The sequence below is a fragment of the Colossoma macropomum genome, unplaced genomic scaffold (assembly GCF_904425465.1).
Source record: "Colossoma macropomum unplaced genomic scaffold, Colossoma_macropomum, whole genome shotgun sequence".
NCBI lineage: Eukaryota > Metazoa > Chordata > Actinopteri > Characiformes > Serrasalmidae > Colossoma > Colossoma macropomum.
In genome coordinates, this window is record NW_023494785.1 from 40,950,016 (window position 1) to 41,094,194 (window position 144,179).

The following is a 144,179-nucleotide window of genomic DNA, read 5'->3' on the forward strand; positions in this document are numbered from 1 at the left end:
GCACTGACTGTGACACTTAGTGACTCAAAGGGAAATTCCACAGATGTAAACAAAGTCATTCAGAGTGGTTTGGTGTGAAACGCTCTGTTCTAGAGAAACTTACAGAGTCAGAACTGTTCACAGTGGTGGTGATAGGAACCAGACGTCCACCTCTAAAAGCTCCCTCACAGGAAGTTACTACATGAAATGGTTATGAACTCACTGAGACTCTGTTTTACGATAGTCCTGAAATAAGATTTTGGCCTAAAACTCCACTCATGGTGGAGGGACACGTGCAGGGCGTTGTAGGGCAAAAATAGTCCCCAAAAAAGACTTATTTTTTCAGATTGATCACTATTTCACCATCATCAACATCACATATAAAACTCAGAAGACTCATGTAGGTTCACTGGTGGTTCTGGATAGTAAATAAAATGTCTATATTTGTGTTGTAGTCATGGCGACCCCTGGTTCCTATCACCACCACTGTAAAGACATCTCAACCATTTCACACCAAACCACTGTGAACCTCTCTGCTTACATCTCAGCCACTGAATTATGCAGACAGTCAGTGTGACACTGTAGTTTAATGTGATATATATTTCTGAATGTTAATGTGTCCAAAAACAACTTTAGAAAACTAATTTTAATCCCTTAAATGGTCAGAAGCCGACCGGCTTGCGTCCCTCACACATATGACTTAAGAATAATTCACTTTGCCTTGTTTTCCATTTTGTGATTGGATAATAAGCCTTAATGTGCCATAAGGCAGTTTAAGAGATTGATTTTAGTATTTTTATACAGTCTGTCAATGTTATTTATTTTGTAGTATTCATTTCATTCTGACCACCTCCTTGTTTCTGCGCTCATTGTCCATTTTATCAGCTCCACTTACTATATAGGTGCACTTTGTAGTTCTACAGTTACAGACTGTAGTCCATCTGTTTCTCTGCATACTTAATATAGCAATATAGCAATAATATAGCAAATATTTCAATTTTATTGAAGTTTAAAAACTCACTGTATTAGGATCTAAACTGTGTCCTGAATATTGAGTGTAGCTGCTTACAGAACTGAGATGAGCCGAAATATTAACTGAGCATAAATACAACACTGATAATACTATTCTACTTTAGTGTTAAGCTAACAAGTAAGTTCTATATAGAACCATTTCATGCTTAAGTGGTTCTTTGCATGGTGAAATTGTTCATCAGATTGATGGAGAATGTGTTGTATATGGTTCTATAGAGATCCTTTTTGAAAATGGTTCTATATAGCACCAAAAGGGGTTCTTTTCAGCGTGTAATAATACAAGAACCCTTTGTGTCTATAGAACCTTATACAACACATTCTATATCAATCTGAAGAGCCTTTTCACCATGCCAAGAACCACTTAAGCATGAAATGGTTCTTTGAGTGGTTCTATTTAGAACCATTGTCTTCACTAAAGAACCCTTGATGACCTATCTTTTTAAGAGTGTGGTTCTTTGCCCAGTGAAAAGGTTCTTCAGACTGATATAGAATGTGTTGTATATGCTTCATTATAGAACCAAAAAGGGTTCTTCTGTTGTTACAAGCTTGATGTCAGAGCAATAGAAGAACCCTTTTTGGTGCTATATAGAACCATATACAACACATTCTCCATCAGTCTGGATAACCATTTCACCATGCAAAGAACCACTTAAGTGTGCAAATGGTTCTTTGAGAGTTCATGGTTCTATATAGAACCATTGTCTTCACTAAAGAACCCTTAAAGGAACACTTTAAGAGTATGGTTCTTTACATGGTGAAACAGTTCTTCACATAGATGGAGAATATGTTGTATATTATCCTGTGTAGAACCAAAAATGGTTCTGCTATTGTTATAAGCTCGACATCATAACAATAGCAGAACCCTTTTTGGTTCTTGAGTTTTTAAACACTGTGTCCACTCACTGTCCACTCTATTAGACACTCCTACCTTGTCAGTCCACCTCGTAGATGTGAAGTCAGAGACGATGGCTCATCTGCTGCTGCACAGTGTGTGTTGGTCATCCTCTAGTCCTTCATCAGTGGTCACAGGACGCTGCCCACAGGACGCTGTTGGCTGGATATTTTTGGTTGGTGGACTATTCTCAGTCCAGCAGTGACACTGAGGTGTTTAAAAACTCCAGCAGCACTGCTGTGTCTGATCCACTCGCACCAGCACAACACACACTAACACACCACCACCACATCAGTGTCACTGCAGTGCTGAGAATGATCCACCACCCAAATAGTACCTGCTCTGTGAGGGTCCATGGGGGTCCTGACCACTGAAGAACAGGGTAAAAGGGGGCTAACAAAGTGTGCAGAGAAACAGATGGACTACAGTCTGTAACTGTAGAACTACAAAGTGCACCTATATAGTAAGTGGAGCTGATAAAATGGACAATGAGCGTAGAAACAAGGAGGTGGTCAGAATGTTATGCCTGATTGGTGTATGTGATCCATTCTGATGGTTCTATATTTTCTCAGAGAGGTAAAACTCTGTTTCCTTTAGTCGTTTATTCCTGAGTAAGGCAGTTATAATGTTAGAAACGGGCTGCTTACTGCGGTAATTAATGATGGGCTCGATCATGGAGCTGCACTGCGATATTCAGCCGGCAGATGGCGCTGCTTACGTTCAAGCCCGGCGGTGCGTGACTGTCCACAACAGATTATGTAACGGTTAGTGTGTAACTTTGAGCAAGTGTAATCTTTACACGGTGTGTGTGTGTGTGTGTGTGTGTGTGTGTGTGTGTGTGTGTGTCCTTCGACGTGCAATAGCATCTCTTCTCTCAATCCAGAATACAACGCCTAGTTAGTGCAAAGTCTCGGATACTCCCTCTAATATGGCTGTGTTTCACCAAGACAGGCTGTGTCTACTGTTTTAATCGCTCACTGGTCAGAGCAGCTACTATTACTACTATACTACTATTCCTCCCACTTTAATATTCTTAAAGGGGAATCCCACCGATTTTTTAAAATTTCTGCGTAATTCAGTGGTTGAGATGTAAACAAGGCCATTCAGTGTGGTGTGGTGTGAATTAACTCATTGTACAGGCTGACTTCTTTACAGGACCCAGAGGTCGTGATGTCTACAACACAAATATAGCCATTTTATTCACTATTCAAAAGCACCAGTGAACCTACACGTGTCTTCTAAGTTTGTATATGTAATGCTGATGATGGTGAAATAGTCCTAAATCTGAAAAAAAAGAAGTTTCCTTTGGGGACTATTTTGCCTCACAACGCTCTGCATGTACAGCTCCTCTATGAATAGATTGAAATAAATGGATTCTAGGCCAAAACTTTATCATGAAACTACCATAAAACAGTGTCTCAGTCATCAGGCAGTGAATTCATAACCATTTCATGTAATAACTTTCTGTGAGGGAGCTTTTAGAGGTGGCCGTCTGGTTCCTATCACCACCCATGTGAACAGTTGACTCGGCAAGTTTCTCTAGAACGGAGTACTTCGCACCAAACCACTCTGAATGACTTTGTTTACATCTTAGCCATTTAATTATGCAGCAATTTTGAAAATTCGCTGGAGTTCCCCTTTAAAAACAGACTTTTAATACAGCTAATTCTGGTACTACACTTGTTTTTTTAAAGCCAGCATCTAAAGGCTAAGTCAAATACTACATTTGCTGATCTTAGCCTGGGAGAAATCACTTCACGTTCTTGTTTTAGCGCGTAAAATCATTTAAAATGATGTTATTTTAATACAGATATAGACGCGCGCAGTGTGATCGCTCACTACTCCTCACCACAGCCAGCTCGGGGTGAAGCGAGTCCAAGCCCCGCCCCCTCCGGCCAGCTGGTGGCAACATGCGTGATGACTTCACCGCTCTGCGAGCTGATTGGCTGGCGGACGCGTCCCGCCTCGCCAATCGCAGGCCGGCGAGGTGACGTCAACAACGAACTCCCGGCTAAGACCGTCCGTAAGGGGGCGGGGCGAAGAGGCGCCTACGTCGGCGGACGAGTGAATCGGGCGGCCGTGATTGGCTGCGATCGGATCCGAGGCGAGGGTCTGTTGCTGAGAGAAAAGAGAGCGAGAGTAGAAAGAAAAAAACAGCGAAGGAGGGGAACGGGTGCACCGACTCTCGGCGGCTCTGCTGCTTCGCTCAAAGCCGAGCGTAGTAGTTTTAGACGTGAGGGCCGTCCCTCCGCGCTGATTTATATCTTTTCCCTCTATCTGCCCCTCTCCTTTTCTTTCTCTCTCTCTCTCTCTTTCTCTCTGTCTTTCCACGCATATCTTTCTTTTTTTTTTACCGCTTTTACAAACCTCGTTAGTTCACTTTCACACTCCGGCTGCGCTGCTCTGACCGTTGGCCGTTACGAGGCAGAGAACTCTCGTCATCTGATTGGCCGACGCAGCCTCGACTCCGCCCCCGGTGCCCGCCCACACTCTGTTCCTAAGGTTCCCGGCGCCCTCATTGGATACTGTAAACTTCTCCGGCTGCGATTTCCATTGGCTCGCGCCGCACGTCAGTCACGCCTAGTTTGACAAGCGGGCCCGCCCCCTGGCTCGTCCACCGGCGCCTATTGGCTACTGTATCCTCCGTCGGGCTCTGATTGGCCGGGCTGCGCCAGCTGTTAGTGGTTCATTCACCATTTTGTGACTGTAGTGGGGAAAAAAAGGGACGCGGATAGTTTTTTTCACTCCGTGTCTGGAGTTCTTGACAGTGTGCGGGGAGAAAGGGATGTTCGAGCGGATGAACTACAAACTTAAGCCCCTTACAGCTCCTCGGACGGCCGCTGGACGCTGCTGACACTCGGGCCGGCCAGCTCAGCTGCAGTTTGCGCCGTAAACCCTTGGCTCGCCTCCTGTTTGTGTCTTTTGGGTGAGTTGTGGTTACCGACGAGCGCTGGCGACGGTCGCTTTGGTTGCTGACTCAAGTTAAAGGACAAGTTAGAGGAGGGAGGAAAAAAGCCCAAACAAGCTCGGCTGAGTGGTCTAGGAAGGAACCAGAGCGAGGAGAAGGCGGAGGGGGGCTGTGGGGGGCTTTAAACTTTGTCTCATGTTCAAACCCGGTGCTGCACGCGAGCGTACGTTAAGTTTTTTTTTTTTTATAGCCAGTTGTTTTTGTTGTTTCTTGGTTTTTTTGGAAATAAGAGGGCTCGTGCAACTTGGTGACCGCGTGCCTAAACAAGCCTACACACTGGCTACTCAAGCTCAGCATTTTTATTATTGTTTTTATTTATTTTTATATTTATATTGTTTTAAATGCATATATTTATATTTATATTTGTGTTATTGTTATTATTTTTTTTAGCTTGTGTTCACTATAATTGTGCGCAAATGGAAGAGCTGCAAAAAAATGAACTATGCCTTATCAGATTATGCCTTGCACACTTGCTCGAGCTCGACATGCAGCCATCAGCAGCAGTTTCCATGACCTGCATAGCATCATTTTTGCAACTTTACTACGTGCACGCGGTGCCGAGGGCTCGTAAGTGTGCATGCAAAAATGAGACGGACTAGTTTTACATATTTAAAGGGATTTTTTTTCCACTCTTTTAACACAAGGTCTGGAGATGGAGCCTTAAAACGTGCTGGCTTTCCCCCTCAGCCCCACTCATACGGCTTGGCCATACTATACCCGTGACATTGTGAAGGATCAGCTGTCGTTGCCTTATTTTGTTTATTTTTTATCTATTTATGCATCAGTGCATGTATGCATTGTAATGCATTCACTTGCATCTGCTCATTGCATTCACTTGCATTCAATGCAATGGAAACAAAACCTTTATTACCTTTATTAATTTTTTTGCATGCTATCCATCCTCTAAAATCCCCCCCTTGTGAGATGCATTGTAAAACATGCTGTATGCATGCTGCAGTTATCATGATGATGGCTTGTGCACTGAGCATTCCCAGTTTTCCAGTTTTGCCACTTCTTCCAGCTCCACTTTGTGCCCTTTCAGGACCTTTCTGCCCCTCTCATGATCACAGTCAGATGGACTCGGCGAAGAAGTGATACGTGTCCACGTTCTGATGGGGGCTGTTGAGTCATGGTGGTGGGAGATGTTGTGGAAAAGTGCATGCACTATTGCTGCTACGTCACGCCGTCCATACTGCCTAGGTGTCTGTACCGAAAAATGGAAACCGCAGCACGTTGAAGGTTCTAGAGTGTGGGAGAACGTTCAGAAGCAGGTTTTCGGAAGTGCCAGATTTTTGGCTCGCATGTTGTTTTTTTGCTGCTTCATGCATGTGCAGGTTTCAGCCGCTGGTGACCCAGTTTAGTCCATAATGGCTGCACGATACGGACAAAATACCAGCATTGCGATTTTTCTGCTGCATATTGCGATTTTGCGATACACCTTGCGATATATTACCAAAACAAAAAACATAGTTCTGGATTATTTTTGACATTTTTCATCAGATTACATGAATGCCCTAATTCATTAGGAACACTAATCTGGGGCTGTGATTGGTCAGCATGTTCTGCATATGTAGGTTGCGCAATATCATCATCTGTTAATAGGTCGCAATGTTGACCTTTGCAATACTGACATCGCATAAGGCTGCAACATGCAAATATTAGTACCCAGATGTTGTGTGGGTGTTCAGATAAATCAAAGGATTCATGTGATGCAAGAACCGTAAACAATTTTGGTCAAACATACTGCAGGCCAGTCTTTCACTAATGCGATTCCAATATATTTGAAGGCATTGTGCAATTGCATTACAATTGCAATATGCAATATTTTGCACATATAGTGCCTCTCCACCCAGAATGCCTTAATTCCTCAACTAAACATACTCGTGCTGTTGCTGGGGTGACAGTCAGCTCCATTTTAATCCTGGTAAATTTTTTAAATAGGCAATATTTGTTGGCGATAGATGCAAAAATGCAATATCACAGTACTTTTTTATGGTGCATCTATAACGATATTTAGTTTTTCTCAGGTTTGAACAGCTGGAACTGAGAAAAAAGGGCCACATTTTAAAAAAGTACTATAAAAAACTAAATTTTATTAAAAATTTCACATATACACTGTGATAAATCTAGTCAAACAGGTCTACAGTGTCACTCAGAAAGCCTTTGTCACTTATTCCTTTTTTGCACAATTTAAAAACTCCACTCCTTTTGCACTGTGATCCAATATTATAATAGGCACGATCTAAAATTACTTAAAAACAACGTCTTTTATATTAGCGCCCATTAGAACCGTTTTGGAGACTTGAGGTTTTGTGCTGACAGTGACGTTCTGCTCCCTCTGCAGTGACACGTGGTTCTTTAAGCACTGACGATGTTCACCGTACACTCAGAAAATCATACAGTGACGTCATTTTTACAATAATGATAATATTGTAATATTGCAAATATCTCAACACCTAAAATGATGCAGTGTGACTTTTTCCCAGTGTTCTTCAGCCCTACACTCTTAAAAAGATGGTTCTTCAAGGGTTCTTCAGTAAAGAAAATGGATTGAACCTTATACAATACATTCTCCATCAGTCTGAAGAACCATTTCATGATGTAAGGAACCACACTCTTAAAAAAGATGGTTCTTCATGGGTTCTTCAGCAAAGAAAATGGTTCATTTGAATACTCAAAGAACCCTTTGCATGATTAAAGGGTTCTTTGCATCATGAAAGTGTTCTTCAGATTGGTGGTGTGTTGTCTGCGGTTCTATATAGAATCTTTTTCAAAATGGCTCTATACAGCACCAAAAACTGTTCTTGTAATGTTATGATGTCAAGCTTGTCACAATAGCAGAACCCTTTTGGGTGCTATATAGAACCCTTTTCAAAAAGGTTCTAGATAGAAGCGTATACAACACATTTTCCATCAATTTGAAGAACTTTTTTGAAAAGAGTTCTGTATAGCAACTAAATAGGGTTCTTGTACTGTTACGATGTCAAGCTTGTCACAATAGCAGAACCCTTTTGGGTGCTATATAGAACCGTATACAACATATTCTTCATCAATCTTAAGAACTTCTTTGATAAAGGTTCTATATGGCATCCAAAAGGGTTCTTGTATGGTTTTGATGTCAAGCTTGTCACAATAGCAGAACCCTTTTGGGTGCTATATAGAACCCGTTTAAAAAAGGCTCATATAGAACTGTGAATGTTCATGGTTCTATATAGAACCATTTTCTTTATTGAAGAACCCTTGAAGAACCATCTTTTTGTGTACAGCTCTCAGTACAAAACCCTGCCTACTGTGATGTCAGTATTGCAAAGGCCAGTATTGCGATAACGGTTAACAAACGATATATCGTGCAGTAAACTTGGCCCAATCAGTGATTATTGAACATCATGTTAATGATATGATAATAATATGCAAATTATAGTTTTTTCAATGCCTTTTTTTATTGCTTCATCCTCATTTGACCATCGTAATCTGATTAGATCAGAAACGTGTGCAGTAAAAAAGCCCACTTAATTGTACACTCTCACAAAGCTTGGTTCTTCAAGGGTTCTTTAGTAAAGTAAATGGTTCTATATAGAACCATGAACACTCAGAACCCTTTGCATGATTAAAGGGTTCTTTTCATTGTGAAAGCATTTTTCGATGGCGAATGAGCTGTATATGGTTTTATATAGAACCCTTTTGAAAAGGGTTCTGTATAGCACCAAAAAAGGTTCCTCTATTGTTATGATGTCAAACTTTTAACAATAGAAGAACCCTTTTTGGTGCCGTATAGAACCATATACAGCACATTCTCCATCAATCTGAAGCATTTCACGATGCAAAGAACACTTTTATCATGGAAAGTGTTCTTTGAGTGTTTATTTTTCTATATAGAACCATTTTCTTTACTAAAGAACCCTTGAAAATGATAATTTTCAAGTGTCTAGAACCATTAACACTCAAAAACCCATTTGCATGTTTACATGGTTCTTTTCATGGTGAAATGGTTCTTCAGATTGATGGAGAAGGCATTGTATATGGTTCTACATAGCACCAAAACGGGTTCTTCTATTGTTCCAAGCTTGAAGTGGTTCTTTGAGTGTTCATGGTTCTATATAGATCCATTTTCTTAACTAAAGAACCCTTGAAGAATCATAATTTTCAAGTGTATAGGACTGGTAACACTCAAAGAAGCATTTGCATGTTTAAATGGTTCTTTTCATAGTGAAATCGTTCTTCATACCGAGGGAGAATGTGTTGTATATGGTTCTGTTTAGCACCGAAAGGGGTTCTTCTATTGTTACAAGCTTGAAATGGTTCTTTGAGTGTTCATAGCATTTATCTAAGAACGCCTGAAGTACTAAAGAGCTTCTGGCTTGACGTTTGAATCCTGAACGTAGTCTGAACTGAACTCAGTTGTTGTCGCAATTTTCGCAATTTGAAAGAGTGCAATTTTCAAAACCGCAGGAGCTGCGATTTTAATTATATTAATCATATCTACGTTTTTCAGCATTACAAATGTAACCAAATAGTGCACTACAGGCACAACTGACACACTACATCCAGCATTCAAGCCTGAGTAAAGGAGGGAAAAAAGGCCTGAAGCTTTCTTTCTACCTTGGTAGAAAAAAAATCGCAATATCATTCAGAAAAATCGCATTTTTCCCAAATCTTTCAGCCCTAGTTGTGGTTGTGATACACAGCACATGGGTGTTTGGTTGCTTCTGATTATTCAGGCTTATCTACAGGCAGTTCATCTACATTGTTTATAATTTAGGCCGCAATAAAAACTGCAGCTCTTGCGATTTGGAAACTCTTCTAAATAGCGATTTCGCTCATCTCTCAGCTCCAGTCGGAGGTTGATATCTAGTGAGGAAAGGGATTTTTTGTGGAGCGCCCATGCGTGCCCCAATGAAGCACACACCACTGCACTACTGCAGCCCACTGCGCCCTACCCAGTGCCCAAAAATGCATTTTTTGGAGAACGTGCTGAACTGCAGTGCGACTTTGTCCTCACGCGGTAAACGCGTTTACATTCAGGTGCAGGTCAGTTTTGATGTGTAGAGGAGCTCAGTGTGGAGGGATCGTGCTTTCAGTCAAGGTTCCTCTGCTTCCTTAGGTTAAAGTGTGTGTGTGTGTGTGTGTGTGTGTGTGGACGATGCAGTCAGGCAGTGCGCTGTCACACACTCGTTCTTCGGTTCAGCGTGCTGGCACTGTAGCAGGTTGGCAGAGTGGTATCGCAGTCTGAAGCATTTAAAGTGGTCGTAGAACGTTTATTCCGAGCAGCTGCTAAACGTAAGCTGGGAGGCTGGGAGGTGGGGGGTGCCGAGGGGGCTGCAGCACCCCCAGATTTCAGGACTGACAACCTGAAAATCGGATTGACAGGAATTTTAAAGTAAATTTTAAAATAATTAAAAAGTGCAGTAAATATCCAGGTAACACTTTCCATGTATTTTAAGGGAAATTCCAACATTTGTCAGAATGTCTGCATAATTAAACGGCTAAGATATCGGCTCCTGACCACTTAAGGGGTTAAAATTAGGGTTCTGAGTTTGTTTTCGAACACGTTCACATTGAATAAAATAAATCACATTAAACTACAGTGGCATAATGATTACATGTGGGTAATTTGTCCACATAATTCAGTAGTTGAGGTGTAAACTGAGTCGTTCAGAGTGGTTTGGTGTGAAATGTTCTCTTATAGAGAAACTTACCGAGTCAACTGTTCACAGTGGTGGTGATAGGAACCAGACGTCCACCTCTAAAAGCTCCCTCACAGAAAGTTATTATGTGAAATGGTGCCGATACGTTGCCTGATGCCTCTGACATTGTTGTTGTTAGTAGCTTTGACATAATAAATTTAATCTGTTTCTGGCGGAGGGATACATGCAGGCAAAATAGTCCCCAAAAGAAACTTATTTTTTCAGATTGATCACTATTTTACCATCATCAACATTGCATCACTCAGAAGACTCATGTAGGTTCACTGGTGGTTTTGGACAGTAAATAAAATGTCTATATTTGTGTTGTAGACATGGTGACCCCTGGTTCCTATCACCACCACTGTAAAGAGATCTGAGTCTCTACAACCAACCATTTCACACCAAACCACCCTGAATGACTCTGTTTATGTCTCAAACACTGAATTATGCGAACAAATGATCCAAATACAATCATTATGATACTGTAATTCAATGCGACGTTTTTATTGAATGTGGATGTGTCCAAAAACAACCCCTCAAATGGTCAGCAGCCGACAGCCTTCCACTCCTCACACACATAACTCAGTTTGCATTGTTTTCCATGTGGTTATTGAATAATAAGCCTTAGGATGCAATAAGAGAATTTAAGAGATTAATATTTGTATTTTTATAGTCTTTGGACAATATTTTTTCATATTGTCACTGTCAAAACAAGATCTTGCATCTCTATTTTTCATTTTTTGACATTACGTTGTGTCATAATTTCATGATGAATGCACCAACAAAAATGATCCCAAATGACTTGGAATAAAATCATTTACAACGACTTCCATTAAAAGTCCTTCTCCTGATTAAGTTACCATTTTGGTTATAAATGTTACAATGAAAACTTATGTTTTTTAGATTTGTGACTATTTTACCATCATCAACATCACATAAAAGGTCAGACTTTTACGTGTAGGTTCACTGGTGGTTTTGGAAAGTAAATAAAATGTCTATATTTGTGTTGTAGTCATGGCGACCCCTGGTTCCTATCATCACCAATGTCTCTACAATCAACCATTTCACACCAAACCACCCTGAATGACTAGGAATATGTAGACATTTTGAATACTGAATAATCAGTAACTGTTTGTTTACTAATTAATAATTTTTTTAATTAATGAATAAATTAATCTTTATGTGTCATATTAATCAAGTAGCACGAATGAACAAGTTGTAATTATCTGAATTGACAGTGACCAGACGTGCTAGAAAACGCTAGGAAAGTGGTCAAGTTTCAGTAGCAAGCGTGCTCACAGGTTATGTTATGAATATGTTAATCAAAACTCATAAACAGCTGAAAACTAATTACTGATGCTGACAACTAAACAACTAATGACCTCACAGTGATTATCCGGCCGCTGTGTTTGTAAGTGTAGTAATAATGTGCTGAGGCCTGTAACACGGGCACAGGGTGTTTAAAAGCAAGTTAAGCGAACGCGCTTAAATGAGTTCTTATTAACAAAGCATACAAACATATTCATAACGCGTGTGCGAAAGTTTGGGCACCCTGTCAAATGACATTTTGTTTATTTTTTAAGTGTAAATAAGTGAACACAGGGAACACACTCCTGCACATTGTAATACACAATCACTGTTTATTAGCTGAATTTAGCGTTACACAACTTTACCAGCATTCGTTGCCCCCGTCCCAACAACATGTTGTTTGCATCGTTGCATTTTGTTTTTATTTACAATTTACACAGCATTCCAACTTTTTTGGAAATGGGGTTGTAAAACATGCAACATATGTTCTGCACTAGCCATGCTCTCGCTACTGGCCGCTTTGTGGGCACATTGCAGTCGTCCAGAGGGAAAGTCTGTGCAGAGTTGCAGCCCAGACAGCCTTTTTTTTGAACACATAAACTTATTCCTATATAATAACGTCCTGTGTTTGGCAAAAATATTTTTTCAGCCGTCGTATCTCCTGCTCAGGGCTTTGAACTTAGTGTGTACATATTAACGTCACATTTGCAGGCTCAAAAAGAAGGTCCAGCTCGATGTTTAGGTCTCAAATCGTCTCAAAATCAACACTTATAGTGATGAGGATGTGATGACAGTAGTAGATAATTCACTCACATCCTCAGAAGATGCTCCTTCACCAAGTTTTGACTGAATTTTCTTTCAGCGTGCTCACAATCATCAGATTCATCCGCTATATCATCTATATTTGTGCTGTAGTCATTGTGACCCCTGGTTCCTATCACCACCACTGTAAAGACATCTGAGTCAGGTTAAATTGTTCTAAAATTTTAAAGAATCTGCAGAATTATCTTTTAAAACATTTTTAAAATGTGAAATTTAAGCCTTTTTGCACCTATTTGCAGTGTAGGAATCGTTAGGGGTCAGCAGATTGTAGGCCAGCGCTGATATACGGTCATTTTGATGTATATGTCTGCCAATACTGATGCATAAACATTTACAAAATGTGGAAACGGGGACTGAGTTGACTTGAATTAGACAGAAATGTAACATTTGATTCTATAATTGTAAGTGATAAATATAACATTTATTCCTTTTCTGTAGAAGTGTCTACATTTCTACAGTAAAATTAATAAGATTAATAAAATGTAGGCATTTTAGCACAGAAGCTCAGCAACATCCTGTATCAGTTCTCATCTTTTTTTAAATGATCTGCTTAAAAATTAGTTTTTTTTATAATTATTACTATTGTTATGTTACATATTGTGTATATTGTGATATTGTTTTGGTCTGTACAGTGGAAAATATTGTGATTTAAATATTATTATCACCTACCGCAGACTGCTGTGAGTTGTAAATTTGGGAGCTGTATTATTTGTCATAATAAAAAGCTTCTTATATCAAATATGTTACCGTTTGACATGAGAACAGTTGTTTATTACCTTTAATTATATTATTATTAAAATGTAGGCAATTTATTTATTTACTTATTTGTCACATAGAGGTCTGTGATCGTTGGTCTTCATTGCGGGGGGCATGGCTGCAGACAGGTAGCATAGATTCGTCATAATAAAATGTATTATTTGTTATGATAGAGTACACAATTGTATATTGAAGTAACAGCATATATTTAAAGGAGTGCTTTCTCACAGCCCCACCTTGATACATTTAATTTAACAGGGCAGTAAAATAGCTTTAATTATTTAAAAAAAATGGGAAAAGTGACAAATATAGGTGAAGCCCGGCCTGAAGGTCATCACAGCTGTATTTATACGTAGGCTCTTTATTTATTTAAATAATTTAACACCGATAGCTGATCGTCTTGTCTGCGAGGATCGCCATGCATTTCTCACACACTCGTGCCTAAAGTCAGGGTTTTTTTTGGTTGTTTCAGTGACCAATTTATACTATGTGGCCAAAAGTCTGTGGACACCCCCCCTAGTTATTAAGTTCAGACGTTTCAGCCACACACTTTGCTAACAGGTGTATAAAAACATCTCCATAGACAAACAATGGCAGCAGAATGGGTCGTACTGAAGGGCTCAGTTGACTTTAAGTGTGGCGCTGTCATAGGATGGCACCTTTGCTGCAAGCCAGATCATGAAATTTCTGCCCTGCTAGATCTGCCCCAGACATCTGTAAGTGCTATTATTGTGAGCGTGTAGGAGCAACAACAGCTCAGCCACAAAGCGGTAGACCACACAAACTCACAGAGCGAGGCTGCTGAGAGCTGGGCGTGTAGTGTAAAAATGCCTGTCCTCTGCTGCATCACCCTCTACAGAGTTCTAAACTGCCTCTGGAAGCAACACCAGCACAAGAACTGTGCATTGGGAGCTTTACGAAATGGGTCCCCATGGCTGAGCAGCTGCACACAAGCCTAAGATCACTATGTGCAATGCCAAGGGTCGGCTGGAGGGGTGTAAAGCATGGAGTCACTGGACTCTGCAGCAGTGGAAATATATTCCCTGGAGTGATGAATCACGCTTCACTGTCTGGCAGTTTGATATAAGAGTCTGGGTTTGGTGGATGTCAGGAGAACATTACCTGCTGGAATGCATAGGGGAGTTTGGGGGAGGGGGGATAATGGGCTGGGGCTGTTTTTCAGGCCCCTTAGTTCCAGTGAAAGGGTGATGTTAATGCTACAGCTTTCAAATATAATTCAGTTATATTCAGTTATATGCTTCAGTCTTTGTAGTAGCAGTTTGGGGGAGACCCTTTCCCGTTCCAGCATGACTGAGTGGAACGTGGTTTGTAAGTCAGGCCCTCTCGTCCAACGTCCAATGGGCACAAATTCCCACAGACACACTCCAAAATCTTGTGGAAAGCTTCCCAGAAGAGTGGAGGCTGTTACAGCTGCAAAAAGGGGCAACTCCATATTAATGCCCATGGTTTTGGAATGGGACGTCCAACAAGGTCATTTAGGTGTGACGGTCAGGTGTCCACATACTTTTGGCCATGTAATGTATATGAGAATCTGAGTTGAGATATTGACAGTGTGTGTGAACCCAGTACTGTGCAAAAGTCAGAGGTCATCCTTTATTTATTTCATTTCCAGTCAAAACTGCCATTCGATTATTCATTTTTCAGCATCAGGACCTGAAGCAGAAACATATATTTAGCAGATATAAAGGATAAATGTTTAATTAACCTCCAACCCTAAATATACACCAATCAGGCATAACATTCTGACCACCTCCTCGTTTCTACGCTCATTGTCCATTTTATCAGCTCCACTTACTACATAGGTGCACTTTGTAGTTCTACAGTTACAGACTGTAGTCCAGCTGTTTCTCTGCATACTTCGTTAGCCCCCTTTTACCCTGTTCTTCAGTGGTCAGGACCCCCATGGACCCTCACAGAGCAGGTACTATTTGGGTGGTGGATCATTCTCAGCACTGCAGTAACACTGACGTGGTGGTGGTGTGTTAGTGTGTGTTGCGCTGGTGCGAGTGGATCAGACACAGCAGTGCTGCTGGAGTTTTTAAACACTGTGTCCACTCACTGTCCACTCTATTAGACACTCCTACCTTGTCAGTCCACCTTGTAGATGTAAAGTCAGAGACGATAACTCATCTGCAGCACTGCTGTGTCTGATCCACTCGGACCAGCGCAGCACACACTTTTATATATGTGATATATGATATTTTATATATGTTTTTTACTTTAATTGCCAGTCAAAATGGCTATAAAGTACCAGTGTCAGGAAAAAGCAGGAAACATATGTAACATAAAATTATCCTCAACAGCTAAATATAATTTTTCAATATTTAGTGTCAACAAGTTGCTTGTATTGCAGCTTCCTTTCCTTTAGTTACCATTTCAAAGAAATCTTCAAAGATTTCTCCAAAGTTCAGTCCTAGGAACTGGTTGCATTTTCTGCTTCTCTATGTCCAAGCAATCCCAAACACATGTCCACTGCATACCTTCAGGCCAGACTGGTCACCGGTCATGGCGGACTGGTCATTATTCAGTAGCTAATATTATATTCCAGTAACTACTATGAAACGAGTGTGTAAGATCTGTAATTATGAAGGTGAGGAACTGAAGTATGGATCCACTTACAGACCCTTAGAGTTTAATGGGGAACTATTTTTAAAAAACGTATAATTAAATGGTTAAACGGTTAACAAACAGAGTCATTCAGAGTGATTTGGTGTAAAACGCTCAGTTCTAGAGAACCTTACAGTCAGAATTGTTCACAGTGGTGGTGATAGGAACCAGACGGCCGCCTCCAAAAGCTCCCTCACAGAAGCTATTACATTAAGTGGTTATGAATTCACTGCCTGATGACTGAGACATTTTTTTATTATAGTTTTTTGATGAAATCTTAGCTTAAAATGAAAAGCAAAATAGTTCCCAAAGAAAACTTTTTTTTTTATTTTACCATCATCAGCATCACATATAAACTCAGTAGACTCGTGTGGGTTCACTGGTGGTTTTGGGTGGTAAATAAAATGGCTATATTTGTGTAGCGGTCAGTGAACGTACACGTGTCTTCTGATTATTTATATGTAACGTTGATGATGGCAAAATAAGTGTCCTTTTAGGAATATTTCACCTGCATGTTCCTCTCTGCCATGACCAGAATTCAAAATTGCATTTAAGGCCAAAATTATATTGTAAAACTTATTGTAAAACAATCTCTCAGAATGTAAAAACGTTCTGTGAGGGAGCTTTTAGAGGTGGACGTCTGGTTCCTATCACCGCCACTGTGAACAAGTTTGTCTAGAGCAGAGCATCTCACACCAAACCACTCTGAATGACTTTGTTTACACCTCAACTAATGAATAATGTGGACAATTTATCCACATGCAGTCATTATGATACTGTAGTTTAATGTGATATATTGAAAAACAAATTTAGAACACTAATTTTAATCTCTTAAATGGTCAGGAGATGATATTTTTGCCGTTTCAGTTCCACCTTTTATTAGACAGTGAAGCTCAATGCACACGTATCTTTTTAATTAAGCATCAAATTAAATTCTTACTCTCTTCTGGTGTTTATCTCTTTAGTCTGATCTGCCCACCTTATATGATTTTAATTAAATACTAAATAATGATTTCTTGTGCTGTAAAACTTTATTACCTGTCTGTAAAGCACTTTGAGCCACCGGTATGTGGAAAGTGCTCTATAAATAAAGATTATTATTATCATTATTATTATTACTATTATTATTATTATTAGTAGTAGTAGTAGTAGTAGTAGTAGTATTACAAGCTCTATAACAGGTGTCGCAGTTTGTTACAAACAAAAAAAACGTTGTTGTCAGAACAAAACCTCATATCTCCAAAATGGTAACTTTACAGGAGAAGGAAAAAACCTGCTTTACTTTTAATGTAAGTCAATGGAACCAGATGGTTTTCCAAGTCATTTTGGGTCATTTTTTTGGGTCCATTCATCATGAAATTTGCATAAAATGTAAAGGACAACAGGTGTTTTCAAATTATGTAAAAAAACTGTAAAACGTCAAAAATGGAGATACAAGGTTTTCTTCCAACAACAGCGATATGATAGATAAATATGTAAAAAATTAAGGTGTTTGGACTTTCCAGTAGAACATTTCATGACCATTTCAGCAGTGCTGTGTTGTTATGGATGTGCTGGTTGTGTGTTGGGGGAGAGGTGTCAGTCGCTCTCTGCAGCAGTTATCAATGACAGCGTTCAGAATACCAGGCATGATACACATCACCGTAGCGTTAGCCACACTGCCAGCAGTAACATGTCACTAAATTCGCTTAGCGGTTCTCATGCTGGAGATGCAGCTGGCAGCACAGCTGTGTTATATTAGTTTTATCTTTTATTTTAACGCTGCTTAACACTCTCGCTTTTCTCTTAAAGAGTACTGCTCTGCTTTTAGCTTTCTCTGTGGTGGGCAGAGTTGCCAGGTCCAGTAAAAATCCCCAGCACAAAGTTTGCTTAAAAGCCGTCCACCAGAAGCTGAAACGTTATCATTTTTAGAAAGGGGGGTGGTCATTTTACAAAGGGGATGATTTACCAAAATGTGCGGTCTGTTTTTTTGTGATATGTGCTTTAATCCACAGCTTGAACGAATTTTTACCAGCTGAGTTCAATAGACATGAATGTTTTACACCCAGAGGTAGCTTATTACGCTATATTTGCTATAATTTGTGCTAGGCGTGCTATGATCATGAAATTTTAGCTAACCCTACCTGGCTTATTGTCTGGTTATCAATACATAGTACCTATTATAGCTGTTATAGTCAAAAGATAGAACTGCTGTTGGTCTCATAAAAACCCATTATGTGTCTCAGTCCTAATGGCAAGAGGATAGTGGGCCTGCTGATGTAAAAGCTGGCGGACCACCAGTGTTTTGCTCAGCATTTTCCGGACGGCCCACCGGTAGTTAAGTAGAGAGAGTATTAGACAAATTTCCACTTATTGTTCATTTTCCACTCACAGTCAAATGTATTTATTTTTCCTTCCTTCTTTTCTTTAGTTATATTTTGTAAATTAGTAAATAATTTTAGTCTAGCTCAGCGTCAGCAACAACAATTTCTATAAAATCATTTTATATCAGGCATGGTCATTATTTCTCTCAGGTGTTTGTAATATTTGTCTAAGTTTATTTTCTAAAATAAAAGTCTGTGCATTTAAAATCTGTTTGAGGAGATTAAAAATTATAGCTAGAGCTATAATTTGGGTGGTCCTAGTGTGGACCAACAGTGGCGTACAGTTAGCAGGGTGCCGACCTTATCAAGCCAGCAGACCAAAGTACACCGATCAGGCATAACATTGTGACCACCTCCTTGTTTCTACGCTCATTGTCCATTTTATCAGCTCCACTTACTATATAGGTGCACTTTGTAGTTCTACAGTTACAGACTGTAGTCCATCTGTTTCTCTGCATACTTTGTTAGCCCCCTTTACCCTGTTCTTCAGTGGTCAGGACCCCCACAGGACCACCACAGAGCAGGTACTATTTGGGTGGTGGATCATTCTCAGCACTGCAGTCGTGGTCTGTAGCACCACTGTAGACGTTCTCTACAACTACCGCTCCAGTGAACGAACCCCACAGAGCACTCGGTCTCTCAGACACTGACAGCTTTTGAGGGAGAAAATGAAAACTGTTCCTCTGAAAGCGGCTGCAGCAGCAACTTTAAAGCACAAACTACACACTAAAGCTCGTTAACGTGCTGACAAACTGAGCTAAGGCTGTTTTGGCTTCAAACTCGAACACTTGAGTAAGCTGTACAGCCTCTACTTGTCATCGTTGTTGCCAGTGGTGGACAGTACTTAAGTTACTGTACTTAAGTAGTTTTTTCATGTATCTGTACTGAAGTATTTCCATTTTGGGCAACTTTTTACTTTCACTCCACTACATTTCAAAGTCAAATATCTCACTTTTTACTCCACTACATTATCCGAAATCTGTCGTTCCTTTTGGTTTATGTGTTGATAAAAACATAACATGTCAAAACTAAAGAAGCGCGAATCAACAACACCAATCAGGGAACAGCACACTTTGTTTTGAGCTTGTTTTGACCTGTTGGTCATACCGACCCAGTGCAGTGCACGGTTCAACATCAGTGCAGCAGCGTAAAATTTTGGGAGAGTCTATTCAACATAAATGATGGAACTAATCTAACTTTGTGTAAACAGACCCTCGGTTCTACCTGATGGAAACTGTTTGCCTTCAGTGTTTTGTGATTATGATAATTTTAATAGACATCAGCATCACTAATTAATGACATTCTATTAAAAGACTGGTTTACCAAGAGTGACACTGGAGTATTTTCACCTAAAATGAGTTAATGGAGCAGAGTATTCTTACAAAAATGATAATAGGACATTAAAGTCATAATTAATATTTTAGTACCTTTACTTTTGATACTTAAGTACATTTGAAGGCAAATACTTTTGTACTTTTACTCGAGTGGAGGTCTAAAGGGGGGAACTTCTACTTGTACTGGAGTGATATTTTACCTTGGGTTTCTCTACTTTACCTCAAGTACATGATTTGTGTACTTTGTCCATCACTGGTTGTTGCTTTAGTGGAAGCAACGTTACCCTGCAAAGACGATTTCCAGCAGAAAAAATGCAGAAGTGTGAAAAGGGCTTATTCACGTTCTGTTTGCTGCAGCATAATATGACTGTGAAATCTAAGGACGGTGGAAAATGACTGCAGTCAGATTAAATAATTGCGATTATCTGAAATAATTGCGATTAGGCGATTATGTAATGATTGTGGCAGTCTCAATAAATGCCCTTTCTGCTGTCTCTTGTTTACATGCATTCGCCTTAACACAACAGATGAAAACGCACCAGCATTCACATTCTGTTTGTTGTGATGTGGGCTTTAATTGTAAGAAATAACAGCAGTGTTTGGCTCAAATAATTGCAAATATGCAATTATGTAATAATTGTGACAGGCCTAATCTAAAAAACTGTACCTCTCTGTTATGAATGATATGAAAAAATATGTTTTAGGCCAAAACCGCATGTCAAAGGTAACAATGTCCCAGCCATCAGGCAGTGTATTAAAAACCAGTGTAGCAGAGGTGGACGTCTGGTTCCTATCACTACCACTGTGAGCAATTCTGACTCTGTAAGTTTCTCTAGAACATTTCACACCAAACCACTCTGAATGACTTTGCAGACATCAATTTAATGAGGCAGAAACTTTGAAAAATTGGTAAAATTCCTCTGTATGATATATGACCGTTTAGTATATGACAGATTACACTGTGTTTTGTGTAGAAGCTAAATTAGCTCTGTGACTGATGTGGCAGTTTGTTACAAATGAAGAACTTATGATAGATAAACATGGCAAAAATGTAATGTGTTTGGACCGTCCAGTAGAACATTTAATGACCATTTCATCACAAAAGGTTATCATAAAATTCACATGCTGTTTGTTGCAAAGCGTGCAGTCATTGAGTGCGCATACATGCACTCAATAATCCGATCATAATCGGATTTCTGCAGTTATCCAATTATTCAAACGGTCATGTAAACACCATACTCAGATCTAGAAATCCAATTAAAAAATCTGATAAAGAGGCTGGATTTTAGCTCAGTAATCAGATGCATGTAAACTCTTACTCTGATTTCTTCACATGCGTGAGATCAGACTGTGGATGTCACGAGATGCAGCAAAACACTGTTGGATCGACGCTGAAACCAAACACGAAATAAAGGATTTGAATATTCTTCATCTTTTAGATGATGTTTGTTCATATTTTCAGGAAAAGTGGCACGATATTTAAAAAAAAAAGCCACAGCATGAAGTTTGAGTTTTACATTACGTTTACGTCGCGTCTTCTTCTGTGAGTTTATTGGCTGGTTGCAAAGCAGAAATCCGATTACTGCCTGACTCATGTAGACCTGGAGTTTCCCCGTTATCTGATTACTCAAGAGCATGTAAACGTGTTGATCGGATTACTGACAAAATTTGATTTTCTGCAGTTATTGGATTATTGAGTGCATGTAAACACACTCATTGTGAAAGCTAATAACAGTGTTCAGCTCAAATAATTGCGATCGTGTGATTATGTAATAATTGTGACAGGCCTGATCTCCGGTTGCTTCTAATCAAACATCAAAATTTTAGTTTTTAAACTACGGTTCTAGGAGAGAGGAGACGAGATACATTATGTTTATTCCACCCAACAGCGTCTGAAAGGCGTTAATGGCCTCGAACCATACACTGACAAAAGTATGCATCACCCATAATGTCCATATCTGAATCATGTTCATTTGGACCATATGTTCTCCGAGCTTGCCTGAGCACGAATGAAGAAATGTTTTAAATAGATCAACCATGTGGCTAAAACTGGAGTTTTTTATCACTTAAATTCTACTGATGGTGAATTAAAAAGTAGGAAAATTAATGTAATTCAAATGGCACTGTGAGACGTAACAGTGCAGGGTAGAACTGTGTAAAATGTCACCACTCTGGACCAATCAGGATGTTTTCTCATTTTCCCTTAGTCATACTTTAGTCGTTGGCAGGGGCATAGATAGCCAAGGGGTCGCCAGAGATGGCCAGTGCCACCCTAGCGTGATGTATGGCCACCCTTCTGGCCACCCCAGTTATGCAAAGTGAGACAGTCAGGCATTATTGATAAAGCAGCCACCAGAGAAATGTTAATCTGCCTATTCTGTGTGAATGTTTATACTTTTTCAAGTTATAAGAGTGATATTTTTAAGCAATAGAACACGAGAGGGAGTGTGTAATCGCGAGTGTGTTATTGGTTGCAGGCACGACCCGAAGGCGATAACACACAACCTCGAGTGCTCTATTGCTTTTATGCAACAGTTAAATAAATAAAGTAAGAAATTAGTAAACTGGGTCGTGAACGCGGTGTTTAATATGTTTTAATGTTCGCAGTGCCCTTAACCAAATTATAGTTCCTTAACAAGCAGCTTGTTGCTACGTCAGAGTAATGAACTCCGCTCACTCGCTGCTCAGTCTGCTGTAAGCCTCGCCTTTTGAAGTACAGACTGAGCCATAAAACTGCCGCAATATCAGGTTCAGCTCAGTTTTGTCAGTTTTTCCAGATCAGTATTAATGTTGTTTTGTTCCAGCCAGTCTGTAAAGCATCTTACAGCCCATTTAGTTTGGCGAATGGTGTTGGGTTCATTTCTGGCTGATTCCAGGTTGTTTAGCTGTTCTTCTGTCACAGCTGCCGACTGAAAAGCTGCTCAGTGGTGATGACAGTTTGGGAATTTAGTGTCGTCTCATCTTCAGAGTCTGACCAAATCGGCTGTCGGTCAAATGTGATCTTAAAAGTGTCCATTTTCTGTTTGTGGCAAAGTAAGAAGTAAAAACGTTCAAATGGCTTGAGCGTCTCCTACAGCTGTCAAAGTCGTTGCTTAGAAACAGCGTCTCAGCGGAGTGATACAGTGTTTGTGAAAAAAAACCCTGATGTTATGGTGAAATAACAGCACAGTTTGAACACCTCTCAACCAATCAGCTCGCGTGGCCGGAACTAACTGTTGTATAATCCTCAATAATCAACTGGTCGTTGTTCAGATTGGCTACTTTGCTGAGAAAACAGATGAGTGAACGCTGGTCAGAACCTTCATGTTAGCCTTGTTCATTTTGCCTAAAGAAGCAGCTGACATTGCCACTGGGGTGGAACCCTCAAGGGGTCATCTCAGAACCTTTAGTCAGGGAACATAACTGTACAAATATGCGCCTCTCTATTGGGAGAAACCTATTTAAGGTGCACAGCCGGACCTTAAAATCACACCCTTAAAAATGATGCTTCTTTAAGGGTTCTTCAGTAAAGAAAATGGTTCTATATAGAACAACGAACGCTTAAAGAACCCTTTGTGTAATTAAAGGGCTCTTTGCATCATTAAATGATTAAATGGAATGTGCTATAGATGGTTCTACATAGAACCCTTTTGAAAAGTGTTCTATATAGCACCAAAAAGGTTCTCATGTTGTTACAATGTCAAGCCTGTAACAATAGAAGAACGCTTTTTGGTGTTCGGTGTTAAATAGAACCCTTTTCAAAAAGGTTCTATATAGAACCATATAAAACACACTCTCTGTCAATCTGAAGAACACTTTCACGATGCAAAGAGCTCTTTAATCATGCAAAGGGTTCTTTGAGTGTCCATGGTTCTATATAGAACCATTTTCTTTACTTAAGAACCCTTGAAGAACCATCTTTGCACTGCTGTACCTCTGAGGGAACATTTACATTGTTTGTACCTTGATGAACGAAAAATGCACCTGAACAGAATCAGAGCTTCGCAGATCTTGCCGTACAGGGACAGCAGGGGGCGGAGCATGTCCCCTGGGCAACCGAGCGGGGACCAACTGGTGGCGGCGGGGAGGAAGGAGGGGAACGACGAAACGTCAGCATCTGAAAGCAGCAAAGCAGGTGTGTAAGTCGAGTCATTTTAAAGACAGGTGGAAGCTTGTGATTGGTCAGAGTAATGAGTGACATAGCATTGGAGTCTCCCTGGCAGAACTTGCGCCAAAGCTTTCATTTCTGATGTATTTTTGTATTGTTATACACTGTTAGAAATTAAGGTTTTTTGCAGGTACATTTCTGTTCATCAAGGTACAAACAGTGTAAATGTTCCCTCAGAGGTCCAACAGTGGTTTTAAGGTCTGATTGGGCTCCCTAAATAAGTTTTTCCAGGTGAAAAGTTCGTATTTGTACCTTTTCATAACCGAATGTTTTAAAACAGAACAGTAAAATAAAGTCCTGGAGACGAGACGGGGTGTGTGGAGTCAGTACAGCTTAGAACATATCATTTCAGTGGATTATGGTACAGTTATGTTCCCTGACTAAAGGTACTGAGATGACCCCTTGAGGGAACCACCCCAGTGGCAATGTCAGCTGCTTCTTTAGGCAAAATGAACAAGGCTAACATGAAGGTTCTGACCAGCGTTCACTCATCTGTTTTCTCAGCAAAGTCGCCAATCAGAACAACGACCAGCCGATTATTGAGGATTATACAACAGTTAGTTCCGGCCACGCGAGCTGATTGGTTGAGCAGCGTTCTAATCGTGCTGTTATTTCACCATAACATCACAGGTTTTTCACAAACACTGTATCACTCCGCTGAGACGCTGTTGCTAAGCAACGACTTTGACAGCTGTAGGAGACGCTCAAACCATTTGAACGTTTTTACTTCTTACTTTGCCACAAACAGAAAATGGACACTTTTAAGATCACATTTGACCGACGGCCGATTTGGTCAGACTCTGAAGATGAGACGACACTAAATTCCCAAACTGTCATCTATCATTTCAGTGCATTATGGTTCAGTTATGTTCCCTGACTGAAGGTACTGAGATGTACCGTTGAGGGTTCCACCCCAGTGACTTTTTTCCTGAGCGTGTACGTCGTGCTGTGGATCGCATGATTTTGATCAGTGACACAGTATTCAGCAGTAAAAATGATGAAGGAACAAAACTAACATTTTGCACTGAACCTTATTAAAAGCAGGAACAGAGCAAATAAAGGCACTTTAGTGACGTAGGCCCAGTATAAGCACAGAGGAATGTTATTAACTGCTGTGTCATTATGCTTTTTGCCACCCCACTGTAAAGCGTTCTAGCTACGCCCCTGTTTGTTGGACATGAATGGACTCAAATGTGTACATTATTTCCACGTTAATCAAAACTATTTCATAAACGGAGTTGTTGCTGATGAGTACGTAAACTGGAACACAGAATTGTGTTGAAATGTATTTTATTCTCATGGAAATTATGGACTTTTGGAAGCCGTCATGAATGAATAACTGTATCTGGTTAGCTAGCCTAGCTAACTAAAACAACCTTCTTATGGAGGACCAGATTTGCCAAATTGAAAAATAAATAGAATTTAAAAATAAATGGCTCAGTAAATTAATCAATAAATAAAATAAACAAATAAAGTATATATTATGCTTATTGTGATTGTAATTATACACATATTTCCTTTTTCTGTAGTTATATATTTCTCAGTTCATGTATTTCTGTATTATTTATTGTTTTATTAATGCCATTTTATATATTTTTTCCATATCTATATTTTTAACAATTGTTCACTTTATTCATTGATTCATGTATTCATTTATTTATTTTTTTCATTAATTAATTGATTTATTTATTTGTTCATTAATTCATCTATTTATTTCTATATTTCTTCGTTCCTTTGATAATGAGGGGGGCGTGTTTTTCACGTTCAGGCTTAGCAATCAAGAGCAGGAGGAGAAGAGCTGATTAAACTGTTATTTCACTCCATAAAGAGCTGCAGAGTCACAGACAGACAAACCTGCTGATGAATAACTCTCGATGGCTCCACAGGCAGTGTGTGAGAAGGGCGTCCGAATATCTGAGTGATTTGAAATTTACAGAAAAAGACGATGAACCACCTCCTCCAAAGTTCTGAACACTACGGGTCGACCTCTGTATCAGCAGAGGCAGCTAAATGGACCAAACTGTCCCCACAGCCTTCATACGGAAGAGTGAATAATCCGGACCTGCATTTTCAGCCGAGACTCTCAGATCTCTGACTGTCTGCTGCTGTAAGAAGCCACTACTGTACTGTCTGGTCCTCAGTTACCGCTGAGAGAGCAAGACATGAACAATCGATCTACACAGTCTGACATCGATCAACCAATAGGAATATTAAGACACTGTGACATCATTGACTGACAGCCCCTTTATTAGCATAAGGACAAGGAAATACAGAAATAAACAGAGAAATAAATAAATATAGAAATTAATAGTTATGGAAATAAATTAATAAAATAAATTAATAGAAAAACAGAAAAAAATGTAATAAAGAAACATAAATAATAAAAAAAATAAATACAAAAATTAGTGAGAAGGGGAAATTACTAAACAGACATAAATAAATGCAGACATATTAATTTATGTAAGATTTTATTTAGTAATATAATAATCGTTATGTATATTTATTTATTTTTTGATTTATCATTATTCTTTGCAATTCAGCTTCATATATTAATTTACTAAGTCATTTTTTTATATTTTATTTATTTTCAATTTGGCAGATCTGGTCCTTCATACCTTCTGAGGTAAGTCAGGGAAAATGAAGGCGCCTGTATGAAACATAAGTTGGAGCTGAGGTTAGCTAACTGCTAACTAACTTCCTTAAAGGTTTGACCGCCGTTGTGCTGTGTGAAACCTGCATTCAGCTATTAGCTAACATGGTTAATAGTTTGCTAGTCATCCTTGCTAGAGAAACCAGCATGACTGGTCACCAGCAAAATGTTGTATGCTGGTCAACCAGCATGACCATGCTGGATGACCAGCTAAACCAGCATTAGACCAGCATAAACCGGCTTGGACCAGCTAGCATGCTAGTCAGTGTTGTTCTTTTCAGCAGGGATGTCTTTGCAGAGGTTTGAAATCTGGCACTTGGCCTTTCCACCTTGCTAGGCAATTATTCTAAAAATCGGTTTTAAGAACACACGATCTTTTTGTAGCAGTTGACCGTTGACCGCGCAACAGTTTTGGTGATCCAGAGGAGGAATACAGATTATGATAGAGAAAGACAAGGAGGACATGTGAGATTCTCATATAAAAATATAGAGAAACCAGCATGGCTGGTCACCAGCAAAACCAGCATATGTTGTGTTTTGGATGTTGTATGCTGGTCAACCGGTATGACCATACTGGATGACCAGCTAAACCAGCATTAGACCAGCATAGACCAGCTTAAACCAGCTCAGACCAGCTTGGAATTCATGCTAGTCTGTGTTGTTTTCTTCAGCAGGGATGTCTTTGCAGAGGTGGTGAACTGAGCTTGTTAGCTGGCTACACATTTGGAATAACCTCATTAAATCGGGCTAGTTTAGGATGATTAGTGGGAACTTGGCCTTTCAAACCTGATAGGCAATTATTTTAAAAATGGATTTTAAGAAAACATAATCTTTTTGTGGCAGTCGACCGTTAGCTCAACAGTTTTGGTGATCTGGAGGAGGAATATTGATTATGATAGACAAAGACAAGGAGTACACGTGAGATAAAAATCATATAAAAATAGAGATATTTAGCATATTCCTACAGTGAGTGTATAGACAAACTTCGAAGAAGAATAATTGCGTAGGTGGGTCATTCTACAGAAACGTCCACTTTTCTATCTGTCCATAGGAGTCACTGGTGTTACTGATCGTCATTTGTGTTACACATAATAAAGGAACACCAGAGACATTTTTAATGAACAATGCATTTTACTAAATGGCTGCTACAGAACATCAAACCACACGTTGTCAGTCATGGAATATCCACCAAAATATGTAATTTGATCCATTTGTGTTCTATTTTTTCACAATTACCTCAGAATAAAGTCGGTCACACCAGTGACGTCAGCTAAAAGCTTCATATGAAATCATGAGCTGAATGAGAAAATCTCTGATAACTGAAAGACACAGTGGACTCACCATGTGCTTTTCTTCATAGATCCTCAGAAAACAGGTAAAAGGAAGTCAAGTGATGTCATCAGTGTGATTTTTATTTCAAAATAAGAGAGTGACACGACTCCTGGGGACAACAACTTTCATTATATATTTTATGATATTTATTTGTTTTCTTTGTCATTTAAATCATATATTTCATAGGCATGTATAGATTATTGCAGTTAAAATTGCAGAATTTTACCTCAAAATATGGCCTCTCCCTTCACACATAACTGTGAGGACAAGCACTTCTGTGGTGCTTGGAATTCTATATGATTGATTTAACCTTTTAAACTCTTTGAGACCACCGGTGGTTCCAAAACGCACTTCGTCATATTCTTCATAACTTTCATATTTCATAAGCTACATTCAGAAGGTGGGGGTCATATGAGAGCTGTAACTGTCTTCTTTCCAGTCAAATAGATGGGTGATGTAATTTTAAACCCTTATAATAAAAGAAGCTGAACTCAGTTTTTTTTCTACTGAAAGTCGACCCTTTTTTCCACAAATCTGGGCTATAAACTATAAACAGACGGCGTCTCTTCAGTGATCTGCTCTGTAAAAATTATTTTTATAAAAAATACAAAGAGCGTCTAAGATTTTTGGCTATCAGCAGTAAATCATAAGCATATAGCAATATGTGTGATCATAAAACACATGTTGTGTTAATTTGAGGACAGCTTTTACGAAAAATAAATAAATGAATAAAATAAAAATTTATATTTATTTCATGCAGTTACTGAATAATTTGCCTTACGATTTGGTCATGTAAATTCAGATGGACAAACCAAAATATATCCTGGAGAATAAGAGGTTAAAAACAATATTACTAAAATGAGGCTCAAGAAGGTGTAATTGTTGAAATAAATTATTTTATTTTAAAATATAAATAAATTGTATTCCTAACATGTTTTTCAAGTGTAATATATCTGTAAACACTAGAGACACAAAATGGACATTTCCATAGAATGACTCAGGCCACCACTACACCACTGATCATTAGGCTATAGATGGATGCGAATAGCAAATGTATATACATAATATACATTACTAATAACACCAGGGTTCAAATAGCATCTGCCTTGCCTTACGAATTATTTAGCATCTACTGTAAATGATCTAGTAACCACTATGACTTCACTATGACTTATTCAGTATCTGCTATGAGTTATTCAGTATTTACCATAACCTATTCAGTAACTACCATAAGTGATTCAGCAGCTGGAGTGAATTATTCAGTATCTTATATGAATCCAATGTATGCATTCTGTAGATATGAGAGACTGTGGACCCACATACAGACCCTCAGGGTGTGAGGGGTCTGAGGGGCCTGTGATGCTTTTATGTTGTGATTTTTTTATAGCATGTTAATTCTCAGCAGGTGTTTGAAAGCTGTGCTAAAACAGAAATTGAAATTGTTTTGCAGTCATCTTTCCCGAACGACACACCTCTGATTGTAGTGTACACAGGATATGATGTAATAGTCTAATTTACATGCTTGAGTGAAGAAATAATAAACAGAGATTGTGAGCGTGGGGGCGGTGTCCGTCCGCAAATGACTAAATACACATTCGCATGTTCTCCTTTCACACACATCTTGGGCAGCATACCGTGTGTGTGTGTGTGTGTGTGTGTGTGTTTGACAGAACGGCAGATAAAGAACAGGAGTGTTCCCCATTTGTCCATTATATAAATATGCATATATTTGTTTCTGGTCATCTGTAATTTCTGTCACATAATTGGCTACATTTGTAATTTCTTATATAAATGTTTAAATGCAGGCTGTGTTTGTGTTGGAACACAGACAGACAGCTCGTGTTAAGATTTGTTAATAACCACCAGCTTGTCTTTTTAAGAACAGTATCAAACATTTGGCAGTTACCAGTTATTGTGTGTGTATATATATACACACCGATCAGACATAACACTATGACCACCTCCATTTTATCAGCTCCACTTACTATATAGGAGCACTTTGTAGTTCTACAGTTACAGACTGTAGTCCATCTGTTTCTCTGATACTTTGTTAGCCCCCTTTTACCCTGTTCTTCAGTGGTCAGGACCCCCATGGACCCTCACAGTGCAGGTACTATTTGGGTGGTGGATCATTCTCAGCACTGCAGTGACACTGATGTGGTGGTGGTGTGTTGTGCTGGTACGAGTGGATCAGACACAGCAGTGCTGCTGGAGTTTTTGAACACTGTGTCCACTCACTGTCCACTCTATTAGACACTCCTACCTTGTCAGTCCACCTTGTAGATGTAAAGTCAGAAACGATAGCTCATCTGCTGCTGCACAGTTTGTGATGGTCATCCTCTAGTCCTTCATCAGTGGTCACAGGACGCTGTTGGCTGGATGTTTTTGGTTGGTGGACTATTCTCAGTCCAGCAGTGACACTGCTGTGTCTGATCCACTCAGACCAGCACAACGCACACTAACACACCACCACCACGTCAGTGTTACTGCAGTGCTGAGAATGATCCACCACCCAAATAGTACCTGCTCTGTGAGGGTCCATGGGGGTCCTGACCACTGAAGAACAGGGTAAAAGGGGGCTAACAAAGTATGCAGAGAAACAGATGGACTACAGTCTGTAACTGTAGAACTACAAAGTGCACCTATATAGTAAGTGGAGCTGATAAAATGGACAATGAGCGTAGAAACAAGGAGGTGGTCATAATGTTATGCTTGATCAGTGTGTATATATATATATATAGAGAGAGAGAGAGAGAGAGAGAGGTCATTGACGTGACATGCATTTTTCATGTCCAAGTCCATTACTTTCCCAAAAATAATGTAATAAATACATGATATATATGAATTTTTTCAACAATACCACTTTTATTGAAAGTTTTTCGTTGCACCCATATCAAATTCATTTTTTCATCTTTCTTTTTGCCTCCAAAAGTTTAAAGATGTCAGTTGGTGCAACCACCAACCATGTTGTTTAAGTAAACTATAAATAAAGATAATATAGTTAAAATTTTAAATGAAATAGTTTGGCATGATTTTATGTTCTTTAGTAAGTTTTCTTTTTAAGTTCAATCTTTTAAAAGTACCGAAAAACCCTTGTCCACAACACACCACCACTGCAGTGCTGAGTGCAGCGTTACTGCAGTGCTGAGAATGATCCACCACCCAAATAATACCTGCTCTGTGGGGGACAATGGGGGTCCTGACCACTGAAGAACAGGGTAGGAAAGTATGCAGAGAAACAGATGGACTACAGTCTGTAACTGTAGAACTACAAAGTGCACCTATATGGTCAGTGGCACTGATACAATGGACAATAAATGTAGAAACAAGGAGGTGGACTTAACAAAGTGGCCGCTGATTGTTTGTTGATTGTTGACTTGTGCAAGTTCAGTAAGCAGCTAACAAATCGTGTAAAATTACATCTTCTCAAAATATCTGCGAACAGCATTGTGGTCCATCCCTATTAGATGTGCTGAGGAGTAAGTAAATCATGTTGATCCAAAGCTTTATTGTTATGAAGGTGCCATAGTGAGTCTGAGGCTGAATGAAAGTGGGATTTATTACAGAGTATTAAATCTGCTATAACAAATTCTGAACTTGCAGAGAGATTCATCTTCATCAGCCACAAGCAGGCTAATACAGTTTTATGCAACACCAGCACTTGGTTCTTTTATGTCGATCAAACAAGAAACCTTTGCACAAACACCTGATTCAGGCACCGTAAACATCCATAAAATCCGGACTGTCTGTCGGACGGGATCGGTAGCGTAATTATGTGTCCGAATCTGCCGTATCAGTAACTTTTTGCATAAAGATTACGGCGGCCTTGTTTGGCTAAGAAACAAGCCGTGGAAATAAACCCAGGCTGTGTTAAATCCTGTGCTAATTGCCGTGTCAATAAATATTCCGTCATGTCATGTGGAAAAGGAGCTTTTCTCAGGTATTTAGGCACTCAAATAAGCATTTCCTTGTCCTGTGTCCCAGATCAACCCGATACATACTGTCCTACCCCAAGGGTAGGTAACTGACGGCCGGAGTCCAGCACAGTTTGGTGATTTTCTGTTCATCAGAAAACGCCGAGGACTGCCAGCTGCGAGCAGGCCCTCGCAATCTTTGTTCTGTTAACAAACTGAGTTCAAGTAGCTTCTGCAGCAGGTCGTTGTCAAGGTTGGTTTCTGTCTGTTTCCTTATCTGTAGCAGGGTCAGGCGGTGGTAAACAAAAGTTACGGTGGTTTCTATGTACTTGTGTCAGAAAGAACATGAAATTTAAACTAATAAAACAGAAACAGCACCATTTGTCAGACCCGGGGAGGCCGGATCTTGGACTAATGATTTCCCAGCTATAGCACATCAGCCAAATGTAGGAATTGGCTGATTCGTTGAAACAGGGGTGCTTGAGTAGGAAAATCACCAAACTGTGCAGGAATCCGGCCCTCCAGGACTGGATTTCCCCACCCCTGTCCTCCCTCACGTATTTGACTGTGAACCTTAAAACATGTGAAATGAAGTTTGTTACAGTGCCTTCACTTAAGACAGCTAGGTGGATGGCAGCGTGAACAAAATTACAGTTAAATGTTTGGACATGTTCTCTACCTGTGAGCAGCTGAGCTTATTTTGTATGGAACTTTTTTGGTGTGACAGTCAAGCCGCTCCCATCTCTGTAATTCATGCAAAGATTTCTTATCCCGTGCTAATCGCACATAAACTTTATGATGTCCTGTGGAACAATTACATTATCCCACCTCTCCATGGAAAACTTCCTGTCCAAAAAAGTGTTTAAACATAAAGTGACGTTAATACCTGGTGTTCAAGACTTCCTGTGCCTTTATCTCTCTTTCGCATACACATTCAGGCATTCTCTTTTTTCTCGTTACAGATTAACAAATGAAGAAATAGTACCAAAACAACCTTCAACGAGCCCACTTCAAAGCAAGAAGGACAACGTGTGAAAGTCCCGTCCCCATACAACAGAAAAAAGATAAAGCAATAAAAAAGTAAGACTGATAACTAAAATAAAACATGAGATCACAGAAGAAACAGAGAGGACGCTCTCCGCTGTCCACACGGGGAAAAGGCAGGAGAAAACAAGACAAACAAAACCGACAGTCACAAGCCACGCCTGCTGTAGCGTCATCACGCAAACATACTCCGGCCAAGTTGGACACTTCTAAAGGGAAGACGGACAAGAGGAACAGCGCGTCAAGGAGGGAGGGCCTAAAAGGGCAGATGAAAGGACTGTCAGTGGAGGTAGATCAAGCTGAGCAGGTTGTAGTCAGGGTCAATAAGATGACTTGCCCTAAAAATGCTAACTCCAATGTGCATAACCTTAATGTGGCAAACAGTATGGCCAGCAGCCCTGTCCCAAACAGCACAGTTAGCAACCCTGTCGCAAACAGCACAGCCAGCAGCCCTCTCACAAACAGCACAGCTAGCAACTCAATTAACACAAACGTGGCAGCCAATGGCTTAAACAAAAGTACCTCTGTCAACACCAACCACAGTCCCACCACACCCTCCAGTCGGAAAACAGCTACCTTCAAAGCCAGAGTGCCCAAGAAAAAGTACATGTATGAACACGGAGCTGTCAGCACCTCCCCTATCAGTCCGACCCCTGTACCTTCACTTGCACTTAACAGCAATCACCTCAGTACGCTTTGTAACCCCATTTCCGCTAATATCCCCCCAAAAGCAAGTAATGCCATTATTAAGGAAGACAGTGTTGTTGTCTCTACAGACGTGAATATCAAAGAATTAGGAGACAATAAGACAGGCACAGAATCTTCAAAGCTTAATTGTTTAGCTTGGGTAGAGGCTGTGAAAGATGAAGTGCCATCTGAAGGAGAAAGGGTGGTTGCACAAGTGGAAACAGATGCATATGGGGAGGGTGCCCCGAACTCAGCTCGTTCATCTTCCACAGATACAGCCAGTGAACACTGTCCAGATTTGGAGGTGCTGGAGCCGACTAGTGTGCATCCAAATATAGGGATTTCTTTGAGTATAGCAAGAAGTCCTGTAAACAAGTCACCAATCCTACCTCCGATCCTCACCTCAAACAACCATTTTGAGCAAGAAGATTTTTCAGGAATAGCTGAGGCACTGGCTAAAGGACTAAAGAACCAGAGAGTGCTAGTTCGACATCAGCGAACAAAGGAGGGGATGGAGGGAGAAGAGCCGATCAAGGAATGTGTGTTTATCTGCGGTGTTGTACGTGGGGCTACTAAAGAGCAGCTGAATGTAGGGTTACAGATTAACGGGGTGGAGACACAGCTTTTGTTCCCATTTCAAGCATTAGCAAGTCACCCACACCAAACTATTGACCTCATCTTAGACGCCCCGCCACCGGGCAGTGACCCTGTGGAAGTTGGGACGCATGTTTGTGTGCCTTATGGAGGAGATAAGGGGAAGGAGGTGTACAGGGAAGGAGTGGTCTCACATGTGGATTCCCATCCAGCTGTTGCTTGCCCCTACAGGGTGCTACTGAAGGAAGAGCAGAATCGTAGGAAACCAGGGAACAAGATGGCTGAGGCACACCAGAGAACGGACATTCAAGCAGTGTGGGTATCCCGACAGAACCTGCGTCTCGTTGTCCCGGCCTGGGAGGGGGATGTGCAAGAGCAGGAACAAAACAGGGAGGAAAGAGAAGGGAAGGAGGAGATGGAGGTGGAGCGAGAAGTGTGCCAGCTTAGTAGGGGAATGGGTTTTGGAGGTGCAGGGCCACCTCCAGGGAGGAATACTGAGCTCTCAAATCCTGATGTTGGGGGTAAACAATATAATGGTGCATCACCTCCTTCATCTGCATCTTTACCAGCAGTTCTGATAGTAAACAGTGTGCCAAGTCTGCCCACTGGAAGAGAGAGTCGGAGGCTCGAGGATACAGAGAGAGAGAGAGAAAGAGCAAGAGAAAGAGACAGGGAGAGAAAGCAACTGCAGACACCAGAGGTTGACTTGGAAGTTTTACGGCTTAATCTGGCACCTCTCCAAGATGCTGGAGGTACCTTGATCTCAGGAGTGCCCAAAGCAGCTGGCCCCATTCAACACAGACAGATTCTCTCTAAGCCTCCTGGACACTCAGGCTCCCTCTCAGTGGCACGAGGCCTCTCCGGCACGTCCTTGGGTACTCACTTGTCTGGTCCACCCTCAGGCAGTCCTCAGCCGCCTCCGTCACCAGCTTTTGTAGGCTCTGATGGTGCTCTCTCGCTTTCTCACCCTTCAACTGTGGCTCCATCACCCAGCTCAAGACGTTCTCTTACACCCCTGGACAAGACCCCTTCTCCTTCACAGAATTCTACTCCCATCCCAGGCAGCTCAACTTCATCTTCAGCCTCTTCTTCACGATCAAGGACTCCACTGTCTGTTGCTCAGCAGAAATATAAGAAGGGTGATGTGGTATGCACACCCAATGGTATCCGCAAGAAATTCAACGGGAAGCAGTGGCGTCGCTTGTGTTCTAAGGACAGTTGCATGAAAGAGTCTCAGCGTAGGGGTTACTGCTCACGACATCTCTCCATGCGCACTAAAGAGTTGGAAGGAGCCGGCGGAGAGAGGGAGCACAGGGGAGGAGGAGGGAGCAGCTCAGGGACTGCAACCCCTTCAGACCTGCGAGGTCGAGCCAGCAGCGAGTTTGACTGGGAAGAGACATCTCGGGACAGCAGTGAGACCAGCAGTCGGGGAACTGATTCACGACCACGTCTAGTTCTTCCATCTCTGCTGCCACAGGATTTTTCGCGCTTTGATTTTGATGAGTGTGAGGCTGCTACTATGCTTGTGTCTTTGGGGAGCTCACGGTCAGGAACACCCTCATTTTCACCTATATCAAACCAGTCACCCTTTTCTCCAGCCCCATCTCCATCTCCCTCTCCACTCTTCGGCTTCCGCCCTGCTAACTTCAGTCCTATTACGACCTTGACTGTTCTGCCCCCTCGCCGCCACCAACACACCAGTGGCACTAGCACTGGCACTTCCAAACTTAACACCTCGGTGGTGGAGAAGGAGCGGGAGAGACTTGTGCCTGGCATTGTACCGTCTTTCCAAACAAGTCTAACCTTCACTGTGCCTGTTAGTCCCAGCAAGCGTAAATCAGATGCCCCACCACCCCCACCTCCTGTTGTGCAAGACTGCACCAAATCTGAACTGGAGCAGAGCAGAATAGATGCCTCAGTAGGAACCTCCTTTCGGGTACTTTCTCCTCAGACAACTACTTTCTCTCGCAGCCAAAGACCCCCATCATCCACAGCTTCTTCCTCACCGCCCTCTCCTTTGCCCTTAGAGACAAGCTCACAACATGCACTCGCTCAACAGTCTTTGCGGGACTCTCCTGTAATTGTACGAAACCCTGAGATCCCTCTAGCAAAATTTACAGAACGTCCACTGGCTAGAGTTGCAGATGAGGAAGGAGCCAGCTCCAAAGAGAACAACCAATCTGGTAGTCTGACTGGTGCGGGATTACAGGTGCCTGTTCCAATTAATGCAGCTGCCTCCACCAATGGGGCAGTCTTGCTGCACAACCCTTCATCGACTCTTGTTCTGGTGTCTTCCATCTCTTCCCTTCCAAACCCCAATCCAACAGGCCTGACTACCCAATCCAGCCCTGCCTTGGCCTGTATATCAGTGCCCAGCCCTACACCTGAGTCTGCTTCCTTTGGTTCAGGAGGTGGTGGAGGGCAGGATAAGGGTGGAATAACAACATTACAGCAGCCAGTTCCGTGTCATCCTGCCCCAACAGCTTTGTTACCACTTATACTTCCAGCAGAGACCCTGCACCCTGTTCCATGCAAAGACATCATTATGGGACGACCAGGAACTGGTAAGAATTTTCATTTATTAAACTCTCTTATTCTATCGTGCAAAGCAAAGAGATGTTTGTGATGTTAATTAAAGGACATTAGCAATTACATTTAATAATGGTGATATTGTACGAACCTAGCGATGCTTTTGTCTTTTAATATCTGATCATGTTTGGCATCACATCCATGTTGTAAACAAGCATCTATGCAAGAAGATTATTGATCTATTCAACTATTCACAGCTAGGTGATTTGACTGGTATCTAAGTGTTTTCTTAATTTTATTTCCACACACATTTCCAATTCCTGCATAACAGTGATTTAGTACCATCTTTGCGGTGCAGTAGGCTCTTTTTCTTTTCAAATATGCATGTACTACAGGCAAATATCTTTTATCTTTAAATGTTTTTGGAATTATTATAAAGCTCATCCCATATAATGAATGTATATTGCCAAAAATAGTATGAAAAAAGGTGAATAACTGATTAAATATGTATTACTTAGCTGAAGTCGTCAGTTATTCAGTTAAGTCCATCAGAAACATAAGTACAACCAGCAATAACAACTAACTTTACTATCTGCAACTCAAAACGGTACCAGCAGTTACAGAATTCATGAACCAAAAAACCACACAAATGCGTTCACTTGGAAAATATATCACATATACAGTAAAGAAAGATGAAATCTAATATTATTTAAATGCATTAGAACTTATTTCTCAACTAACTTGAGCAAATCGTTGCTGTCAGGACAAAATCTTGTGTCTCCATTTTTGTCATTTCCATCTTTTGACATAATTTGAAAAAAACGGCAGTTGCCCTTTATATTTCGTCAAAAATTCATGATGATCAGACCAACAGAAATAGTCCAAAAATTACTTGGAAAAAAATATTTCTCCATTTACTTTCATTAATAGTTAAGAATGTTTTTCCTTGTCCTGTAACGTTACCTTTTTGGAGATACGAGAACAGCAGCGAAATATAAAACTAAATGTAGTTATGTTATAACTGAAGTTCAGGGGGAGGAGCATGGATGAAAACCCTCCTTCTTCCACTCTAATGCCCTATAAATTCATATCCTCACCTTCTGTCCTTGTGACGAAGTGTTCACACCTCCACATCAGTCCTACTACAGCTATTAGGGGGTCTGGCCTTCTAGCTACAGGCAGAAGCTGCCCAGAATTCCAGCCTAAAGTCTCAGAGTTCTCCCCCGTCCCTCACTCAGTCTTCTCTCATACTACCACCACCATGCTGAAGGCATCGTCTGCACTCACAAAAGTGTATTTAAGTGAGAAACTTCACTGCTAGCACATTTTGTAGATTATGAAGCTATTGATCCTCGCTAATTTATAACATCTGAACATCTATGTTTACTTGACAAAGTTAGATTAACACAGCTGATTATCTGGGCGGTAAGTGTTAGAATGAACACAAATGCATTATAAAACAATAATTAGTGATTTTATGTGTTTGTTTAACCATTTCCAAACCTCTCCTTGAGGAAGTCCAGTATTACTTGTAGTTAATCATCCAATACCTGCTTTGGCTAATCAGTACGTTAATTCAGCTGGGCTGGTGATGGAGTTAAACAGATCTGTGTGACAGCTGGAGCTGTTCAGGAGAAATCTAGAACCAGCTTATCTTCTTCACCCTAGCTCACAAGATATAATTTAAAACATTCTTTTACTTTTTACTGTATTTATGTTTATGTGCATTTATTCTAATAATAAATAGTGATTTTACAAGCACAATCACACTTATTGCCGAGATAAATAATGTGCTTAGGTGCCTTTTGACTTTTGCGCAGTACTATATCTGTCACATTAATTAAAACAATCAGTATAAAATATTCTTACTGACAAAACGTATAAAAAAAGCCAAACTCAGTAAACTGCAGTTCCTTTGAAAACACGTAGGGATAGCTTTGAACGTCTCTCTTTGTGGAACCATTTTATGCTTAAATGTTTTGTTTGTTTTTTTTTTTTGAATGGTGAAATGGTTCTTCAGATTAATGGAGAATGTGTTGTATGTGTTTCTATGTAGAACCTGTTTGAAAATGGTTCTGTACAGCACCAAAAAGGGACATCAAGCTTGTAACAATAGCTTTTTGGTGCCATACAGAACCGTATATATACACACATTGTTCACCAATCAGAGGTGAAGGTTTTCTAGTTTGCTGTTGTGCAATGAATCCAAAGTATTTCATTTGTTTGATTAATATTTACAGGAACAGTGCAGATCAACATTTCTATTAATGTGTCAGTTCAGCCAAGTTGTCTGATTGTAGTCCCTGATTGATCCGCTATGATGTAACTGATACTGATGTATTCAAGTATGGTAAAGTAGGGATGCACAGTCGGAATCGGCCAAGATCTGAATAATCACATTATTGCTCTAAACACGTGTTTGATAATCAGGCAGTTTGTTGGTCTGATTTTAGTGGGTCTGCTGTGCAGGTTTATGAGGTATTTAATGTGAGGCAGGTGAGGCACTCGTGCTGCTGCTACACCTGAACCAAAATGTCGCAGTATAATTATACATGACTCATTGTGACAAATACTCAGACGAGCCGTCACCACCAGCCTGTTTCCCCCGTAATCCTCCTAAACAGAGACCCTTCACACAACCTTCTGCTCCTCTCTCTCTTTATATATATATATATATATATATATATATATATATATGTGTGTGTGTGTGTGTGTGTGTGTGTGTGTGTGTGTATATATATGTATCTCCAAAATAGTAACTTTACAGGAGAAGGAAAAAACCTACTTTACTTTTCATGTAAGTCAATGGAACCACAGAGATAATATATATATATATATATATATATATATATATATATATATATATATATATGTATATATATATACACATATTAGCTGTAAATACAGTATATATGTACCTCAGTACTTGGTTGTATCTGTACTCATCCCCCTTTTGCACATCCTTTACAGTACTTGCAGATTGAATCTGTACTGTCAGTGTTATTTTTATAAAGTATATCTTTTTCTGTATTTATTTTATTGGATTTAATTTTAATTAAAAAAAAAACAGTTGATGAGAGAGGAGTCCCAAGAGTACTTTTGAGGACTTTCCAAGTTGAAATGTACACAGTTGTCTAACACTTTATAAGTAATTACATGTATATTTATCTAAACCTTGAGTGTCATTTTCTGATTTTGCTTTTTATAAAATGTCAAATTTATTATTTGGCATCGTCAAAAGTCATTTGCTTTTACACACAAATACAAAAAATATTAAAAATATATTTTTTGGTGTAAAGCCTTAAATCATAATAATGGAAACCAAAGATTGAGGAGGAAAATTATTGTGAAATATCACAATATTTATTCTACATTTTTTTTTTTGCTACTCATCTTTGGGGAAAACTTATCGGTCACTATTGTGTTTATTATAGTTATCACACCAGTAAACATTAAATGAAGAGAAGTCGAGATTATCTGCTCTTTTGGCTGCTGCGTTAGTTTCCTAAGATGATAGCTGAACACAGGAAGTCCTCAGAAATGTAATCGTCTTTTTTATAGATGGAACTCTCCGTCTCATTAGACGTTTTTCCTGGTTTGTACTGTGGTATGCAAAAGTTATATTCTATGTTGTTGTTGATTTTCTGAGTGTAAATAAGTGAAACACGTCCTCTACAGAGAACACACTGCATATTTGAATGCACAGTTACTGCTTATTTGCTGCATTTAACACATTGGACAACAAAAAATGTGCCCTGTGATCTGAAATGTTAAAAGTTTAATATTCTTATTTTTTCTAATATGTTAAACTCTGCACATAAATGTAAATTGTACGTTAAAAAAATGCAGAAGTGTGTTCTCTGTAGAGGACGTGTTCACTTATTTTCACTTAAGAACTCAACAAAACATGGAATGTGACCAGGGCTGTGCAAACATCTGCATACAACTATATGGCTTATAAATGAAGGCGACATTACAAATGAAAAGAAATGCAAATTAAATCTAAAAAGCTCAGTTATTCTAGTATTCGAGTGCATTCGACTGTTAGTGGCGTTGCTGTGGTCAGGACTGTGGTCAGTACTGCTGTAAAGCCTGATATGATCTGGTCAGCGTGGCTGATGGAAATCAGAAAATCAGCAGGCAGGAGCTGCTTGTGCAGTGATGTTTGTTCACTGGCACTTGTGAAAGGACGATCAGGACGACAACAACAACCAATAGTAAAAATATCCTTTGGCACAGCTGTACATGCAGCTGTGCAGCATTACAGTATCAGGTGTGATCCTGATACAACAATCATGATTCCATAGATTCCCATTATGTATTATTCCTGATACATATTAGAATTAATTACAAATCCAAAATAAAAAAAGATTAATAATAAAATAAATCAGTAAGAAAAATCATTTTAGTTCATAACACTGACAATCAGGTAAGAGGTTTAGGCCTTTAGTAAATGAGTGGGCTAAAAAAGAATCAGTCCTCTGGGGTGGATTCAACACTCTTAAAAAGGTGGTTCTTCAAGGGTTCTTAAGTAATGAAAAAGGTTCTATGAAGAACTTAGAGCACTCAAAGAATCCTTTGCATGATTAAAGGGATCTTTGCATCATGAAATGGTTCTGTGCGCTGCAATTTGCAGAAAAATGTCATATTTAAATTTGTTCACTTATTGACATGGAATTTGACCAGGGGCGTCTAAACTTTTGCGTATAACTGAACCTTGTAAAAATGCAGTATGCTGAAAGTTTGTGCCCCCTTGGTCGCATTACATGTGCTGTTTACTCTTTACTATCAAATTACAGTTTATTTACTGAATTTAACATATTGGGAAAAATATGTACCTTGCAAAAGCACATTTTATATTTCATGTTTTCCAAAATGTTAAACTCAGCATGTAAATACAAACTGTGCACTACAATTTGCACAGAAATCTCATATTTAAGTGTGTTCACTCATTTTCACTTAGAAAATCAACTAAGCATGTCATTTGACCAGGGGCGTCTAAACTTTTGCATACTACTGAACCTTGTAAAAATGCAGTATACTGAAAGTTTGTGCCCCTCTGGCCAAATTAGATATTAATATTACATACTGGGGAAAATATATACCAAAAGTTATGGCGCATTTTATATTTTAGGTTTTTATGTTAAACTCAGCAAGTAAATGGAAACTGTGCACTACAGTTAGCAGAAAAAGTCATATGTATGTGTGTTTATTGTAGAGGATGTGATCAGGGGTGTCTAAACTTTTGCAAACAACTGGCTTTACCTTGTAGAAATGCAGTATGCCAAAGGTTTGTGCCCCCCGGTCAAATTACAAGTGTGCTGTTTTACTGTTTACTGTAAAATTACAGTTTATTTACTGAATTCACCATATTTTAGGGAAAATATATATCTTGCAAAAATTATGGCACCTTTTGTATTTTGTGTATTTCTGAAATGTTAAACTCAGCAAGTGAACAGAAACTGTGCCCTACAATTTGCAGAAAAAATTCATATTTAAGTTTGTAAACTTATTGTCACTCAGTAAAGCAGGGTAGCGTGTCATTGGGCCTGGGGGGTCAAACTGATGGGTTATAGAAACATGCACCAGTGCAGTGTCTGTGTTTCTGATAGTGAAATATGTCATATATGATATAATATTATATATGATACAGTATAATTTGGTATAGAATGTAAATGGAGTGGTAAAGGAGGCCGATTCTAAATGAACCGTAGTCGGTTGTTGTAGGAGATGTTCCGGTGTGTGTGGGAGGCAGTAATAGGTGGTCTCGGTTGACACTCAGGCCTCCCTCGTCCCTCCGATGACGCTGTGCGAGGAGTCACTCTTGCGTGTGGAGGAGTGTTGTGGGAAATTGTGAGGGGATTTGCTGCGCACATGTGTGTGTTTGTGTAAATGAAACACTTTTGGAGGAAGATTTTCTGCAGCCTGGCTGTGTGTGTGTGTGTGTGTGTGTGTGTGTGTGTGTGTATGTGTGTGTGTGTGTGTGTGTGTGTGTGTGTGTGTATGTGTGTGTGTGTGTGTGTGTGTGGGAGTGTTTCAGTGTAAATTGCCTTTTGCTTATTCAGGTTTATATGTGGAAAACGCACAGATACAGCTGAGACAGTACAGCAGGTTGGGTGCTACAGTGTGCGGGACTTTGTTTTGTATATTTGTAGATGCGTGTGGGAGTGTGTGTGTGTGTGTGTGTGTGTGTGTGTGTGTGTGTGTCAGAGAACGACAGCAGAATCCTAGCCCTCTACTCACTGACTGGATCGTGAGGAGGCAGACATAAACGCAGTCAGAGAAACCTTGAAAAGCCACTTTCATTCAACGTGAATGAACAGATTAATTTTTCTGCAGAAGCTGTAAAGCAGCTCTAGTCCCGAGTGTGGACCAGACACAGGATACTAACCAGTGTTAATGATATACTGCTATAGAAAACTTACCATTAATCTTACCATTTCAGATTTTATTGGAGATGGAACTGATCCAGTACCAGCACAGCGGAAGCCTTAGGGTTATTAGTTATTAGTTAACAGTTATTTAGTATTAATGATGCACCGAAATGAAAATTCCTTCAAGAAAAACCCCGAAAAAAATGAAGTTTTTTGTGTTTTTTCTAAAATGTGAAATTTTATTCAAGATTTTGAATAAATATACTAAACATAAGAGCTACAAGGTGATACAGAAAATCTTGATAAAATCTGCTTTCAATAGGACAAAATGAACTGACAATGAATAAAGAAGCAGTTTACATTAAATAATCTTACTAAAATCATTACAGAATGTAGATCACAGTGTGTGCCACAAAACATCCTCGACAACAGAGAACAGCTGGTGATTCAAGACAAAGAATTCCATTATTTTTTGTTTATTCTTTGCACTTTTGCATTGTGAATTGTTCAAAAACTACGGCTGCAGGTGGTTCTAGCAGGAACTGTTAGTTTGGTGTATTCTAATAATATATAAATGTATATAATAATATATACCGCTGTATGAAACTCAGTGATAATCTTACCATTTCAGATTTATTTTATTAGAGATGGCACCGATCCGATACCAGCACAGAGGAACACTTAGGGTCTTCATAGAAGGCCTCCTGATTTCTGGGGGCTAAAGGATAAACAGTGAGGGGCTCAAGCATTCACACACTTTTGTTTTTGTTATTTAATATTAGTGATGCACCAAAATGAAAATTCGGTTTACATTAAATAATCTTGGTAAAATCATTACAGAATGTAGATCACAGCTACAAAACGTCCTCGACAACAGAGAACAGCTGGTGATTCAAGACAAAGAATTCCATTATTTTTGTTGTTCTTTTCAGTTTTGCATAGTGAATTGTTCAGAAACTACAGCTGCAGGTGGTTCTAGCAGGAACTGTTAGTTTGGTGTATCTAGTAATACATCACTGCTGCCGGAAGAAAACTTCGCATCTCCTTTTTTGTTGTTTTTCAATTTTTGACATAATTTGAAAATGCCTGTTTTCCTTTACATTGTGTGCAAATTTCATGATGAATGGACCAAAAGAAACGGCCCAAAATTACTTGGAAAAAAGTCTGGTTCCATTGACTTACATTAAAAGTAGAGTATGTTTTTTCCTTCTCCTGTAAAGTCATCATTTTGGAGATACGAGGTTTTGTTCAGACAACAACAACATATATGTATATAAATTATATGTACCACTGTATGAAACTCAGTGATAATCTTACCATTTCAGATTTGTTTTATTAGAGATGACACCGATCCGATACCAGCACAGAGGAACCCTTAGGGTCTTCAGAAGGCCTACTGATTTCTGGGGGCTAAAGGATAAACAGTGAGGGGGCACAAGCATTCAGACACTTTTGTTTTTATTATTTAATATTAGTGATGCACTGAAATGAAAATTCCTTCAAAACAAACCTGAAAACCAACATTTTTTTGTTTTTTTCTTAAATTAGTAATTTTGTTCATGCTTTTGAATAAATATACTAAACATAAGAGCTACAAGGTGATACAGAATATCTTAGTAACATATAATGAATTGAAACTGAGCTGACAATGAATAAAAAAGCAATTTGAATAAAATAATCTTACTAAAATCATTACAGAATGTAGATCACAGTGTGTGCTGCAAAACATCCTCGACAACAGAGAACAGCTGGTGATTCATGACAATGAATTCCATTATTTTTGTTATTCTTTGCACTTTTGCTTTCTGAATTGTTGTGGTCATTTCAAACACTGTGGCTGCAGGTGGTGCTAGCAGAACTGTTAGCTTGGTGTATTTTAAGGTCACACTGCTGCATAAAACTCAGTGATAATCTTACCGTTTCAGATTAGTTTTATTAGAGATGGCACCGATCCGGTAACAGCACAGTGGAACCCTCAGGGCCTTTAAAGAAGGCCTCCTGATTTCTGGGGGCTGAAGGATAAACAGTGAGGGGCTCAAGCATTCACACACTTTGGTTTTTGTTATTTAATATTAGTGATGCACCAAAACGAAAATTCCTTCAAGATAAACCTGAAAACCAAAGTGTTTTTTGTGTTTTTCCTTAAATTTGCAATTTTATTTATACTTTTCTATAAATATACTAAACATAAGAGCTACAAGGTGATAGAGAAAATCTTTTTGATAAAATCTGAGTTTTATACAGTAGGATATCATTAAAATACACCAAACTCACAGTCCCTGCTAGCACTACTTGCAGCCACAGTGTTTGAAATGACCAAAAGCCTACTGATTTTGAGAGCTAAAGAATAAGCAAGACAAACCTGAAAACCAAGAGTTTTTTATGTTTTTTCTTAATTTTGCAATTTTATTCTTTTCTATAAACATACTAAACCCAAGAGCTACAAGGTGATAGAGAAAATCTTGGTAAAATCTGCTTTCAATATGACAAAACTGAGCTGTCAATGAATATAAAAGCAGTTTACCTAAAATAATCTTACTAAAATCATTACAGAATGTAGATCACAGTGTGTGCCACAAAACATCCTCGACAACAGAGAACAGCTGGGGATTCACGACAAAGAATTCCACTATTTTTATTTTACTTTGTACTTTTTCATTATGAATTGTTGTGGTCATTTCTAAGACTGTGGCTGCAGGTGGTGCTAGCAGGACTGTTAGTTTGGTGTATTTTAATGATATCCTACTGCATAAAAGTGAGTGATAATCTTACCGTTTCAGATTCTTTATTAGAGATGGCACCGATCTGGTACCAGCACAGTGGAACCCTCAGGGCCTTTTAGGCCTTCAGAGCAGGCCTTCTGATTTTGGGGGCTAAAGAATAAGCAAGACAAACCTGAAAACCAAACGTTTTTTATGTTTTTTCCTTATATTTGCAGTTTTATTCAAGCTTTTTAACCTAAGAGCTACAAGGTGATGCAGAAAATCTGCTTTCAATATGACAAAACTCAGCTGACAATGAATAAAAAAGCAGTTTGCCTAAAATAATCTTACTAAAATTATTACAGAATGTAGATCACAGTGTGAAGAACAGCTGGGGATTCACAACAAAGAATTTCATATCTTTTTTTTTTTACTTTTTATTATTTTACTTTGTACTTTTTCATTATGAATTGTTGTGGTCGTTTCTAACACTGTGGCTGCAGGTGGTGCTAGCAGGGACTGTTAGTTTGGTATATTTTAATGACACACCGCTGCATTAAACTCAGTGATAATCTTACCGTTTCAGATTCTTTATTAGAGATGGCACCGATCTGATACCAGCAGAAGGGGAACCCTCAGGGCCTTTTAGGCCTTCAAAGCAGGCCTTCTGATTTTGGGGGCTAAAGAATCAGCAGTGAGGGGATGCAAGTGTTTCGTTTCTGTCTCTTAATATCAGTGATGCACCAAAATGAACATTTCTGGCTGAAACCAAAAGCAGAAAACCAAAAGAAAGCTGTTTTTTTGTTTAGTTTTTTTCTTTAATTTGCTATTTTATTTATTATTTTAAATTAACATACTATATTTGAAGGGCCACTCCACTGATTTTTCCAAAATTCTACATAAATAAATAGTTGGGATGTAAACAGAGCCATTCAGAGTGGTTTGGTGTGAAACGCTCTGTTTCTGAAAAACTCGTCAAGTCAGAATTGTTCACAGTGGTGGTGATAGGAACCAGACGTCCACCTCTAAAAGCTCCCTCACAGAAAGTTACTATATGACATAGTTATAAATTCACTGCCTGATGTCTGACACATTGCTTTAAGCTAGTTTTGTGATAAAGTTTTGGCTTAAAATGTATTTAAATCCATGTATTTTCATTTAATGGTGGAGGGATAAATAATGCAACTGTAGGTTGTTGCTGTTGTTGTTAGGCAAAAAAAGAAAAGACAAAAAACTTTTTTTTTATTTTCCCATCATCAACATTACATATAGGAACTCAGAAGACTCGTGTTGGTTCACTGGTGGTTTTGGATAGTAAATAAAATGGCTATATTTGTGTTGTAGTCATGGCGACCCCTGGTTCCTATCACCACCACTGTAAAGACATCTGAACCATTTCACACCAAACCGCTCTGAATGACTCAGTTTACATCTCAAGGACTGAGTTATCCAGAAATGTTTAAAAATGGGTGGAATTCCCTTTTAAGAACTACAAGTTAATAAAGAAAATGCACCTTTATTATTGATCAAATCTGCTGACAATAAACATACGACAAATACAAAGCTATTAATAATAATTAATAAAATAATCGTACTAAACTCATTACAGAATGTAGATTACAGTGTGTGCCACAACACGTCCTCAACAACGTGGCTGGTGATTCAAGGCAATGAATCCGGGTAATTTTTTTTATATACTTTGCTCTTTTTTGTGGTACTAGCAGTTTGTTTTGATGTATTCTAGCCCTTCTATTACCTTTGGGGTCAATTTGACCCCATTCAATGTTTAACGTCTCTAAATAAATGACTGACATCATTTTTTTTGCTTCATATTTAATGACCTTTCCTAGTTTAATGGGGACAACTGAGTAAACATGAAATTAACATGACGATATCTTTTCAGTGTTCATTTTCAGTCGCTGTTCTTTGGGGTCAGTTTGACCGCAGACTGTTTTAGCTGCATAAAACATAAGAAATATCAACATTTCACGCACATTTGTTTTGGTTTTATTGGGTGATACTGAGGTCACTGTAACCTGATAACCAGGGGAGCAGTAAACAGGAACTGTAGAACGCCAGTGCGTAGAACAACCTTTGTCAGTCATCAGTTAAAGGCATTCGTTTATGGAATGGATTAACTTAAAACAAATAAAATAAATAAATAAATTAATTAATTAATTAATAAAAAATGCAATTTTATAATCTTCAAAAACCTCCTTTCGCTTTAGGGTCCTAACCTAACAAAACCAAACCTGTATTAGTGCAAGAACCATAACTCCCACCAAAACTTTGAAATTTCTCAGAGGTTTAAGTTGCTGGTACGGAGCCCCGCTGGTGACATCCTGTATAAATAAAAATAACGTGTGGCCATGACTTAGTAAGGCATGGGAACAAGATAATTAAATCATGGCCACGACTTAGTAAGGCGTGGGAACAAGATCCTAATGCATGGATCCTAAAGATGTGGGAATGAGATAATTAAGTCTCAGCCACGACTTAGTAAGGCGTGGGGACGAGATCCTAATGCATGGATTCTAAAGATGTGGGAATGAGATAATTAAGCCTTGACCACAGCTTAATAAGACATGATCTCGCTCCCACACCTTACTGTCGTGGCTGAGACTTAATTATCTCATTCCCATGCGTTAACACAGCGTGGCCATGTGTAATCTGTGTAATCTTTTTTTTTTCCTGACCAAATTTTGGCCTTTTTGCTCTTTTTCAGTGCAAAAAAACGAAACCATTTTTGACCGTTTCTGAAACGTTACAGTGGCCAAGGTTTCAGTGCATCCCTTTTTAATGTATGTCTAGCACATATATCGATTTCATATGGACACACATAACATCTCTTGACTTTATACTTACATACACACACAAAACTATTAAAAGTATAAACAAAGCAATTTAACTGACAGGGAAAAAGTATTCAGACACCACAAACGAATAACATTAGTACTTTGCTGAAAAGCTGTTTTTGGTAGTTGCAGCTTTGAGACGTCTACAGTAGTAAGTAACTCTGTTTTTTGTGGTTCAGTTTTGGCTCTTTCCCCTTGCAAACTGTCCTTAATTCCTCAAGGTTACCAGGGTCTCTCTGATCGACTCGCAATTTCAAAATCCTCTATAAGTGTTCGGTGGGATTCATAGTCAGGAGGTGGGCTGGCATCATCACCTTCTTTTTAGAAAGCACTGTTGAGTTATTTCGGCTGTATGTTTGGGGTCGTCTCCTCAGATTCAGTGTCTTGGTTGATGAGCTTAAATTCCACTCTAATGTCAGTACATCACCCCATTCATGTCTCCTTTGTTGATGTGTAATGTCCCAGTAGCATTTACTGAGAAGCAGCTCCATATCATGATGCTCCCACCATCATGCTTCACAGTGGGTGTTTATGAGATCATACATACAACCCTTCTTTCTCCAAACGTGTTGAGCTGAAGAGGTCTGTTTTTGTTTTGTCTAGCTAGAGCACATTGTTCTGAAAGAGTTCTGATTTGTCGAAATGCTTGTGTGCAAATTTTGGATGTTTATCTCTCTGATTTTTAGCAGAGAAGTTTAGCGAGGGGTGCAGAGATGGAGAAGAGTGCTTTGCAGTTCATTGCTTATGTTTTCTCGTTTTGCATGGCTTCTCTCTTACCATCATTAGTCTGAGAGTGTAAGAAAAATACTAATCAAATTAACTAATCAGTTGATGTAATTATTTATATATATATATATATATATATATATATATATATATATATATATATATATATATATGTATATAATGAAAATGGTGGCAATAAAATAAGTAAAAGAATGAAAAATGTAACTAAGTAATAACTACTAATAACATGCCAAGTTCATATAAAAGGCTAACTGTAATTAATAAAGCAGCTTTATATATGTATATATGTATTTGTCATATAAATGTATTGTTCTGTGTATTTACTGTCCTGTATGTTTATTGTCTGGTGTATTTTTTTTCTATATTCTGTGTTTGTTCGTAAATCAAATCAAATCAAATCACCTTTATTGTCACATCACATTTACACAGGTGCGAAGGTGAGTGAAAATCTTAGGTGTGTAGCCCCCTTGTAGAACTTAAATATACAAAAAATATAAGAAAGAAATATATATGTATCGCTGTTGTGGGAAGAAAACCTTGTATCTCCAAAATGGTAACTTTACTGGAGAAGGAAAAAACCTACTTTACTTTTAATGTAAGTCAATGGAACCAGAGTTTTTTCCAAGTAATTTCGGGTCATTTCTTTTAGTCCATTTATCATAAATGTAAATTACAACAGACACTATATATATGTATATACACACACACACACATTATAGTGTGTATATATATATATATATATATATATATATACACACATTAGACTCTAATAACATGCTGCTGTTGTGTGTTCGAGGCCTAAAGAACAACATTTCATTCCAAGGTATATTGAGGAATCGCAGTAAAGACCACCTGGCTCGACTGGACGATGTAATTACTAATTACGTATTTCCATGATTTATTGTACAGTAACAAATTACATTAACATTAACCTCCCATTTACATGAGCAAGTTCAGCTTTTTTCTTTCGTTTGATTTGATGTCAACAAATAACAAACCCAGTGAAGAAATGTAAAGGATGTTTTCAGAAACAAAACTATGCTCACAACAACAACTTTTCATCAGATTCACATTATCATAACACACCTCCTGTCCTGTTACGGATGGAGAGTTTAGTATCTGCACTTTCCTCACAGTTTCTCTGCCTGTACGCTCTTATTGTACAATCGGTCAGTGTCTGCAGTGTCTGTGTTTCATTTTTATCTGCTTAAATCATGTTTCTCCAAACAGAGAGACGTAGGAAATGCAAGAAAACAAACACACACAGCAGTTGAATGCGTGTGTGAGGCAGAACTGTTCTGTCTTGGTTGCCATTTCTGTATATAAACGCTTAATAACTGATACATAATGTTGTTCTTGTTCTTTAGGTTCTCACTAAAATTATGCGATTTTGTTGAATATAAGTTTATTAAGTCTGAGAATGTGTGTGTGTGTGTGTGTAAATGTACATAAATATTATTAGAAGAGCATTAACTGATATGTATATATATATATATATATATATATATATATGTATATGTGTGTGTGTGTGTATATGTATATGTATGTGAAGAAAACCTCATATCTCCTACTTTACTTTTAATGTAAGTCAATGGAACCAGACATTTTTCCAAGTCATTTTGGGCCGTTTCTTTTAGTCCTTTACAATGTAAAGGTTAACAGGCATTTTCAAATTATGTCAAAAAACTGGAAAACAAAAATGGAGACAACAGCGATATACATTGGTGCAAGAGGTAGATAGAGTATAATATGTATATGAAATATTCCACATTAGACCACATTAAAAATCTGTTTATTTATTACTATACAATTTATTTTCATTTTTGGAATCTTGGAAAATGTAAAACAAAGAACAGTTATGACAATTAAAATGAAGAAGAAATATTTGAAATTCTGCACTAATTCTTGGTCACTACTCTCAAACTGAAGTATGTTTGGGACACTGACCATGTTGAGGCCTTTGTACAAAAAGGTCAGAGTTTTTAGTCTTATTCCTTCTACTGAATCTCATGTCCAGACGACTCTCTGGTGGATTTGATCAGATCAGAGGCTTTTGCACAAACATATAAAGGCCATGGCAGCTTGAGTGCATGATTTCATATATATATATATATAGATAGATAGATAGATACTTACATGTATATAGTAATATAATGCAAAGAGCCCATGTTATATATATATACAGGAGAAGGAAATAACCTACTTTACTTTTAATGTAATTCAATGGAGTTTTTTCCAAGTAATTTCGGGTCGATGTAAGTCAATGGAACCAGAATCTTTTCCAAGTCATTTTGGGCCATTTCTTTTGGTCCTTTCATCATGAAATTTACACACAATGTAAAGGGTAATAGGCATTTTCGAACTATGTAAAAAACTGAAAAACGTCAAAAATATATATAAAAACTTACCTTCAAATTAAAGACCATTTTTGCACTGCATTAAAGTCATTAATCATTGGAGATACTTGTTTTCATTTTAACAGCAACACATGATGTTCTGACCTTGTAAGGGAATTGTGTGAAAGCCTGAGCAGGATCTGATGTTTGCTTATCACTGTTTGTACAGTGATGTGACAAGTTGGAATTACTAAATGTCGGAATGTCAGAAGTGCTGAGCTCATGCTCAGGTTTTGTGTGTTACCATGGTAACAATGCAAAACATCAGGATGTTCGACTTGAAAAAAAAAAATTTAATTTTGAAAAGAATGTGAAGATTTTTATTCAAACTCAAGCAGCAACGTCACACAATCCGGACAGAATGCTGGACAGAACATGCAGCGGCTTGTTAACAGTGAACATCTACTGTTGCACTGGATTATGACAGTTTTGTGATTACCATATGACGAAGGTCAGTAATGTTCTACGTGAGGTTGTGTAGTTCCACTCAACAGTGCATTGATCCGGCTGTAATCCTCACCTAGTGATAGTTTGAACTTGTTAATGTCTGTTTGCACTTGGATTTAAAGTGTGTGTCCAGTTTTGTGTGAATCATATGCTCATATGATGTTAACCTTGAAATAATGGAGCTCTGATCTGCACTACTGCTGCCCCCCCACCTTCTTTTTGTTCACTCACTCCCCTCGTTCCCTCTTCATCCCTTCATCTCTCAGTCATTCCATGCCTAGTCTATCTTTGTTTTTCACCCATTTGCCCCTCCATGCTGCAGTGCAGAAGCCCTGTTTTTCACTACCATATTCCCAGAGCATTCCTGGGAATTCCGCTCCATTTCTTTTTACGTAACATCGAGGCTGGCCAACAACACAAACGTGAAAACAAAATGAAAGGAGGGCCGGTACTCACCACTAGTACTGAGCAGGGCTCAGTCCAGTAGTCCAGTTTTCCGTTCCACCTTAAATGGAGGCGCCAGAATGTAACTACTGCACCATTTAAGGTGGAACGGAAAATTGGACCAACTTCAGCTTTGTATCTTTTCACTTACCCTGATTTTTTTATTTTTAACACGTGCCTGTGCTGCCCCCAGGCGGACAACAAGTGACATTGCACTCTGCACTCCTACTCGTCCCACTTAAACTCTATTTTCCTTCCTCCCTCCATCATTTATTCCCTTTATCCTTTCTTTTAAACCCTTTTGAGAGCTGGATATGCTAGAGACAAAGCAGAAACAGCCAGAGGAGTATGAATAGCAGGCCTCTCTCTCTCTTTCAGCTGTTTTTTCTATGCTTGTTTACGTCTGTGCATGCATGTATAAGCTAATTGTCATTTATTCATTAAATGGATGGCACATATGGACCCCCACCAGCCCCCCCTTCCATAATCCAGGTGGTGCATGTGGAGAAGATCGCTGGCCACCAGAGTGACACTATCAGTGCCTGTTAACACTGTTGCCATGGCAACAGCAAAAAAAAGAAGAAGGGATTAGGTTTTTAATTAGATAAAATAATTGATGAGATACAAATAATGGAAGAATACAGAATTTAACGGGGGCTAAATTGAACTTTTAAAGTGAAACACCGTTGACATTGCTGGTCATTTTCCAAAGTTTCTGCATAATTCAGTGGTTTAGATGTAAACAGAGTCATTCAGGGTGGTTTGGTGTGAAATGGCTGATTGTAGTGACTCAGATTTCTTTACAGTGGTGGTGATAGGAACCAGACGTCACATATCTACGACACAAATATAGCCATTTTTTTTTTTACTATCCAAAACCAACAATGAATGTCTCTGTTTGCTGAGTTTTAATTCGTGTCATGTAATACAATACAGGATGGGGAAATAGTGCTAAATCTGTAAAAATAAGATTTTTTTTGGTACAATTTTTCCTCAGTACGCCCTGCATGTACCTTTCTGTCATGTATATATATCAAAAATGCTTCTTAGGCATTTATCGTATCTCAAATCTATTGTAAAACAATGTCTGAAGCGTCAGGCAGCACATTTGTAACCATTTAATGTTAAAACTATGAAGTAGTTTTAAGAGGCATTAAAGGGGACCTCCACCCATTTTTTTCCACAATTCAACATAATTAAATGGTTGAGATGTAAACATTCAAAAAGTCAAAGTCATTCAGAGTGATTTGGTATGAAATGCTTCGTTCTAGAGAAACTTACCAAGTCAGAATAGTTCACAGTGGTGGTAACAGGAACCAGACCTCCACCTCTAAAAGCTCCTACACAGGAAGTTATTACATGGTTAAATATATCATGCCTGATGTGCTAAAGTTTTGGCTTGAAATGTATTTTAATCCATTTATTTCACCCATTCATGGCAAAACAGTCCCCAAAGTAAACTTATTCTTTCAGATTCATCACTATTTTACCATCATCAACATTCCATATAAAGACTCAGAAAACTCCTGTTGGTTCACTGGTGGTTTGTGTTGTAGTCATGGCGACCCCTGGTTCCTATCGCCACCACTGTAAAGAGATCTCAGTCTCTAAAATGAACCACTCCACACCAAACCACTCTGCATGAGTCCGTTTATACCTCGAAGACTGCATTATTCCGAAATTTTGTAAAGTTGGTGTAATCCCCCTTTAAATGCTTCAGACGCCTGGTTCCCGTCACCACCACTGTAAACAGTTCTGAATTGATCAGACTCTCTTAAACGGACCATTTCACGTCAGACCACTCGGAATGACTCTTATTATTTTAATTATGCGCATATTTTGTAAAAAATAAACGGTAGGCATGATTAAATATGGCTTTTTTCAGCGATAAAGCTTTTTCGAAGAGAAGTCAGCAGTGAAAGGGTTAAGAGCTTGTTTACTACAGTGGCAGTCTGAGCCGGAGGAGCTTAGCCTGACCTGATTGGCTGCAGCCCAGCGTTTGGAGCGAGCTCATTGGTGGAGGGGAGATTAGCCCCTCCCAGCGCTGTGACAGCTCGTTATTGACGGTTGTAGAAAGAGGCCGCGTCATTTTGGCCTCAGCTCAGCGTAGGTTTCACTACAGATGGTGAAACTGCACGATCATTTTGTGCTTTCTGAGGTCAAACCGTGCGCGTTTTGTAGCCTTTTTAGCCCATTTTCCTCTCACTCTATCCAATGAGAGGGGCTCTGGTTTACCAGGCTGAAGTTAGCTTCCTATTCGCCAGCTTTCTTGTTCGAATTTTTCCGTTCTACCTTAAATGGTGCTGCAGTTGAATGTAACTGCTGCACCATTTAAGGTGGAACGGAAAAAAATCGAACAAGAAGCTGGCGAAATGAGAATCTCACTTCAGCTTCGTCTCTGTTTTCACAACTCTGTTTTCTCTCACCCCCTCCCTCCTTTTCTCCCCTCCTCTCCACAGAATGACTCTTGTTCTATTTTTACTCGCCTGACTCGCACTCTTTCCCCTTCCCACCCATTTTTCTGTCTTTTTCAAGCCTTCAGCTACCTCTGCTTTCATTATCGAACCTCCATGGTTTTTCTCTGTGCATGTGTATGTACTGTACAGGCCGTATCTGTCACCTTAAAGGATAACTCCACCACATTTTCAAAATGTATGAATAATTTACTCCTTACTTGTAAACAGGGTCATTCAGAGTGGTTCGGTGTGAAATGGTTCATCATAGAGATTTCTGTACACTGGTGGTGATAGGAACCAGGGGTTGTGACGTCTGCAACACAAATATAGACATTTTATTTACTATCTAAAACCACCGGTGAACCTACACGTGTCTTCTGGGTGTTTATCTATAAAGTCGCTGATGGAAAAATACTCATAAATCTGAAAAATAAGTTTTCTTTGGGGACTATTTTTGCCTTACAACACCCTGCATGTACTCCTCCGCCCATGAATGGGTTAAACACATTTTGAGCCAAAACTTTACCACAAAACTATCATAAGCAATGTCTCAGGCATCAGTGTATTCAGAACCATTCCATAAAATGACTTTCTGTGAGGGAGCTTTTAGCGGTGGACGTCTGGTTCCTATCACCACCATTGTGAACAATTCAGACTTGAAAAAATGGACTGAGTAAATTAGTGTCTTTTAAAACTGTTTACATACTACACCAAACTCTTCCAGGATCTAGGCCTCTAAGCCTTTAGCCAAATATAATGTATACAGGAATATATTATATGGCGGTTTGGATGACTAATAAGAGTGGAAAATGTCGTCACGGTCCTGGCAGTGTACACACACACACACACACACACACACACACACATGCTCCTCCCCATCGTAGTGTGACTGTGATGGCACAGGCTGATACTGGGCATAAGGCCAATGCCCTGCTGCCCTCTACAAATAACTCAGTCTTTCAACACTCTCATACCCAAATCACACCCACACACACACTTACACCCACACACACACCCACACAAAGTGAACATGCTCTTATCATGCACTCTAGATGCTGTGTACACTGATAGCAGAGTTTTAGGCCAGTAATCTGAGCCCACTGACATCATTAATAGCTTGGCCTCAGTTAGCCTAGCAAATGCTACAGTATAGACTCTCTGTCTGCCCCGGCGCACTTTCCCTCCGCTAACTCAGACGATGCTAATAGCGCAACAAACTTCATTTGGACATTACGCTGGGGTTGGCATGGAGCTATTCAGCTGCAGATTTACATTTTGATGTGATTTGTGATGTCACAAAAACATTTATTTTTCATTTAACTCTAACTCTTCGACCCTAAGTGTCCGTGTGTGGGTCCACATCTCAGTTCCTCGCTCTCATAGCTATGTAACATGCACAGTAGTTTCATAAGCAGTTAACAAACAAGACTAAATAATGAGTCTACCTTTACCGAATGATAAATAAACAAGGAGCCTAGAGTTCAAAGTGTTAAATCAATAACCAGTTTATGGCGGCATTAAAGCCTTTTTTTTAAAGCCAATTGGGAAACAGTGCATAAGCAAACTTTGCAAGGCTAATGTTTAACTTCTAAAACCTTTAATGAATAATTAATGGTAGTTACTGAATAATTCATAGTAGTTATTGAATAATTCATAGTAGTTATTGAATAATTTGTAGCTGACACTGAATGATTTGTAGCTGACCCTAAATATTACTGTAGATACATTATAACTCATAATAGCTACTGGATAATTAAAGGTAGATACTGAGTAATTCATATTAGTCGCTGAATAATTCATAACAGTTGCTGAATTCATAGTATGTACTGAATATTTTATAGTAGTTGCTGAATAATTTATAGTCGATACTGAATAATTCATAGTATATACTGAATCTTTCATAGCATTTGCTGAGAAATTCATAGTTGCTGAATAGCTCATAGTAGATACTGAATAGTTCATGGTATATACTGAATGTCATAGTATATACTGAATAATTCATAGCAGATACTAAATAATTCATAGTAGATACTGAATAGTTCATAGTATTTACTGAATATTTCATGGTAATTGCTGAATAATTCATGGTAGACACTGAATAATTCTTAGTAAATCCTGAATAATTCATAATAGTTGCTGAATCATTCATAGTAGTTGCTGAATAATGTGTAGTAGTTAAGTAATAATTAATAATAGTCATTAAACAACTCATAGTAGTTCCTTCTTAGTAATTACTGATTAACTTATAGCAGTCACTGAATATTAAGTCTTAAGATGAATAACTGCGTGGTGAGTCTGTGGTTCGAGGTGTTAACTGATCAGTCTCACTATATGAATGTACATTTAATCATAAATACATGCACAATTAATCATGCATTCATCACAATCACAGTTCTAGCATTTCCACTCTCAAAGTCCTGCATCTCATCTATTACACTTAAATTTTTGCAGTTTGGTGTTTGTGTAAACCCAGCACATGCTAAAACAGCTACCCGGTCCTTTTCCTGTTCAACGGCAGCGATTCTCTCGGGTCGTGATGGTGGCAGATATGGGCAGATGCTGCTGACTGTGGTAAAGGACTACTGTGCTGTGTACAGCTGGTGTGATCTGCTGTTGAACTTAGAGCAGTGTTTCGGTTGTCGTAGTAGGAAACCTTAATGAGTATAGAGGAGGTCACTGAGGGCGTTTTGCTGTGGCGTACACTAGAGGGCATGGTGTGGGCACTGGGGGTCATGAGAGGAAGTGGACTTGTAAAAGATCAGGTTCCCGTAAAGCACTTCCACTTCTTAAATTTCTTACACAGATATTTGTGTGAGTCACTCGCTTGCTGGATGAATCATCTGGTTTGTGAGCCGCTGCGTTAGTCAGTAGTAGTACATTGTCTGTAGTTAGCATGAAAAACTGAGGTGTTCTTAGTCACATGTTGAGATCTTTTCGGGTTAGTACTTTTAACCCCTTGCTGGCACTTTGAAAAAGCCTTTATTTGTCCAGTATCCTCTGTTTTAGTGTTGTTTTTTCTCTTTGAGGTCCTTTCTTCATAATGTTTGTGTGTGTTTATGTAGCAAAAACAGTTCATTTTTACATGACCATTTTCCCACCTCTCTTTATCCCTTACAAATAAACAGGCTGCTTTTGTTACTGTGCCTTTAAGATATGTAAATGAGCTCTGTTCTGATTAGCTGAGCGGCACTGTGTGAAAAGCAGTCTGGGAAAATCTAGTTTTCCGCAAATATCCTGTCCCATTCGTGCTGAAGTTATAAGGAGTGTTTCAGCCCAGCCTGCTTTTTGAATGAAGCACAACACAGGGCAGCCAATCTCATTTACATATTTCAGTCTTAAAGGCGCAGTAACGAAAACAGCCTGTTTAATTCTATGGGATGTCATGAATTATGACTAATGAATAAAACCAATGAGATATCTATCTATCTATCTATCTATCTATCTATCTATCTATCTATCTATCTATCGGTCTGTCTGTCTGTTTAAATATATATCTATATATCTCTGTCTGTCTGTCTGTTTAAATATATATCTATATATCTCTATGTCTGTCTGTCTATCTATCTATCTATCTATCTATCGGTCTGTCTGTCTGTCTGTCTGTTAAATATATATCTATATATCTCTGTCTGTCTGTCTGTTTAAATATATATCTATATATCTCTATGTCTATCTATCTATCTATCTATCTATCTATCTATCTGTCTGGCTGTCTGTCTGTTTAAACATATATCTATATATCTCTATGTCTGTCTATCTATCTATCTATCTGTCTGTCTATCTGTCTATCTATCTATCTGTCTGTCTGTCTATCTATCTATCTGTCTTATCTGTCAACCTATCTATCTATCTATCTATCTATTTGCCTTTCTATATATCTGTTAGTCTATCTGTCTGTCTGTCTATCTATCTGTTTGTCGTTCTATATATTTGTCTATCTGTTTAAATATCTATCTATCTATCTATCTATCTATCTATCTATCTGTCTGCCTATATATGTCTATTATCTGTCTGTTTGTCTATCTATCTGTCTGTCTATCGATCTGTCTATTTGCCTATCTGTCTGTCAATCTATCTATTTGTCTATCTATTTGTCTGTCTATCAGTTTGTCTATATATCTGTCTGTCTATCTGTCTATCTATCTCTGCACTGTTTGGCCGTGAACCTACTAGGGCGGGATCGTCCTGCAAACAACTCATTTATTTGACCCGGGTCAGGTTGTGCACATCCAGCCAATTGAACGCTGCGAACTCCGGCGACGTCACAGTGGGATCGAATGTCACGAGAGCCAATGAGAAGTCACGCCCTAGATTCTTCTTTTCTGTTTTTTTTTTTCTTCCTTTTATTACGTTATAGAATATTCACGCGCTGCTCAGCTCCAGTGAGACGGATTTGCATATGACTGACATTCCAGCGCAGCGTCCGACCAATCAGCGTCGGAGGCCGCGCTGTGACGTGCCGCGGTGTTGGGCCAATCGGAGGGAGCGCTCGGAGAGTAGAGCGGGCGGGGCTGACACGCCGTTAGAACGAAAGGGGGCAGAGCCTGGCAGAATACAAGAGGAAGAGGGGAGGGAGAGAGAGAGAGGGAGAGAGAGGTAGAGAGAGAGAGAAAGAGAGAGAGAGAGAGAGAGAGAGAGAGAGGAGGAAGAAAAGAAAGAAAGAGAGAGAACGAGAGGGCTTAGAGAGAAAGAGGAAGAAATCAAGGCGGGGGAAAGGAAGAGTGGAGTGAATGATCTTCATGATCCGACGGCTTTCTACTACGGCCGCCTACGGAGCGCGCGGCTGCTGCTATTGCTGCTGCTGCGGCTGAAGCCCCACGAGCGGAGTGTGTGTGTGTGTGAGTGCGTGCGTGTGCGCGCGCTGTACGAGCGCTGGACACTTTCAGATCCATCATTTTCAGGCTGAAGCATCGGCACCCCGGCTCAGCTGATCTGCTCCGGTCGTGCTTTGATTTATGGTCATTTTTGTTCGGCCTTCTCGGATAAGGAGGGGAGCTGGACGTTGCCGGACGTTTGTATTGCTCTTGTTTTTAATTTAAGAAAGCTTAAATGCATTGACGGTGTTCGTGACGAGCTGAGAGGAGGGAGAGAGAGTGGGAGAGAGAGAGAGAGAGAGAGAGAGAGAGAGAGAGCTCAGCGGCGGCATTTCAGGTCTATTAGCCTTTTCGGATGAGCTAGACTCTATCAAGCTGGGGTGAGTGAGGGAGTGAGTGAGTGAGGGAGGGAGGAAGGGAGAGAGAGGGGCATTTAAAATGAGAAGCCGTATTTTGGTGTAGGTTTTAAGGCTTCACGCATCCAGTCTGAGCCCTGATTGCTGTGGATGGGTTTTAGAGGGTGGTAAAGGCAGAAAAAGAAGAAGCAGAGTGAGAGAGAGAGAGAGAGAGAGAGAGAGAGAGAGAGCAGCCTCGGGCAGGGCACCACAGCAGCCAAGAACAAATTGTTATTGTGTGGAGCAGAGGATGCTCGCGTTGTAGTGAAGCTTAAAGGAACAAAAAAAGGCGACCACTGTAAGCCAGTTTTTGAGCCAAGTGAGGGAAAGGGGGTCGTGTTGTTGTAAGTGCAGAAGTGCAGCTCGCCCCAAAAACGTAACATTACGAGGAGGAGGTCTCTTTCAGTCTGTATTTTCCTGCTCGACACCGTCAGGTCGTTTCCTTTAGCCAGACCGCAGCGCAGCTGTGAGATGAGCGCTGGCTCCGTTCGCCCGGTGCTTTTCGGCGGTGAGGGTACCGGGGCGTTCCCGGGGGGACGGACTCATGTGGAGCTGAGATTAGGGCCAGTTCGCCCCGGCCATGCAGCCTCGCTCACAGCAAGCCAGGCGCGTTTCTCTGAGTGTTAGAAGCTGCCGACACGTTCACGACGTAGAAATAAAAGAAATACAATAAAGAAAAATCTCTCTCCGCCGCCTTGACAGCCACGGAAGTCTCGCTGGTCTGCAGCTGGTGTATTTTCCTTCGCAGGCCATGCGAATAAGAATATGCAACTGTGAAACCCAGTTTTGCTCCTTTTCCACCCCTCCCAAACATCCACCCTTCGATATTTTATACGTTTTGTAATCCGCGGTGTTTGCTCATATCTAATCCAAAGAAGAAAACCACATCTTTAAAAGCCGCGGCTGAGCCCCGGCAGTTGTTGATCTAATTAGCATGCTAGCTAACAGGCTGGCTAGCTAGCTGGGGTGGAAAAATAACACATAACATTAGACAGAATAACATTGGACACTTGCTTTATCACATTTAGATACACGCTCTCTCTCTCTGCAGCTAATAAATGTGCGTTTTGTGCTGTAAATTAGGCTCAACGTTAAGGTTAGGACGTTAGCTTGAGGTTAGGTTAGGTCGCACTACGCGAGTCCGGGGACTCTGAGGCCTAGCTAACCCTTTAACCGCCGCTCCGCTCAGTCAATGTAAACAAACAGGCGAAGCGAGGGGGCGTTAAGGGGGGCTTTTCGGACCAAAAATAAAGCAGATCTTCCAAATATAAAGTTAATGCGGAGAATCAAGTTGCAGCTCGGTTTAAGCTGACCTTACGGCCGCTTTCCGAGGTCAAAAAAATAATGTTTTTTTGGCACTAATGCCTGCTCGATGTGTGTGTTTATGAAAGAGAAACCAAGCTAGCCTGGTTTGCCAATAGCTCGGTTACTCGGTTAGATGGACTTTAAAAAGCTAGACTCTTCTCTGAGCCACTAAGTCCTCGGTTTTTGAAGACAAAAAGGTGATTATCCAAAGATTTTAGGACCCGAAAGAGGGACGTTTGGCAGAACGGAGTGAACCAAAACTACCAAAAACTCGGATGTTGCTGCTCATCATCGATTATGGCCGCTTGTTTTCATCCGTGGACTGACCATCATCACCTGCCAAGGACAACGAGCACGAAGATGCTGCGTTTCTGCTAGAAAGGATTCGTACTGTTTATACCAAATGGACATTTAAAGAGGAAGACGCTCCGGACGTTTTATTACACGTTAATGAAGTTTTTATAACGCCAAGAGACTCCAGATTTCTTCATCGACCATGTTTTCCTCGGAAAGCCCGCAATATCTCCGCCAAGGACTGAGCATGTTTGGTCAGTTCACTCTCTTGGGCTTTTCTCTCTTTTGCTTTTTTGTGTGTCTCTGTAAACCTGTAACATACCCAAAATAACACTAGTGTTCGTGTAAATTGATGTAAGTCGTGAGTAACAGGGATTCTGACTAAGCCTAAAGGGGAACTCCACTAATTTCTCGAAACCGATACATAATTAAATGGATAAGATGTAAACAGAGTCGTTCTGGGTGCTTCGGTGTGAAATGCTCCGTTCTAGACAGTCAGAATTGTTCACAGTGGTGGTGATAGGAACCAGACGTCCACCTCTAAAAGCTCCCTCACAGGAAGCTATTGCATGAAATTGTTATGAAAGCACTTGTGATGTCTGAGAGATTGTTGTATGATAAGTTTTGTGATAAGGTTTTGGCCCAAAACTTCTTGTTAATACATTTGTTTTCATCCATTCAGGGCGGAGGGGTACATGCAGGGCGTTGTGAGGCAAAATAGTCCCAAAGAAAATTGATTTTTTTTTTCAGATTTATGACTTTTTCTATCATCAGTATTGCATAAGACTCGTGTAGGTTCACTGGTGGTTTTGGATAGGAAATACAATGTCTAGATTTGTGTTGTAGACATGGTGACCCCTGGTTCCTATCACCACCACTGTAAAGAAATCTGAGTCTCTACAATCAACGATTTCACACCAAACCATTCTGAATGACTGTTTACATTGCAATGATGGAATTATGCAAAAATTGTGAAAAATCGGTGGAAACTGCCAATAGGGCGATATTTTATTGATATTTGATCTGATTATCCTGAACCTGTCCCTATCAAAACCTTCGTACATTTAGACTCTTTTGATTAATTCATGTTGAAAGGGATTTATAGGGATATATACAATATATATGTGTTGGTTCCTTAACCCCAGTGGTTTTAGTGGTCTTTTTTCAGCAGGGTGTGTATAACTAAATTGCTTAAAAAATATTGGCATGGGACAAATGTTTAGTTCCGACTGATATTTCTAACCGATATTTGGTTGGTTGTTTTTAATGTACAGTGGAAGAGCTGAACGTCTGCATTTATTCTCTTAACTGCATTTGTAACCCTACAGAAGTAAATCTGATCTTTCTCCTTCATATAATCCAAGTGGATCTTTGTGACATTTTCTAGATGTTTATGTATCGGTATCCACAGATATGTACACGAAAATATCAAACATTGGCATTGGTGCAGAGTTCCCATATCGGTGCATCCCTATTAATATTACAGTGTGATCATTGCTATAACAGATGAAGAAGCCATAGAAGCATGTAAACCATATCTAATTTTATTTTCTATCCATCAGTTGTCAAAGAGGGACGAGGGGAGATTGACTGTTTGTCAGAAGAATTTTATATGATATTTACTTGTGTGTGGATGAAGCTACAGTCAGATGGTTGTGGTTGAGTGAGCTGTGGTATAGCCTAGATATCAGGCCAAACAGTGTTTCCTTAGCATGTGACAGGAACAATGCACAGGTGTCAGTCATTGGGCTGGTAAAAAGGGCATTAACCCAGTCCAGTCCTGCATACTGGTAGGCAGTAAGGCGATATCATATCTTTATCATGATAAATTACGTCACGGTGAGCTTCTTGGAGCATATCTTGGATGTTGTCAACACTGACCAACTACATGTTAAATTACACTGAGAGTACAATAGTTCTGTTTAATTACATTTAGTGCAGTGCAGTTTGTAAAACAGCAACTAAAAATCATTTTAGTTATTTCTTAATTAAAACTAATGCTATTTTTGTCTGTTCCAACTTATCAGACCTCGAGAAATGAAATATCGTGCATTGAGAAAATGTTTAGAAGTATCACAATATATCATATCAGCCATATCAGCCATATCGCCCACCCCTAGTGCAGCATATCTTTTAAAAGTTGAACAAAAATCAATGTACTCATAGTTTTGCTAGCAGTTTTCAAATGTGCTCGAGTGGTAGAACATTATCGGCATGATAACCCACTATTAGATGCTCATCTTAAGTGAAATACTGCTGTCAAAACAGCTCATTTTAAAGCTTAGTAGTTGTTAACCTACACATTTCTGATATTTTCTTATATTTTAAGGTCCACTTGTGACATTTGTATGAGTTTCTGGATCTGCAACATTCATAATTCTGTTTTACATGACCATTTTGTAACCTCACTTTATCTCTTTATCCCCCATGCTCCTGCTTTTGTTACTGTGCCTTTAAGTCATAGATATATGAGCTCTGTTCTGATTGGCTGCCCTGTATTAGGCCTAGTTTGACAAAGCAGCCTGCGCTGAAACACTCCTTATGACTTCAGTGCGAATGGGTGGGACTAAACTACTGTAAGCTGAACTGGCAGAGGTATTTAAAGGTGCTGGTTTTTATGACAAAAACAAAAACAGTGAAATTTTAATGTTTACAGCCTTAATCAAGCTTTTTTTATAAAAATAGGTGAAGCAGGTTTAGTTTCCCAGGAGAATTGTTGGATCAGCGCTGGCCAGTACTCAAGGTTTCTGTATCAGTATCGATATCAGAAAAGAAAAAGTGGAATATCTCATTATAATTATTCATTTTGGGGCTTTATTATTTTTCTATTCAGATCAAACTGTTTATCTGGCTCCTCAGCGTTCAGGTGTTCGTGTACCGAGTTGCTGGGTGTTAACAGAGCCTAGAATCACTCTTCTCTTGTTTTCCTTCCTTCTGTAGTGTGGACTAATGTGGAGCCCAGATCGGTTCCAGTGTTTCCTTGGCATTCATTGGTCCCTTTCCTGGCACCCACCCAATCAGATCCATCGACTCAGCCTGGTGAAGGCCAGCAGCCTGTCAATCATTCGCAGGCTGGCACTCTGAAGAAAGGTAAATCTTATTTTTAGTGCCGCTATGATTTGCCAGAAGCCATTTTGCGATATTTAGCCACAATTCGCAGTAAAGAGTCATTTTCCAGGAATCACAATGCGCAGTACAGTCTGTCCTCTTGTGATTGGATTTGTCCCACAAGCGCCGAGACGCTCTGTAACACTATCGTCAGTAGTTTACCCATTACCTAATCTAAAAACTGACCTCAGGGATGGCAGAGGGGAGTGTCTGGGTGAGATGCTGTGATAAAAGTTGTCAGGTTGGCAATCCTCGTCCTCTTTGTTAGAGTCGCAGGGCGGGTCGGTGCTGAAGGAGATGGTGGAGGGAACGTCGAACCCCCCCTCGCGGCCCGCCATCGACGACCTTCCCCCAGAGAGAGAGAGAGAGACGGAGAGAGAGAGACCTGACAGCGAAACGGAGAGTGACGTGGATGATCCGTGAGTAGGCTGGCTGTGTGTGGATGTCTGGGTGTGTTAGCGGCTGGTTGCTATGGGTTTTACCTCATATCTCTGAGAGGTAACTTTATAGGAAAACGTTTCTGATATAGAGTAATGTGCAAAAGTGAGAGGCCACCCGTGTTATTAACAAACATCAAATAAACAAACGTAACTCACCGCCGCCCTCTAAAGGCGTTATTAACAAACGTCAAATAAACAAACATCAGTCCCCGCCGCCCTCTAAAGGCGTTATTAACAAACGTCAAATAAACAAACATCAGTCCCCGCCGCCCTGTGAAGGCATCATTAACTAACGTCCAATAAACAAACGTCACTCACTGCCGCCCTCTAAAGGCGTCATTAACAAACATCTAATAAACGAACGTCATTCACCACCGCCCTCTAAAGGTGTTATTAACAAACATTCAATAAATGAATGTCACAAACATCCAATAAACGAACGGCACTCACCGCTGCCCTCTAAAGGTGTTATTAACAAACGTCCAATAAACGAACGGCACTCACCGCTGCCCTCTAAAGGTGTTATTAACAAACGTCCAATAAACGAACATCACCACCGCCCTCTACAGGCATCATTAACAAACGTCCAATAAACGAACGTCACCGCCGCCCTATAAAGGCATCATTAACAAATGTCCAATAAACGAACGTCACTCACCGCCGCCCTCTAAAGGCGTCATTAACAAACATCCAATAAACGAACGTCACTCACCGCCACCTTCTAAAGGCATCATTAACAAACATCCAATAAACGAACGTCACTCACAAACATCTAATAAACGAACGTCACTCACCGCCGCCCTCTAAAGGCGTTATTAACAAACATCCAATAAACGAACGTCACTCACAAACATCCAATAAACTAACGTCACTCACCGCCGCCCTCTAAAGGCATTAATAACAAACCTCCAATAAATGAACACCACTCACCGCCGCCCTCTAAAGGCGTTATTAACAAGCGTCCAATAAACGAACGCCACTCACCGCCGCCCTCTAAAGGCGTTATTAACAAACGTCCGATAAACGTAAGCCACTCACCGCCGCCCTCTAAAGGCGTTATTAACAAACGTCCAATAAACGAACGCCACTCACCGCCGCCCTCTAAAGGCGTTATTAACAAACGTCCAATAAACAAACGTCACTCACTGCCGCCCTCTAAAGGCGTCATTAACAAACATCTAATAAACGAACGTCATTCACCACCGCCCTCTAAAGGTGTTATTAACAAACATTCAATAAATGAATGTCACAAACATCCAATAAACGAACGGCACTCACCGCTGCCCTCTAAAGGTGTTATTAACAAACGTCCAATAAACGAACATCACCACCGCCCTCTACAGGCATCATTAACAAACGTCCAATAAACGAACGTCACCGTCGCCCTATAAAGGCATCATTAACAAATGTCCAATAAACGAACGTCACTCACCGCCGCCTTCTAAAGGCATCATTAACAAACATCCAATAAACGAACGTCACTCACCGCCGCCCTCTAAAGGCGTTATTAACAAACATCCAATAAACGAACGTCACTCACAAACATCCAATAAACTAACGTCACTCACCGCCGCCCTCTAAAGGCATTAATAACAAACCTCCAATAAATGAACACCACTCACCGCCGCCCTCTAAAGGCGTTATTAACAAGCGTCCAATAAACGAACGCCACTCACCGCCGCCCTCTAAAGGCGTTATTAACAAACGTCCGATAAACGTAAGCCACTCACCGCCGCCCTCTAAAGGCGTTATTAACAAACGTCCAATAAACGAACGCCACTCACCGCCGCCCTCTAAAGGCGTTATTAACAAACGTCCAATAAACGAACGCCACTCACCGCTGCCCTCTAAAGACATTATTAACGAACATTCAATAAACGAACGTCACTCACAAACATCCAATAAACTAACGTCACTCACCGCCGCCCTCTAAAGGCGTTATTAACAAACATTCAATAAACGACCGTCACTCACAAACATCCAATAAACTAACGTCACTCACCGCCGCCCTCTAAAGGCGTTATTAGCAAACATCCAATAAACGACCGTCACTCACAAACATCCAATAAACTAACGTCACTCACCGCCGCCCTCTAAAGGCGTTATTAACAAACCTCCTATAAACTAACGCCACTCACCGCCGCCCTCTAAAGGCGTTATTAGCAAACATCCAATAAACGACCGTCACTCACAAACATCCAATAAACTAACGTCACTCACCGCCGCCCTCTAAAGGCGTTATTAACAAGCGTTCAATAAACGAACGCCACTTACTGCCGCCCTCTAAAGGCATCATTAACAAACGTCCAATAAACGAACGCCACTCACCGCCGCCCTCTAAAGGCGTTATTAACAAACGTCCAATAAACAAACGCCACTCACCGCCGCCCTCTAAAGGCGTCATTAACAAACGTCCAATAAACGAACGCCACTCACCGCCGCCCTCTAAAGGCGTTATTAACAAACGTCCAATAAACGAACGCCACTCACCGCCGCCCTCTAAAGGCGTTATTATCAAACGTCCATTAAACGAACGTCACTCACCGCCGCCCTCTAAAGGTGTTATTATCAAACGTCCAATAAACAAACGTCACTCACTGCCGCCCTCTAAAGGCGTCATTAACAAACATCCAATAAACGAACGTCACTCACAAACATTGAAAAAACTAACGTCACTCACTGCCGCCCTCTAAAGGCGTTATTATCAAACGTCCAATAAACGAACGTCACTCATCGCCGCCCTCTAAAGACGTTATTAACAAACATCCAATAAACGAACGTCACTCACAAACATCCAATAAACGAATGTCACTCACCGCCGCCCTCTAAAGGCGTTATTAACAAACATCCAATAAACGAACGTCACTCACCGCCACCTTCTAAAGGCATCATTAACAAACATCCAATAAACGAACGTCACTCACAAACATCCAATAAACGAATGTCACTCACTGCCGCCCTCTAAAGACGTTATTAACAAACATCCAATAAACGAACGTCACTCACAAACATCCAATAAACGAATGTCACTCACTGCCGCCCTCTAAAGGCGTTATTAACAAACGTCCAATAAACGAACGTCACTCACAAACATCCAATAAACGAACGTCACTCACCGCTGCCCTCTAAAGGCGTTATTAACAAACATTCAATAAACGACCGTCACTCACAAACATCCAATAAACGAACATCACTCACCGCTGCCCTCTACAGGTGTTATTAACAAACATTCAATAAACGACCGTCACTCACAAACATCCAGTAAACGAACATCACTCACCGCTGCCCTCTACAGGTGTTATTAACAAACATCCAATAAACGAACGTCACTCTCTGCCGCCCTCTAAAGGTGACATTAACAAACATCAAATAAAAAACATTACTCACTGCCGCCCTCTAAAGGTGTTAACAAACATCAAATAAACAAACGTTACTCACCGCCGTTCACTTTATCTAACTTAGCAACGAATGAATAATATTGATGTTAAACTTCTTCTCATTGTTTCCAACCCCAAAATTGTACTTTTGGTTGTGTTCATTTCAGGCCACAGTACATTTGGTGTTATGTGAATAACAGTATATAATACATAATAATAATATAGCAATGTACAACAACAACAATAATAATAATAATAATAATAATAATGTAAATAATAATAATAATAATTATTATTGTATAATGATACAAAATGTATATAATAATGATGTATATAAGTTTGTAATGCTAAAGTGAAGTCATATGTTGTCTCCTGAAAATGCATAGTGCAACTGATGAGCCTCCAGACGTCTGCTTCTTTTGAGCATTTCTGCTGCTGATTGGGATCACAGGCTAATGATGTTTATTTCTTTGGCATTTAGGAATGGAGTAATGATGAAAAAGCTAGAAGGATACACAGTGCAGCAGAAGGGGTGCATACAGACGCTATCTTGATGTGTTTTCTTCAAGAATTTATTTGCACCCTCATAATTAACTGTGCTGTTCGTTTAATTACACCGTAGTGCACTTTCTGAATGTCACTGAGCCAGCGTCTCGTCTAGGAAGTCCAGAAAGTGCTGATGTAGCCTATGAGTTGTAGCTCACAGTCTGCAAAGTTAGCAAGTTCAATCACGGTCATTTCACTAAAATTGTAATGTGATTGTTCCTCGATGACAATCAGTGTCGAGCAGGATACTGAAAAAGCAGTGATGGCTTAACACGGAATACACTGTCCTAAATGTATTCAGTAACGCTTTTAGTACAATACAAAAAGAGTAAAACATTCAGAATACGTTTAGAATATACACCGATCAGGCTTAACATTATGACCACCTCCTTGTTTCTACGCTCATTGTCCATTTTATCAGCTCCACTTACTATATAGGAGCACTTTGTAGTTCTACAGTTACAGACTGTAGTCCATCTGTTTCTCTGCATACTTTGTTAGCCCCCTTTTACCCTGTTCTTCAGTGGTCAGGACCCCCATGGACCCTTACAGAGCAGGTACTATTTGGGTGGTGGATCATTCTCAGCACTGCAGTAACACTGATGTGCTGGTGGTGTGTTAGTGTGTGCTGTGCTGGTGCGAGTGGATCAGACACTTGGTGTCACTGCTGGACTGAGAATAGTCCACTAACCAAAAATATCCAGCCAACAGCGTCCTGTGACCACTGATGAAGAGGTAGAGGATGACCAACACAAACTGTGCAGCAGCAGATGAGCTATCGTCTCTGACTTTACATCAACAAGGTAGGAGTGTCTAATAGGGTGGACAGTGAGTGGACACAGTGTTTAAAAACTCCAGCAGCACTGCTGTGTCTGATCCAAACTAACTGCCATGACATAAAGGAGACAAATTTTGTTCAGAGGAGCCTGATGGCACCAAGACTGCTGACAAAACCAGGAGAGTTTAGGAAAAACTACATCAGAGTTCAGACAATTCTGGTTGCTCGAATAAGGCGATGCAAGAAAGTACGCTAACCTGGTAGCTAACGTTAGCAAATGTGTTTAGCAGTGTTCTCCGACCAGTCAGCAGTCTGTAGCGTTTTATGCACCATTTGGTATCGGCTCAGCCAGGTACCAGGTACAAATTTCTGGCTAGTGGAAAACCAAAAAAGGCAAGTAGAGTCAGGTTGAGCTGGTACGATGCAGTGGAAGAGCAGCTTTAGGAGTTGTTCCCCTCTTTATGGCTGTGACAGCTTCCACTCATCTTGGAAGCTTTCCACAAAATTTTGGAGTGTGTCTGTGGGAATTTGTGCCCATTCAGTCAAAAGAACATTTGTTAGGTCAGACACTGATGTTGGACGAGAGGGTCTGGCTCACTATTGACGTTCCAGTTCATCCCAAAGGTGTTCAGTGAGGTTGAGGGCTCTGTGCAACTCATCAATCTGTGTCTTTATGGAGCTCACATTGTGCACAGGGGCTCAGTCATGCTGGAACAGGAAAGGGTCTTCCTCAAACTGCTACCACAAAGTTGGAAGCGTATATCATGTCTAAAATATCTTTGTGTAGCATTAATATTACCCATCACTGGACCTACAGGGCCCAGGCTAAAAGTTCTGGGTGCCAGGTACCAATTTTTGCCTAATGGAAAACTAAAAAAGGCGAGTCAAGCCGGTACCATGCAGTGGAAAAGCGCCTTTAGACAAGCCAAAACAACTCCAGGCCAATTACAAGTACCAGTGTAACTAATTACACTCGTACTCAATTGGAAATGCTGGTGCAGTAGTGAACAGAAAAGGTCCTGTGACAACAGAAGCGACCATAGTCCTGTCCGGCTCATTTATCTGCTTTCAGACAACTGACTTAACCCCTTAAATAGCCAAAGTTTTACTACACACTTCTGTAACCTAAGAATTGCTCATCCAGTTTGCACTGAAGTCCCTGTATTCACTGAATAATAAGCCTTAGTATGTAATAAGTCTGAGATTTTAAGGAGTGAAATTTTAAATCTGCCAAAACTGAGTGATAAATATAGAACATAAATGGTAAAATTATGCCATGCCTTAAGTATCGAAGCTGTTTTGTAATGCATGTAATGTAATAGTACAAAAATGAAGAAACAAGGAGTGCTTTAACAATGACGTTAACAGACTGGACAGGTTCGGATGTGGGCACCAGGGGGAATTCCACTGATTTCGAAACACTTCTGCATAATTTAATGGGTTAAGATATAATCAAAGTCATTCAGAGTGATTTGATGTGTTGAATTGATTTGAGGTTGAACAAGGATTTCCCCCAGCATCTTTTAAAGCTTGTCCAACCTGGTGACAGCGGCCACACAAGAATGCATGTGAGGGCAGAGCCGGAGTAGATCAGCAACTTTAGCAACTGCGTTTTAGGGCCTCTGTTAATAAAAATAAAAATAGTAGACAAGAATAAAGTCGTAATATTTCAAGAAAAAAGTCGTACTATTTTGAGAAAAAAAGTCGTAGAATTATGAAATTTAAGTGGCATTAATACCAGGAAAGATCGCAACATTGTGGCCAAAGCCTTTGCGAAGGGAGGGCAGCCCCTCCTCATGTTTAATGAGGGGCGGTGAGGAGGTGGTTTAGTTATACTTTCATATCGATTCACCCATAAAGAAACACTCAGTCTCCCTGCCTCTCCTGCACATCAGCACCAGCCTGTTATTAGTGTAAGAAACGGCTGAGCAGGAAACTGTGTTTATCTAGAATAAAGAGCCAGACGGACTCGGAGGAAACTGTCTGTCTGTGTTGTTGAAGGAGAATCTCAGGCAGGGTCGTCTACGCGGCTATCGGGGGCTACATCTCCCCCCATTCAAAGAGGGCATGAAGTTTCTCAGACAGTGAGAATGATGATCAAAATGATCCACAGAGAGACAGGAGTGAATGGAACTCCGGCGCCAGTTCAGCAACCGAGACCCCAATGTGTTATGGCAGCCCCCCTACAGTTAGCCCCTTTTATCCTCAAAATATTACAGCTTTTTTTTCAAAATATTACAACTTTATTCTCAAAATGTTACGACTTCATTCTCAAAATAGTATGACTTTTTTTTCTTGAAATATTATGACTTTTTTTCTCTAAATATTACAACTTTTTTCTCGAAGTCTACTATTTTTATTTTTGTTAACAGTGGCCCTAAAACACTGTCGTACAAACTTGTATGTTAATATGATCTGTTATTGAAAATGGGCAGGTTTTAAAATCATACTGTTGGGTGATCAGTTAGTTTTAGATTGAGGTCAGTACTGAGGACATTTCCATAGAGCTCAATTGTGTCTCCGCAGTCAGAGCAACATAATGGCAACTCAAAAAGAGAAAACGAATGCGTTCCACGCTCTCTTGTGTCTGTGCGGATGAGTGACAGGAGCAGACTCGAGGCCATTTACATTAATGAGCTGTCGTCTGAATATGCTCAACCAACAGACTTTCTCCCCCTGATGAGTAGACATATGCAAATGTTAGATCTAAAATAGGACATTAAGTTACTTTATAGTCTTGCACTTGATTGCTTATGTGAGCTCATTTGTACAGAAAGTGCTCACTTGCAGGAGACAAAGTCAAGTTTAATTATATGTAATGTAGCCCTTTTGTCACATTCAGTGGCGTTAATATGGGGATACAGCATAATGTATGCACTGTAATTATACTTCTGTTACAGTTTTCTCACAAAACGGATACAGCCAAAATTAGATTAGCCTCTTTTCACATATTTCTGTGTTCACTCCACAAGTTTGTGGGCATTTTAGTGCCTGTGAAATCTTCTCACCATGCCTGTGGAATCTGGTTAAAAATTTGATTAATAATTTGTGTGTTTTGTTGCTTAAATAATATTAAAAACACACAAAATAATATAGCAAATTATTAAACTAATTTTTAACCAGATTCTATAGGCATGGTGAGAATATTTCACAGGCAATATATATACATATATATATATATATATATATATATATATATATATATATATATATAGATTGCTCTTATTAACTTATTATAAACATATTTTTATGAGGCATCGCTGCTGTATGCTAGACATCTGAGAGAGATTTAACACCATGAGAAACATGGTGTCTCTGACTCAGCCTCACTGCCCCCACCAATCCATCCAACTGCACACTCTGAAATTCAAACATTATGTGGAGATTATAGTGCTGTTTTCAAATGGCACTCCATACTGAAGTGATACGATGTTGTGTTTATGATACTGGAAGCCCAGAGTGTAATTCAGAGGTACATCCATATCTAAGCTGAAGAAAAATGAGCTTTTTCTAAAGGAAAGTCATCGAACCAACTACAGAATCTACATGTTTCTAAAATAAGACTTGAACTGAAGTGAGTTGTGGAGAAATTATAACCTCAGCATTTACTGTAGTGGCCGTTTGAAGCTTAGAGCTTACAGCTGAGGCTGACCCAGATGCCAGATCTTAACCATTATGTGTTTTGAGTTAAACATGTTTATGTATGCTCTACTTCGTTCTGCCTTGCTTTACGGACAGTTTGAAAACGTGAGACCTGTTTCACAGCCTGTTGGAATTGAACCGCTGTTTACTAAATCAGCCTGAATCATCCCAAACAAAGCAACGTTGCTTTTGGACTGACTCATCACTGTCCGCTATATTATTAATGTGATGAGCCCTCAGACAAACGTTTTAAAGGATTTATGTGTTTTCACTATGTATGTTGTATAAACTTGTACAAACCACTAGTAACATAAAGCACTCAGATACTGCAAACACATAAACATGAGCCGAATAGCTACTGTAAACAAATCTCTTATCCCAACAGTCTAGACTGAGGCACGAATAACGTCTGCAAAGTCAGATTAGCTCTGATAAACAGAACAGTGAACGCATTGTCTTTCAGATTTATGATTTCCAGCTTCTTCTTTTAATCACAAAGATTCAGTTCAGTTATGATTATGTAGGAAGTCGCTCCGTGTGTTGGCGTTTTATGTTTCAAAACAGGCCTAGAATTTTTTTTCCCCAAGCTTTTTCCCCAATTTAAGCCTGCCCAAGTCTGTGCTGGTCGGCTCTATTCTGTAGATTTTTGGGTCAGGCAGGGTCGACAGTTGGAGAGAGAGTCGAGTCGTGTGTGAGGGACGCAGACTCAGGTTTTTGGTCTCCTGATCGCGTTTCAGACCAGTATATCAAACATGCTTGATTTTTTTCAACCCGACTCTGAGCGTAATCTAGTTGTGTAAACTGATCAACAACCCAATCTGAACAGACTCGTTGCAACGAAAACTGATGGCGCAAAAGAAGATTCAAGATACTATTGGGTAGCAATACTAACGGCACATTAAACTAGGAATAAAGCAAAAATATAGGCTAATGTAAAATATAAAATGCAAGATATTAAAAGAAAAACTATATAACTTTAAATTATTAAAAAAAAGTAAAAATAAAAATTTAACTGAAATAATTCAAATAATTCAAATTATAAAAAAGTAAAAAGAGTAAAATAAAAAGGGTGGATATAAAAGAATATAGCAGCCTCTGGAATGTTGTGCGAGTGCAGAAATTCCTTTGTAACAGCCTGTTTTTGCTGTGATCCTGTTCTTAAAAGATGTTGGCAGCTGTAGGTGGGATTTGCACGACTAAACGTAACATTTACTAACAGGTATATAAACAAAAATACACATAAAAAGCACCATAAAGGAGAGCGTTGAGCCGCAGTGTCCATGTGCGCTGCCATCTTGCTTCATTGGCCTAAATGGCGAAAAGTCTCTCACGTGTGGAGCGAAGCTTTTTAATGAGCTGAGTTTAAGGCACGAGCACAATAGAGTTTGTTAAACGGATCACGGTTTTAAATCCATGACCCTCACAAACATGTTTACCTGCTGGCAGAGAAAACAGCAGCAGCACCAAGCCACTTCACCTTTGTTTATTTGCGTCTCCTAGAAACGGGAGAACGCAAGAGTTTGCGAGAGTTCAGTAAGCTCCGTTCGATTTAGCAGATTAAAAGTTTAGTAGTGTTTGATCCCCAATATTTCAGTCGCCCAAAAAGATCTTCAAAAACCATGCCCAGTCTTTTTATCATCTGCAAAGACTTTAAAAGTCGTTCAGTGAACCCAAGGCTTTAGTCATATCCAGTTCCACCCACTAGTTACGACCCCCTCAGTCACACGATACCACCAGCGTTAGGAGGGTGTAGGCAAACACAAGCTTCCTCCGAATCATGTGAAGCCTGCTGCTTTTCAAACTGCTGCTAATGCAGCGTTGTTGGACAGCTGAACACACTTGGAGGAGAACGCTAATCGCCAGTTCTGTTAGGTCAGCTAACAGGCGCCTGCACTGGTAAGCATTGCGCTGAGTGATGGACGGGGAGATGGAGGGCCATCCTACCCACACAGAGAGAGCGAGGCCATTTGTGCTGTCTTATACCCCCATCCATGGATGTCTGTAGCCTCACCGGGGATTGAACTCACAATCTCCTGATGATTTATTCTGTCCAAAAAATTAGTGCCTCTCTGAAGACTAATGCTTTTATCCAATTTCTAGTTGTGATGTGTCATTGGTGAACCTGAATGCCCGATCAGACACACAGGACCCAGTACAGGATGGAGACGGTGCTGCAAGTCAAACATAATGATCATATAAATGATCAGTGGAAGCAGGCAGATTGCTTTCCTCTTGATTCCACGGGGAAATTGCATCGCGTCTTAATGAGCTCATCACCAAACTCATGCTGATAAGAATCAAGAGCCGGATATATCAGTCTGTGAACTGCCTGTGTAGTGAATGCACAGTGCTGTAATTAGGATTCACCATTTAAAAGTTTTGGATTCCTTGTTGTCGACAATATAAGACCTGTTTTGGTCCAGGCACAGTACTCTGCGTAGGTCAGAGGCCACCCTTCATTTATTTAGTTTCCAGTCAAAACAACCAGTATTATTCCTCAAGTTATTTGTTTTTCAGGAGATCTTTCTGAGGAGATTAGATACATGATAATGCACTTGTATAAGGAAAGAAAGGAGAATGAGGGCATGTAGCTGTTGGGAAGCCCTCAGACCTCAACATCACCGAATGTGTTTGGGATTTCTTGGATTGTGAGGAGTAGAAAGTGCAACCAACTTCTAAGAACTCTGAACTTCAGAGGGGGGGGTGCAGATTTCTTAGAGAAACTGAAAGTGGGTCTCTTGAAAAGAATGGAAGCTGTAATAAAGGTAAAGAGTGGACACACTAAGGTATGGAGCCCTGCTGGTGACATAATGTGTGGCCACGACTTAGTAAGGCATGGGAATGATATAATTAAGCCTTGACCACAGCTTAATGAGGCATGATCTCGTTCCCACTCTTTACTAAGTTGTGGCCACGACTTAATTATTTTGTTCCCACACCTTACTAAGTCGTAGCCATGCTGTATTAATGCATGGGAATAAGATTATAATGTGTGGCCACGACTTAGTGAGGCGTGGGAATGATATGATTAAGCCTTGGCCACAGCTTAATAAGGCGTGGCCAGGACTTAATTATCTCGTTCCCACACCTTACTAAGTCGTAGCCACGCAGGATTAACGCGTAGGAACAAGATCCTAACTCGTAGCCATGACTTATTAAAGTGTGGCAATAATATAATTAAGCTTTTACTACAGTTTCATAAGGCATGAGCTTATTCCCACATCTCACTTAGTCAAGGCCACTACTTAATTATCTTGTTCCCACACCTTACTAAGTCATTGCCATGCTGTATTAATGCGCGGGAGCGAGATCTTAATGCGTAGCCGTGACTTAGTAAGGCATGGGAATTATATAATTAAGCTTTTACTACATGATCTCGTTCCCACACCTCACTAAGTCGTAGCCACGACTTAATTATCTTGTTCCCACACCTTATTATCCCGTCCCCATGTGTTGTTACCAGATGTCACCAGCAGGGCTCTGTACTAAGTACTGAAAAAACTGATATTATATTTGTGTTTGGCTTCTGTTAAATAAATACTTTCTGCTTTTTTCCTGACACTGAAAAGTGAATAACTTGGATATTAATTAAATGAAGGGACTCTGGCTTTTGCACATTACTGTAAATGCTTTTAATATTATGATATTACTCTGCAACTAATAGCTAGATAAAAAGCTGTAAAATTTTTTGGGATGTGTCCAGAATGAAATCTAAATTGACCACTTTTGCTATAAAGTGGCTTCAAACCTCAAATAAAATTAACATCCAGAATGTGTCATATTCCAGAAGTGGTGATGAAAAATCAAATCTTATGACACATAACTTGACAAGTATCATTAAACAGACGATGATTGCGTATTATTTGTCATTTATCAACTTGGGGTATTAAATGAAACCTTTAAAAAATTAAACGAAACATCTAAAAATACCTTTTAGTGCCTGATGTGTACAGTTATTAGTATAAATGTAAATTAACTAATCTGACATGAAACTGAACGGTGTGCAAATGTGAATCGTTCTACTTAGCATGCAGTGTTTGAGTTTGTAACCGTTCGTAACTGTGTGTGTCCAGGTTTCTTCCGGGTGTTCTCCCTGATCCGCCGATCTCAGCATCTACAGGGAAACGGCGCTCTCAGTCCCTCAGCGCTCTGCCCAAAGACGACAAGAACAGCCCTGGCAAGGTACGTGTTCAGGAATGCATAGCCCGGTTCCCCCCTTAGCCCAAGTGTAGTAGATCATCGAAGACATGTTTGGTGTCTGAAGTTTGCTTCTTTAGTTTTGCACTGAAGCTACGAGGCTAATGTGGCTAATGTAGACAACCAGCAGTGGAGCCTTACAGTCAGTGGCCGAATTGTAAGAAAATTCCAGGAGGGATGGTGGGTTCGGTTGATAGCTTGGGATTGGGATGTTTTCCATCCTCAAGATAACTGAGCTACTCAGCACTGCTGTTACTTACAGTATTAGGCATAATGTTAACACACATCACCATAACGTTATCAGCACCGCAGCTGCTGCCCTTTTATGTAGTTTTTACATTTTATTTAATCAAATATTAAGATAATCCCGAACATCTTCAAACATCTCTCACTGGGCAAGGCTGGTTTTCAGCACCTGTTTTCTTTTTTAAAAGAGGTTCCACAGATCTTGCTGTGCTTTTAAGGTTTTCTATGGCAGGCAGGGTTGCCAGGTGCTGGAAAAAATCACCAGTTCAAGGTTTGCTTAAAATCAGACCACCCAAAGCTGAAACTTTTATCATTTTGGCGGCGAATTCAAAAACTTGGCAAGCCTCATGGCAGGATCGCACTGTACCAACACTCTGCAACAAAACCAACAAAAAGTGAAAAGATGTGCTTCCACACAATTATTAAGATTTTAAACTGTTTTAAATATTAAATTTTAAATGTTAATATATGCCCGTTCTGTTATTGCTTTTATTTGGTCCTTTTTTTATATTTGTTAATTTTATTTTTTGATTACCTTTTCTCTCTTATTCCACTGTTTTTGCTTTTATTACTTTTTGACTTTGTACTGTAAAGCACTTTGAGCTGCATTTTGCATTATATGATATATAAATAAAGATTATTATTATTATTATTATTATTATTATTATAACAACCTCTTCTGTATAACCATCTTTTCCCTGAATTTGTTTGACATAAAAATCTCCCATAGTGTATAAACCTCACATATGGATGGCATTAAATTATCAATAATATTCATCTTGAGATATATCAAGATAATCCAAAGAGGATGTAAAGCAGGGATGTTTTTTGTCACTTTTTTGACCGGGTACATGGCATGCCCCTCCCATCCCCCTCCAATCGAGCTCTGCTTACAGCCCACCAGTTAGCATTGTGCTAAGTGCATAGATCATCATGCACTTGCCTCAAACCGTGTTGAGCTGTTTTCTCTAATAGACTTGCTTATATGGTTTCTGACACTATGACTTACTGTTATCTTATAAACGTGGACAAAACCTCTCATTGCTAAAAACAGTAATAACATCCTTATTGAAGCCTGAATTTTGTCCATATTTTTGCCAGTGTTTATAGATAACACTGTGCTATTACAGGTAGAAGCACAGTGCTAACTGGTGGAGTATAAGCTTCCGTTTCTTGATAGCTAATTTAACCTGGTAGCTTCCGTCTAAAACTGAAGACACGAAACATGTCCTAGCTGACTGACTGCATTTGGTTTAAGGGGAAAATGTGTACATTTGATTTTTCAGCAAACCTTCACTTTAAACCACTGCCGCTCCTGCTTTTAGCTATTTACTGTTGCTGTGTATGACTTAATGCTCTCTCTCTGTCTCTTCCTTCTTGTCTAATTCTGTAGAGGGAGAAGGATCATATCCGGAGGCCGATGAACGCGTTCATGATCTTCAGCAAGCGCCATCGTGCCCTCGTTCACCAGAGGCACCCGAATCAGGACAACCGGACCGTTAGCAAGATTCTGGGAGAGTGGTGGTACGCTCTGGGACCCAAAGAGAAGCAGAAATACCACGACCTTGCATTCCAGGTAGTGTAACATATGATCTAATGCGCTTTGTTCCACTCCTTTAGACTGTCATACTATCGGAAATCTCTGTTGTGGTATCAGCAAAGTGCTAACCAGTTAGGAATTCTACTGGCTCATATTTAGAAATGGTTTTCTTAAAGGGGAAATCTAATGTAAAACTGAAATGTTCTGGCTTTTAAATAAGGCTACGTTTAGACAGCAGGTAAAAGTGGCCCAAATACGATCTTTTTCTTTATATGTGAGACAGATGTGTGTCTGTGTGAACAGATAAACACACTGAATCTGACATTTTCAATTCTGATTTGAGACGCTTTCATACGTGGTACTGAAATCTGATCCGTATCCAATCTGCGGCAACGCGACTTTTACGTCAGTCCAACTCGACATTCGTCATAATTTCGCGCTGCTGAGACTCATAAACATTTAGTCTGATGTTTCTGTACCAAAAATTTAGAAGAAACTTATCGCAACCGCTTATCGTACGCGGCCGGAGGAGACAGAGGCTGCAGCGTCAAAAAAAAATGTTTAAAGAATCCGAGGACACGAACCAAAGAAGTGGCCGTGGCCGAATAACGCGCCCTTTTCACGGCGAACTCGAACACATTCTGGGTGATGATTCCAGCTGTCAAATATTGGAACTTTATAATCGCTCCTGTGATCCTGGCGAAGACAAGACTGAAAGCTCCTGGAGCAACTGGCGTTCTCTGGCCGTCATGACTGTTTACCTCTGGACAAGCCGCCGCGTGAAGCGTTGTTCCTTTGCGCATGTGGGTCAGTTTAGGAGCTGATCTGTTCAGACTGATGTCACATACAGATCACATTTAGAAGATAATGTGAACAGCTAAACAAAAAAATCTGATTTGGTGAGAAAATCAGACTTGGGCCACTTTTACCTGCTGTGTAAACGTAGCCTAAGAGTCACCAGTCCATTCAGTCTATACATTTGTATGCAAAAGTTCGAGCATCACTTTTCTAAGTGAAAATAAGTTAATACCTCTAAAAGCCTCTAAAAGCTACAGACATAAAAATGACATTTTTCAGCAAATTTTAGTCCACAATTTCTACTTTTTTACCAAGTTTCACATATTAGAATAAAGTAAAACATAACTTTTGTACAGACCACAGTTTATTTTATTTTTTTCCAATGTGTTAAATTTATTAAATAAACAGTAAATGTGTATTAAAGTGTACAGAAGTGTGTTCTCTGTGCAGGATGTGTTCCTTTATTTACACTTAGAAAATCAAATCATGTCATTTGACCAGGGGAGCTGTAACTTTTGTATACATCTACGTTTGAAGCCGAGTTGCAAAAATAGACCGTTTTGAATTCATCACAGTTGTGATGTCACAAGCCTGAACACTTACGTATGGCCGTCCATTCAGCCTACAGCAGTTCAGCCCCTTCACACTGAGTTATAAGCACTGCAAAAATGCTATCTGGGCAAGCAAAATCATCTTAAATCTAATCAGTATGTCTAATATTTCTTATTTTGAGATTGTTGTAAGCTTATTACAAGTATTTCACTTATTTTTACTTGTTTTTTACTTGTTTTAAGTAATTTTAGTAAGTCAAATTATCTCACTATGCTTCAAACAAGCAGTACAAGTGAAAAATAAGTTAAATAAGTACCAATCAGAGTGGTAAGTTAACTAAAATAAGCTAGATAATTTTTTGTTTTTTGCAGTGAGGAGTGTTGTGTTCCAGCTCATTTCACCCCGGCCTGCTTTTTGAACCAGGCTTAACCAATACAGGACGACCAATCAGAGCAGAGTTTATTTACATATGTCAGTTTTAAAGGCGCTAAGTGATAAAGAGGGGGTGGACAGTGCTCATGTTAAAATGAATTAATTAATGAAAATGAATTGTTTTTTGTATATTAACATCATAAGTGGACTTCAGAGGCAAAAAATATAATAAAAGAAAAGTGTAGAACAGAGGTCACTAATAGGCGGACCGCGGTCCGAGTCTGGACCCAGACGCTGTCCTGTGCGGACCTGGACCTATAATCGATAAACTACGGAGAATTATTTAATTTCGGCAGGGTGGTCCTATTTTAATCGGCGTAGCTTTTCTAGCCTTTATGGTAGCTTTAGGTGCCCGGGAGACTCACAGACCAATCGCATGCGTTGTAAATATCACACGTGACGCTATTTAGCCAATCAGATCTGTGCATTTCGATGAGCACTGAGACTCGAGTGAGTGACGCACACACAGGGGAGGGACGAGGCGAGAAACAGCAGTCAGAGAAGAAAGTGAGGCAGAGGGAAGTTATTTTACATGACTTGCTCTAAAAAGAGAAAACTGACAATAAATATTGTTGAAATGTTACTGAATTGTACTTTATTTGATTTGACATTCAGTTGTTGACTGTATAAGATGTTGATATACCTACTAGGCTACTTCAGTAAACAGTATATGGCACTGAATCATGATGCAAGTTAGACATTATGATGTTCTGGACCTTCGCTTGAGGAAATTTTCTCTAACTGGACCTTATTGAATTTTAATTAAATACCCTGGTGTAGAATATAATTGCCCATGCTGCCTCTCTCTCAGGTGAAAGAGGCACACTTTAAGGCCCACCCAGACTGGAAGTGGTGTAATAAGGACAGGAAGAAGTCGAGCAGCGAGGGCCGCAACATGCCTGGGGGAAAGGACATCAGAGAGAGAAGCATGTCCGAGACGACAGGTATGGGATCGGACAGTAGAAGTACTGTGCTCTGTGGCCTTTAGTTAAAATGTGTTTCTTTCCTGTCTACTTATTCTCATAGTTTTCTTCTGTTATCTGTAGTTTTTGTGATGTTTTTATAACGAACTGGCAGAGAAAGAATGCTGTTAGTCTTTTCTGTTGAGATATTTTTGAAGTCACTTTTTTCTGCGGTTTTCTTCAGTTTGATTTGAGTTTGCTGGGACTAAATTTAGCGCAGTTGGCGTAAGATCTGCCGAAGTACCAGTCAGAGTTAGCAGTATGTAAACGTCAGCTACTCGTGCTCCCCTCCCTCACATAGTGACTGATCTCCCGCTGATCCGAGTCCCACACTAAACTCCCAGCAGGAGCTTATTTAAGTATTTTTATGTCTTATTTTTCTTAAGTTTTTTTTTTTATTATTTATTAACAGTGCTTGTCAGGAAAATTTATTACACCGCGAATTGTAGCATAGCTAGACACTGCTTCCTACCTGCGTTAGCCACACATTGCAGGATCCTACTAGAAACATTCACCCTCATCTACAAGAGCGAGATAGCTAGCAGTCCAACTTAACTGTAGGAATAAACTAATACGTTAGCTTAGTGTCATATTAGCTACCCCCTAACTTCAAGGCTAACAGTGTTTACCCGCAGTTGTACTTCACAGATGTGGCACACGAGAAATTTCTCCAGTGTCTGCAAATATGACCATGCCGACTCTTAACTGGAGCTTGAGTGGCCTCACTTTCAGATGTCCAGCAGTGAGCTAGCTAAAGGCTACGGATATTATGTTAGTGCTGCTGAGTGTTCATATATGAGACACCATATATCTGCAATCGACCATTCATAAGATGAGAGTTCTCGAACAGTAGCCGCGTCTAGAAAATGCAGCTAGATCTTTAATGAGCGGTTGAGAAGACCAAAGAGGTCCGTTTTCCTGCTGGGGGATCTTGTTCTTCTAAATCAAACGTGTAGAGCTAAACCACAGCGATCCTGCCTGCTGCGTGTTCCATCTCTAGCGTCATTGGCAGTATCGCTCATCACTGCCACTGGAGCCGGGTTGTTTACGTTGCCTCTGAGCAGGCAGCATGTCTGAATGTTTGGAACATTTGTCTACTATTTAATATAATAATATTTAATATTAAATATTTTTTAAATGTAATACTGGTAGCCCTTTTTTTTTGTGACGTATCGTTACTATAAAACAAAATGTTAAACATTTGAAACCGTGTTGACAGGAGCTTTAAACTGTTGATTTATTTGTCTTTATAACCGTCCATTTTCTTAGTAACAGCCTACATAATACACAGTAGTTCATCTGTCTTAGTACTGTAATCACACATATAGACATTATGATGCTATTATCTCATCTGGATCAATTCATACATGCATATAATATTCATGTGCATGCATTTTTAAATAATTCAATCTGTCTCACTCAGAGCCTCCCTCTGTGTCTATGGGCACTGAGCTCAAAGGGGTGGCGCCCAGCCTGGTGGGCGTGTCCGAGCGTGGTGGTGGGGATGGGCATGCACGCCCCCGGGCTTTTTCCCAGAGTGCAATGCACAGTCTGGAGAGGAGTGAGAGAGGAAACCCACAGGTGCTAGCAGAGCTTGCACAGGTAAAACATACACATATACACATGCACACACTCATACACACTCACTGTCCATTTTATCAGCTCCACTGACCATACAGGAGCACGTTGTAGTTCTACAGTTACAGACTGTAGTCCATCTGTTTCTCTGCGTACTTTGTTGAAGGACCCCCACAGGACCACCACACAGCAGGTAGTATTTGGGTGGTGGGTCATTCTCAGCACTGCAGTGACACTGACGTGGTGGTGGTGTGTTAGTGTGTGTTGTGCTGGTACGAGTGGATCAGACGTAGCAGTGCTGTTTTTAAACACTGTGTCCACTCACTGTCCACCCTATTAACTTCTTGGTCTACCTTGTGGATGTAAAGTCAGAGACAGTAGCTCATCTGTTGCTACACAGTTTGTGTTGGTCATTCTCTAGTCCTTCATCAGTGGTCACAGGACGCTGCCCACAGGACGCTGTTGCCTGGATATTTTAGGTTCTCAGTCCAGCAGCGACACTAAGGCTGTGTCTGATCCACTCGCACCAGCACAGCACACACTAGTGTGTATAGTACCTGCTCTGTGAGGGTCCATGGGGGTCCTGACCACTGAAGAACAGGGTAAAAGGGGGCTAACAAAGTATGCAGAGAAACAGATGGACTACAGTCTGTAACTGTAGAACTACAACGTGCTCCTATATGCTAACATGTAATGACTGTACCTGTAAACTAAATTGTCCATTTTTTTATAGACAGAGGTAGATAGAGGCAGTTAGGGGCACACTGCTAATTGGTGGGGTATAAGCTTCCATTACTTGTTAGCTACATTAGCCTTGTAGCTCCAGTACAAAACTAAAGAAGCAAACTTCAGAAATCGAACAGATCTTGACTCCATTCAGGATAAGCGGAAACCTGTGTAGATTAGATTTTTCACCAGACTGTCGCTTTAAACACAGAATGCACCCTCTGTTTCTCTCTGCGTGTCAGATGTGTGGGGACGGGGGCCAGTTTTCGAGCCGCGGAGCTCTGTCTCAGGTCCAGAGGGGAGTGAGCGAAGACATGACCAGCGATGAGGAGCGCATGGTCATCTGTGAAGAGGAGGGGGACGACGATGTCATCGGTGAGTCAAGCTTAGCCATTTACCATCTTCATCATTTGACACTGTTACGCTGGAATTAGTCAGATCTAACGTTCTGCTGACTTTCTCTGTGCCTTCACATGTCTGTTCTCTTCTCTAATAACAAACAGGATATGGGTATTTCTCAAAACCACGAACAGGCTCACAAATATGCAACTCGTTTGACATTTACAGTACAGCAGGTTCACTTAACACCTGCAGAGAGAACGTGTAGGTCACAGTCCTGTTTCAGCCTCTAACTCTAAATTGCTCAATAACTCAATGCTGCTCTGTGTCTCGCTCTACACAGAGGACCCGTATCCAGGCAGCTCTATAGACCTGAAGTGTAAAGAGAAGGTGACGGACAGCGACAGTGAAAACGGATCTGGAGATGAAGGAGAGCGCAAGGTTGCATCTCTCACTTCTCACTTCTAGTAACACTTACAGACGCATGCAGTACATACAGCACACAGGTCTAAAAGGGGAATTCCGCAGATTCTTCTAAATTTCTGTGAAATTCAGTGATGGTAAACGAGGTGATTCAGAGTGGTTTGGTGTGAAGTGGTTCATCGTAGTGAAACTTGCCGACTCAGATTTCTTTACAGTGATGGTGATAGGAACCAGGTCACAATGTCCACATCGATAAATACGGGTCACAATGTCTGCAACACAAATATGGCCATTTTATTTATTTCTTCGGGGACTGTTTTGCCTCATAACACCCTGTCCACCAAGAATGGATTAAAAATGTACATGTTTTAAGTCATAACCTTCTGTCTTAGGTATCAGGCAGCGAATTCATAACCATGTCATGTAGTAACTTTCTGTGAGGGAGCTTATTAGAGGTGGACGTCTGGTTCCCGTCACCACCACTGTGAACAAGCAGAAGTTTCCCTAGAATGGTGCATTGGTGGAATTCCCCTTTAAAAAAGTGAATTGTAAAATGATGGTACTTACTGACTTCTTCAGTCCCTTTTGTGGATATAAGACTGACTAAACTATAATGGGTAACACTTTACTGTAGGGTGCTGTTCATAAGGCTACATGACACCTACATTAGCTTGTCATGACAACTGAAATAACTCTAAATAAATGTTTATAAATGCTTATTCCAATAGGCATCATGTGTCATAAAGGCTATTTTAGCTCATTTTGATCACAATTGCTAAATGTAATCCTTATAGGGAATGATGCCTATTGGAATAAGCATTTATAAACATTTATGTAGGGTCATTTCAGCTATCATGACACGCTTATATAGGTGTCATGTAGGCTAATGAGCAGTACTCTACAGTAAAGTGGTAGCCTATAATGTAGTTAGTATGGATGTAACAATACATTGGTGCATTGATTTTAGAATGTTAATAATTGACTATAATTGACTGTAATAATATTCAGTAAAATATGTGCTAATTTTTATGGTCAAAGTTACATTTTTTGGCTTTATTCAAATGTAAAAATCCAGAAAGGCTTGGTGTGTTTTTTTATTTTTTTATTTTCCATATTCCATTATAGTGTAAAGTGCCTTTTATGTATTTTTATTTAATAGAATCATGAAATTTGAGATTTCATGGCACTTGTTGATTCATGAGTCGTGATTCATTTCCCAAAGAATCATAACTGAATCGAATCATTGTGAGGTCAGAGATTTACCCCCCTCAGTAATTACATAATAGTATGAAGGCCTCTGTTGTAATTATCTCTCCTTTTGCTTTTTTCCTCCACAGAGAGTCTTTGCGCCTGTGATTTGTTCGTCCTCGTCGGGTCCGGGTCAGGGCCGCAGCGTGTCTCTGTCGTCCTACCCCTCTTCCCGACACTTCTCCGACGCGGCCTCCAAGAGGAAGCGAGGGATGGAGGGAGGGGAGGGCGAGCGGAAGGACGCTGAAGGAGGGGCATCTCACTCCTCGATCCCTCTGTCTTCCTCTGGCCAGTCCATATTGGTCAGTTCAGGTGGCGGTGGCGGTGGTGGTGTGTCTTCAATGCTGGGTCTGGGGGCAGTAAGGGTGGCGTCCACTGTGGTCACCAACGTGGTCCGTCCTGTCGTTAGCACGCCGGTGCCGATCGCCAGCAAGTCACCTCACGAGAGGAAACCCGCCATCCCCCAGGCGCAGCTTTTGATTGGCTCTGGAGCAGCTGGAGGCGGGGCCGCAGGAGGGGGTGGGTACTATTCCTCGTCTTCGCCCAGTCCCGTATCTGCGGGGGGAACTAGTCAAGGGGGACTAGTTACGAATCTAGTTTTGGGCAGTCCTTTCCAGGCTCCGCCCGCTGTACAGCTGATCACGCCCCCTCCTCCTCCTCAAAACCCTGCTTCCCCCGCCATGGCCACGGCCACTCAGAGTAACGGCCCCATGCCTGTACCCCTGCTGCAGCCGCACATTTTGCCCACTGCCTCGCTAGCGCCCCCCACAGGCCAAAAACCCATCACGCAAGTGCAGTATATCCTCCCCACTCTCTCTGCCAACAACCCTAAAAGCCCCTCCCCTCAGCAACCCAGCCAGCCAACCAGTGTCTTCACCCTGCCCACAGCTCCGCCCACGCTGGCCAATGGGAAGCAGTCAGGATACGCCTCCAGCCCGGCAGTGGGCGTGGTCAGCCCAGGAGCTAGAGGTGAGGAGAATGTGTAAATATAATACAATTTAAACAACATTGATTTTTCAGAAATTCTACATAACAAAATTGTTAGGAATTACAGTCATTCAGAGTGGTTTGATATGAAATGTTCCATTTTAGGTCAGCATTGTTCACAATGGTGGTGATAGGAACCAGACATCTGAAGCGTTTAATGCCTCTAAAAGCTCCCTTACAGGAAGTTGTTAGATGAAATGATTACAAATACGTTGCCTGATGCCTGAGGTTTTGTTTTATGATAAGTTTGAGATCAGATTATTACGACAGCATTTTAGGGCCACTGTTAATAAAAATAAAAACAGTAGACTTCAAGAAAAAAGTCCTAATATTTCGAGAAAAAAGTCGTAATATTTGGAGGATAAAAGGGGCTAACTGTAGGGGGGCTAACTGTAGGCGGGGCTGCCATAACACGTTGGGGTCTCGGTTGCTGTACTGGAGTTTTACTCACTCCTGTCTCTCTGTGGATCATTTTGATCATCATTCTCACTGTCTGTGAAACTTCATGCCCTCTTTGAATGGTGTGGAGATGGAGCCCCCGATAGCCGTGTAGACGACCCTGCCTGAGATTCTCCTTAAACAACACAGACAGACAGTTTCCTCCGAGTCCGTCTGGCTCTTTATTCTAGATAAACACAGTTTCCTGCTCAGCCGTTTCAGCCGTTTCCTATACTAATAACAAAATCGATATGAAAGTATAACTAAACCACCTCCTCACCGCCCCTCATTAAACACAAGGAGGGACTGCCCTGCCTTTGCAAAGCCTTTGGCAACAATATTGCGACCTTTCCTGGTATTAATGCCACTTAAATTTCGTAATTCTATTACTTTTTTCTCTAAATATTACGACTTTATTCTCAAAGTCTGCTATTTTTATTTTTATTATCAGCGGCCCTAAAACGCTGTCGTAGATTATGCCTTGAAACTTATTTCTTTAAACCCATTAATGGTGGAGAGGTTCATGTAAGGCAAAATAGTCTACATAGAAAACATATTTATTCAGATTTAACACTATTTTACCGTCATCAGCGTTACATATAAAAACTCATACGATACGTGTCGGTTCATTATTGGTGACCCCTGGTTCCTATTACCACCACTGTAAAGAAATCTGGAAGTGTCTCCACAATGAACCATTTCACACCAGACTCCTCTGAATGACTTTTTTTTACATCTCAACGATCAAATAATGTGCAAATTTTGAATTTTTCAGTGGAATTTCCCTTTAAAATATAAAATGCCAATGTGATTTTGCGTACGTGAATGTCACAGCCACAGCTTAACTTAAAGGTGTTGGCAATGTTACTTGGCTTGACTAGCTCTGTGAGAACTCAGGCTCTGCAGTGTGTCCTGTTAAGTCTATTCCTGTGTAGTCTCTCCTGTGATAGGTAGGTGAGGTGCAGCCCCTGTTATTTATATCAGATGGTGTGTTTTTTTTCCCTCTCTCTCTCTCTCTGCAGTGCAAACGCAGTCTCCAGTCTTACAGGGCAAGATGCTGGTTCCCATGGCAACAGTGAGGACTGCTCCTGCCCCTTCTCAGCAGTTTCCCCTGGTGGCCCCTCCTCTTCCTGTCCAGAATGGAGCTCAGGCAGGAAGCAAAGTGAGAAACGTTTGAAGATCTGAGCAGCGTGATTAAGTTTATTTTGGTTGAAAATTAAAATAAAAAAGGCTGAACTGGTTGTGTCGAAGTGAAGAAGTTGAAAAGGAGTTAATGCGCTAAATTATTAACACCATTTTTGTAACCCCATTAAGTAGGACTGCCAGTGACCAACAGGTTATCAGTTAACCAGGACATACAGAAATATTCAGCCAGTGGCTTTGATTAGAAATTTGGTTCACTTCTCTTCTCGTTTCATTTCTTTTCCTCTTCCCCTTTGATTTCCTCTTCTCTTCTCTTCTCTTCTCTTCTCTTCTCTTCTCTTCTCTTCTCTTCTCTCCTCTTTACAATTCCTTTCCTCTTCTTTTCTGTTCTCCTTTTCTTTCCTCTTCTCTTTTCTTTTCATTTCTTTTCTCTCTTCTTTTCTTTTCCTTTCATTTCCTCTTCTCTTCTCCTCTTCTCTTCTCTTCTCTTCTTTCCTGTGATTTCCTCTTCTCTTCTCTTCTCTTCTCTTCTCTTCTCTTCTCTTCCAGATCATCCAGATAGCTCCAATGCCCGTTGTCCAGTCCCAACTTCCTTCAGCTGGGAGTCCGTTCTCTGTAACCATGGCAACAGCCACAGTGGTTGCCCCAGGCTCTACCCCCTCACAAGCTGTGCTGCTGCCTCCCCCACCCACGAGGTATGATACACACACACACACACACACACACACACACACACACTTTGAGACACGTACACACACTGTACTCCTCCAACACTCCACTCTCTCTCAATACTCCTACACTCACCCAGCACTGCAGTGCTACATGTTGGTCCAACTGCTCTCTCTCTCTCTCTCTCTCTCTCTCTTTTAGAATCACATACGTACAGTCCACTCCAGGAGGACCCTCTACTATCCCACTAGTATCCACAACGACAGGCTCCACCTCTCAAGCAGCTCCTCCCACACCTGGATCAGCATATGTGCCATCTCCCTTGGCGACCTTCACAGCAATTGCCCATCCAGGGCAGGCGTTAGTGCAGCCGCTTATTGCAGGTTGGTGGACGCAGCTCTTAGTTGAGAATGCAGCAGCTCGTGTGCTCACCAGGAAAGGAAAGTTTTAAACATTTTATTCTAGTCTTTTTCAGTTTACACTGGCTTCCTGTGAAGATCTTGCGTATGATATTTGAAGCTCTTAAGGGCCGAGCTCAGACACATCTAACGGATTTATTGATGTTTTATAGCCCGTCCAGACTAGGGATGGGCACGGATGCTTGAGTGCTCGGTTAAACATTCAGGGTGCCAGTATTCAAATACTGAAATCACTATTCGCTACATTTCAACACAGGAAGGATGTTTTAACTGGACTGTAAAATGGGGCAGTTTTGTAAGTATGTTATACTTTTCTAGTACGAACTCCTGAACGTGAGCTTGTTGCAAAGGCCACATTGTGAAGGATGTCACTAAAAAGGCATCTAGACTAACTACTGTAGCTGAGGTTACCTAGATCTAGACACAGTTAAAGATATTTCTCTGACAGAGGAACAAGTGGGCACATCGTCCACTAAGGAGAAGACCTTGTGTAGAAGAGGACAAGTTTTCATCAGCATCCAATGTTTTACCTGTTACTGTTGGCTCATTTCTTCACAAAAGAGGCAGCTTCTGTTGCTCATCCAACCCCAAAAATGACAAATTTCCCTGGTTATTTTTGAATAATAAAACAAATTTTAACCTCCAGTACTGTCAAAAGTCTACAGCCACATGCAAATTTTGGTCCAAATCCATTGTTTTTTGTTTTTTTTTGCTTTTGACTTTTCTTTCATAACGGTCAACCAGATATGCTCTTATTAACTCTTACGGATACTTAAAAATCCAAATTGATAGGAACGTGCATCCCAAGTCCCTAGCCTTTTAAGTTTAGTCCAGACCACTCGGCTCAGCTGAGGCGGTCTTACTGCACACTTCTAGGATCTCTCACAGCTCAGCTAGTGGCTCCTAAACTCTAGAATAGCAAAGTATATTAGGAATGCAGGTTCGATATGTTTTAAAATCCAGCACATTATCACTGTCCAAAGAAGAACAAGTATCTCCAAAATTGTATGTTTACAAGAGAGGGCAAAAAAGTTCTTTACTTTCAGAATCAGAATCGGAATCAAGCTTTATTGGCCAGGTGTGCTTACACATACAAGGAATTTGGTTTTGGTTACAGGAGCTCACAGTGCACAGTACCAGACAGACATTTACATGTGGTGAATAAAATAAAATAAATATAAAATATAACAAAATAAAATAAAACATGCATTCCTACCATCACTCACTCAAACACACACACACATACACACACAGTCATACCTGTAAACCTTACATTGTTCAAAGTATGGGTCTAAAGTTAAAGTGCTGAGTGCAGCAGCAGTTAAAGGGTGTATAGTGGCAGAGAAAGGGATCAGTGAGGTAACAGATAAGTGGGGTAATAAGGCAGGTAAGTGAAGTGCTAGAAGAAACACTGGTCTGTGACTGTTGAGTGTGATAATATATACCAATATGTCTAGAGTGCAGTTTAGAAGCTGGAATATTTTTATGTGTAATATTTTAACTGTTCAAGCGAGTAATGGCTTGTGGGAAGAAGCTTCGCTTTCAATGTATTTTAATGTAATTTTATATTCTATATATATTTATATTATGGAGCATTTCTATTGGTGCAATTATCGTGAAATTTTACCCAGAGTAAAGGGCAGCTGCTGAGCTCAAATTATGCAGAAAACCAAAAATAGCAAAAAATGGACATACTTGTTTTTTTTTGGACAGCAACGATATGCTTAGAAAGAGTGGGGCCTATTTTCTGTCGTTTGCAGTTGTGCTGTTATTTTAATTTGTGGTGTAGTGTTTGTATCTTTCCAATGTTGTACTTATATTCCTGTTTAAAGAACTTGATATATATATTTTTTTATTATTATTATTATTATTATCGTTATTATTTTCTCAAAAATCAAATATATACATTTTCCCTGTTTTCCCAGAAGAATACGGTCAACCAAGACGTGCTTGGTGTCTGAATTTTGCTTCTTTAGGTTTGCGCAGGACCTACAAGGCTAATGTAGCTCAGTTATGGAAGCTTATAGCCACACGTTGGCATTAGCAAAGCTGCCTCCCTAAATGACCACAAACGTCCTCTGAAGCAGAATTGCTTATGTGGTTTCTGACACTACATGACATACTCTTATCTATAAAAGTGGATAGACGTGTGTGGAAATACCCAATAGCAGAAGTAGCAGCTATTTTAAGCCTTTAAACTTTGTCTGTACTTTTGTCCATGTTTGTAGATAACTGTGTTTCAAACAGTACCAGAAACCACACAAGTGAGTCTATTTGAGATGACTTAAATTGTCATGACATTGACGTGGCTTTGATAAGATAATTTGATGATTCAGGCATCCATGCTAATGATTCTTATTAGCCTCATAGCTTCAAAACTGAGAGCAAAACTTCAGACATGGATGATTATCTGCATTTGAGTAAGGCAGAAGTTTGATTGATCACTGTCAGTGACCGCATGTCTCTGTTTGATGCTCTACCAGGTCAGCCTCCTCTGTTAGCTCCAGCGCAGTCGCCCAACCCTCACCCCTCCATCCCTGCCCCGGCCATCACCGCCATATACCCCCCCACCACCGTCACCCTGGCCACCGGGGTGGTTTCAGCTGCAACAGTGCCACCTGGTGTGGTGTATACGGTGTCCAGCCCCTCCAGCCTCTCTCCTCACATCCTCCCCAAACACACTTCACCGACCTCCGCGACCTCTACGACCCTGGTGACCTCGGACAGGCAGGGTCACGGCCCGGCACACTCAGAGCGCCAGTTACATCAGGACAGAGCGGCGGAGGGGCACATGTATACCCAGCCAGCGGACAGACAAACAGACAAGCTGCCTGTGGCTCAGGCAGACAGATTGGCTCAGGCTGCCGGAAAAAGCTGCAGTAGCTCAACAGCTCCCCCGCCAGGCACGTCACTGACTCTGCAGCCAGGCAGCCCAGCCCAGCCCTCACATACAGGTACAGCAATGAGATAAACATCACTACAATTTAGAATAGCGCCATCCCGGGGTGATAAAAATAACACAGGGGGTGACGTTTAAGCCGTTCAGTAATGCTTTAGATACTTTAGTATTCACCCTTTCAGAGCCAAAGATGAACTTATTCTATAGTTATTCTGAAGGTAACTTTAATAATATATATATATATATATATATTTATATATAAAACTTTTAATAGTTATTGCAAGTAAATCTGAGCACAGTCTCAGTTTACAGACATTTCAGGAATGCAGTTCAGTACAAGGAGTAAAAGTGATGCTTTAAAACGTTAACATATTTACTTGCAGAGCTTTTGGTACTCATACTCTCATAGATTCTGTATACACATAAATGTGTTTGTATGTACTGTGTGTCTATACGTGTGTGTGTGTGCTAAGCATTAATTCTGTGTATTGCTATCTGATATTTAATTTTGGGGAATCTGTAATGTGGTACTACAAGAAACCAAAAGAAAAGTCTAATGTAAACAAAGCCATTTAATATTTTGGACAGTCAGTTTTTCACTTTGGGACAGCTGATGATACTTTGTGGGATGGTTTGCTAACAAGTTAGTCTGGACTACACATGTATGTCCATTACTTTTAGTTCCTCACATTTTTGAGTAATATAACATGCTGGAAAAATGGACTAATACATAGTCTTCTGTGGACAAAATGTCAGTATTGTGGTTATATTGCTGCATATTCTGATCACAATACACCTTTCAGTATTTGAACACACTGGTGAATCAGTAAAGATGACTGACCAAAATAATGTTGGATTACTTGAATAGCACAGAAACACTCATCTGGAGCTGTGATTTGTCAGGATGCTCACAGCACGTGGTAAAACCATTGTGATTGGTTGGAGGGCTCATTTGCATATTGCAGTCTTCTGCTATATCAGTACATCGAAGAATAATATCTCAATGACTGGTTACTGGCTTAAATTCCCCACAATAATTACTGTCAGACTGTAAAACTACACACTGCAGATTCATACTGGATTAAAATCACTCCACAATTATTGCTGTCAGACTGTAAAACTACACACACTGCAGATTCATACTGGATTAAAATCACTCCACAATTATTACAGTCAGACTGTAAAACTACACACACTGCAGATTCATACTGGATTAAAATCACTCCACAATTATTACAGTCAGACTGTAAAACTACACACACTGCAGATTCATACTGGATTAATATCACTCCACAATTATTACTGTCAGACTGTAGAAACTACACACACTGCAGATTCATACTGGATTAAAATCGCTCCACAATTATTACTGTCAGGCTGTTCACTGAGCACAGTGAGCATAAATACAATTATAAATGGAGCATTCCATAAAACATTTAGGATTAATTGACTTCATCCTTGTTTTGTTTCATCTTTTTTACTTTATCGCTCAGTGTGTTTGTTTTGCCTTTGAGCTAATCAGTTTTACTTTTTGGTCTTGACCCCATGTCCTTGTGTGTTTTCCAGTAGGCGGTCCAGGCATTTCTAAACTGCCCCCAGTCCCTACTAGACCGCCACAGAAGGTGAAGGCCACTGTAGCCAACATCCCTGTGGGCTGTTACGATGGAGGAGGGCGAGGGAAAGAGAGAGAGAAAGAGAGGGAGAAGGAGAAAGACAGGGAGCGGGAGAAGGAGAAGGAGAGTGGCAGCCTTTTCTCTTTTGAGCCGGATAAAGCCGGAGAAACAGTCTCTCCTGCTGCATCCTCATTAGAGGAGGGTTCTTCAGAAGGTGATGCCCACAGTGTGGGTGAGGCCGGAGCCACAAGCGGCCGCAGTAAGGAGGCTAATGCTAAGGAGGTGAGTGCGACCGGCTGTAAAAGTAGCAGCAAGTTATTGACTTTCATAACGATGCCCCCTGCCTGTCCAGCTCAGAAACAAATCAGATGAATTAAAATGCATTAAAGTGCACTCACCTCAAACATACTCTTAAATGACTTGTTTGTTGTGGTTTCCAACACTGTATTCTATAAAAAATAGAATCTATAAGTTATTTTATAATTCTATAAAAATCTATGCTATAAAATTAGATAAAATGTGTGAACAAAATTCATTTATGTCTTTTTCTATGTGTGTCCTATTACACTACAGATTCATACTGGATTAAAAACAATGCACAATTATTCCTGTTCAGATTATAAAAATTACACACACTGCAGATTCATACTGGATTAAAATCACTCCACAATTATTACAGTCAGACTGTAAAACTACACACACTGCAGATTCATACTGGATTAAAATCACTCCACAATTATTACAGTCAGACTGTAAAACTACACACACTGCAGATTCATACTGGATTAAGATTATGTATCTCATTCTAACTTGCTTAAATTATTTATGCTTATAAAATAATGTCTCTTTCATTTTCTTACAGACCGAATGGAAGGATTCGGCTTCCTCTTCTCCATTACCCCCATCAGGATCAGATCCTACCCCGCCCCTCTCACAGCCAGACAAAGATGCCCCGCCTCCCAAAAAGGTCAAGGCCCGCCCACCGCCCCTCAAACGGCCTTTTGACTCTGTTGACAAGTAAGTTTCCTTCGTGACAGATAATCAGTATAAATATTATGATTGCTTAGCTATGGCTCTGTTTATTGGTAATGATACCCTGACAGTGAGCTGTGATTGGCTGTGCCGCAGGGTCCTGTCGGAGGTGTATTTTGAGGAGCGCTTCGCAGAGCTACCGGAATTTCGTCCAGAGGAGGTGCTTCCTTCCCCAACCCTACAAAGCCTGGCCACCTCCCCACGGGCCATTTTGGGCAGCTACCGCAGGAAGAGGAAGAACTCAACCGGTGAGAGAGGCAAGCATGAGCGAGAGAGATGCACACACACTGAACAGGCTTTAAGTGCTCAAGATGTCTTACTAGTTAAGACCCAGGGAGGGGCCGGGGTAGGGCTGGGCAGTATGACAGTAATTATCATTATCATGATAAACTATGTCACAATATGTCATAGTATGCTTTTCTGAGTATATCGTAGATAACGTCAGTGCTTAAATAACACTAATTAAAAAGAGAGAATAATTAGGCTTGAAATATTACGACTTTATCCTCGAAATATTATGACTTTATTCCCGAAATATTATGACTTTTTTCTCAAAATATTCCGACTTTATCCTCGAAATATTCTGACTTTTTTTCTCAAAATATTACGACTTTATTCCCGAAATATTATGACTGTATTCTCAAAATATTACAACTTTTTTTCTCAAAGTATTACGATTTTTTTCTCGAAATATTATGACTTTATTCTCAAAATATTACAACCTTATTTCTGGAAATATTACAACTTTTTTTCTCGAAATATTTCGACTTTATTCTCAAAACCTACTATTTTTATTTTTATTAACAGTTGCCCTAAAATGCCATCGTACATTTCTATTAATTACATTTTACAAATTATTTTTTGAAAGACATTTCTTCAGTTTTATTTGTTTATTTGTACATCTGTCAGTATTTTTAAATATACCTTGGGTTGTTATTATAGGCCAACATTATCAGCCAACTGGATTGTTAATAGCTGGTCTAACCATTCAAAGGTCTTTATTCATAAACACAGAGGTCCTTTTTGCAGTCGTGGGTGGATGTAGCACTTTGTAACTTGGTGTCTCTGTTGTCTGCATTGTTTGTGTAGATTTGGATTCGTCCACGGAGGACCCCATCTCTCCGAAGAGGAAAAGCCGCCGCAGGTCCAGCTGCAGTTCGGAGCCAAACACACCCAAAAGTGCTGCTAAGTGTGAGGGGGACATTTTCACCTTCGACAGGCCAGGTAACACGGCTTAACGCTTTTACTCCTGGAGTTTTTACTGTCTTATAGGGCTGAACCTTTTTTTTAGCCTAGTAAAGATAATGCTCTATATTTATAACATTATATCTAGTGCACAATAGCAGTTCATTCCACAGCTGAAGTTCTCTCTCTCTCTCTCTCTCTCTCTCTCTCTCTCTCTCTCTCTCTCTCTCTCTCTCTCTCTCTCAGGTACAGATGGAGAGGATATCTTGGGGGAGCTGGAGTTTGACAAGGTTCCGTATTCGTCTCTGAGGAGGACGCTGGATCAGAGGAGAGCTCTTGTCATGCAGCTCTTCCAGGAGCACGGCTTCTTCCCCTCAGGTAACCTACACTAAAGCTACGTTCGCCTTACAAGCCTCATTTTTCAAATCCGATTTTTTGCTCAAATCCGATCTCTCTGACACGATGGTTCACACTCGTTTAGGTAAGTGATTCAAATCTGTCATTAATGTGAACGAACCGGCTTCCTGAAATGACCCTCATGCGCACATCCTACTCAGTAACGTCACGTGAATGAACCACGTGCATCATCAGCACAAACTAACGAGCAGAACGAGCTTTGCTGAGAAGATAATTAACTCTGATCAGCTCTCAGCTTCATTATTAGAGCGAGACGAAGGAGAAAAAGGTGAGATGAGCTGCTTTTCCACCGTTTACAGGCTTTGACTTCTGTTCGGCGCTGCTGCCATTGTTATGGTATCAAGCTTGTTACAATAGAAGAACCCTTTTGGGTGTTATATAGAACCAGCTATCATACATTCATGCACATTTTCCATCAGTCTGAAGAACCCTTTCATGAAGCAAAGAACCTTTAATCATGCAAAGGGTTCTTTGAGTGTTCCTGGTTGTATATAGAACCATTTTCTTTGCTAAAGAACCCTTGAAGCACCATCTTTTTTAAAAGTGTAGGAGATGTGGCTTGAAATTTTCAGAGGGAAAGTCAATCTGAAGTCTTCAAAATAAACAGAAATGCTAATCGCCTGGTACCTGAGCTACACTCTTAAAAAGATGATTCTTCAAGAGTTAGTCTTTAGACTGATGGATAATGTCTTATGTATGGTTCTACATAGAACCATTTTCAAAAGGGTTCTATATAGCACCAAAAAGTGTTCTTTTATAGTTACGTTGTCAAGCTTGTAACAATAGAAGGAATGCTTTTGAGTGCTATATAGAACGCTTTTCAAAAAGGTTCTATATAGAACCATCTACAGCACATTCTCCATCAATCGGGAGAACCATTTTACGATACAAAGAATCCTTTAATCATGCAAAGGGTTCTTTGAGTGTTCATGATTCTATGCAGAACCATTTCGAAAAGGATTCTTTTACCCAAGCGATTTCACTTTCGCAGACAAATTTCCAAAGTCGGAAATAAATCCTGAGAGTCTTGCTGGAGTTGCGTCGCTCTCGCATCTCGATCGTTTAGTAGGAGGTGGTCAGGATGGCGGTCTTAGGTGGTCAGTCTTTTTCTCGTCTTGACGCTGCGACAAAATCAGCCGTGTTTAATATTATCGTAAGTTTTAAGCCTTGGCTCATGCACATAGTGGTGCGCCAGGGGCGCGCAAGAGCGAGCGGGCGAGAGAGAGAGAGAGAAAAGGAGAGAGAGAGATGGAGAGAGAGAGAGAGAGAGAGAGAGAGAGAAAGAGACGTTCACTGAGTGTAACAGTGATGTATCACTAAAGAATCATCCATTTTAGTTCCTAACACCCAGTCAACAGTGCAGAATCGCTGCTTGTTTCACTGATGTGTAAATCTGTATGTTAAATAAAAAAGTAGCTGCACATTTTGATTTTACAGGTTAATTAAAAAGATTCTGAGTGATGATCTGCCAGAGTGCACAGTTCTACAGTGAACTGGGCTGAGCCCCAGATCTTAACGCGCTCAGCCAGCATATCTTCCCATCTGCACCACTACAGAGCGGAAAAATCTAGTTGCATTCTTGTAAATAGTGACACTGCAAGATTCCCAGTCTTTGCAAAATCATAGTCTGTGACTAAAAACCGTGACACTGTCTTTAGATGTGAGAGGGCGTCAGACTTTAGTCTTTCAGAAGTCTTTTAAAGTCTTCTAGTGTAGGTTAGCATCACCCTAAAGCTTCAGCCTCGAGGCTCTCAATGACACGGAATGTAAAGGGGCTTGTTACCTTTTCATGGCAGTGTAACTGACCCTTGTTGACTTCATGAAAAGTGAAAACTGATTGAAATAAACACTTTAATATAAAGTGAATATTTGACTCTGCACGTATGCATGAGTTTTTCTCACGTACTGTTTTTCTCACGTATCTTTCTCTCCGCAGCCCAAGCGACCGCAGCGTTCCAGGCGCGGTACGTCGACATCTTCCCCACGAAGGTGTGTTTGCAGCTAAAGATCCGCGAGGTGCGGCAGAAGATCATGCAGACGGCCGCGCCGTCCGAAAGCATCGGGGCTCCGGACTCCGCCTGTTTACCGGGACCTTCGGGGCCTGCGGGCAGTGATGGAGGAGGAGGGGGCGGAGCTGAGTGCCCGGAGAAGGAGGCGGGGCAAGAGGAGGAGCAAACGAGCTGTGAGGAGGCCAGGAACGCGGGCGATTCGCTGGACTCCACCAGATGAGTTTCGACAGACAAGACAAAAGGGACATTTTCCGTTTTTTGACCAGAAGCCTCCCCCCCAGCATCTATATGAGACACATCTACCGCTCTGAGCGGAGTCTGAATGTGGAGCGGATGTCCAGAGGGGGGAGACGAGCCCTGATTTGGGCTTTTTAAACTGAATTCCACAGTATTTCATGTTGTCAAAAGACATTTCAGTGCAAGATGACTCGCAATAGGTCACGTTTTGCATACATAAACACGCGAACGCACACGTATACGAACACACACCACTGTCCATCGTCTTAAGTATCTACACTTGAACTTAAAGCATTATTTGACTTGCTAAGGCTTCCTTTTTCGGACTCTGTGACTTGAGGACTTCGGGGGTGTCCTGTAAGACCGTGAAGGCTGCCGCGAAGGCGGGACTTATGAGGGCATGCGATTTTCAGACTGAATTGTTTTCATTTTTTTTTAAACGTGGCATATATGGAAGTATCATATGGGCACAGATTGTTTCTCCTAGGCTCATGGTTTACCGCCAGTCATTGCGAGGCCGGCCTCCATTGGCTAGGTTTTAGAAATGATGAAGACCTAACGGACTATATATTTTGCTATTTGATCATTTTCTTCCTTCCACTTTTTTAAACCTGTTTTTTGGGAAGAGCATTTGTCAAGGCACTGATTAGCCTCAGCAAGGGACTAGCTTAGCACGTTAGCGCAGCCGTTAGCAAGCTCCTTCTTCCTATGATTGGCCGCGGCAAGGCTGGAGTCCCGAGCAGCCATGAAGGAAGACGTTACTGGAAGGGAAGTCAGCGGGCACATTTACGGCCACGTTCTTCTTTCTTTTTCTTTTCTCCTTTTCCATATATATTAAGAAGCAGCATATTTAATTTTCTCTTTCCTTGCCATTTTTTTTACTCGTCGTGAGACGGAGCAAGAGGTAGAGAGGATGTTGGAATATATTCTTAAGAATTTACTATAAGACATTTAATAACTTTTTAAAAAAGCAACAAAACTTGATTTTTAAATCTACAGGTCATTACATTATTATTATTATTATTATTATTGAATTACTGAATTTCTCATTACTGTTCTTATTAATACTATTCTCGTGGATCTAATCTGTATAACCTTACATACTGTACTTTTTCTCGTCTTGCTTTCGAGGACTCCACTCCCAGCTCGTCCTCCGCAACGCACTTCCACTGCGACTCTTAACATTTCCTTTTTTATTTCCTACCCGAACCTTTAGAACCTGAAACGTGTTACTTTTTTTCCACGTACGAAAGTACAAATATCGCCATGCTCACGTGTCGTCCAGCCGTCATTTAGACCTACTTTTTATCTTTTCCACTAACATTCCTCCCCGTTTCCTCGTCCCTCACTTCCTCCCGTCGCTTTGTTGGTCTTTCTACACCTCAATCACTTTCGGTTGAGCGGAGAGAGAGAGAGAGAGAGAGAGACAGAGAGAGAGAGCAGGAGGAGGAGGAGGAGGCCGGGCGTCCGTGGTGATTTTTATCGTGCGAGGCTTGTTCGTGTTGTACTTAGTTCCAGCGGAGACTCACGACTCCGCATCATATTAAGGAGCAAAAACAAAAAAAAACGGAAAAAAATAAAAAAAACAGAAGCATTATTAAAGGTTAAACGATGCTATTACAGGAACTGAACTTGTAAAACAAAAGGAAAAAAATAAATGAATATGAATATTAACATCTTGTTTTTTTTTGTTTTTCTAATTATGTGAAAGGATTTATACAAATAAGCTCTACATTTGTATCTATTTCACTCAGTATACGAATAAATAGATGTTCAAATAAACTTCTCTATGTGAACGACTCGCTGTGCTGACTTTACAGGCACAAAGCAGAAGCTCAAGCAACGGTTCATCAAAAAATCTCATTTAGGCCCAGTCCCATTTCTTCTGTTTACCCCTACCCCTTGTCTTTGAGGGTCACCTTGCTCCTTGGAACTGAGTTACGAGGTGTAGTGGTTGAAATCTTCCTCTATGAAATGAGACCCTCAAATAAAAAGAGCATCACTTCATTAACAGCTACCAGCGCTGCCCTGTAGGCGACCCTGCCAGTCTGCAGTGACAGCAGAGGAGGGGAAAGTTCAGCTCCTCACTGCTGGGCTTTAGTTACATTTAGGGCATCATATGATCTTCAAAGAGGGGGGCAATTATTTATTATCACCCCCCTAATTCTTCAGTGATATGAAGCTGAAGTCAGATATTCGCCAGCTTCTTGTTCAGATTTTCCTGTTCCACCTTAAATGGTGCAGCAGTTATATTCTGGCGCTTCATTATTTAAGGTGGAATGGGAAAGTTTGCTGGCTAGCTATCAAGACATTAGCATGCTTTTTTTTTCTTTATGCTTGTAATGAAGAAAACAACCATAATACACTGAAACGGCATTAAACTAAGATTAAACAGTGGTTACTGTAATTTTTTCACAGAGAAAATTCTCACATTTGTGTGTTTCTTTGGTCTCTTGTTCAGCCGTCTCGCCGGTTTGTCTTTTTTCTCATATCACTCTGTTTGGACTCTCTGAAAAACCCCTGTTTGGAGGGTCATGTAGCCCCAACACTTCACCCCACCCCTCTGTCTCAACAACAGTCAGGACACCCTACCCCTAGACGTGAACATGCAAAACGAAGGGGTAGGGCTGAGTGGTAGGGGTGAGGTGAAATGGGATTGGGCCTAACAGTCTCCCCCTTTATTGTGACACGTTTGCTTTGCACTGGAGCTACGAGGCTCATGTAGCTAACAAGTAATGCAAGCCCACCAGTTACCATCAACTAAGCCATTTTGTCTGATTGAAATGTTTCAGATCATCTAATATAACATAAAGATGACTTGAGTAAACACAAAAATGCAGCTTTTAAATGATCATTTCATTTTTGGAAAATGAAGATTTATTCAAAACCTTTATCACCCTTGTGAAAAAGTAATTGCCCCTCTAAGACTAATAACTGCTCAACAACAGCAATCGGACGTCTGTGATAACTTGTGTCTTTTACATCACTGTGTAGGAATTTTGGCCCCATCTTCTCAGCAGAATTATCGTAATACAGCTACATTGGACGGTTTTCAAACATGAACTGCCAGTTTAAGGTCTCACCACAGCGTCTCAGTGGGATTCAAGTCAGGATTTCGACTCAGCCACTCCAGAACCTTCATTTTGTTTCTTTTGAACCATTCAGAGGTGGACTTGCTTGTGTGCTTTGGTTCATCGTCCTGCTGCATAACCCAACTGCGCTTGAGCTTTGGGTCACAAACTGAAAGGAGGGCATTCTCCCTCAGGATTTCCTGATAAGAGAGCAGAATTCATGGTTCCATCAATTGTGGCAAGTTGTCCAGGTCCTGTAGAACCAAAGCAGCCCCAGACCATCACACTACCACCACCATGTCTCACTGTGGTATGATGTTTTTATGGTGGAATGTGGTGTCAGCTTTAAGTTTCATCTTTGACTCATCAGTCCACAGAATATTATACCAAAAGTCCTGGGAATCATCTAGATGTTTTTGGCAGATGCGAGACAAGCCTTTGTGTTCTTTTTTGCACCTTGCAACTCTCCCATGGATGCCATTTTTGCCCAGTGTGTCTTATTGTGGGATCCTGCACACTGACCATAACTGAGGCAAGTGAGGCCTGCACTCTTGGTGAAATTTTGGTAAGCCGGTCTCTCCTGGGAAGTTTCACCACCTAGCAATGGCTCCGTAACTCTTTCCAGACTGGTAGATTTGTTTTCCGTCTGTATTTGTATCCCTTTAGAACGTGGCATCAAGTGCTGCCTTTTGAGACCTCCTAGCTTCTTCACATTCCCAGACAGGTTCTATTTAAGTGATCTTTAGATCCAGCAGGTCTGGCAGTAATCATGCCTGAGTGTGGCTAGTAAAACTGAACCCAGTAGGCAATTGATTTTGGTCAACTGGTTGATTTAGTAGCTAAGGGGGCAATTACTTTTTCACCTAGGGCCAGGTAGGGCTGAACAGCATTTTTCTTTCAATACATTTTGTGTTTACTTAGATTATCTTCATCGAATATTAAAAGTACAGGGTGATTCAAAAAGATTCATCCGATTTCAAACGCCATATTTTGACAGTCGTGAGGCGCCTAGGAACCAATTACAATCCAATTGAAAGAGGGGGTCATAGAGTTTCTGACCGTCACCGGAAGATGGCTCCCTTCCGTCTGAGAGGAGATGGAGACCCCTGAGCAGAAAGCGTTCTGCGTTCACTTAAACAAGAGTGAGTCCGTCATAACTGTGCAGCGTGATTTTCGCCGGCAGTGAACCTGAAAGCGTTCGTCGTTGGTTCCACAACACTGGATGATCTCCGAAATCGCACTGAAAGAGCCGTGAGTGCAGCGACACCCGACGTGCTCAATCCAGTATGGGATGAGTTTGACTATGGTGTTGATGTTGTCTGTACAGCTGGAGGAGGTTCATACTGAGACCTTGTACAATTACATAATAAACTTTATGCTCATTTAAACCATTCACAGTTTACTGCATTGATCTGTAACGATTTACAAGTGAAATAAATCATTTTGAAATCGGATGAATCTTTTTGAATCACCCTGTAGTTTGATGCTCTGAAACATTGAACTGTGACAACTATGCAAAAAAGAAGAAGAAATCGGGAAAGGAGCAATACTTTTAACAGCAATGTACGTTTTTGCTCGATATTAAATATGTCAGTGAACGCTGAGCAAACCAGAACTAAAATGCAACAGTGCATCATTTTCCGCTTTGGTCCAGAGTGACGGGAACCAAGCCACAAGTATAAACGCAGCGTCAACCTGAAATCTGAGTTCATTTCCCTGGTCATATCATTTAAAAGATGCAATTTGTGTTTACTTGTTTAACCTCCATCAAAACGACTTTTGCCCCTGAAACGTCTTCTGGGTTTTGATGGTCACTGTTCACCAGTGGGCAGGGAATTAGCCTATAACATCATGTTTCAGCCAAAGAAAATGCTTTATGATTTCCCATTAATACTGACTTTAACAACCCAACTTGATTTAAAAAGTTTGCACAAATCCTAATCGGTGAGATACAGCACTGCTGTGTCTGATCCACTCGTACCAGCGCAACACACCACCACCACTTTGTGTCACTGAGGCGCTGAGAATGATCCATCCCCCGTATAATACCTGCTCTGTGGTGGTCCTGTGGGGGTCCTGACCACTGAAGAACAGGGTGACAAGGTATGTAGAGAATCAGATGGACTACAGTCTGTAACTGTAGAACTACAAAGTGCTCCTATGTGGTCAGTGGAGCTGATAAAATGGACAATGAGTGCAGAAACATTTCACCAGTGTTACATTCAGACACTTAACTGATTCAACCCTGCCCCAGATTAGTTGGTGCATGTCCACCTTGGTCAGTAAAATGGACAAACAAGTGGAATTTTCCAAATGTTGTATCAAGGGCAGTTTGCAATAAGCTAAAAATGAATTTTGGGCTTTCTTAGATCACAAACTTCATAATTTATCTAAACAAATCACAGCAGCATCAGTGTTAACGGTGAAGACGACAAAACAACAGAAATGGACCAGTTTTTGCATTTTGTCATATCTAAACGAACAGAAATTCATAGATTATACAGTAGTGCTAATATGAAATGGAGGTTTATAAATCACTGGTTAAAATGAGTGACATTTAACAAATTACACTTTGTAGCATGTGTCAGGCTCCAGTCCTTGCAGGCCACAACGCTACAGACTTCAGCACGCTCATTAGAACGCACCTGATTTAGCTCATCAGCTAATTAACAAAGTCTTCTGAATGCAGAACTGATTGCAGAGCGTTAGACGCTGATCTCCGCAGCACTTCGGCCTGGAAGGTCCCCGGTTTGACATGCCTGCTTTATAGGATGGGGTTGTTAATCTGGACCCAGATTAAGCTCAACCCTGGACTAAAAAGGCACTTTTCAGTGATAAATCACCACTGATGTAGTGCTAAACTAGGCTTAGTCCACACCCAAGAAACAATGCAGCTGATTTTAGATCAGAGTAATCGATCAGTCAACACTTTTCTAGTGACAGCCCTGTCCAAAAACCACCATTAACAATGCTTATGGAAACAGAGACAAACTTGTAGTTTTTATTTACAACACATCGTTGACGTTCCACATTGCTGCTCATATAGTAAAGTAAAAAAAAAACATGTATAAGATATTCAACAGACAGTTACAGACCAGGAGAACCAAGATTGTAAAATCGGGTTCTGGCTAGTTGTCCCTTTGCCATCTCCGGGATAAGTCAACATCGCGCCTGAGGCGAGTCCTCTGCTCAGGCGTCGTCACTTAGGGTTCAGTTTTTCCTGTTTGGTGTAGTAAAGGTCCCGCAAAGCAAGTATGCCATCATGCTTTCCTGGGAAAGAATCGTCCAGAAAACAGAAGCTTTCGGAGTCCATCATGCAGTCATGCTACGAAGTTCCTTGCAATGAGGCTCACTTCAATGACACTGTTTTTGAAGGAACGTTCCAGCGTTTTTCAGCCGTATCTCATACCTACAAATCACCATGAACAACTACTTTGATCCCATCAGAAACACCTGCTGTGAAAGCGTTGCTTCCAGCGAGGGATTCTGTTCTAACTACATTTTGATCAACAGGTCCTCTGTTGTACCAAGTGGAGGTCAAAATTATTGTCCATGGTCACCAACTGTACGTTACGCTCTTAAAAAAGGTTCTTCATTAAAAAAAATGATTCTGTATAGAACCATGAACTCAAAAGAACCCTTTGCATGAGGGGTTCTTTGCATCGTAAAAGCGTTCTTGAGATTGATGGAGAATGTGCTGTAGATGGTTCTAGATTGAACCTATTTGAAAATGGTTCTCTATAGCACCCAAAAGGGTTCTTCTATTATTACAACGCCAAGCTTGTAACAACAGAAGAACCCTTTTGGATGCTATATAGAACCGTCTATAGCACATTCATGCACATTTTTCATCAATCTGAAGAACGCTTTCAAAGTGTTTGCAAAGAACCCCTAAATCACGCAGAGGGTTCTTTAAGCGTTCATGGCTCGATACAGGACCATTTTCTTGAATAAAGAACCCTTGAAGAATCTTTTTTAATAGTGTACAGATGCAGCAGATAGAGGTCAGGTTGAAAAACGCTGGAGTTTTACTTTACCGCTGTCTTCGCTCTCTCGATCACCGTCGCTGCCATCCCTCAGAAATTCAGACTGACCCAACCTGAGAGGCCATTACTCTTACAGCTTCCACCTTCTCCCACCACATTTCCTCAAGCCAGCTTCCTCTCAAGCTCTCAGAGGTCAAGGTGGTTTGTTCCCAATCCCTCCAATTTCGTCTCCACTCATCAATCCTCCAGCCTCGCTCTTCAACAGTCTCAGTATGCAGCCTCTCTCGCTCACATCAGCTGCAGGTTGTCCAGTGTGATGGCCTCCATGTTGACCCCGCCCTCCAGTGCCGTGTGGTAGAGCTCTATTGCCTCCGCCAGGTCGCCGCTCGTCTCTATGATGGCTATCGTCTCCCCAAACTCATTACACATAATAGTGGGAGTGCCCTGAGTCTGACAGAGCAGAGAAAGAAAGGAAGATGGTTAGATTATTTCAATATCTTAAGGTGGCGTTCCAAGAACATTCAACAAGAAGTTGTACCTGTCAGAATGTAAGTGAACATGAATGCCTTCAGGTCAGGATTGGATGACACCAATGGGGTTTCCCAATGGTTGTATGATATGTTTGTAGTATGATATTGTAATGTATGCTGGGTACTTAACTTAACTTAACTAAACTTAACTGTTCTACTCCGTAATCAAAATAAATCCTACCTGTGCCAGACCGGATGTCTGGATCTGTATGAGTTGTGGCTGCCCGAGCTGGACCCCCTGCTGGCAAAGAGTCGGTACCGCAGTAGCGAGGTTCATCTCTGAGGCATCCACCACAGCAACCGTTGCCACATTGGTCTCAACGCTGGACTCCATGGCGACAACATCCTTGCCCTGCTCAGCCTCCTGTTGTGGCTGGGCGCGCGTGTGGGTCTTGCGGTGGTTCCTCAGGTTCGACACCGTCTTGAAGGTTTTCCCACATTCAGCACAGGCATGTGGCCTCTCACCAGTGTGAGTGCGCCTGTGCTCAGCCAGGTGCATGCTCTGCACAAAGCCCTTCCCGCAGAACTCACAGCGGTAGGGCCGCTCGCCAGAGTGCGTGCGCAAGTGCTCCCGCAGGTGCGTGTTTTGCCTGAAGCGTTTTCCGCAAACGGCACAAGGGTACGGCCGCTCTCCTGTGTGGACCCGCTGGTGAAGTGTGACACTGGAGGCCGAAACGAAGAGCTTCCCGCACACGGGGCAAGGGTGCGATCTCCCAGAGGCGGAACCTGAGCCCCGGGGACGGCCCGGTCCCAGACCATGACTCAGCTGATGTAGCCGCAAGTTAGCAGGAGAGTTCAGACGCTTTCCGCAAATAGTGCAGTCGAAGTTCTGTTTGGGTACGAGGGAAGGAGCCTGCGGTGCTCCGCTTCCGCCTCTGCTCGACGCCTGCTGACCTTCCGCTCCTGGGTTCTGAGCCTGAGTGCCATCTTGGAAAGGTTGCGTTAGGTCAGGATGCTCCTCCAGACAGTGAATTTCTCGTTGCCGCTTGCGCAAGAACCCTGAAGGGCAATGGGGACAAGGGTAAGGTGCCGGCGACCCCGGGTGACGAAGAAAGCGGTGGGCCGCGAGCTTCTCTGGCCGAACGAAGGTGGCAGGGCAGTCTGGGCAGGGTGAGGGAGCAAGGTTGCTATGAAGCAGGCGGTGCTGCCGCAGGTTGGATGACTGGCTAAAGGCTCGATGGCACACATCGCAACGATATGGCCGCACACCGGTGTGCGTGAGGCCATGACGGCTGAGATTGGCCAGAGAGGAGAATGTCTTGCCACACACGCTACACTGGAAAGGGCGCTCGCCTGTGTGCGTACGCAGGTGGTTCCGCAAGTGGATCTGTTTCTTGAACGACTTGCCGCAGATGTTGCACTTGAAGCGCCGCTCACTGGAGTGGGCCGCCTGCCTATGGCTCAGCAAGCGGATCTGTGAAGAGAACGCTTTATTGCAGGTGGAGCAAGGAAATTTTAGAGACTCTCCCGTAACAGAAGCCAGTACTTTCTCTTCTTCTTTGCCACAACCCTCTGTACTGGCCAAGCTTTGGGCATTTGGGTCATCTGAAACCAACAGGCACTTTGCTACTTCTTCTGTTGCTGGATGCTCAGAATCCACCCCATTTTCTGTTACCATGGCTGCCTGAGAGTCAGAGGCTGCGGCCTCCAGAACGGTTTCACTTGAGTCCAGTTCAGCAGTTGCAGGAGCCATAAGCGCTGCCTGTTTCTCTTTCCTCCATGCAGCCTCTCGTTCTCTTGCCCTCTGCATGATGGACAGAGGCAAGCGCTGAGTCAATGGAACCTGCACAAGAAAAAGATAAACTGTGAAATGTAATACTTAAAGGGTATTTATACAAATTAATACAGTATGTTGAGCAGAATATTACGCCACATTTCATCTGGTATGCTCTGAACACACCGTGGATGCAGGGTTGACAGGCTCACGGTTCGTGTGAGTGCGCCGGTGGTACAGGAACTTGGTCATGTTGGTAAAGGTTTTGGCACAGAAAGGGCACCTGTGGAGAGGCTCAGATGTGTGGGACTTCCTATGAAAGGAAAGAAAAAACAATTGTCAGTGACGCTCTGAATTCACATCTGTCCAGCTTGTCCAGCTCGAGAAAGTGAAGATCAGAAAGAGATATAGAAGGTCTCTTGAGGTTAGGTTCTCTTGCACCACATGCAGTGGAATCAACTGCACCTACAACACCATGGTCTCGAGGCCTGGTCCCGTCTGCTACTGATGGCGTGAATGACTTGTAATATTTACTAAATTCCAGCAATGTCTTGCACTTGTAGATGTAAGCAAGAGTGTCCTGGAAGCCCAGAGAAACTGCTGTGCATGTGTAACGTGCTGCAGGTTTAACTACATATTGTTCAGCTCTGTTTACGTTATTTTTGTGTAAGAAATATATTTTAAATTCAGACTTCAGCTGTTAGAGATGCTTCTAGGAAACAATACTGCAAAAAAAATAGGCCACTTAATTTAATCTGTATATTATACACTACTTAGACCTCTACTTAACAGAGACCTCTTATTAACGGTGTAGAAAGTAGCTGTCACAGTCATACGCACTGACAATGAGTTGAGTCTTAGTCTTTGTCAAAAAAAAAAAAGAAAAAAAAGTAAGAATTGTGGTTTCAGTATACAGTCATCTTTACTTTGGCACTGTAATTAATCTAGTAAGAAACAGCAGAACTGCGAAATGTTACTCGAACTTTAACATCTGGAAGTTTGTGGTCGCTTAGCTTAGCCTTTTGCCTTCTTCTCCAGAGCCATTTTGCTGGGCTCCCTTCACCTGATGAACGAGAGCTGAGACAGGGTTTTACTCATGTTTTTCCCGAGACCAGAGTCGTGTTTTCAGTCCGAAACCTGACGCCGTGTTCTGAAGATGCACTAAAATGTACATTGTAGCACAGAGGTGGCTTTTTGTACAGACACAATATCGACCTGCTGCAAAGAGCTCAACTAGCGCAGCTGCATTTCTAGAACAATCTGATCATGTTAGATGCAATAAATTTGGTATTTATGTAGGATATCATCATCCAACATGTTTAAGAGCTCAGTTATGTTTATGCAGGAATACTACAGCATTGCATAAACTACTAACTGCCAGTAAATTATTTTTTACCATCACCGGACACACGCCTGCAACTACTCCTTTCCATACCTGTGTATGATGAGGGTCATTTCTGTAGTAAAGCTGTGTCCACAGTCCACACACAGGAAACGGGCCTCCCCAGAGTGTGTGCGCATGTGGGTATGCAGCGACCCAACCTTCTTGAACACTTTGTCGCACTCCGGGCACTCATGCGTTCCTTGCTCGTGCACCCTCAGATGTGCCGCCAGCCGATTTGCCGTGGTGAAAGTTCTATTGCACTCCTCACACTGGAGGCTGGTGGGAGAGATGGAGGAGTTCAAGCTCAGACCATCCATCCGGGTGGTGTACGGGCGCCTTCCGCTCAGGCTTTTCCCTTGCCCTATCCTATTCCCCTCCTCCCTCCCTTCATCCCTCCTTCCGTCGTCATCCTTTGTTCCTGCACCATCCTCGTACCCTAACATGACGCCGGTGCCTCCGCTCTCTTTGTCCTGTGCCAGAAAGTGCTCCCCCTGGTGGTGGAGGAAATCTTCCGGCGTGCTGAACAGCAGGTTACACTCGGAGCACTCGTACGGATGGATGATTAAAACCTCTTCCTCCACATGCTTCCCAGAGTCTACCTGCTCCACAGCGGGGAGGAGATTAAGCGCAGTCACGCCGTTCTCCAACCTGATCGGCTCCGAGGGCAGAAGAGGGGGAAGGAGTTTGGCCTTGCGGAGGGTCGTGGAGGCGGAGCCATCGGCGATGGCTTGGGCAGAACAGAACTGCAGGCGCAGCATGGCTGAGGCGGAGCTGGACAAGGAGGCGGTGCCTGGCAGAAGCGTGGCTCTTGGTGGAGGTGCCAGTTTGGGCTGCGCCTGAGCCTGCTGGTCTCGAAGAGCCTGGCAAGAAAACAAAATTGAGAGTTGTTAAATCGCAGCACATTATCAATAGTGATTAACTGCTGACGACACTGACGAAACTGAAGTCCCTGTTTACTTAAACCAGGGGTGCACAACTCCGGTCCTGGAGGGCCGGTGTCCAGCACAGTTTGGAGGTTTCCCTGCTCAAACACACCCACTTAACCTGCCGATTAACAGATGAGTGTAATCAGGTGTGGCTGAGCAGGTAAATCACCAAACTGTGCTGGACACCGGCCCTCCAGGACTGGAGTTGTGCACCCCTGACTTAAACAAAAGCATTCAATAATGCTCATATGATATGCAATAATGCCAACCAATCGTAAAGCACTATAGGAAGCATAGGGGCAAGATATGGTCCCTATTGTTTCAAGGGGCACTCCGGGCAAAACGAGAACCATCACTACATCTGCTGTATACAAGCTTACTTGCATCCTACACTGGTAATGAGGTAATGTTGAGATTTTCCAGTTTACAGAGCAGAAAACCCACCTTTTGATGATGTATTTTGAAGGTGGGAGAAACTTTTGAAAACCCACAATTGCTTCGAGGCGGGTTTGTGCAGGCAGACTGTTCAGATTTTTTTTTTTATAACGAAGGTAGAAGGAAGGAAGGTAGTTAACGATGCTGCTAGGAGGCTAAATATCCTATTACAATCACATAAGAGTAATAACTGTTCACTACAACGAAGTGAATAGATTTCTCAGATGACAGAAATGACTTGTCAGATGAGGAGAACACCAAACATAAACTAAGGTCAGTCAGGCTATCCGGATAGCTTACTTCAGTTTGGCTTCTTTTCTCTGGCTGAAAGGGTAAAAACCTTCCTCTAGTGGCCATTTTGTGCAATAATAACTAAAAATAAACACGCTTTAAAAATCTCTATGATCAATAAAGTTGATACGAAAACATATATACATAACACAAAGGAGAACAGGGTGACATAACAGCACTGAAGACATAACAGCTCGGCTAGTCAGTGAACTGCAAAACTGTCCATAGATTCACTGACTATAAACGAATGAATGAATAAGTAGTTCTTTGCAGCCTCATATCAGTATGTACCTGTGCTAAACTCAGGATCTGTCCCGTCCTCTCTTCGTCTAGCACCAGATTTTGGACATTGACCACAGGGGTGACCGTACCATCCGGCTGCAGAACATAATCCTGAGATGGCAAGAAACACAACAGAATCACTGTAAACAAATATGTCTGCTGATGCTAAAGCTGTTTGATAAACCACATAGTCATACTTGCTAGAATGAAATTTCCCATAGAAAAAGTCTAACGTATTTCAGAGCCATTCTTAGGTTACAGTATCACTGCTGTGGCAGTGAAATACAGTACTGTGCAAGTCAGAGACCAACTTTACATACATATATATTTAATTTCCAGTTCATTCCAGTCATTCATTTTGCAGGAGATTAGATACAAGATAAATTACTTGCATAAGAAAGGGGAAAGTCAAAGGAAAACAAGTGTAAAAACAGGAGCTTCCAAAACTGGAGTTCAGGGACATATTAAGCTACAGAGCTATGGGGCTCCTAACAACCACCTGAAACACCCGGTAAACACCAACACTGCCCCCATCAGATAAACAGCACTTAAAGCTTTCATCTCTGAGAGAGAGGAGAAAATCAAGCTGCTTCAGATCTGAAAACATCCGGTGTTTCTGTCCATCCTTCCACTGTGAGAAGACGACTCAGCGCTGTGGGTCTGAAAGGATGTGTAGCTGTCAGGAAGAACCTCACTGAGAAAAGGAGACGGACACATCAAACAAAGAAGCTGAACAATGGACTGACCACCCCAGAGTCCAGACCTCAACACCACTGAATGTGTTTGATTACTTCAGAAAATGATCAACCAGCTTCTAAGACTGAACTTTGGAGGCGTGTCTGCAGATTCTTTGAGGAACTGAAAGTGAGTCTCCTGAAAAGAGTGGAAGCTGGAATAAAAGTGAAGAGTGGACACAGTAAATGCTGAAAAAGATTTAGTGGTTGAGGCTTCTGTGTTTTCTGTTAAATATATTTACTGCTATTTTCCTGATGCTGAAATGAATGACTTGTATTTAATGACCGTTTAATGACAAAACAACAGACCCTTTGTTATACTCAGTGGTGCGTGTACTCACAGCCTCAGACATGTTGCTGTGCGTGCTGATCTTGCCGTGCGTTTGTCTGTGTGCCATCCACAGCTCGGGGGTGTCGAAGAGGGCCAGGCACTCCAGACACTGGTAGTGAATCGGCACAGTTGCGACTGCTGCGTCTGTTTCTGCCACCTCACACAACTCTGCTGGATAAATAAACAAACAAACCAGTCAAAAATCTACCTAAATACAGTATGTTTATCTAATCTATCTAAAGATCTAATATCTATATCCATCTATCTCAGTGGTCGGCAACACGCGGCTCTTTTACTGTCCTGTTGCGGCTCCACAGCAGAATTAGATCCTCTTTAAGGTAAAAAAAGTTCTGCTGATCATTCAACACACTTTTAACAGCCAAAGGTCTTAAACACTGGAGTTAATGTACAACCAGAGCCTGTTTATGAGGAGCCTGGCCACTTCCTATCCCCCCCGTTATATCAAAAACAGGACTGCCAAACAGCAGAGGGCGCCCACGAGGGAGTCCTCAATGAATGGGAGTAAATGGAGCTCAACAGCTAAAAACAATAAGTTAAAATAGTTTCTAATCCCTCGCCCAGAACGTTTCTTTAATTTTAGACAGTAGAAGAATGGATTTCACTAAAAAAACAAAGAAATCTCACCTGTACGTTTCCTTTTTTCTACAGCAAACAGGTTTTGGGCAGCAGAAGGCGGGCATTACTGCTAGAGCGTGATGATTGGTTGGGGTGCAGTTGTAAACTCCTATAACTCGAGTTTAAAAGCTCTTAAAATTATAACAGCAGTGTTAAAATGTTTTATGCTGTTCGGTGTTCAGGAAATGATCGTATTCTTTTACATTAAAAATGTTTAAGCATTTATAAACTATGATTTTGCTCAAATGCTCCGTATCAACCCATTCATTTTGGACTCACTCGGGAGCGCCCTCTAGTGTTTGAGAAACCCGGATAACATGGCAGAGTGGTAATTCTCCTCTCTACAAGTTCTCTGGTAGAACTGCTAATTCACCCTTTAACCCTGAAGGTTGGCGCGCAGACTGCTGGTCACCATAGCAACACAGACAACAATCTTGCCTAGCTACTAGCTAACAAGACAGCAAAGTGAGAGATTTTAGACAAACATTGATAATTTGGAGACGAATGGACTTGTTTGTGTTTATAATCACTCCAGCTGGTTTCCTGATACGTTTAATCTGAAACGAGAAACTGACAAACACTAAAATGTCGCGAAGCTGAAGTCAGATTATCATTCACCAGCTTTTTGTTTGAATTTGTAAAAAAATTGGTGGAATTCCCCTTTAACGATTGTGTCCTCATTTGGCTGTTCACCTGCTTTAACAGCTCTCTTTCCCACCCACTCATACGCACCATGTTCCCCATCCAGCCCGGCCTCTCTCATGTGCATCTCCTGATGGAGCAGCAGTTCCTCGGAGTTCCTGAGGAGGCAGCCACATTCCAAGCACTGATACTGGCTCTCTCCGGAGTCCTCCTGGCCGGACAGACCCTCCGCATCTTCCCCCTCCGGGCCGGTGTGTATCTGCTGGTGGATCAGCACCTCCTCCAGAGTGTTGAACAGCTGCTGACACTCGCTGCACATATACTGATGCTCCACATACTCCTCCTGCTGGTCACCCATGGTCACTGCAGTCCAGAGGAAGCTCCGTTTGTGTGCGTTCTGTATTGCTATCCCTTTACTTCTACTGAGGGAGAGGCGTGGCTCAAACGAGTAGTCTTAATCCCGTCACAGTGTTTTGTGGGTGAAGCTTCTAGTTTATGATCATTCGTTCTGGTTTTTCATGAAGCGTCGCCATAGCTGAGATGCCTCCTCCGCTTCATAGTGACTGGAAAAATCTGGGAAAAAAATAAATAAATAAAATAAAAAATTAAAAAAATATATATTTATATATTCATTTGATTATATATTAATTTGACAGACCTATCAAACAAGATTTCTCAGTTCAAAATAGGTCAGCTCATCCAATAGGAAAAGAGCTGAGGGACATTCCTATTGGATAATCCTCAATTTTGGGCTTAAGTTATCTGGCTAACTTAGTGAAATATCCCAGGCACTGTACGATGCAGCTATACTTGCCAGGAGTGCGCACATATAAACATCTCCAATCAAATATTTTGTCAAATCTAAGTGTTCATGGAAGCTGTAGTCAATTATCCATAGTCAGGTCTAGTGTTTATGGTAGTTGTAGTCCATCAGGTAACTGGAACACTGTAGAACGAACCCAGATGTTTGTAAACAAAGAGCCTTAGTTTGTGCAAATCCCTAATACAAACTAGACGCCTGAAGTGCTCAATGCCTCTAAAAGCTCCCTCACAGAATATTATTGCATGAAATGGTTATGAATTCACTGACTGATGTCTGAGATGTTGTGTTATGACAACTTTGAGATGAACAACTTTTTTTAATCTATTCATGGTGGAGAGGTAGGTGCAGGTCATTATAAGGAAAAAATAGTACCCAAAAAAGTTTTCTCCCCAACTTTAGACAATATCCACTAGTTAGGACCCCCCCCAATCACATAATACCTCCAGTGATAGGAGGGCGAAGGCTAGCACCACCTATGAGTCATGTGAAGCGCCACTGCATCTTCTGAAGTGCTGCAACGTCATTGGACAGCTCTCGGAAGAAAGCGCCAACCGCCGGTTCTGTTACGTCAGATAACAGACGCCTGCGCTGACTAGCATCGCACTTAGTGATGGGGGAGACGGGGGGCCATCCTACCCACCCAGAGAGAGCGAGGCCAACTCTGCTCTCTTGGACTCCCGGCTACGGATGGCTGTAGCGTCACCAGGGATCGAACTCGTGATCTCCTGATGACAGGGCCAACGCTTAGTTGCACCACTCGGGAGCCCACCTACCACTATTTCACCCTTATATACATTACAAACAAAATCCAAGGCGACGTGTAGAATCACTCCTCGTTTTGGAGAGTAAATTGAGTAGCTACATCTGTGTTGTAGACACAGTGACCCCTGGTTCCTATCACCACCATGTGTGCATCTCCATTCAAATATTTTGTCAATTCCAAGTGTTCATGGAAGTTGTAGTCAATCATTTAAAGTCAGTTCTAGTGTTTATGGCAGTTGTAGTCCATCAGGTAAGTGGAACACTGTAAAACCGAATCCAGATGTTTGTAAACAAAGGTGTGTGTTTAATATGCAAAACCAGATTTCAGATTTTACCATTTGTCTGCTGATAAGCATCATCCCAAAGACGTTATTGGATTCGAAAGGTGAGGCGCCGCCTGGTGTGCTGTAGCGTATTGACTATCTTTAGCCAGTTTTTTAGAACTAAATTATTACATTTAAAGAAGAATCTAAAGTAACATTGGGTCTTTAGGTATTACAGCTAAGGTAGATTTGCTTCCTGTTCTGAAATTAGAGACTCCAGTCTTTCACTCATTCCTGCTGGTGTGGACAAACGCTACTTGAGCAGTATTAGCGCTGTCTTGTGTGGAATCATGATAATTGTGGTGAAAATGATTCTCTGCACATTTCACAGTGTTAACATTAAAATACAAACCTTTTACATGCTGTTTTTTTTATTTTGCAACTTCCAGTAATTCAAAACATTTTTTTTTAACGAAATTATACACACCAGCGCAGAAATCCAACATCCAATCTTGGTATGTGACACAGATGTGTATCTATGGCTACGTTTACACAGCAGGTAAAAGTGGCCCAAATCTGATTTTCTCACCAATTCTGATTTTTTTTTTGTTTAGCTGTTCACATTATCTTTTAAATGTGATCATCAGTCTGAAGAGATCAGCTCCTAAACTGACCCGCATACACGAAAGAACAGTGCTTCACGTGGCGGCTCGTCCAGAGGTAAACAATCATGATGGCCAGTGAACGCCAGTCGCTCCCGGAGGGCTCAGTTTCCTCTTCACCAGCATCACAGGAGCGAGTATAAAGTTCCAGTGGTTGACAGCTGGACTCATCACCCACAGTGTGTTTGAGTTTGCCATAAAAAGGGCGCATTATTCTTTAAACTGTTCTCTGACGCTGCAGCCTCGGGCTCCTCCGGCCGCGTTCGGCCGGTTCGTCCGAAACCTCTTCGAACACGGAGCGCTTTGATGAGTCTCTTCTAAAGTTTTGGTATAGAAACTTCAGACTAAATGTTTGAGTCTCAGCAGCGCGAAATTATGACGAATGTTGAGTTGAATTGACGTAAAAGTTGCATGAATTCCGATCTGGCTGTTGAGACTGAGTCGCATTGCCGCATATCGGATAGATATCGGATTTCAGTACCACATACGCGGCTTTTACATCAATCCAGCTTCACGTTTATCATAATTTCATGCTGCTGAGACTCAAACAATTGGGGTGATGTTTCTATATAGACTCATCCAAACCCTCCGTGTTTGAAGAGATTTCGGAAGAAATGTCCGAACGCGGCCGCAGGAGAACGAGGCTGCAGCGTCAAAGAACAGTTAAAAGTCTGAAAGCAAAGTTTAAAGAATCCGAGGACACAAACCAAAGAAGTGACCGCGCCCTTTTTACGGCTCGAACACATTCTGGGTGATGAGTCCAGCTGTCAGTCAGTGAAGCTTCATGATGGCTCCTGTGATGCTGGTGAAGATGAAGCTGATCCTCCGGGAGGGACTGGCGCTCGTTCATAGTCATGATAGTTCAGCTCTGGAAGAGCCGCGTTGTTCGTTTGTGTATGTGGGTCAGTTTAGGAGCTGATCTGCTCAGACTGATGTCTCATACAGATCACATTTAGAAGATATTGTGAACAGCCAAACAAAAAAAATCAGATTTGGTGAGAAAATCAGATTTGGGCCACTTTTACCTGCTGTGCAAATGCAGCCTAAAAGACAACACGCTCATCATCTGTCACTTCAGCTAACAATACTAGCCTCGTCTTTTTCACTTCATATCTTTTATATAAAAATAATTAGTTTGTGAAGTTATTTCACAGATACCAGAGCTGGGTAATGTGACAATATTGCTGTCATGATAAATGAAGTCACAATATTTCACAATGTGTTACTCTGAGCATACGAGGCAAATCATCAGCACTTAAACACATTGTTGTTTTTGATATAATGGGGGAAATAGGAAGTGGCCAGGCTCCTCATAAACCGGCTCTGATACAGTTCAGTTGGGGTCTTCTTTATGATGCAATACCCTCGTCTTTCATCTTTCATTTTCCTCTTTTCATTTCATCAAGCATGTCAAAATAAAAGTCCTTTGTTTTTGGTTGTGCCACCTGACCTTTGCGAAAAAAGATTTTCAGTGAGTTGAGCACTTTTGAAGTTGCCTTATTTTGCAATATGTTTTTTTTTATTCAAGTTTTCAAACATAAAATCATGCAAAATAATTTCATTTAAAATTTTATATAACTAAATGATCTTTTTTGACAGTTTACTTAACATACATGGTCAGACGGTTGGCAGCACCTGACACTTTCAGACTTTCGGAGGCAACTAAAATTAATTTTATATGGATGCACTGAAAATTGTTTCACATAAAAGAGGTACTGTTTAATAATTTGGTATATCATGTATTTATTAAATTATTTTGGGGGAAAATAATGGACCTGGACACAAAAGATGCACGGTATGTCAATGGCTCATTTGTGGTTCTATATACATTCTTTAAAAAAGATGGTACGTCAGTGGTTCTTTAATAAAGGAACCCATGAGTTCTACGTAGAACAATTTGATGTTTAAATGGTTCATTGCATGATGAAACGATTCTACAGACTGATGGAGAACGTGTCGTATATAGGTCTACATAGCACCTTTTTGAAAATGGTTCTACACTCTTAGAAAAGATGGTTCTTCAAGGGTTTATTCAGAAAAATGGTTCAATATGAACACTCAAAGAACCCTTTGCATGATTAAGGGGTTCTTTGTATCGTGAAAGTGTCCTTCAGACTGATGGAGAATGTGCTGCAGATGGTTCTATATAGCACTAAAAGTGTTCTTCTATTGTTGACATGAAGTATGTAATAACAGAAGAACCCTTTTAGGTGCTATATAGAACCACTTTCCTTACTAAAGAACCCTCTTTTTTAAAAGTGTATATATATATATATATAAATATAAAATATAAGATATATATATATAATCACTATAAAAGGGTTCTCCTGTTGTTCACATCATAACAACAGAACACCACTTTCTGGTGCTATACAGAACACTTTTCAAAAAGGTTCTACATAGAACCATCTGCAGCACGTTCTCTATCAGTCTGAAGAACCCTTTCTGGTGCAATGTAGAACCATTTCCAAAAAGAAACACTTAACTATGCAAAGAACCATTTAAGCATGAAATATGAAACACATGGCCCTAAACAGAACCACTGCTCTTACTGAAGAACCCTTGAAGATCCATCTATTTTAAGAGCGAACAAAGATTAATCCTAAGTTTAAAATTTCTACTGAAAACTTTCATAAACTTTTGTGCGCTTAAATGTGATTAATCGAGATATAAAAATACCGAAACAGGGCTAAATTTTGGCCTCGGAATCGCGAATCGTACCGACCTGTAAATAAGAATGTCGTTACATTTATAATATCGTCAGTGAGAACCGCAGGTTTAGCCCGTGGCGGGCGGGTGGCGGCGCTCTCCCCGCTCTGCGCGCCCTCCTGCACGGCCCGACTCGGCTGTGCTGGGCTCCCCCCGCAGCGTGGCGGTCGTCAGGCGGCGCTCTTCACTTTTCCCCGCAGGTCCGGCGCGCCCGAGCGAGGCCTGCTGCTTCCCCTTCCCCCTGCGCGCTGCTAACGCTTACCTTCTCTCCTGCGGGCCGCCGTGCTGCGGTCTCGGGGCGTCCGCGGGCTCCTTAAACGCCTCCGCTACCGAAGCGAGAACACGACGAGCGCAACCCGCGAGCGTTTCTCCGGGAAATCAGCCCGATAAACAGACGCCGGCGCTGACGGTTTGTACCGTTTCTCCATCCGCTGGGTCTTCAACGCTGTGTCCGAAGCCCCGCCCCTTTTCCTGACGTAACGGCTTTAGGGGACGCTGGTTGGGCGCCGCGGATGTCAGTCAAAAACTTATTCGCGGCAAACCGAGCCGATTCCGGCCAGAGCGGGATTTTACTTAACCAGATGATTTAGAACCAGAAGTCGGGATTGAAGAGCTGAGCAACGTTTCTGTTACCTGGTTCTCCTTTTAGGCTCGTTTTAATGTGTTCGGCTTTGTGAGAAACACTAAACTGATTTAAATATCTGTGTAAAAACACCCCGAGGACCCTTTTTAACGTTGTGTAGTGTGACGTTTAATACTCGGCCTACTTTAAATGTGGTGGTGCCCTTTAAGGGTTCTTCAGTAAAGGCGATGGATGTACCGCTGTGTGCAAAAGTTTGGGCACCCCTGCTCAAATCCCATTTTGTATGCTGAGTGAAAATAAGTTAAGACATTGTCTACAAAGAACATTTTAATGCACAGTTAATGCACATACATACATCATCTAAACCGCTTATCCTTCTGGGTCACGGTGGGGTGCTGGAGCCTATCCCAGCTGTCATTGGGCGGAAGGCAGGATACACCCTGGACAGGTCGCCAGTCCATCGCAGGGCAGACAGACATACATATACAATCACACACTCACACCTAGGTGCAATTCAGCATTTCGAATTGGCCTGACTGCATGTTCTTGGACTATGGGAGGAAACCGGAGTACCCGGAGGAAACCCATGCAAACACGGGGAGAACATGCAGAACTCCACACAGAAAGGACCCCGGGCGCCCGGCTGGGAATCGAACCCACCCTTCTTGCTGTGAGGCGACAGCGCTACCCACTGCGCCACTGTGCCGCCCCAGTTAATGCACAGTTAGGCTTTATTTGTTAATTTAACAACCTGGTGAAAACTTTTAGCTGGTTTTATATTTTATATTTTTGTCCAATATGTTAAACAAAACAAAAAAAAAGAAAGAAATTATGTGCTAAAATTAGCAGAATTTGCATACTTAAGAAATATCAAAATTAACAAAGCATGTCGTTTGGCCAGGGGTGCCCAAACATTTGCATATGACTATACACTCAGTGAGCACTTTATTAGGAACATCTCCTTGTTTCTACACTCATTGTCCATCGTATCAGCTCCACTGACCGCATAGGAGCACTTTGTAGTTCTACAGTTACAGACTGTAGTCCATCTGTTTCTCTGTGTACTTTGTTACCCTGTTCTTCAGTGGTCAGGACCCCCATGGACCCTCACAGAGCAGGTACTATTTGGGTGGTGGATCATTCTCAGCACTGCAGTAACACTGACGTGGTGGTGGTGTGTTGCGCTGGTGCGAGTGGATCAGATACAGCAGTGCTGTGATGCACCAATTTTTTTGCTAATACTTTTTTCAATGCTAATAAAATTAAGATATAAGATATAAGATGATATAGATGGAATACAAATTACTTTCAAAATGTATCCAAACAGTAAAGTGTGTTAGATTTTTAGCATTTTGGCCATTTTCATACATTTTCAAATGTATTTGATGAATACATTTACTAACATTTATTATTTTTGTATGGTATGTGTAAAATTTCCCTTTGTATATTAAAATCAATGTATTTTAACGTATATTTGTTTAATAAAGCAGCATATTCTGAAATACAGTTCAGTGTTTGGAATGTGTTTTGGTGGGGATTGCAATGTATTTAAAATGTTTTCCATTTCAAATGTATCAAAAACCTATTATGTATTATGTAATTTGTATTACATGTAATGTAATATATGTATGTTTTTATTCTATGTGGGTTTAGCAGCTTCACCCACAATCGCAGAGCTTGTCTTTGGTATTCATAACTAATTAGAGCTGCAGCACTGCTCTGCCTCAGGGTGGCACTGTAGCAGACTGGTTCTCCAAGTTGGTCCTTTATGGCCTAAAACTGTGACTCTGTCCAGGATACCTGTGATAAACTCAACGATATGCTGTAGCAGATCTTTAAATCTGAAAAGTTGCCCAAATTTCCCAAGAGTTTGGTGGAAAGAGTGAATTGGTGCTCATTTCTCACACTGAAGACAGAAGAGGAGACGTGTGAGATCTCAGTTAATGCGCGAAAGGCTGCATTACCGAACTAAAAAAAGAGCAGGTACTATTTGGGTGGTGGATCTCAGCACTGCAGTAACACTGACCTGGTGGTGGTGTGTTAGTGTGTGTTGCGCTGGTACGAGTGGATCAGACACAGCAGTGCTGCTGGAGTTTTTAAACACCTCAGTGTCGCTGTTGGACTGAGAATAGTCCACCAACCAAAAACATCCAGCCAACAGCGTCCTGTGGGCAGCGTCCTGTGACCACTGATGAAGGACTAGAGGATGACCAACACAAACCGTGCAGCAGCAGATGAGCTATCGTCTCTGACTTTACATCTACGAGGTGGACTGACAAGGTAGGAGTGTCTAATAGAGTGGACAGTGAGTGGACACAGTGTTTAAAAACTCCAGCAGCACTGCTGTGTCTGATCCACTCGTACCAGCACAACACACAAACACACCACCACCACGTCAGTGTTATGCTGAGAATGATCCACCACCCAAATAGTACCTGCTCTGTGAGGGTCCATGGGGGTACTGACCACTGAAGAACAGGGTAAAAGGGGGCTAACAAAGTATCAGAGAAACAGATGGACTACAGTCTGTAACTGTAGAATTACAAAGTGCTCCTATATAGTAAGTGGAGCTGCTAAAATGGACAATGAGCGGATAAACAAGGAGGTGGTCATAATGTTATGCCTGATCGGTGTATTTACACTCAGAAAAATCAACAAAAAACATATCATCTGATCAGGGGTGCCAAAACCCTACAGTCTCCACTGTAAGTGATTCTACCACTGGAACAGAAATATGAAAAAATAAAAATAACATTTCTTGTGTTGTAATTGTCTATTGAATCAAATGTCTTTGCATAAATGAATGTAATGTTTTTAAACATGTGGTTCCCAATATCTTAGCTAGAACGTGTTCAGTTTAAAGGAGAAGTTCACTGATTTTTTAAAATTTGTGTGATTTAGTGGTTGAGAAACAGTCAGTTCACACTGGTTTAATGTAAATAGGTAGTTGTAGAAAAAACGTGTTTAAACTTATTTAAAAACTTCAGACGTCTGGTTCCTATCACCACCACTGGGAACAGTTCTGACTCTGTACAGTGCTTTAGAAATGTACCTTTCACATCCTTTACATCCTTCATGAGACACGAAACACCATGAAGAATAACCTGCCCACCCTGCTTGAGCCGGGAAGCTTCCTGAGAAAATCGTCGCTGACCCATTGTAATTCGCCCATCACCTAAACAACCAGACTCAGAGCTGTCCTCACACCATTGTACTCATGAGTAATTAGGCACATGTACATTGTGCTGCTTGACAGATTGATTTGTACTTCACTTTATTTATTTTTTTTTATTTTTTATTTAACACTGCCCTCTTACTGTGCTCTGCACTTTACACAAATACTTTGCACGTTGTTTTTTATTAATGAATGTGTGAACGTACACGGTAGAATTCACTTATGGGTGTCTATGTTACTGCAGTTAAGTGTGTTACTGTACTTAAGTGTGACATTTCTACTGTCAGCTACTGTGGAACTGAAGACAAATTCCTTGCATGTGCCAACATGCTCGGCCTACAAAGCCTTAAAGGGGAAATCCGCTGATTTTTCTGAATGTATCTGTCTTATTCAGTGCTTGAGAGGCAAACGAAGTCATTTAGAGCAGTTTGATGTAAATTAGTTCATTGCAGAGAAACTTACTGAATTAGATTTCTTTACAGTGGTGGTGATAGGAACCAGGGGTCGCCATGTCTACAACACAAATATAGCCATTTTATTTACTATCCAAAACCACCAATGAACCGACACAAGTCTTCTGAGTTGTTGATGGTGGTAAAATAGTGGCAAATTTGAAAAAATATCTTTTCTTTGGGGTCTCTTTTGCCTTACAAACCCTGCGTGTACCCGTCCGCTATCACAGAACTGTAGCGAAACTGTGCCTCAGACATCAGGCAGCGTATTCGCAACCATTTCGTGTAATAACTTCCTGTGAGGCACCTCAGACGTCTGGTTCCTATCACCGCCACTGTGAACAATTCTGCCTCTGCAAGTTTCTCTAGAACATAGCATTCCACCCCACACCTCTCTGAACGACTTTGTTTAAATCTTAATGATTTAATTATGTGGAAGTTTTTGAAAAATTGGTGGAGTTCCCCTTTAACCACCCGATCCTGGCTCTGATTCTGTGGAACTACGTTTCCCAGCAGACCATGCGAGCGGCGCGTCAGGTCCAACAGCACAAGCCGTAGACCTGGGGGGGGAAGAAAAGAGGAGACGTAGCTGCGAGCCGCTCAAGCGCTCTTTATGTTCTTTTTTAATTCTTCTTTTACGGGTGTTTATCGTTTAAACTGACACAGTGTCTGCCGACACTCTTTTCCCGCCCCCCCGCCCCTGCACTCTCTCAGAAACCGAAAATGAGCGGCAGCGGGCGGCCCAGGACCAGCTCGTTCGCCGAGCCTCCGGGGGCTCCGGGAGCCGGCGCGGCTGCAGCCGGATCGGCCGTGGCCGGCGGGAGCGCTGCGGGTAAGTCCGGGGCTGCACAGGCCTCCGGCGCTAGCTCGGCCGGCTTCGGGAACCTGAAGCTCAGCAGTAAGTATGGAGTCGGGGTCGAGGAGAAGACATAGACACTGAGTTGTGGGGTTGGTTCCGAAAGACGAGGCCCTGACTCGGGTTATTTTGTCGTTTAAAGTCAGCGCTAACCTACTTTAGGTAGCCGGCTATCCTAGCTAGCTTGGCTAGGCTAACAGCAGATGAGCCCTGAGCGAGCCTTGTTTTTGTGAACGAGGCTGAAGTTGATTTCCTTTTCGCCAGCTTGTTGTTCGAATTTACCCCGTTCCACCTTAAATGGTATGGCTGTTTCATCAACTGCTGCACCATTTAAGGTGGAACGGGAAAATTCGAACAACAAGCCGACTCCAGCTTCGTTTTTCGTGAGCGAGAGAGGTTAGCTTAACTACACTCCTGAAGAAGACGGTTCTTCAGGAAAGACACTGGTTCTACGTAGAACCATGTGCATTCAAAGAACCATTTGCATTCAGATCGTTTTAACCTTTAAATCAATTTTTGCACACTCTTAAAAAAAGGTGGTTCTTTGGTAAATGGAATGGTTCTATTTAGAACCATCAGTTCTGTATAGAAGAACCCTTTCATGCTTAAATGGTTCTTTGCATGGTGAAATGGTTCTTCAGATTGAATGTGTTGCATGTGGCCTATATAATACCAAGAAATGGTTCTGCTATTGTTGTAAGATTGACATTGGAACAAAAGAAGAACCCTTTTTGGTGCTACATAGAACCATTTTCAAAAAGGTTCCATATACAACACGTTCTCCATCAGTCTGTAGAACTATTTCACCATGCAAAGAATCATTTAAGCGTGAGTGTTCATGGTTCTATACAGAACCATTGCCCTTCAAGAACCACCTTTTTTAAAGAGTGTACTGCGCAGTGGGTTTTATTCACATAGGGGAGGAAAGGCAGACTAGTCCTACTTATGCAGAACCTTTTTGAGTGGTTCTATATAGCTCCAAAAAGGGTTCTTCTGTTGTTACAAGCTTGACATCGTAACAGTAGCCGCACCTTTTTTGGTGCTATGTAGAACCATTTTATGCCTAAATTGTTCTTAGCAGGGTGAAATCGTTCATCAGATTGATGGAGAACGTGCTAGCACCAGAAAGCGTTCTTCTTTCGTTCCAAGCTTGACAGCATAACATTTTTGGGTGCTATATTGAACGTTGAGCCATATATAACATATTTTCCATCAGTCTGAGGAACCATTTCACCATACTTCGCTAAAGAACCCTTAAAGTACCAACTTTTTCAAGAGTGTAGCCGCTCTTGGTCCTTTAAATACTCTGTGGTGAGAGTTTCATCTCCAATATGTCTATAACACGATTTGGTCCATATAATATTCAAAGCTGTTGATATTATTCTCAAAGTTAGCTGTGTTGAAATCAGGCGACACCTTAAATCTGGTGATTTGGGGTTCTGTTATCAGGACGTCCCAGAAGAAATTTTCCTAGTAAACCCCCTGTTTTGTATCATGGCGTTTTAGGGCCACTGTTAATAAAAATAAAAATAGTAGACTTCGTGAAAAAGGTCGTAATATTTGGAGGATAAAGTGGGCTAACTGTAGGGGGGCTGCCATAACACGTTGGGGTCTCGGTTGCTGTACTGGCGCCGGAGCTCCACTCACTCCTGTCTCTCTGTGGATCATTTTGATTATCATTCTCACTGTCTGTGAAACTTCATGCCCTCTTTGAATGGGGGGAGATGTAGCCCCCGATAGCCGCGTGGACGACCCTGCCTGAGATTCTCCTTCAACAACACAGACAGACAGTTTCCTCCGAGTCCGTCTGGCTCTTTATTCTAGATAAACACAGTTTCCTGGTGCTGATGTGCAGGAGAGGCAGGGAGACTGAGTATTTCTTTATGGGTGAAATCGATATGAAACTCCACCAACACAGTATTGCGACCTTTCCTTATATTAATGCCACTTTAATGTCGTAATTCTACAACTTTTTTTTTTATTAACAGTGGCCCTAAAACACCATCGTAGTTTTGTCTCGGCGCAGCAAGCGTGATATTGTTCTCGTTCACGGTCTGGACTGTGAGTGACGTCTTTCCAGCAGCACCCGTTAGCTGACGGATCCCTTTCTATACTGTAAATGTCCAGCGTTATTCCTCGGTGCTTGTTCTTCAGGTCTTTCTCACAGATGCTGTGATGTTGCTGCTCTGGATTACAGTGTCCGCCGTGGTCCTGTTGGCCAGTGTGTTGGATTCATGGAGTCATAAGTGAAGGTTTGCTTTCAGTAGATGGGAGTTAGAGGTGTCGTGAGCAGCAGGCCACATGTTTTGAGTTTCTGGCTAAGCCCTTTAGGAATGTGAAGGCCTTTGAAGAATGTACAGGCTCTATATAGTGTAAAGCGAGGAGAGGGTTGGTTCGTGGTTGGCACTGTGACCATACGTTATCATTAATGTGATGGATTACGTTATGAAGGTGTGGCTGTGACCGAAATTGGTCACTGGTTGCGTTTTTAGGGTGCTATAACATGTCTGACATTTTTCTAATAGGCCCCATGTAACACGTGTCTTAGGTCAGGGTTGCTCAAAGCAAAGGACCCTGTGGTCCGCTGTAGTGGTCCGCAGGCTTGAACTCTGGGGAGGCAACATATTTTTGGCTGAGCATCAGCGACGTGAGTGGTTGAAGTCAAATTGATAAACCAATGACAAAAAAGCAGATTTAAAGTGAGGTTTATTATTATTGTTGATTGTGACGATGCTAGTCCTAAAGCCCGGTGAGTGGACTGAGGTTTGGCTATTTCAGATTAATCACAAATGCCCTCGAAACTAAAGAGAAACCAAAGGCAGTGGAATATTTTCCCTGAAAATGCGATGTACTGCATTTTCTCCATTTTAACATCTCTGCAAATGTATTTTTTAACATAACTGCGAACTTTGGGACCTGCAATTGAGCCAAAATGGACAGTCTGGTCTTTTTTCAGGCTCTGATTCTCAGATTTTCAGTTTCAGCACTTAAGAAAAGAAAATTGTATTTAAAAAGCTGATTTTAGTTTTCCTGTGAGCCGCTATTCTTTGTGTTTGTAAACAGGTGGGCCTTGGGGTGGAAAGAGTTGAAAACCCCTGTCTTAGGTCATCCGATCATGAGTGGACAGCACTGAGTACAAGTCAGAACGGGGTACGGCAGACCACATTGTGGTCTGATCACTCGAGCCACCACCTGAGGTGGTCAGGGACGCATAACAGTTGTAGTGTGAGCCCTGATCCGTCTCCGACAGCAGTGAAGGACCACGTAGTCAACAGTGTTATTGCAGCAGAGACGAAAGCACCTGAGTAGCTTCCGTCCCCGTCTTCTCTCCCGTTTGTGTGAGAGTTGTAACAACCTGTGCAACAAACACGGCGAGATACTGTGTGCAGTGTCCTTCGTCCAGTTACAGCTTACATTGGCTGGAGATGCATTCAAAACACAAGGAAAAGAAACGTGTAAGCAGCTGTACATCTTGCTGTCAACTTGTGATCAGATCGCTCAACAGTGCTGTTAATACCAACTATGAACAGGGCCTTCACGTCTAAATTATATCACTGAATTGTAGAGTGATTTTGAGCACACCACCATTTCCAGTAAAGATCTTGTAGTTTCTAGCGAAAACCACTGATTACTACAGTAGTTGAATCTTTCGCAAAATGCACTGTGACCCTCATGTTACTAAGCAACAGGCAGGAACCTTAACTAACCTGGCCCCTAAACATCATGTAAAAGCAGTCCTCTATGGGTGTGGATGTCATTTGAACGGCCATTTCTTGTCAAAGTAGGTGTTGGTTATGCAAGCCCCCAATTGATGAGCATTTACTGTCTACTGCTCATCATATTGCATCGTGTTGATACCTGTGTAGGTGAGGTTTGGGAATCACAGGGCATCTCACGATGCAATATTATAACGATATGTTGCTCACGATAAAGATATCACAATACTGTGATTCTGTGTTACTCGATATGTTGGAAGACAGTCTTCTACGATACATCATGACGTCTGTGAAACTGTAGAAAATAAAATACTCTGAAATAGGCAAATAGCCGGAATTGTGTTTATTAGTGTCAGTTTCACAGAATTTGACAACCAGTATGAAACGATGTGCGACAAAGCACAAAGCTTAGCTTCATGCCTCTTTAATACACATACACTGACGGCTTGTGTCATCAGTCCAATGTAAAATAGCCATAAACTACCAGAAAGCAGAACAGTTCTGGGGTTACAATGTCTGGAAAAGCTAGAACACAACTGTGCCTCTCTAAAATCTTTTCTAATGAAGGCTGACTTTGAGTTGTGGTAGCGTTGGCTGTTTTCTCTACAACCAGATCAGGATGATGACGAAGACGGTGATGATGCATGTTCGTTGTATTGCCCGTGTACTTTATTTTAACGAGACATTTCTTGTAAATCGCGTAGTCTTTGTCTATTTCATGCCCCATCAATGCTGCAAAAGCCATAGTGGACCCAGACCTTCGACTTGAAAGAAGACGATGCCTGTCGGATTCGTTTCCACTCCATTTAGGGATGCATCGATACCGATACTGGTATCGGGTATCAGGCCGATACATGCGTCTAGTCTATGCTGCTGTGCTGATGAACAAAGGACTCAAGCTGGCAGTGAACGAGTGTCTGCTCACACAGAGAAGTGCTGCTGACGCTGTGGCAGTCGGACACAAAGCCGGTGGTCAGTTAAAACATTCCGCCTTAGTATGTTCCTGCCAGGAATCCCATGTGATTTCAGCAGATATTATTTTTTTCAATTTTTACCTGGTATTTAGTCGTCTCCAATTCCACCCGCTAGTTAGGACTCCCCCAATCACACATGACGCTATCAACGCTAGGAGGGCGGGGCGAGGCTAACACAGGCTTCCTCCAAGACCTGTGAAACCAGCCGCTCATGCAACGTCATTGGACAGCTGAACGCGCTCGGAGGAAAGCGCCAACCGCCAGATCTGTTACGTCAGCTAACGGACGCCTGCGCTGACTAGCATCGCGCTGAGTGATGGGGGGAGAAAGGCAGCCATCCCACCCACCCAGAGAGAGCGAGGCCAGTTGTGCTCTCTTGGACTCCCGGCTACGGATGGCTGTAGCATCACCAGGGATCGAACTCGCGATCTCCTGATGATAGGGCCAACGCTTAGACGGTTGCGCCACTCGGGAGCCCCTATTTCAGCAGATTTTTAAACAACACAGTCACTACAATTTCCCCAGTGTGGGTGGAGACATGTAGGCTAGCAAAACGGAGGTAAAAAAAAAGTTAACATTTGCAGTACCAACGTCCGTGTATGCCAACTTTAGTCTGTTAGAATGAATAGAATTGCGAGGTGTAAACGTTAATACAGTGAATTTTTAAAAATGTTTTTGTAAAATATGCTGGAAAGAGACCATGTTGTTGTACTCATGTACATTTCCACCTGGTTTAAGCCGGGGTTACACTACATTACACGACCCAGAATCGTCTCGTCGTCTGAACTCTGATATAGTTTTTCCCAAACTCTCCTGTTTTTTTTTCAGCAGTCTTTTGTCTTCCTGCCTGTCATTTAAGATCAGCTAGAGTTTAATGATTTAATTGTTAAGGTATGTTGCACTAATTTGCACTAATAGCTGCTTCATTCGGTGTAGGTTACTCAGTATGCTGTCGGTGTCGGTGTTGGCGAGTACTGAAATAAGTGCTTGTACTCGGTCTGAAAACAGATATCGAAGCATCCCTGTTGGTAATAATGTGACACAAGGGGCAAATCTTAGATCCCCTAATGTGTTGAGTTGTGGTCAGTTATGTTTTTCACCCACACGCTTGATTTCCACTTCACACCATAATGGAGGAAGCTGGGGTCAGTTTGGTGTGTTGAAATTGAGACTTGGACAGCTCTTTGTATTTGTGGCTAAAAGGACCGCTGGTTAGGTGATTCTCCAGAGCAGTGCTTCCGAGACACATTGATCAGACCACTAGAGTTATTATGTGCTCCTAATTAAATAATTAAATTAAATAGTTAATTAAATAAGTTGATATTAATTTTAATGTAAATGGGAAATTTGGGTGTTGTTCTGTATTATGATGTATTTGTGAATAGGGAGGGTTGCTGAGCGCTTTCACTCAGTAGCCACGCTTACATGCAGCCTAATAATCTGTTAATAATCCGACTAATAGCACAATCGGAATAGAGTACGTCCATATATGCACCTCAATCGGAATAGTCTAGTCTGATTGAGGCCATTCGGAATACATTTCTATCCGATTAAGCGAGGTGGGTAATCCTGTAAATAATCCGTTAAATAGAATAATATCCGTGTAAACGCCTGTATCTGATTACATTCCCTATTGGAAAGTTTAAGTCCGTTCTGTTCATGTTCGTCACGTCATAGTGAAAGTTTATACCGTTCAACATGGCGGAGCAGAAACTGGTCTGCAGAGGAGACGAAGTTTATGCTCTGATCTTTAAAAGACGGCGGTGGGACGGACGTCCAGCTTATGTGTCTCAGAACACGACGTCTTCCTCTCGGCCTTCTTTAATAAGGACATGTGAAGGACGTTTTCCTGAGTCTGACATCATTTTAAAGTAATTAAAAACACAAGCGCTGCTCACTGCTGCTCATCTCACTCTGACTGGACTGGACTGGACATGATGCTGGTTGTCATGGTAACGTCTACACTAAGCGGTTCTCTACGCATGCGCGTCATTTTGGATTGGATTACTTGTAGTGAGCATGAAAACGGAGGTTTTCCATCAGATCGCTGAGTAGCGTAAGAATATAAACACCTCAGTAATATATTCAGTCAGATTGGCAACAGTCTTTGCATGTAAACACAGCCGATGCTAGGTGGGGGTGGGAGGAGGAGGTAAAATACGGTATTACTTAATTAATTAATATTACTTTGCCCCGCCCGCTGGTGCGCTGTGACATAATCATAATTCAGAGGTGGGGCAAAAGTCGTTACTCTTCGATGAAAGATGTCACAGGATCCTTTGGTGCACTGTGAACCCATAATTGCTGAAAATGTTTTATCTGATGGAATTTAGCAACCGTCTGAGGTCTTCATGATCAGGCCCGAAACATACTACGCAAATGACAGCGCTCCCTTCTGTACAAACTCACCGTGCCTTATTACGTTGCTGTGGTGGTTACACTGTTCCCAAATCCCAAATCCCAAGCTGCTACTGTGAGCATTTGAGATGAATGGATCAGAAATACTTGGAACAAAATCTTACTGCACTGTTAGAAATAAGGGTACGGCACGGGTACATTTCTTGTTCATTGAGGTACAAACAATGTAAATGTTCCCGCAAAGGAACAACAGTGGTTTTAAGGTCTGATTGTGAACCTTAAATAGGTTTCTCCCAATAGAGAGGCGCATATTTGTACCTTTTTCATAACCGAATGTTTTAAAACAGAACAGTAAAATAAAGTCCTGGAGACGAGACGGGGTGTGTGGAGTCAGTACAGCTTAGAACATATCATTTCAGTGGATTATGGTTCAGTTATGTTCCCTGACTAAAGGTACTGAGATGGACCCTTGAGGGAACCACCCCAGAGACAGTTTAGTACCTTTATTTCTGAGAGTGTACATGGCATTACAGGATGCTGTTTTGCAAGGCAAATTGCAGTCGTAGCATATATGTAGCAGTGTAATAGCAAGTAGGGATGCATCAATATGGGAAATGTGGGCAGAAACCAACATACGACATTTTTTCTTGTGGATATCTGCCTATATCAATATACAAACATCTGCAAAATGTAGAAATTGGGACTAAATCCAGCTGGGTTAGTATTATCGAAAAATTTACCGTTTATTTCTGTAGCGATGCAAATTTAGAAAAATGAATAAAATGCAGATATTAACCCGCCGTTGTCTAAATAGTCAGCTCCTCTGGAGTGCAATGAATACATCAGACATCGTTGAAAGATGGGTTAAATCCAAACTTTATGTAAAGCAGTAATCTGCTGATACAATTATTACGATTAGCTCATTACCGTATGATTGTGATATCAACATGCATCCCTAATCGCAATATGCTGTTTTGTGCATATCGTGCAGTCTTAACCCAGAAGTCAGTAGAGCTTTTGGTCACTTTGTGAGCATTAACTGAGCTGCAGCTCTCAAGATAAATAACTACAACTGCGTATTTTATGATCAATCAAATCTACTTGTAGTTTATCAGTTTATACCACTCAAACGCTCCTTCTCCTTCGTATATGGACCAAAACTCCACAGGTTGTCCAGGTTCAGGAAGCCCTGCGGTTCAGTTTATTTGACTGGAGGAATGTATATCACAGAATGCCACAGCTGGATTGGTTCTGGCTTCTGTGGAAACTTTCAGTGTGGTATCAAAATTGCTGCCCGTATTTTGATCCACATATTTCCCATCACTCTGTTGAAGGTGTAAATAAGTGAGAAAAATTGCTTTGGCTTTTTGTCTCTGACTTCCTGTTTGTGCAGTCCCAGCGGGCACGCCCAGTGAAAGTGTTGCAGAGGTAAACCCTGTAGAAGGAGATGTAGGTTCAGTTCCCAGCTGTGCCATGTGGTGGGATGTCTCTTTGTAGTCGGCGATATGCCTGAATAAGGACCTCGGGATTAAGCTGTTTTTCTTTATGGGGGGAATTTTCAAAGATCGCCCCATCACAGACTGTAGTAAACAGAAATGTTCCAAAGCTAATATGTTCTGTCCTGTACGTTCTTCCAACAAATGTCGCAGGACCCTTTGGTGCGCTGTGAACATATAACGGCTGGAATTTTTTATCTGATGGAATTCAGCAACCGTCCGTTGCCTTCTTTATGATGAGTTTTCTGTTCTTTACAGCGTATAGGTGGGCAATATGACTATTTTATCGTTGTTGTGGTCAATTTTGTTGCTGTGATATGCTGTTCTGAGCGTATCGTGGATACTTAAAGATCACTGACCAACTGCGTGTTTCATTTAGTGCTGGGCGATATGACCTCAAATCAATATGGCGATTAATTGATTGTTTTACCTCGATTACAATTACTGAACAATTGTTTTTTTTTTGCCCTCATAGTTCATTGACAAGGTTTGTACTGTAAATATGCTCTACATCTTAATGTAAATCGTCTCAACAGCCAGATAGGAATTCAATAATTTCGTGCTGTTGTGCCCTAATAAACGTTTGGGGTGACATTTCTGTACAGAAATTAGAAGAGACTCATCCAAAACCCTCCGTGTTTGAAGAGATTTTGATAGAAATGTCCGAATGCGCCCGGAGGAGAACGAGGCTGCAGCGTCAAAGAACAGTTAAAAGTCTGAAAGCAAAGTTTAAAGAATCCGAGGACGCGAAACAAAGAAGTGACCGCGCCCTTTTTACGGCTCGAACACATTCTGGGTGATGAGCCCAGCTGTCAGTCAGTGAAGCTTCATGATGGCTCCTGTGATGCTGGTGAAGATGAAGCTGAACCTCCGTGAGCGACTGGCGCTCGTTCATAGTCATGATTGTTGACCTCTGGATGAGCCGCGTGAAGCTCTGTTCTTTTGTGCATGCGGGTCGGTTTAGGAGCTGATCTGTTCAGACTGATGTCACATACACATCACATTTAAAAGATATTGTGAACAGCCGAACAAAAAAATCAGATTTGGTGAGAAAATCAGATTTGGGACACTTTTACCTGCTGTGTGAACGTAGCCTTAGCTTCCATGTGGCAGACTGGACGTGGCGGAGTCACGTGACGACACGCGTGGTAGAAAGTTTTTAAGGGGACAGTACACGAACACACAGAGTGGGGAAAGGATTAACAGAACTTAAAAAAATCCAAATAACCGACATTGGCAAGATTACATCGGTTAGCGGTTCTGAATGTCGGTTTTGATTACTTTTCGATGAATCGCCCAGCCCTAGTTTCTATATAAAGAGAGCATAATAAGTCCTACAGCACAGTATATAAAACATTAAATAAAAATCATTGTATTCATAGTTTTTGTTGGCTGTATTTAAATTTGCCACTGGTAATGCGTGGTGTCCGTGTTTCAAAATACCATGACGATATTCTGAAGTATCATGATATATTTTTACCACGTAGCCAACCACTGGTACAGGGAAGCTGTACATCCCTTCCACCAGGCCCCTCCTTGGAAATATGTCATGATACAGAGAGAAAATGCTTTAATTTCCCATTCATGCTGACTTAAGGTACAATCGGATGTGATGGAGAATGTCGCTGAGGTGATCATTCGCCAAGTAACGGTTGGTTTGGATTCTGATGTTTTAAAATATGTTAAAAATAACTTTACTGTAAGTGAATGAGGGAAGACTCTGCCGCTCTGGGACTTTCCTGCTCCTGGACCTTCTCTTTGTTCTGTCAGTGTTCTCTGTGGGATTTGTGGGCTTGTGTCCTCAAAGCGTGTTGAATTGGAAGAGCCGTTCCGGGATTAGATGCTTCCCTGTTCGTTCTGCTCAAAGTTAAAAGACGCTGACCCAGAAACTGTCCGCCTGATCTCAGACTGCAGGCGCGGGTCTCTCTCTCCACCTCGCTTCAAATACGCTGAAGGGCGTGTTCCTGCTGGTTCAGCGATAAGTTGTGCTCCTTGCTTCATAATGAAGGAGGAATCCAAACTAAACACAGGTGTTGGGTTACCAGCACCTGCTGGAGTGTAATATTATTTCACTTTTCTGCCGAGAAGTAAGTGTGTGTGTGTGTGTGTGTGTGTGTGTGTGTGTGTGTGTGTGTGTGTGAACATGGATGCATTGTTAAGGACGTGACTTAAGACAATAGAGTCTGGCTGCAGACTTGCACTCTCAGCCCCAGTGACGTCACGTGCACATGCACTCTCTGCCACAATGGCAGAAGCCCAACGACACGGTAGCTTTTGGCTGTTGCTTAGCGACATCATCACTTAATCATTTTTCGTCCATAACACAGCTAGAGAGTTACATTTAATGCACCTCCCTGTTGAAAAAAATCATAGAACCCATTAAAAGTGTCTGGTGGTTCCTGGTGGTTTTCAGTAGTCATTAATGGTATTCTGTGTTTTCCTGATGGGATGATATCACAGTGTAAAGGATAAACCAGTGTAAACCATCAGGTTTTATTCCTAACAGCCCTGCAAACGCAGTTACGTTGAGACAACGTACTGTTTTGGTGCCTTCAGCGTCGTCTGCTTGGTGTCCTCTATATTGTCACAACGTTGAGATGTAATTCCTCAGAAAGTTTCGACAACGTTGTCTGACAGCTTTCGAGGAGGTTGTGACGACATTGACCAGACAGCAAAAGTAATCAGTACTACGTTGACTGTATGTTGTCACAGCTCCTCCTAGAATCCTTAATAAGCTCTATTTTAATCAATATTACAGTTTTTACGGGTCTGATCGTCTTCAGCCCGGCTTTCATTAGTTTCAGTAGTTTTTGTTTTTTCTGAGAATAAACCCGACATTCATGTCTGATCATCGTGGTAGGTTTTATTTTGAAAGTTTCCATATATAATTACATGATTATCACTATGGCAATGTTAATATACATTCAGTGTAACTCTTGTTGCCCAGAAGTTCGTGTTTTTCCTCATAAAACCAACAAAAACACTGTGGTGGCAGAGCAGCACTGACGTCATCAATAGGCTGGCAGCGCATGTCCGGCTGAGAGTGCATGTCTGCAGCCACTTAAGAGGCAGGGACGGTGTGACCAGCTTTGGTGCGACTTTTTTTGCTAACTGCTGTAGCTGATGTTATCTCGGTCCAGATGCAGTGAAAAGAGATTTCTGCTAAGATAATATGTTGGCACATTGTCCACTGAGGAGAAAATACCAAGAAGACAAGCGTCCAGCACTGTACCGGTTAGTGATAGCACTTTAGCTCATCTGAAGAGGCAGCTTCTGTTACTCATCCAGCATGAAAACCTACTAATGTTTCCTTGGCTCTTTATTCTAAAAGCTTTTTAACCTCCAGTGCTTTCATCTAAACAGTAAGGTCTAATCCCATTTCTTATTTTTACCCCCACCCCTTGTTTTCAAGTGTCACTTTGCTCCTTGGAACCGAGTTATAAGGTGTAGTGGTTGAAATCTTCCTCTATGAAATGGGACCCTCAAATAAAAAGATTACTTCATTAACAGCTACTAGTGCTGCTCTGTAGGCGACCCTGCCAGTCTGCAGTGACAGCAGAGGAGGGTAAAGTTCAGCTCCTCACTGCTGGGCTTTAGTTACATTTAGGAAATCATATGCCTTCAAAGAGGGGGGCAATTATTTATTATCGCCCACCCCTAATTCTTCAGTGATGTGAAGCTGAAGTCAGATATTCACCAGCTTCTTGTTTGAATTTTCCCATTCCACCATTTAAGGTGGAGCAGGAAATTTAGCTAGCTAACTACCGAGACCTCAGCATATTACCAGTGATTTTTATGCTTGTTATGAAGAAAAGGACCATAATACATTGAAACAACGTTAAACTAAGAAAATACATGGTTATTGTAATTTTTTAACAGAGAAATTTCTCACATTTGTGGGTTTTTTGCACAGCCGTCTTGCTGTTTTTTTTTTTTTTTTTTTCCTGTTGATTTTTCCTTCCCTGCAGTTAGTAAACATATTGGTTTATGAACTCTTACGGATTCTCGAATATCAGCATTAGTCAGAATACACGTCTCTTTTATTGTCAGCCTGTTTGTCACGTAAATAGGCTTGTAAGTAGTGCTGAGCGATTTAATCAAAAAGTAACCGACCAAAACACGGTTGTGGCAGAGCGGCACTGATGTTATCAAGAGGCTGGCGGTGCGTGTCAGGCTGAGAGTGGATGTCTGCAGCCAGGCCCTTCTCACTTAAGAGGCAGAGACGATGTGACCAGCTTTGGTGTGACTTGTTTGCAACTACGCTAACTACTGTAGCTGATGTTATCTCGGTCCAGATGCAGTGAAAAGAGACTTCTGCTAAGCTAATATGGTGGCACATTGTCCACTGAGGAGAAAATACCAAGAATATCAGAATTAGTCAGAATGCGTGGCTGTTTTATTGTTAGCTTGTTTGTCACGTAAATAGGCTTGTAAGTAGGGCTGGGCGATTTAATCAAAAAGAAATCGAAACCGACATTCAGAACTTCTAACCAACATAATCTTGCCCATCTTCATGTACTGCCCACTTAAAAAATTACTATCACGCGTGTCGTCACGTGACTCTGCCACGTCCAGTCTGCGACATCGACGTTAACGCTTTATCTACACAGCAGGTAAAAGTGGCCCAATTCTGATTTTCTCACCAAATCTGATTTGCATGCAACTGTATGACTGACTGACTATGCAACATCAGTCTGAACAGATCAGCTCCTAAACTGACTGGCATGCACAAAAGAACAGCATTCATGTTGTTGACCACGAACGAACGCCAGTCGCTCACGGGGGACCAGCTTCATCTTCACCAGCATCACAGGAGCCATCATGAAGCTTCACTGACTGACAGCTGGACTCATCACCCAGAATGTGTTCGAGCCGTAAAAGGGCGCGGTCACTTCTTTGGTTTGTGTCCTTGGATTCTTTAAACTTTGCTTTCAGACTTTTAACTGTTCTTTGACGCTGCAGCCTCGTTCTCCTCCGGGCGCGTTCGGACATTTCTATCAAAATCTCTTCAAACACGGAGGGTTTTGGATGAGTCTCTTCTAATTTTTGTACAGAAATGTACAAAAAGGTCTCAGCAGCGCAAAATTACGACGAATTTCGAGTTGGACTGACATAAAGGTCTCGTGAATTCCGATCTGGCTGTTGAGACGATTTGCATTAAGATATGCAGAACATATTTACAGCACAAACCTTGTCAGTTAACTATGAGCGCAAAAAAACAAAACCAAATAATCGTTCATTAATCGTAATCGAGGTAAAACAATCAATTAATCGCGATATTGATTTGAGGTCATATCGCCCAGCACTACTTGCAAGTTATATGTACTATTGTCCGGTTGCACTCCCCAGCTATCACCGATTGATGATAGGATTGTAGGCAGTATGATGGCAGGTTAACAAGCCATTTTCCAATGATGGCCAATATTGTAGGTGTCTGTATATGAGCCACCAGCTCACTGTTGGAGCATGTTTTTAGTGTTCAAAGAAACAAATAGCCACGAATATGGACTGAGAAGTTACTCCTTACCTTAACCTGCAGGCTGAGGAGCTTCTTAATTGACCTCCAGCTCCTTTCTCTGCTAATCCGTTTCAGCGGGTGACGTGGTAAAACCACAGAGAAGTTGTGTTGTGGTCCTTTAAGTGAACAGACAGGATCAGAAACAGTTGCTAAACGTCGGTATATGTCATATGAGCATGTGAGCAATTCTTTCTGACTGGCAGTGTAGATATATACTGCCCTTTCTTTGGAAAATAACCTTTTGGCCCGTCTTTTTGTGTTTAGGGGACAGTGGTAAGGTGACCACAGTGGTAGCCACACCTGGGCAAGGTCCCGATCGTCCTCAGGAAGTGTCCTATACGGACATTAAGGTGATTGGGAATGGCTCGTTTGGAGTGGTGTATCAGGCCCGGCTCATCGACAGCCAGGAGATGGTGGCAATCAAGAAGGTTCTGCAGGACAAGAGGTTTAAGGTAAGACTGACCACAGCAGCACTCATATATATTCACAACAGTAATAACATAATGACCGAAGAGTGATTGGCACAATTTCAGAATTGCTGTATTATGTTATGATCCTAAAGTGATTCTCTGCATTTTTTGTGGGTAGTTTTATTTTTTAATGATGGCACAAATCAGACTCCAGGGGCATTTCACATAAAAATGGGGGACTGTATTCACATATTTTATTAGTTAATCAGAATAATAACAAGCAATTTAACCTCACCAGCAAAAACATTACAAGTTGTGCCAAAAACAGTCAATTCATTTTTACATGACCATTTTTCAATCTTTCTTTTATCCCCTAGAATAAATTAGAATTGTTTCTGCACCTTTAAGACTGATGTATTTAAAAGCTCTGATTGGCTGCCTTGTATTGTGGTTCATTTAAAAGCGGTCTGGGCTGAAACACTCTTTATAACTTCAGTGTGAGTGGGAGGAGCTAAACTGCTGTAGGCTGAATAGGTGGATATATGTAAACGTGTTGTTTTTGCCAATTTATAGAAGCAGTGAATTCAAAATGGGCTGTATTTGCAGCTTAGTTTTCATACATGGGTTATGGAGTGAGTGGGGAGATCATAGGGCTCAATATGACAATATTGACAATATTTATCATTATTGTGATGTATTACACCGATCAGGCATAACATTCTGACCGCCTCCTTGTTTCTACACTCATTGTCCATTTTATCAGCTCCACTTACTATATAGGTGCACTTTGTAGTTCTACAGTTACAGACTGTAGTTCATCTGACGTGGTGGTGGTGTGTTAGTGTGTGTGGCGCTGGTCTGAGTGGATCAGACACAGCAGTGCTGCTGGAGTTTTTAGACACCTCAGTGTCACTGCTGGACTGAGAACCTAAAAATATCCAGGCAACAGCGTCCTGTGGGCAGCGTCCTGTGACCACTGATGAAGGACTAGAGGATGACCAACACAAACTGTGCAGCAGCAGATGAGCTATCGTCTCTGACCTTACATCTACAAGGTGGACCGACAAGGTAGGAGTGTCTAATAGAGTGGACAGTGAGTGGACACAGTGTTTAAAAACTCCAGCAGCACTGCTGTGTCTGATCCACTCGTACCAGCACAACAAACACTAACACACCACCACCACATCAGTGTCACTGCAGTGCTGAGAATGATCCACCACCCAAATAGTACCTGCTCTGTGAGGGTCCATGGGGGTCCTGACCACTGAAGAACAGGGTAAAAGGGGGCTAACAAAGTATCAGAGAAACAGATGGACTACAGTCTGTAACTGTAGAACTACAAAGTGCACCTATATAGTAAGTGGAGCTGATAAAATGGACAATGAGCGTAGAAACAAGGAGGTGGTCATAATGTTATGCCTGATCGGTGTAAATCATCCATAGCTTTTGATGGTATTTTTAAATGGGGCTCCTCGTTGTCTTTCATAAAATATACTGTGACATCGTGCAGCTCATGTGCAATACTGTGTGTGCAATTTGAGTAAAATATCCTTACAGTGTAAATATTTATTGCGTTTTAATATTTATAATTGTTTATCCCTCACAAAATTAACAATATAGAGTTTATATTTTACCTTCAGTAATTTTTATAATGTCTCTATAGCAACAAGTAACAAACTGTAACCTTGTTAAGTAACTAACAAGGTTAATTATTTGCTTGTTAATTTTCTTCAGTACTGAATTTCCCCGTTTGTGGGTCTCATAATGGATTGTCTTATCCTATCTTATGTATCGTGATGTTACATTTTTGCTGTACCGCCCACCCTAATTGATCGATTACATGTAGAAGTTAATTTGCATTTATTATAACAAGTACTGTGATGTGTATTTGTAAGTGTACCAGCACTCAGTGTTCCCTGGCCATAGAAATCAATAGGCAGACTGCTTTTCAGTCTTAATCAGTGGTGCTCTACTCCCGGCAGTCCTCCTTTTCCTCAGCAAACAGAAAGGCACACTGCAACCGAACCGTGACGCACGGATTGTTGTTCATGGTGTTTGATTGTTTACTTTCTTTAAACTGGTTGGCTGCCAAATCAACCAGAAACGCCACCCACTAATAAAACTTTTCCAGAGGGAAAACTTGCTTCTCCAGTTTTAAATGCACTGTTGTGATTACGTATCACTCTTTCAGTATGGAAAAAACTCATAGATGCTAACTTTTGTAAATTTTGCTCATGTTTTGGTCATTAGAAGTGCGAAAATGAAGGTTTTTCTGTGGTTATTATTTGGTTATTACTGCATCCTAGTGAATCCACTGGAAGCAGTAAGGTACCAGGCCTCTTTTTCCTATTTTTAAAATATTTCTAATTCATATTTAAATGATTCATATTGAGTTGTAAGCTAATCTTATCGTATTAAACACATTTATTTCAGAATTGTTAACTCCTAAAAGAAGCCTTTTAATCTTGTATAGTTTTGTCAGAATCTGTTTCCTTTAAAGGGCCCATATCATGGAAAACTACAGACTTTGAGTTGATGTTGTATGTAAACACTGTTTAACTTTAAACGCTTCCTGTTCACTTTTCTGCACATATATGGAAGCTAAGCTGCAAAAACAGCTCTTCGCTGATTCTGTGATGTCACAACATCCAATGCATGTATATATTTATGTGTAAGTCTGCTCAGCTTACAGCAGTTTAGGTCATGTAAATTGAATTATGACTTTCTGGGAACATAAAACCTCACAAATGCTGAAAGTAGACCTTATTGTTAACTCCTCTTTCTCTCTGTCTGTCCTCCGTGCAGAACCGAGAACTACAGATCATGCGGAAGCTGGACCACTGCAACATTGTTAGGCTACGTTACTTCTTCTACTCCAGCGGAGAGAAGGTATCCGCCTGAAAACGCTGTTCTGTCCATCACAGTCTATGGAATTCTTTCCTTCATGATTTTAAAGGGCAGTTCCACCGATTTTTCAAAATTTTGCTATAATTTAGATAGGATGTAAACATTCAGAGTGGTTTGATGTGAAATGCTTCATTCTAGAGAAACGTAGGCAGAATGGTTCACAGTGCTGGTGATAGGAACCAGACGTCTAAAGAGTTTACTGACTTTAAAAGCTCCGTCTCAGAAAGTTACTATATGAAATGTTTATCAATAGATTTCCTGATGCCTACAAACTTGTTTTGCAGTAGTTTTGTAATGAGCTTTCGGTCTATAACATATTTACATTTATAACATATTTATAAGGTTAGGGACCCAGCCCTGTGACCGGAAGGTCGCCGGTTCGATCCCCTGAGCCGACAGTACGTGACTGAAGTGCCCTTGAGCAAAGCACCTAAACCCCAACTGCTCCCCGGGCAGGTGTGCTCACTGTCCCCTAGTGTGTGTCTTCACTAGTGTGTATGTGGTGTTTCACTGCTTGGATGGGTTAAATGCGGAGGTGAAATTTCCCCATTGTGGGACTAATAAGGGTCACTTAATCTTGATTAATTAATAATTATTCCCATTCCCTTTCATGGTTGAAAGGGAAAATAGTCAGCGAAGAAAACTTCACCATCATCAACATTACATATAAAAACTCAGAAATGGCTGCATCTGTGGTGCAGGCAGTGCAACCTCTGGTTCCCATTACCACCACTTCTTGTAGAGTCTCTACAATGAACCCTTTTACGTCAAACCGCTCTGAATGTCTTCTTCCCTCTCAGTGATTGAAATTTGGAAAAATTGGTGGGATTCCCCTTTAAACACACAGCTACGGTAGTTAGCTGCGTATGGTGATTGCAAAATGCCTGACAGATATATTAAAATGCACTGGTGAATGAATCAAAATGACAAAAATGTACAAAAAATGTAATCTTACATTAATTGGCAGAGAAATTATTTGCTTTAATTTATTTGTTGGATCATAGGAATATCTCGCTTTGTCCAACGGTAGATTGTTAACATTGACGGAGCGTCTGAGGTTGGTCAAGGTGCTCACAGTGCATTATGAGAATAATGTGCAACTAATCATTCAACTAAACAGTGTTGCAGTTACTTTCACTACATTATGATTGCAATACAGCAACACATCGGCCAGCACTCGCTCTACTGTAGACCACTGTTTTCAGTTATATAAAACCAGTTTGTTGACAAGTATGAAGATTCTAATATGCTTTCAGTTAATTAGTAGTGAGTCTAAACTTATTTATTTTCTTATTATAATGTTGCTACGCTTGGGGGGGCTAATGGCAAAACATTCTGTGCGGTATAAGTTTTATTTATTTGGATTTATTGTAATATTTGGACCTTTGATCTTTCTCACCTTTCTTGTTCTCTTGCTTCTTGTCTCTCTTAGAAAGATGAAGTGTATCTGAATCTGGTGCTGGATTATGTACCAGAGACCGTGTACAGGGTGGCGCGCCACTTCAACAAGGCCAAGACCACCATACCCATCATCTACGTCAAAGTGAGTGCTAAGCTCGGCCTTTCACTTCAGTCACACTCTACGTTCCCTCCTTTAGTACAGGTGTGTGTGTAAAGCCAGGCGTACACTGTGCGGTTTTAGGCCGTTTTTAGGCCTGATTTGACTGAATTTCATGATTGG

General features: G+C 41.2%; 3 protein-coding genes across 8 annotated transcripts in view; 2 read left to right on the forward strand and 1 right to left on the reverse strand.

Moving 5' to 3' along the window:
* Nucleotides 1-4,625: 4,625 nt before the first annotated feature.
* cicb (capicua transcriptional repressor b) lies at nt 4,626-101,650 on the forward strand. Of its 4 annotated transcripts, none has more exons than XM_036594908.1 (21): nt 4,626-4,829; nt 32,772-36,698; nt 64,833-64,982; nt 65,269-65,419; nt 77,857-77,965; nt 79,620-79,802; nt 82,360-82,492; nt 83,934-84,112; nt 85,057-85,189; nt 85,497-85,594; nt 86,914-87,793; nt 89,272-89,411; nt 89,942-90,087; nt 90,263-90,444; nt 92,964-93,434; nt 94,946-95,274; nt 95,855-96,009; nt 96,121-96,281; nt 97,114-97,248; nt 97,456-97,587; nt 99,563-101,650. In XM_036594908.1, the coding sequence occupies exons 2-21, from the start codon at nt 32,915-32,917 to the stop codon at nt 99,853-99,855; spliced, it is 7,944 nt and encodes a 2,647-aa protein (XP_036450801.1). In that variant the 5' UTR covers nt 4,626-4,829; nt 32,772-32,914; the 3' UTR covers nt 99,856-101,650. The 4 variants fall into 4 exon arrangements, with proteins under 4 accessions (XP_036450801.1, XP_036450819.1, XP_036450811.1 ...); XM_036594926.1 differs by having other exon boundaries at nt 96,121-96,272; XM_036594918.1 differs by having other exon boundaries at nt 94,949-95,274.
* A 5,099-nt stretch (nt 101,651-106,749) lies between these two features.
* On the reverse strand, nt 106,750-120,487 carry znf526 (zinc finger protein 526). 2 transcript variants are annotated; one of them, XM_036594956.1, is made up of 8 exons: nt 120,316-120,487; nt 114,925-115,407; nt 113,567-113,724; nt 112,501-112,602; nt 110,609-111,417; nt 109,360-109,486; nt 107,641-109,242; nt 106,750-107,379 (listed from the first exon to the last, which is right to left on the reverse strand). In XM_036594956.1, the coding sequence occupies exons 2-8, from the start codon at nt 115,190-115,192 to the stop codon at nt 107,218-107,220; spliced, it is 3,228 nt and encodes a 1,075-aa protein (XP_036450849.1). In that variant the 5' UTR covers nt 115,193-115,407; nt 120,316-120,487; the 3' UTR covers nt 106,750-107,217. The 2 variants fall into 2 exon arrangements, with proteins under 2 accessions (XP_036450849.1, XP_036450841.1); XM_036594948.1 differs by having other exon boundaries at nt 113,567-113,727.
* Nucleotides 120,488-124,811: 4,324 nt separating this feature from the next.
* Nucleotides 124,812-144,179, forward strand: part of gsk3ab (glycogen synthase kinase 3 alpha b) — a 33,010-nt gene continuing 13,642 nt past the window's right edge. For both annotated transcript variants that reach the window (XM_036594968.1, XM_036594976.1), the window contains exons 1-4: nt 124,812-125,161; nt 139,446-139,633; nt 142,397-142,480; nt 143,931-144,041. In XM_036594968.1, coding sequence (XP_036450861.1) covers nt 124,987-125,161; nt 139,446-139,633; nt 142,397-142,480; nt 143,931-144,041 — 558 coding nt within the window. In that variant the 5' untranslated portion in view covers nt 124,812-124,986. The remainder of the gene's footprint in view (nt 125,162-139,445; nt 139,634-142,396; nt 142,481-143,930; nt 144,042-144,179) is intronic.

Excerpts from the sequence above, each read along its gene's own strand:
- cicb (XM_036594908.1), top strand. The coding sequence starts at position 32,915 with ATGAGATCACAGAAGAAACAGAGAGGACGCTCTCCGCTGTCCACACGG. Across the intron at positions 85,595-86,913 it reads GAGATGAAGGAGAGCGCAAG|AGAGTCTTTGCGCCTGTGAT; the intron begins GTTGCATCTCTC and ends TTTCCTCCACAG. Across the intron at positions 90,445-92,963 it reads AGTGCAGCCGCTTATTGCAG|GTCAGCCTCCTCTGTTAGCT; the intron begins GTTGGTGGACGC and ends ATGCTCTACCAG.
- znf526 (XM_036594948.1), bottom strand. The coding sequence starts at position 115,192 with ATGGGTGACCAGCAGGAGGAGTATGTGGAGCATCAGTATATGTGCAGC. Across the intron at positions 112,603-113,566 it reads ACAGCAACATGTCTGAGGCT|GATTATGTTCTGCAGCCGGA; the intron begins GTGAGTACACGC and ends TTGCCATCTCAG. Across the intron at positions 111,418-112,500 it reads AGATCCTGAGTTTAGCACAG|GCTCTTCGAGACCAGCAGGC; the intron begins GTACATACTGAT and ends TTTTCTTGCCAG.